This window comes from Amia ocellicauda, chromosome 6 (genome assembly GCF_036373705.1).
Source record: "Amia ocellicauda isolate fAmiCal2 chromosome 6, fAmiCal2.hap1, whole genome shotgun sequence".
Lineage (NCBI taxonomy): Eukaryota > Metazoa > Chordata > Actinopteri > Amiiformes > Amiidae > Amia > Amia ocellicauda.
The window spans coordinates 37,835,719-37,967,588 of record NC_089855.1 but is presented as its reverse complement, the minus strand read 5'-3'; the positions used below and the strand labels follow the sequence as shown (position 1 = coordinate 37,967,588).

The window sequence follows — 131,870 nt, the reverse complement described above, 5'->3', positions numbered from 1 at the left end:
ACCTCACAATTAATTCACTGAATCCAACGTTTCTATACAAATGCACCTGTATAATACAGTGTATTGTTCAATATTGTAATTACAGTGATGTAGATTGATTATATTGTACTCTTGTGAACTTTATAGGTCACCTTGCATAAGGGATGACTCCCATACTTTATAAAACCTTTGTTACTTTCGGTAATGCCCCAAAGCATGCCCCATAACCAAGTCAAACAGTACATTTTTAAACATGAAAAACTTTGTATTTATTATCCATGTACCCACCCCCAAAATCAACCTAGTTTTAGATTTTGTTTATTTTGTACAATGTAAAACTGTGCCCTCATTTCAACAACCTGAAAGTGCCCCCTTACTATGTAAAAAAGCAACTAGACATAAAAAAAAAATACACAAACATATATGGTCTGGTGGGGTCGGGCCCCAATTGATTGAGATTAAAACAAACAAACAAAAGAAACAATGCCCGTACATTTTAAAGTTTAAATTGTTTATTTAATCAGACATGACAATAATAATAATAAAAAATAATAAAACTTTACTTTCTATAGCGCCTTTAAAGTTGCATCTCAAAGTGCTTTACAAGCAAAAAATTAAAATACATTGAAATACAAAAAAAAACAAGGAAAACATACAATCAGAATAATTTAAAAAAGAATACAAAAATAAATCACATAATAATCACCGAAAAAGCAATCCTAAAAAAATGAGTTTTAAGAGAAGATTTAAAAATTCTAAAAGATTCAGCATGTCTAACCTCAGAAGGAAGAGAGTTCCACAGTTTTGGAGCAAAAGAAGAGAAAGCCCTGTCACCCATAGAATGTAGATGAGTAAGAGGAACAGTTAAAAAAACAGATTCAGAGGAGAGGAGATCATGCATTCGCATTAGAGTGTAGGGGGTTAAAAGTTCAGACAAATATTGAGGGGCCCAACCATGCAAAGCCTTATAGGTAAGTATGAGTCAACACGAAACTTGACAGGGAGCCAGTGCAAGGACTCCAAAATAGGAGTGATGTGATCACTTGTCCTTGTCCTAGTCAAGATTCAAGCAGCATAGTTTTGCACAAACTGCAACTTATTTAAGGTAGATTTAGAGACCCCAAAAAGTAAAGCATTGCAATAGTCAATACGAGAAAATACAAAAGTATTGATCAGTTTTTCAGCCACTGAGAAAGATAACATGGGGTGCAATCTTGCAATGTTTCTGAGATGGAAGAATGATGTTTTAATAGTATTCTTGACATGAGGATCAAATGTTAAATTTGCATCAAATACCACCCCCAAATTTTTCAATTTTGCTTGAAACTCCAAAACAGAGCCATCCATATTTAAGGTTAAAGAACCAGCTTTACGAAGCTGGTGGGGTGAACCAATGAGCATAACCTCAGTCTTGTCACTATTAAGACACACACATTATTTTTTTTATCTCAGTAATACAATATTCAAGAAAGGCAACAGCCACACAATCACCAGGTTTTGAATCGATATAAATCTGGGTGTCATCTGTGTAAAAATGATAATTAAGACCAAAATATCTTAAAAGGTGGCCAAGGGGAAACGTATGAATGCTAGAAAGTATGGGACCCAAAATCGATCCCTGAGGAACACCACAATTTACCAAACCAACTTTGGACCTACATCCACCCAAAGAAACAAACTGCCAACAATCAGAGACATAAGACTTAAGTTGAACCAGTTTAATACAGTATCAGTAACACCAAAAACTGTCTCAAAATGAGGGAATGATCTACAGTGCCAAAAGCGGCACTGAGATCAAGAAGGATCAAAATTGAAAGACAACCAGAGTCCGAAGCTATTAACAAGTAATTTGTGACCTTAACTAATGCTGTCTCAGTGCTGTGAAATTTGCAAAAGCCAGATTGAAGGGGCTCAAAAAGATTGAGTGTATAATTGAGAACCACAATTCGTTCTAAAATTTTTGCAAGGAAGGGAAGATTAGAAATGGGACGAAAGTTGTTAAGATTGTCCAAGTCCAAGTTAGTCTTTTTAGGTATAGGGGTTACAGCTGCAGTTTTAAATGCTGCTGGCACAACACTCAAGATAACAGGTCACAAAAAAGCAAAACACGATTTAAAGAAACAAGATGAAATAGGATCAACTATGGAAGTTATAACTTTCATTTTTGATACCTCATTACCAAGATAAACCAGGTCAAGTAAGGAGAAATTTTAAAAAGAAGTACCCAAGAAATTAAAAGTACTAAGAGGAGAAACAAATGAAACAGTAGTATTCAGAATGCATTTATGAACATTGTCAATCTTGGTGCTAAAAAAATCAAGAAATCTATTACAAAGGTGAGTTGAAGCAGACACAATAGAGGAACTGTTACATTTGAGCAATTTGTTAATGGTATGAAACAGTTTTCTAGGATTTCTTTGATTATTGACAATTATCTGAGAAAAATAATGTCTGATACATTTTTTGCCTTATACAGTGACTTATATTTGATCCCCTGCTGATTTTGTACATTTGCCCACTGACAAAGAAATGATCAGTCTATAATTTTAATGGTAGGTGTATTTTAACAGTATTTTAACGCATTTCAAAAAAGTTATAAATTGATTTGCATGTTAATGAGGGAAATAAGTATATAAGTCAGGGACAAGATTGCAGACCTACACAAGGCTGGAATGGGCTACAAGACCATCGCCAAGCAGCTTGGTGAGAAGGTGACAACAGTTGGTGCGATTATTCACAAATGGAAAAAACACAAAATAACAGTCAGTCTCCCTCGGTCTGGGGCTCCATGCAAGATCTCACCTCGTGGAGTTTCAATGATCATGAGAATGGTGAGGAATCAGCCCAGAACTACACGGGAGGATCCTGTTAATGATCTCAAGGCAGCTGGGACCATAGTCACCAAGAAAACAATTGGCAACACACTACGCCGTGAAGGACTGAAATCCTGCAGCGCCCGCAAGGTCCCCCTGCTCAAGAAAGCACATGTACAGGCCTGTCTGAAGTTTGCCAATTAACATTTGAATGATTCAGAGGAGAACTGGGTGAAAGTGTTGTGGTCAGATGAGACCAAAATCGAGCTCTTTGGCATCAACTCAACTCGCCGTGTTTGGAGGAGGAGGAATGCTGCCTATGACCCCAAGAACACCATCCCCACCGAGGTGGAAACATTACGCTTTGGGGGTGTTTTTCTGCTAAGGGGACAGGACAACTGCACCGCATCAAAGGGACGATGGATGGGGCCATGTACTGTCAAATCTTGGGTGAGAACCTCCTTCCCTCAGCCAGGGCATTGAAAATGGGTCGTGGATGGGTATTCCAGCATGACAATGACCCAAAACACACAGCCAATGCAATAAAGGAGTGGCTCAAGAAGAAGCACATTAAGGTCCTGGAGTGGCCTAGCCAGTCTCCAGACCTTAATCCCATTGAAAATCTGTGGAGGGAGCTGAAGGATCAAGTTGCTAAACGTCAGCCTCGAAACCTTAATGACTTGGAGAGGATCTGCAAAGAGGAGTGGGACAAAATCCCTCCTGAGATGTGTGCAAACCTGGTGGCCAACTACAAGAAACGTCTGACCTCTGTGATTGGCAAAAAGGGTTTTGCCACCAAGTACTATGTCGAAGGGGTCAAATACTTATTTCCCTCATTAACATGCAAATCAATTTATAACTTTTTTGAAATGCGTTTTTCTGGATTTTTTTGTTGTTATTCTGTCTCTCACTGTTAAAATACACCTACCATTAAAATTATAGACTGATCATTTATTTGTCAGTGGGCAAAATCAGCAGGGGATCAAATACTTTTTTCCCTCACTGTATTCATGCAAGTGATCTTTCCAAGCCTGATGTACATTCAGGCCAGAGAGATGCCACCTTCGCTCCATTTTGCGACAAGCTGCCTTCATAGAGCACAGCTCATCATTATACCAGGGAGTGGAACAACAGTGTCTCAAGAAAGCTCACCTTATTCCAGTTTGCAGTATGCCAAAAAAAAAAAAAATCTGTAACCAAGTGACAACAAATGGTGATCTGACAAAATGGAACTTTTTGTCCTCAATGCATAGCATTATGTTTGACACAAACAAAATACAGCACATCACTCAAAGAACACCATCCCTACTGAGAAGCATGGTGGTGGCAGCCTCATGTTTTGGGGATGTTTCTCATTGGCAGGCATTGGGGCACACAGGATACAAGGGGAAACAATTGGAGCAAATTATAGGAAAGTCCTTGAGGAAAATCTGCTGTCCTCTGCAAAAAAGCTGAAACTGTGATGGAAGTTCACTTTTCAGCATGACAACAACCTATCAAAACTACACATTGCCAAATTATATTGGAGTGGCTATGGAACAAAAAGGTCCATGAGTAGGCCAGTCAGAGCCCCGACCTAAACCAAATTGCTGTCCATCAACACTCCCCAAGGAACCTGACAAAGCTTAAACAGATTTGTAATAAAAAAGGGTAAAATATTGCCAAATCTAGTTGTGCAAAGTTGGAACAGACCTATCCCAACAGGTTCACGACTGATTGCTGCCAAAAGTGCTTCCACCAAGTATTAACTCATAGTTAGGCTCAACAAGGTGTTTGTTCTGGTTTTGTATGTCTATTTGGTTTAGCACACAGAGCACTGTATGCAATAAATCCCATCCATTGCATCATACCCCCGGCTTTTTTATTTCCCTTCCTAATGAGCCTCAACACTGCAGGCAAACCCCAGATGTCACAATTTACACAGAATTGTTTCATTTATTTATTTTATTGCCACACAGCCAATCCGGTGTTAACTGTCTTCAGTACAGCATGATACAAATTAGCTCCTTTACATACATGACACATGATAAATAAACAAACATCACATGAAACACATTTACAAGCAGCCCTGAGATTACTTAAATAAGTTATTGGGACAAAACCCATGTGCTAGATAAAGACATTAAACCCAGCACACAACCATCACGGTTGCCTCGTGGGAGGACCGTAAAGCTGTTGGAGAAAGGACCCAAGTGCAGAGCTAGTGCAATGAGCTGAGAGAAACCAAGGAGAATCCAAAGGAGAGGTCGAGGTCACTGGCAAAGGTCGGAATCCAGGAGGTCAAGAGAAACAGATACAGAACAGAGAGAGAGAGAGACACAAAGACAGGACTGAGAGCGAAAGATAGAGATACAGGGTTGGAGAACAAGGAGAACAAGGAGAACAAGGAGAACAAGGAGAACAAGGAGAACAAGGAGAACAAGGCTTGGTGATGCAGGGAGAGCTGACAACACTTTACCCAGAGTGAGGGCAGTGAGGGGTTTATAAAGGAGAGCAGAAACTAGATAGACAAGAGCAGGACCAATAAGCACAAAGGACAGGAACAGAAGTGCACAAGGGTGTGGAGGAATGTTAATTCACAGAGAGAGAAAAGGAAAGCAGTGAAGGGAGCAGAAAAAGGCGAGTGAACATTGGTGGCCTCTAGTGGGGAAAGAGGGTCAGGGCTAGGGAACTGTGACACCAACACTATGCATATATATTGAGATAGATAGAATACATTAACATTTAAGTGTCTATTTTTCAATTGAGAAGTTTTTGCTGTGAAGGATCTGAACCGTTTTTCAGAGGGGAGCAGTTGAAAGAGATGATGAGCTGGATGAGAGGGGTTGGTGACAATCTTATTGACATGCTTGAAGTTTTGTTGGGTAAAGGGAGATTCAACTGAGGGAAGGTCAATGCCATATTTGCTTAACTTCCTCATGCTAAAAAATGTAGCTGGAATTAGAATTTTCATTTGGTAATTCATGGCAAACATCTTACTCAACATTTTGATCTCTTACAAATGCACTCTAAAAAATCTTTGTTATGTGTTTTTTAAAAATCACTTATGTTGTACCACATCTGATTTATCTATTAATCCATATAAATTTGACCAACAGTACATGCCATTTGACCTACATGTGTCATATGTGAGGAAGCTATTATGTGACAGAAAATCACTATACACCTCTACAGAGGTTTTGTAGATCATATCATTTGAGTAAAGAAATGTTACAGAAAGTGAAAAATCAAAGGCAATCAGTACAGGGAGAGGTCACTTCAAAATGTATATTTACAATAATCAGCTATAAAAAATGCATAGAGTATAGTACAGTAATTTTCATTCAAGCAAGAGATTATACACTCACCTAAAGGATTATTAGGAACACCATACTAATACTGTGTTTGACCCCCTTTCGCCTTCAGAACTGCCTTAATTCTATGTGGCATTGATTCAACAAGGTGCTGAAAGCATTCTTTAGAAATGTTGGCCCATATTGATAGGATAGCATCTTGCAGTTGATGGAGATTTGTGGGATGCACATCCAGGGCACGAAGCTCCTGTTCCACCACATCCCAAAGATGCTCTATTGGGTTGAGATCTGGTGACTGTGGGGGCCAGTTTAGTACAGTGAACTCATTGTCATGTTCAAGAAACCAATTTGAAATGATTCGACCTTTGTGACATGGTGCATTATCCTGCTGGAAGTAGCCATCAGAGGATGGGTACATGGTGGTCATAAAGGGATGGACATGGTCAGAAATGCTCAGGTAGGCCGTGGCATTTAAACGATGCCCAATTGGCACTAAGGGGCCTAAAGTGTGCCAAGAAAACATCCCCCACACCATTACACCACCACCACCAGCCTGCACAGTGGTAACAAGGCATGATGGATCCATGTTCTCATCCTGTTTACGCCAAATTCTGACTCTGAATGTCTCAACAGAAATCGAGACTCATCCGACCAGGCAACATTTTTCCAGTCTTCAACTGTCCAATTTTGGTGAGCTTGTGCAAATTGTAGCCTCTTTTTCCTATTTGTAGTGGAGATGAGTGGTACCTAGTGGGGTCTTCTGCTGTTGTAGCCCATCCGCCTCAAGGTTGTACGCGTTGTGGCTTCACAAATGCTTTGCTGCATACCTCGGTTGTAACGAGTGGTTATTTCAGTCAAAGTTGCTCTTCTATCAGCTTGAATCAGTCGGCCCATTCTCCTCTGACCTCTAGCATCAACAAGGCATTTTCGCACACAGGACTGCCGCATACTGGATGTTTTTCCCTTTTCACACCATTCTTTGTAAACCCTAGAAATGGTTGTGCGTGAAAATCCCAGTAACTGAGCAGATTGTGAAATACTCAGACCGGCCCGTCTGGCACCAACAACCATTCCACGCTCAAAATTTCTTAAATCACCTTTCTTTCCCATTCAGACATTCAGTTTGGAGTTCAGGAGATTGTCTTGACCAGGACCACACCCCTAAATGCATTGAAGCAACTGCCATGTGATTGGTTGGTTAGATAATTGCATTAATGAGAAATTGAACAGGTGTTCCTAATAATCCTTTAGGTGAGTGTATATATTGTTGATGTAGCGGGGTGGGATATTTCCCATTTTCTAGTTCCACGTCAAAACTGAATATGTCACATGAGAAAAGGTTGCTTTTTAAAGAATATGCTGAATCCATAGGTAGGTAGGACTAAAGAACATCCTTTGGCAAATATGAATATAATCCATGTCTGATGGAAGATCCTCCTTGGAAACAAGCTGGAAACTGTTGCACAGCACATCTTGATGACACAGCAAAAGCAAACACCAACAACTGAGGCCAGGATAAATATAATAGAAGCATTTGTCAGAGTATCTATTTATATTGTGTCAAAAACTAGCTCAATTATACAGATGCTTTCACAGTGGCCGAACCAGATTTGGCATAAGTCTGGGAATTGGTCCTGAAGTCCCATTAATATGAGAAAATGCTGTGTTCTTTATCACCCAAATTATATTTGTATGCATTCTTTCTGATCCTGAGGAAACTCTTCACCCGAGACCACTCCACTTTTCTGAGTGTTCTCTCCCATCTCAATGGTCTCTGACTCTTCACACACAATGCTGATCTCGTTGCACATCTCCTCTGGTTCATTTGGATTCTGCATGGCCAAGAACACATAGGAGTGTGGAGGATCTGTCAAATACTGTATGAAGAAAAACAATATAGTAGAAAATAACAATGGTTACTTGATCTAAAAACATTATATTGTACAGTATTATTATCATTATTATTATCATTATTATTATTATTATTATTGAGTCATGGAGTGGCCCAATTAAGTTAGTTTTGTTGTTCATTCAAAATCAAACACTTATAAGGATTTAGAACTTGTTAATAATTGATTAATTAAGCAAGCCACTTATTCAGTAAAGGAAATTCTGGTTATTGAGGTCAAAAGGGCATTCAGGTGTTTGCTCCAAATAAACTCTTAAACACTGAATTTAAAATCATACCCACTTAGCTGATTAGAAATTGTTTATACATTTATAATTTAAGGGCGACTTATGAATGCTACTGGATGGGAACTCTGCAGGGCCAGATTTAGAGATCCCTAGGGGTCTACGTCTTTTCATCACCAGCATCAGTTCATCACCAATTTGAATATTCATCAGCACATTCAGTTACAAACTACATATGCGCAGTCTAAACATGCACACTGTCACTTTTGATTTAGATTGAATATCCTTTAATGACAAAACAGACTTTTGTCAAATCCTACAGTTATGCCAGTTGTAGTCGGTTTAATTTCACCCACCACTTAGTTCTAATGTTTTCCAACACTTTAATTTCTCCCCTTTCAATCGATGAATGCATCACTCATTCGGCTTGTTTACACAGGGTGCGTTCAAGTTGCGCAGAGTTTCTGCAGTAAGTGTGAAGGAAGCTGTTTACTTGACCTAATATTCCAGTAATACATATTGGAAGGAATACTTACATATGAACCAGCATGTAAACATAATGTGCAGTATACCATGTGAATATTTGTAGTCAGTGTAAGTTTTTTGTTGTTGTACATGTTGCATTTATTTCTACTTCTTAGTTAATGTTATTTTGTAAGTATGTATTATTAAATAATAATAATAATTAGTCGCAAGAGAGAGAGACGGGGAGGAGGGATTATTATTATTATTAACTAGAGAGAGAGAGACTGGGAGCAGGGGTGTGTTTAAAATAGGACTCTTATCACAATGCAGTCCCCACATAGTCTCCTCTGTTCCAGGGTGAAAAGGTTCAGTTCCCTCAGTCTCTCTGAGTAGGACATTCCCTTCAAACCTGGAATAAGTCTGGTTGCTCTCCACTGAACTGCCTCTAGAGCAGCAATATCTTTCTTGAAGTGTGGACCCCAGGACTGTACACAGTATTCTAGATGAGGTCTAACTAAGGCATTGTACAGTTTTAACATTACTTCCCTTGTTTTAAATTCTATATTTTTGACAATATACCCTAATATTTTGTTTGCCTTTTTTATTGCTTCCCCACATTGTCTGGATGGGGAAAGTGAGGAGTCCACATATACTCCTAGGTCTTTCTCATGGATTACTTAATCTAGTTCTGTTCCTCCCATAGTGTAATTACAGTGGACATTTTTGTTACCTGCATGTAATACCTTGCACTTGTCCACACTGAATTTCATTTGCCAGGTGTTGGCCCACAACTGAATATTATCTAAGTCCCTTTGAATAGCCTGTGCTGCCGAGATTGAATCTGCTGAGCCACCTATTTTAGTATCATCTGCAAATTTGCTTACTATCCCAGAGTCCAAATCATTAATATAGATTAGAAACATCATAGGCCCTAGTACTGATCCCAGTGGAACTCCACTAACAACCTCACTCCAGTTAGAAGCAACTCCTCTAATTGACACCCTCTGTTTCTATACATCAACCAGTTCATAATCCATCTATTTACATTACCCTGAATGCCTACAGCTTCCAATTTGAGGATCAGTCTTTGGTGTGGAACCTTATCGAAAGCTTTTTGAAAATCTAAGTAAATCATATATGCTTTCACATGATCTACAGCTGCAGTTGATGTTCAAAAAACAAAATAAATTAGTAAAACATGATAGCCTTGTCGAAACCCATGTTCACTTTTTCCAAGAATATGGTTTTAATTAAGATACTCTATTTTCTGTCTAATAATTTTTTCCAACATTCTACAAGTAATACAGGTTGAGACTGATTGGTCTGTAATTTCCTGGATTGGTATGACATTTGCCGTCTTCCAGTCAGTTAGTACATCCCCTGTTCTAAGTGTCATTTGGAATATTTGAGTTAGTGGCCTATAAATAATTTCCCTCATTTCTTTAAATACTGTTGGAAAGATTCCATCTGGCCCAGGTGATTTGTTTGTTTTTAATGCTGCTAGTCCCTTTACTACCTCCTTCTCATTTATCCTGATATCTCTTAGGGTTTGACTGTACTGGTTGTGTTAACCTGTGGCATGTTATCTGTTTTTTCTTTTGTAAAAACCTCTGTGAAATCCTCATTTAGAACATTTGCCACATCTTGTTCATTTTCCAAGATACTTCAATTTTTGATCTTTATTGGTTTCACTTCCTCCTTTATTGACCTCTTGCTGCTAGTATTGAAAAAAAGCTCTTTGCAGTAGTTTTGGCTCTTCTAAGTGCTGCCTCATACCTTCAAGGTTTGCTTTTCTAAAATTGTAGGCCATTGTTCTACCACTAATCCTCCAGATATTTTATTCAAAAGTTTAACCCACAAAGATTCTGTTTCATTACTAGGATCTACATTGACTTCTTCTGCCTCAATGTCATTTCTGACATATAATGCCACCCCACCCCCTCTTCGATTTTGCCTGTCTCTCCTAAACTGTGTGTATCCATTCAACTTGTATTCATCCCCATCATTTTCTGTAAGCCATGTTTCGGTCACTCCTACAACATCATAGTCACCCGCCAGCACTGTGGCTTCTAGGTCTAACATTTTGTTCCTTATACTCCTGGCATTTAGGTACAAACACTTCAGGACTTTCCTACTAGCAGTTTCCCTTGGTTTTCTTTCCTTAGTGGAACATCTCCCATTGTCAGAGCTCCCTGCCCACCTGGTCCCTAGTTTAAAAGATTTTAAATTACTTTGCACATACGCTCTCCCAAAAAAGCAAAACAAAACCTAGCTCTGTCCGAGCACTATCTAAATGTAAACAATCCCTAACTACAAAACAAACAATAACAATAACAGTAAATGCCCGGGTCGGTGGAGCCGAACACCGGGCAAACAGAAGCACGACAGGGGCAAGGCAGGTTCGTAGTCACAGTCCGTAATCAAAGTTCGTTACCAGTGGGAGGTTGTCAGACAGTCCGGGGTTTAAGAGGGAGAATGGTCCAGGTCCAGAAAAAGGGTCGTAAGCCAGTGAATCCGTCAACTGTGAACTTATCCCTTCTTCCTCGCTCTCTCCTCTCTCCTCTCTCCTCTCTCCTCTCTCCTCTCTCCTCTCTCCTCTCTCCTCTCTCCTCTCTCCTCTCTCCTCTCTCCGTTGTCTTCTAGCCCTCCTGTGCACCTTGCTACCCCAGCCAAGCATGCACACACTGGTTCGCTTCCCGCTTCCTTTTATAGGGGAAGTGGTGGGCGGGGTTATGGCCATCAGGAGTCCTGCTGGCTTCTGGGGTTTGGAGTCTTGGAGGAGAGGTTTTGTAGTCTCATCCACTGAAAGACCCGCCCTGACTACAGCCTTGCCTCTCACACTGCCACACCACATATTTCTAAATTTAGTAAGTTGTTGGTGCCCTAAACACTGTCTCTTGGTTTTTGTCCCCTAATTCAACTGCTTGACCTTTTGTTCCCGAGAAACAGCGCAGCTGCTTAAATACCTTTGTGTTTAGCTTCTGGTCACCAATTGATACCTCACTGACTCACTGACTCCACCTCCAGATTCCCAAACTATGTCACCTTTCCTTCACTCTAGTCTAACGACACAACAGCTGGACTGAATTAACTACAATTAAGGCAAACTAGGAATGAGATTTACTTCAATTAAGGCAAATCAGTTTTGATACATATTTTATCGAAATCTGAAATACATCTTTTACTTTTTACTTTATACAATGTGAAGCGCTTTGCAGAAAATGTAGACACCATGCTTTTCAACAGGGCTGTTTGTGTTGCATTTAGTATATGGCAGTGTCTTTATTCCATGTGCCCATGGGTAGCTGAATGAAAGGCAAGAGGCCCCTTCAGTCCTGTATAAATGCTGAATTTTAGCGCCAACAGCAGTCTAAATGCTAACACCAGCAAGCCTGTCTCCGGTTCTACACCAATACAAAAGATTAAATCCAAAAGGAAAGATAGAAACTTGCTGAGCCGATCAGAGGACAGGCAGGTGAACTATATCACCTGCGATTGTTCAATTGTTTATCAAAATGTGTGCATATAGGCTACATAAACAAGAAAAAAAAACTAATAATAAAATTAACTTTTAGCCGATCAAGACAGGCTGACGAGAGATATCAGGTGCAAATCTGCTAATACAATAGATAATAATAATAATAATAATAATAATAATAATAATAATATATTAATGGTGTGTAGAAAATCATGTGTTTCAGGAATCAACACGATTATAACTCTTTTACAATGACTAATGACATTACAAAGCCCAGATTTTGAACTATATTATATTCATAGGCTATAGCCTACCAGATAACTGTCCAGCTGTTGGAGGAGAAAGTATTTTTGTGGGGTGGTTTCAGTATTGTTAAATACTCTATTTCCCTTATATACAACATTCTTGTGCCAAAATTAAAATAATATTAATAATAATGTATGTATTTATTTATGCTTGCACAAATTACCCTCCATTTTATTTACTGAATTGAATATGTAATTTGCAAAACCGACGACTGTTTTGTCCGTTTTGGAATCGTAGGACATCAAGGAATATTCGACATAAATTGGAAACTGAATAAGCAATTTGCTGATTAATATGCAAATTAGTGATGAACTGACACTGGTGATGAAATGTTCGTGATGAAATGTGCGTGATGGGACGGGATCCAATTGTTTACACCAGTGGTTCTCAATCCTGGTCCTAGAGGAGCACCTACTCTGCTTGTTTTTGTTCCAACCGAGCTCTCAATTACTTAATTGAACCCTTAATTGAACAAAAAAAATACTAAATCAGAGCCTTTAAGAAAACATGATAACACCAAGTGATATGTCAAAGATAACATGTTAGTACAAATACTGGTATAAATGATTGTGTCACTTTCATAGCCATTGTATTAACAACGTTACACTTTGTGAGACTTTTTTAAATAAGGACTTGTATTCTGATACTATCTTGAGGGGGGTATTCAGTGTCATGTATAGCCCTTTTTCAAATACTATCAGATTTATTTGGAATAGCTTGACATCGTGAGGACTAGCTATTCAAAATATGTGGTATTTGTAATACAAAAAGAATCCTGGTTGAATGTGTGAGGGATCCCCTAGTACAGGGGTGTCAGACTCCAGTCCTTGGGAGGGCTCAGTGTCTGCTGGTTAGATCCAACAGAAGTTCACAATTACTTAATTCATGTCATGACTTTCTCAGCTAGGCTGATCTAAAACTTTAATATTTTATTTTCAATATCAGACACCTTAGAATGTGTTGATTACCAAAATCATTGGACCCACAGAACATTTGGAGAGAAGTGTTCAGTTCATCCAGTTTAATCATTTAATCATTTAATTACACCAATTAAGGAGCTGAGAGGTGGGGTAGAATGAAACCCATCAGACACTGTGGGCCCTCAGGAGTCTGACACCCCTGTCCCAGTACCAGGATTAGGAAATATATGTGGGACATACAGTGAGGGGAAAAAAGTATTTCATCCCCTGCTGATTTTGTACGTTTGCCCACTGACAAAGAAATGATCAGTCTATAATTTTAATGGTAGATGTATTTTAACAGTGAGAGACAGAATAAAAACAAAAAAATCCAGAAAAACACATTTCAAAAAAGTTATACATTGATTTGCATGTTAATGAGGGAAATAAGTATTTGATCCCCTATTAATCAGCAAGATTTCTGGATCCCAGGTGTCTTTTATACAGGTAACGAGCTGAGATTAGGGGCATTCTCTTAAAGGGAGTGCTCCTAATCTCAGCTCATTACCTGTATAAAAGACACCTGTCCACAGAAGCAATCAATCAATCAGATTAAAAACTCTCCACCATGGCCAAGACCAAAGAGCTGTTAAAGGATGTCAGGGACAAGATTGCAGACCTACACAAGGCTGGAATGGGCTACAAGACCATCGCCAAGCAGCTTGTTGAGAAGGTGACAACAGTTGGTGCGATTATTCGCAAATGGAAGAAACACAAAATAACTGTCAGTTTCCCTCGGTCTGGGGCTCCATGCAAGATCTCACCTCGTGGAGTTTCAATGATCATGAGAACGGTGAGGAATCATCCCAGAACTACACGGGAGGATCTTGTTAATGATCTCAAGGCAGCTGGGACCATAGTCACCAAGAAAACAATTGGTAACACACTATGCCGTGAAGGACTGAAATCCTGCAGCGCCCGCAAGGTCCCCCTGCTCAAGAAAGCACATGGACAGGCCCGTCTGAAGTTTGCCAACATCTGAATGATTCAGAGGAGAACTGGGTGAAAGTGTTGTGGTCAGATGAGACCAAAATCAAGCTCTTTGGCATCAACTTAACTCGCCGTGTTTGGAGGAGGAGGAATGACCCCAAGAACACCATCCCCACCGTCAAACATGGAGGTGGAAACATTATGCTTTGGGGGTGTTTTTCTGCTAAGGGGACAGGACAACTGCACCACATCAAAGGGACGATGGATGGGGCCATGTACCGTCAAATCTTGGGTGAGAACCTCCTTCCCTCAGCCAGGGCATTGAAAATGGCTCGTGGATGGGTATTCCAGCATGACAATGACCCAAAACACACAGCCAAGGCAACAAAGGAGTGGCTCAAGAAGAAGCACATTAAGGTCCTGGAGTGGCCTAGCCAGTCTCCAGACCTTAATCCCATAGAAAATCTGTGGAGGGAGCTGAAGGATCAAGTTGCCAAACGTCAGCCTCGAAACCTTAATGACTTGGAGAGGATCTGCAAAGAGGAGTGGGACAAAATCCCTCCTGAGATGTGTGCAAACCTGGTGGCCAACTACAAGAAACGTCTGACCTCGTCTGATTGCCAACAAGGGTTTTGCCACCAAGTACTAAGTCGAAGGGGTCAAATACTTATTTCCCTCATTAACATGCAAATCAATTAAAAAAAAAAAGTGAAATGCATTTTTCTGGATTTTTTTTGTTGTTATTCTGTCTCTCACTGTTAAAATACACCTACCATTAAAATTATAGACTGATCATTTATTTGTCAGTGGGCAAATGTACAAAATCAGCAGGGGATCAAATACTTTTTTCCCTCACTGTATACCCAGACAATGATAAGTTGTTACCTGTTTGAAGTGTTCTGGGAGTTTACAGGTAGGAAAAGCAAAGTGCAGTAGTCTGTAAATATTGAAGCCAACATAGAAGAGCAAAAGCACAAGAGCTGCAAATGCAAGAAAACTGCAGATCAGGGTTCCAATGATCAGCCACACTGGAGTCTTCTCTGGAAAAGCAAGAGAAAAGAAAATGTAACCACTATCAATCAAATGACAATCAAGAGAGTTTATTTAACAAAAATTATTTAACAGTGAGAGACCGAATAACAAAAAAAAAATCCAGAATAACACATTTCAAAAAAGTTATAAATTGATTTGCATGTTAATGAGGGAAATAAGTATTTGACCCCTTCGACTTAGTACTTGGTGGCAAAACCCTTGTTGGCAATCACAGAGGTCAGACGTTTCTTGTAGTTGGCCACCAGGTTTGCACACATCTCAGGAGCAATTTTGTCCCACTCCTCTTTGCAGATCCTCTCCAAGTCATTAAGGTTTCGAGGCTGACGTTTGGCAACTCGAACCTTCAGCTCCCTCCACAGATTTTCTATGGGATTAAGGTCTGGAGACTGGCTAGGCCACTCCAGGACCTTAATGTGCTTCTTCTTGAGCCACTCCTTTGTTGCCTTGGCTGTGTGTTTTGGGTCATTATCATGCTGGAATACCCATCCACGACCCATTTTCAATGCCCTGGCTGAGGGAAGATTTGACGGTACATGGCCCCGTCCATCGTCCCTTTGATGTGGTGGTTGTCCTGTCCCCTTTTGTCCATGTTTCCACCTCCATGTTTGACAGTGGGGATGGTGTTCTTGGGGTCATAAGCAGCATTCCTCCTCCTCCAAACACGGCGAGTTGAGTTGATGCCAAAGAGCTCGATTTTGGTCTCATCTGACCACAACACTTTCACCCAGTTCTCCTCTGAATCATTCAGATGTTCATTGGCAAACTTCAGACAGGCCTGTACATGTGCTTTCTTGAGCAGGGGGACCTTGCTGGCGCTGCAGGAATTCAGTCCTTCACGGCATAGTGTGTTACCAATTGTTTTCTTGGTGACTATGGTCCCAGCTGCCTTGAGATCATTAACAAGATCCTCCTGAGTAGTTCTCATGATCATTTAAACTCCACGAGGTGAGATCTTGCATGGAGCCCCAGACCGAGGGAGACTGACAGTTATTTTGTGTTTCTTCCATTTGCGAATAATCGCACCAACTGTTGTCACTTTCTCACCAAGCTGCTTGGCGATGGTCTTGTAGCCCATTCCAGCCTTGTGTAGGTCTACAATCTTGTCCCTGACATCCTTGGACAGCTCTTTGGTCTTGGCCATGGTGGAGAGTTTTTAATCTGATTGATTGATTGCTTCTGTGGACAGGTGTCTTTTATACAGGTAATGAGCTGAGATTAGGAGCACTCCCTTTAAGAGAATGCCCCTAATCTCAGCTCGTTACCTGTATAAAAGACACCTGGGATCCAGAAATCTTGCTGATTAATAGGGGATCAAATACTTATTTCCCTCATTAACATGCAAATCAATTTATAACTTTTTTTTTGTTGTTATTCTGTCTCTCACTGTTAAAATACACCTACCATTAAAATTATAGACTGATCATTTCTTTGTCAGTGGGCAAACGTACAAAATCAGCAGGGGATCAAATACTTTTTTCCCCTCACTGTATGTCCCACATATATTTCCTAATCCTGGTACTGGGACAGGGGTGTCAGACTCCTGAGGGCCCACAGTGTCTGATGGGTTTCATTCTACCCCACCTCTCAGCTCCTTAATTGGTGTAATTAAATGATTAAATGATTTTTCCCTCACTGTATATATATACATATACATATATATATATATATATATATATATATAGAGAGAGAGAGAGAATTCTAAACATACACCCTTATCCAGGGCAACTTATTACAATACACCACATTCCTTTTTAGCAACAATTCAATTACCCATTTAAACAGCTGTTATTATACCATGCTCAAGGGTACAACAGCAATGTCACCCACCTGATATTGAACCCAAGACACCAGTACAGGAGTCTGGAGCCCTAGCCACTACTCCACACTGCTGCCCTCTATAGTTATATAGACAATATATTGATACATGGTTTTCAAGACAACACAAAGTGTCAAAAAATAACAACAAAACTACTTACATAAATAGTTTAACCTACATAAAACTGAATATATATAATATCAACAAAGTTTTGTTATAAAATGGTCTTCAGTAAAAAAAAAATATTTCACTACTTTATAGCTGACTGCCAAAAAAAATGCTTTACCATTGGTTGTGGTAGTCTTACAGACTGCTTTGCTATACTCTCCTCGTTTGTTGTATGCTTTAATAAACACCTGAGCTTGAACACAGTACTTTGTCCAGGACTGCAGTTTTGTTAATGCAAATGTTCGCTGGTTTACTTCTTCTGTGGTCTCAGTCTGAAGAAAAGCAGAAAAATACATACATTAAACACACATTGAACAGAATATAACAGCTTATTGTGGAAGCCTGTTTCTGCCACCAATCAATGGGCATTAGTTGATTAATTGGTAGATTAATCGGGCACTTTAAATAAAACTTTAATAAATATTAGGCATTGCTATAACAGTAATGTATGCTTTAAAAAATTAAAAAATAAACACTAAATCATAGCTCTAAAGTTTTCAAAACGCCAATGTGTGAGATTGGTCACATAAGAAGCAAAATGGGGTGGCATCCTGTGGAATCCTGCATCCCTTGACTGAAGGAGAATGGCACATGTATGACTTTTGGGCCAACTGTGCATGCTTTATTACATAAAAAAAAACTTTTACATTTACAGGTAGTTTAAAGATAAATAATGCACATTTTGCCAACTTAAAATAATGCTACATACATTGTGATATGAATTTAAATCTAATTTAAGTGAAGATTTCTCTTTGCAGACTGTTTTATAAAGCCAAATGTCAAGTCAGTTGTATATAATGAAGATAATGATATACAAAAGGATATTTAATGTATTTATTTAATTATTGTTCACAGTATTTATATTACAATGTTTTAAACTTCAGGGGATGCAGGATTCCACAGGATGCCAACTGTCATAACACAGGCAAAACCTCTCGCTACAGCAAATGGGTGATTTGCTTGATACTGTAAACTACTCACGCTGCCCTTGCTTGCAAATGAAACCGAAAACCTTTCCTTTGTCTTCACAGTTTCCTTCCGAATCCAAAGCTAGACTGTAATTTTATCTTTATCGGCTTGTAACCCTCCATTTTATGCACAAAACATGGGCGCTATTTAGAACTTTTTAAGGATTTTTTTGCGACAAGTTCTTATTTACATCTTTTCCTGAAATCAGGAGTGATTAATCAAACTTGCAGTTCGAAATAGTGACAGTTGTAAAGCCATTACTGTCAGAATTTCATGCATACATTAAAATAGGGACAACCTACAAGCCAGCACAATACCAAGAAAAAGCAAGCAATAAAAGACGCACTTAACCAACCAATAGTGAAGCATGAATCAATTCCAAGGTACAAAAATACACTATATATATTACCGTTCAAAAGATTTAGAACACCCCCATTTTCCCAATTTTTATTGAAATTTAAGCAGTTCAAGTCCAGTGAATAACCTGAAATGGTACAAAGGCAAGCGGTAAACTGCCAGAGGTAAAAAAATAAAAAAATAAAAATAAAAAAAAGTTTAGGTTACCAAAAACTGAAAAATAATGTACATTTCAGAGTTACTGTGTTACTACACCCTCTTAAACATTATTTGGCAGTGTTACATGCAGCTTCTGTGCATAGAAGTTACAGTGTATTCCTACAATGCACACATTGTTTGAAAGCTTATTCTCTTGGCTACTAGCACGTTTCATTCTCAAACACATCTGATTTACAGTTTCCGTATTGCCCGCCGTCATTCAGAGCCCGGGGGGTAAACGTGCAGTCTGCTTTGCGGGCGGGGGGGATCTCATTCAGATGGTCACAGGTCTCAGTTTTGATCAGATTTCTTTGCAAATAGGCTTGTTTGTTCAGAACAACCTTACCCTTAATCCATTATTTGATGTTCTATCAAACACAGAGAAGTTCAGATCCAATTAAGTAAAATCTTTGTGTATCAGTACACTGAATGTTTTCCATCTTGACATTTTTAGCTCTCTATGGATGTGTGTTGCTTCTACCAAGATGTGGATGGTATTGTCTTGATCAGTAGACTGTCTGGTTCCAGAAAATGTCATAATTGTAAATTTTTTCTGAGATTGTGTATTCCTACTCAGACCAAGTATCCCCCACCCCCCATTTCAGAATGCGGAGGGGGGGCGTAAATGCGGCGGGTGTATAAAAACTAAATTTTTCACACGAGAGTCTCAGTTTTCATGGTATACCAAACACTTGACATACAACACAACAGTAAAGAGTACACATGGATTAAAGAGATGCACACAGATTTGGTCCCCTTTTAAGGGTACCAGAGGGGTTTGTCAGCTTAAGTGGTTAAATTTTGTTAAACAAAACCATTTAATGATCTATTTTTAATCTCCAATTGTTTATATGTTCTATGCTTTAATTTCAGAGTACACGGAGACATTAAACTGCGTAAATTTCAATAAAAACTGGAAAACTGGAGGTGACCGGTAGTGTATATAGGCATAGGTTTACAAGGGGATGGGGGGGTGCATCTCCCCCAATGTTGACCAAAAGTTAAATTGTCCCTACCAATATTGACAGCTTTCCCTTGCTGGATAAGAATATTGAGCCACCCCACCCCCCACACTTTAAAACTCCGCAACTACCACCCCGCATTCCACAGAGTAATCAAAATGCATGTCCCCCCCAATTGTGACACCAAACATACACCACTGTGTGTAAATATATATATATACACCGATCAGCCATAACATGATCATGACCACCTGCCTAATATTGTGTAGGTCCCCCTTTTGCCAACTCCACTAGACCTCTGAAAGTGTGCTGTGGTATCTGGCACCAAGACGTTAGCAGCAGATCCTTTAAGTCCTGTAAGTTGCGAGGTGGGGCCTCCATGGATCAGACTTGTTTGTCCAACACATCCCACAGATGCTCGATTGGATTGAGATCTGGGGAATTTGGAGGCCAATTCAACACCTTGAACTCGTTGTTGTGTTCCTCAAACCATTCCTGAACCATTTTTGCTTTGTGGCAGGGCGCATTAGAACATAAGAACATAAGAAAATTTACAAACGAGTGGAGGCCATTTGACCCATTGAGCTCATTTCGTGTGCATTAATATCTAAGTGATCCAAGGATCCTATCCAGTCTATTTTTGAATGTTCCCAAACTTTCAGCTTCTACCACATCGCTGGGGAGTTTGTTCCAGATTGTGACTACTCTCTGTGTGAAGAAGTGTCTCCTGTTCTCCGTTTTGAATGCCTTGAAGCCCAATTTCCATTTGTGTCCCTGGGTGTGTGTGTCCCTGCTGATCTGGAAAAGCTCCTCTGGTTTGATGTGGTCGATGCCTTTCATGATTTTGAAGACCTGGATCAAGTCCCCACGTAGTCTTCTCTGTTACAGGGTGAAAAGGTTCAGCTCCCTCAGTCTCTCCAAGTAGGACATTCCCTTCACACCTGGAATAAGTCTGGTTGCTCTCCTCTGAACTGCCTCTAGAGTAGCAATATCCTTCTTGAAGTGTGGTGGACAGAACTGCACACAGTATTTCAGATGAGGTCTAACTAGTGCATTGTACAGTCTTAACATTACTTCCCTTGTTTTAATTTCTACACTTTTGACAATATACCCTAGCATTCTGTTTGCCTATTTTATTGCTTCCCCACATTGTTTGGATGGAGAAAGTGAGGAGTCCACATACACTCCTAGATCTTTCTCATGCGTTACTTCATCTAGATCTGTACCTCCCATAGTGTAATTATAGTGGACATTTTTGTTACCTGCATGTATTACCTTGCACTTGTCCACATTGAATTTCATCTGCCAGGTGTCGGCCCAAAACTGAATATTATCTAAGTCCCTCTGAATAGCCTGTGCTGCCAAGATTGTATCTGCTGAACCACCTATTTTAGTATCATCTGCAAATTTGACAAGTTTGCTAACTATCCCAGAGTCCAGATCATTAATATAGATTAGAAAAAGCACAGGCCCTAATACTGATCCCTGTGGAACTCCACTAACAACCTCACTCCAGTTAGAAGCAACTCCTCTAATCGACACCCTTTGTTTCCTATACATCAACCAGTTCATAATCCATCTACTTACATTGCCCTGAATGCCTACAGCTTCCAATTTGAGGATCAGTCTTTGGTGTGGAACCTTATCAAAAGCTTTTTGGAAATCTAAGTATATCATATCATATGCTTTCACATGATCTACAGCTGCAGTTGCATGTTCAAAAAATTCTAATAAATTAGTAAGACATGATATGCCTCATCTATACCCGTGTTGACTATCTCCAAGAATATGGTTTTCATTAAGATGCTCCTCTATTTTCTGTCTAATAATTTTTTCCAACATTTTACAAGTAATGCAGGTGAGACTGATTGGTCTGTAATTTCCTGGTTTTGTCCCCTTTCTTGTGGATTGGTATGACATTTGCCATCTTACAGTCAGTTGGCACATCCCCTGTTCTTTGGAATATTTGAGTTAGCGGCCTATAAATAATTTCCCTAATTTCTTTAAGTACTGTTGAAAATATCCCATCTGGCCCAGGTGATTTGTTGGTTTTTAATTCTGCTAGTCCCTTTAGTACTTCCTACTCATTTATCCTGATCTCTCTTAGGATTTGCCTGGACTGATTGTTAACCTGTAGTATGTTATCTGTCTTTTCTTTTGTAAAAACCTCTGTGAAATACTCATTTAGAACATTTGCCACATCTTGTTTGTTTTCCAAGATACCTCAATTTTTGCCCTTTATCTGTTTCACTTCCTCCTTTATTGACTGCTTGCTGTTGTAATAACACCGCTTGCTGTTGTAATAGAGGCCAATGCTGAAAGAGGCCAATGCCATCAGGGATTACCGTGTCCATGAAAGGGTGTACGTGGTCTGCAACAATGCTTAGGTAGGTGGTACATGTCAAAGTTACATCCACAGGACCAAAGGTTTCCCAGCAGAACATTGCCCAAAGCATCACACTGCCTCCACTGGCTTGCCTTCTTCCCATAGTGCATCATGGTGCCATTGGTTCTCCAGGTAAGCGACGCACACACACCTGGCCATCCATGTGATGTAACAGAAAATGTGATTAATCAAACCAGGCCACAGTCTTCCATTGCTCCGTGGTCCAGTTCTGATGCTCACATGCCCATTGTAGGCGCTTTCGGCAGTGGACAGGGGTCAGCATAGGCACCCTGACTGGTCTGCAGCTACGCAGCTACAGTGAGGGAAAAAAGTATTTGATGCCCTGCTGATTTTGTACGTTTGCCCACTGACAAAGAAATGATCAGTCTATAATTTTAATGGTAGGTGTATTTTAACAGTGAGAAAAAGAATAACAACAAAAAAATCCAGAAAAACGCATTTCAAAAAAGTTATAAATTGATTTGCATGTTAATGAGGGAAATAAGTATTTCACCCCTTCGACTTAGTACTTGGTGGCAAAACCCTTGTTGGCAATCACAGAGGTCAGACGTTTCTTGTAGTTGGTCACCAGGTTTGCACACATCTCAGGAGGGATTTTGTCCCACTCCTCTTTGCAGATCCTCTCCAAGTCATTAAGGTTTCGAGGCTGATGTTTGGCAACTCGAACCTTCAGCTCCGTCCACAGATTTTCTATGGGATTAAGGTCTGGAGACTGACTAGGCCACTCCAGGACCTTAATGTTCTTCTTCTTGAGCCACTCCTTTGTTGCCTTGGCTGTGTGCTTTGGGTCATTGTCATGCTGGAATACCCATCCACGACCCATTTTCAATGCCCTGGCTGAGGGAAGGAGGTTCTCACCCAAGATTTGACGGTACATGGCCCCATCCATCGTCCCTTTGATGCGGTGCAGTTGTCCTGTCCCCTTAGCAGAAAAACACCCCCAAAGCATAATTCTTCCACCTCCATGTTTGACGGTGGGGATGGTGTTCTTGGGGTCATTCCTCCTCCTCCAAACACGGCGAGTTGAGTTGATGCCAAAGAGCTCGATTTTGGTCTCATCTGACCACAACACTTTCACCCAGTTCTCCTGAATCATTCAGATGTTGGCAGACTTCAGACGGGCCTGTCCATGTGCTTTCTTGAGCAGGGGGACCTTGCGGGCGCTGCAGGATTTCAGTCCTTCACGGCATAGTGTTACCAATTGTTTTCTTGGTGACTATGGTCCCAGCTGCCTTGAGATCATTAACAAGATCCTCCCGTGTAGTTCTGGGCTGATTCCTCACCGTTCTCATGATCATTGAGATCTTGCATGGAGCCCCAGACCGAGGAAGACTGACAGTTATTTTGTGTTTCTTCCATTTGCAAATAATTGCACCAACTGTTGTCACTTTCTCACCAAGCTGCTTGGCGATGGTCTTGTAGCCCATTCCAGCCTTGTGTAGGTCTACAATCTTGTCCCTGACATCCTTGGACAGCTCTTTGGTCTTGGCCATGGTGGAGAGTTTTTAATCTGATTGATTGATTGCTTCTGTGGACAGATGTCTTTTATACAGGTAATGAGCTGAGATTAGGAGCACTCCCTTTAAGAGAATGCCCCTAATCTCAGCTCGTTACCTGTATAAAAGACACCTGGGATCCAGAAATCTTGCTGATTAATAGAGGATCAAATACTTATTTCCCTCATTAACATGCAAATCAATTTATAACTTTTTTGTTGTTGTTATTCTGTCTCTCACTGTTAAAATACACCTACCATTAAAGTTATAGACTGATCATTTTTTTGTCAGTGGACAAACGTACAAATTCAGCAAGGGATCAAATACTTTTTTCCCCTCACTGTACATACGCAGGGATGGGCAGTATTTATGATACATGTATTTCAAATACAAAATAGGATTTTGTAATTTGTATTTGATAGGGTTGATGAAAATGGCTTCATATTTTGTATCAAAATACTTTAGTGTTTTGTATTTTGTAGTTTAGAAATACTGTAAAATACTTTGTGAGAAGCCTACATGATGACATCATAAAAATGCTGCCTCTGATTGGTGCCTACTCAGTAATTTGCCCAGACTTGTTGAGATCAGAACAGAAAATTGATCCATAGACCGAAGAAGAAGGTCAAGGTGAGAAACATGTAGGTTGCCAGCTTTCCATACATTTTTTGCATAAATTGCTTAAATTTTTAACAGTTCATGTCACAGAGCATGTGGACCAACTCAAAGCAAGGCAGAGCCGGAGTCTTTGCACTACTTTGAGGATCAAAGGAGGGAATTGGCATCTTTGGAGCAGTATCCCCTAATCAAGCACCTTTTTGTGAGGTTTAACACAATCATCCCATCCTCAGCTCCAGTAGAGTTTATTTTCCTTTGTTGGACTGATCAACCGGCTCCATCGACGATGTCTAAATGCCACACTTTTTGAAAAGTTAGTTGTGCTTAAAGGCATCAGTAGCTAAAGAGACCTCTGCAATGTAGGCCACAGGGCACACACATTCATTCAATACACTCCCTCTCTCTCACACACCCACACACTCACTCAATCACACGCTTACTCTCTCACCCACACTCACACATAAGTTTGACTGCTTTTGGTAGAACTTTTGAACTGTTTTGGAATACCTGGTCTTTAGTATTCTCTATTGGAGTTGAAGTAAATGTTCTTACTACACTATTAATGTGCATGTGTCAACTATACCTATATTCTGAGGCTCTCAATAGATTCAGTGGTTGGATTTGGTTTAGAAGTCCTTGACAAGTTCTATTGCTACTTTCTGATTACGTTTCTGGCTACATTTAAAATCAAAACATATTGATCATTGAATAATTGTTGAAAAAGTGCTAAAATGTTTGTTTTCAACTTCCAAATATGTGTCCAATGATTGATAAATAAATAATTGATTGCTAAATGATTGTACCCTAATTGAAGTAGCTGTCTAGTAGGATCATGATTTTGCATACCATTGCATGAATGACTGCCTGACACATAATTATTATATTTATGATTAACAATCAAATTATTAATAACTTAGAAACTAGTTTGCTTTGAATAAAGCTGCCATCAGTTGTCTTCTTATGAATGACTTGTTTGTCATTAGGTTAGTGTTGCTGATGCAAAGTAGGCCCTTCATTATCAAACACCAAGTAACTAAATTAGGATACAATTATGAGTCATTAGCAAACTGTTAGTTTAAAATTAAACTGTTGGTTACTTTAAAACTAACCTTCATCTGGGTGATCACAGGGATATGTTAATATTTGATATGTTAACAGATTTATCGCATGACTCGTTAGGCAGAGAAAAGCTGTTGCTCTCAAACATTGTCTACTTAATCAACTGAGTCAGTGTACTGGTGAAGGGATAGATTAAATAGGCTGATAGATGGAAGGTTTGCAAAGTGATTTCATGCTCCCTTGTAAAAGTATTTTTAGTATTTTTAAAATACAAAAATACAGTAGTTTATTTTGATACATGGTGTGGCTGCTGTATTTTGTATTTATTTTTGATACACGTAAAATTAAGGTATTTGGTATCTAATTTTAAAATAAATTTTGATGCATCTTTTCCCATCCCTGCCCATACGCAACAAACTGCAATGCACTGTGTCTTCTGACACCTTTCTATCAGAACCAGCATTGACTATTTCAGCAATTTGAGCTACAGTAGCTCGTCTGTTGGATCGGACCACACAAGCAAGCCTTCGCTCCTCCTGTGCATCAATGAGCCTTGGCCGCCCATGACCCTGTCGCCGGTTCACCGCTTTTCCTTCCTTGGACCACTTTTCATAGGTACTGAGCACTGGAGACCGGGAACACCCCACAAGAGCTGCAGTTTGCTTTGACCCAGTCGTCTAGCCATCACAATTTGGCCCTTGTCAAAGTCACTCAGATCCTTACACTTGCCCATTTTTCCTGCTTCTAACACATCAACTTTAAGGACAAAATGTTCACTTGCTGCTTAATATATCCCACCCACTAACCATGATAACGAGATTATCAATGTTATTCACTTCACCTGTCAGTGGTCATAATGTTATGGCTGATCAGTGTATATATATATATATATACACGTGTGTGTGTGTGTGTGCATGTGTACGTGTATATTACATAAATTAACATTAGAAAAAAGACTTACTTTCTCTTCTTCACCATCTTTCCAGTATCTAACATTGAATTCAATTGAACCATAAACATCTTCCAGAGTCTTGTTTTTAAAGTTAGTCACAGGATCCTGAAGTTGTACATGCAAAAAACCATTTGCAGTATCTACAGACACCTGTGAGGGAGGTCCGATAGTTGCTGTAGAGAAAAGTTCAGTATTAATATACTGCTACTGTGCAGACTAATCTTAATTCAAATGCACCAATTAATATGCCAGTTGTTTTTCTTCTTTTCATTTGAACAAACTGGTAAGATATTCTCCGAAGGCCAACATCACTATTTTATTATTAGGCAACAAATTCTTTATGTAATTCCTGCTTTTGCAGTATTGTTAATCTAGCCTACAGAACAAAACTTCCTCTTAATTGTTTTCCTATACTTAGACCTGGTGTTTTCCACTCAATCCACACGTTGATCCAGTTCCTACCCCCTAGCTGGTTAGTGAAGATTTGGGCACAGTCTAAATAGCATGTAAGTCTCCACTAAATGTCCTCTTAAGACAAACTAGGTACAAGTATTCAAATATTTGAATATTCAAAGGGACGTGATATTAGTATTAAATTACTTCTGAGAGTAGCTGAATTTTAGAAGATACAAAACAAGTGTAAAAACCTTTGTCTAAATTATATATAAAAATAATCTATCCATGTGACATTATCCTAAGGGTTGTGACATTTGAAATTATTTAATTTAAAAAAGCAATAAAAAAGTATGAATAAAAAAAAGACTGTGAGTTGTACTATGCCAGTCTATAGGCCTACTGCAGTCTCATTTCATGTGGCTCACACAATCGGCAAAATGGCACCAACGTGACACTAAAATAAGCATGGAAATCACTCTGCTGATAACCGTGATGATTAAAAAAGACATGCTAGCATTGAAAATTGTTCCAAGCACATATGAAAATTGTGGAACTAGAACAAGGTTCACCTCACACAATAGCGAGGGTTGAAAAAATATACAACAAGAAAGGAGAAAACGGAGCTTCAGCTGACAGAATAAGTGAGTCATACATCTCTCAAGATCTCTCCATTATTAATATTCTTATTTGTGCTTATTTGCACTACATCTATGACTACACGAAAAAGTAGCCTAATGGGTCCACAACAGCCAATAAAATGGCCGGCAACCTCAGTTCCAGCATAGACAGTCTTCTCATAAATTGACTCCCAAGTGTCGAGCCCAGTTTTGAAAATGCAATTCTTTTCAAGTTAATATATTTGTCCATGTGTAATTTTTGGTTTTCATTAAGGATACTTCATGGGTTTCCTTTCTTTATCCATTTTTTTTGCACAATAATTGGAGTCTTTGCGCACAGTATAGGAGCCCAGTTAGAAGACTGAGCCCTTTTTAAAGTACCTGTAAATTCCAATTATGGATGCACCGAATGTTTGGCAACCGAAATAAGTGAAAAGACCGAATAAATGTTACCGAACAATTACGTTTTTGATGACACGATCAAATAGCAACCAGCTATTGCTGTTTATTTTGTTTATTCTGAGTGTGGTGTGGACAGGAAAAGTCAATCATTTAGTCAAGTAGATTGTGTAAATTAGCTAGCTAGATAGGTCTTATACATTTTGCATTTCGATATTGTGACTGGAAAACATTGCCACAAGGAAGCTAATGCTAATGCTAATGCATTTTCATTGCAGCTCACATTGCTAAACTGGCAATTGAATGAAAATGTATTAAAAAATGAAAAAGAAAAACATATTGTTCGGTCAATTACAGCTGTAATTGCAAAATATTCCTTTATAAAACAAATAGTCACAACCTTTATAGTTAATTTGAAATTGTAACAATAAAAAGTCGTGATAATGTCGGGACAATAATACAAGAGTCTGACACGACATGCTTGAGAGTTGACAGGTCTGCTGTTATTATGCCATTTCCATATGTCTTCTAATAATGTATTTTTACATTGAAATTTATTTAACAAAGTTGTTGTGTTAGATAAGTATTCATCAATTGCATCAATTACAACGTATTAATTTGTGTTTAAATGATTTGCGATAGAGACATGCATTTTTTGCTGCGTAGCGGAGATTCTGCTGAAGAGAAACGTGCGGTTTGTTTAAATCGCGTCTTTGCTGGCGTGCATGGTATTTACCAGTGGAAAGGATGTTACTATCTGTCATCATTCCTAGAGATTATATATTTTTTTACCCAACCACAGACCGTGACTCTATGAATATCTAGCCAATCCAATGAAATCCTTTTAATGACGTGCAGAGACCCAGAGAAGGGAGTAGCACTGAAGAGGAAGAGGAGTATGAAGAGCAATAATGTGTCACCATATAAAACCCCTTTTCATGTGCTAGTTTAGTGTGTTTATACTGATCTCCATTAGCTGCCATGTTATTTCATATGTGATTGATTAATTTGAAAACGATGCTCCCGCCTCTACTAGCAAGTGTTATAATTCAACAGAATGCAGTGTTTTGGTCAAAGACCTTATAACACTTGCAAGTAGAAACTGTGTGGGAGCATGTTTTTTCTATCCAGATCCTTTTCCCTCATACACACCTGCAATTAGCTTTTGTTATAGTGATTTGATTAATTACCTGAATAATTGCCATGTTTTAACATGTTCACCACACACTTATGCACCCTCATGCATTTTTGGTGATGTTTGCCTTTGGCTGGTAAAAATACCAAGTGGCTGGTAAGTTTTTTCCTTCTACCAGACACAGTGGCTAGTGGCCGAAAAAGTTAATTTTATCCCAATTCCGATCCTAGGTGCTTGTCTTACTTGTCTTACTACTTTTCATAAAGAAGAACCAGCCACTTTTCCTGAAGAAGTAGGCCAAGTAGGCTTATGTCTAGGACGATTATTAATTTGTTGTGGGTTCATCCACTTTTTAATGGACTTTTGTTGTCGGCCAAGAATGTTCATTTCGGTGCATCCCTAATTCCAATTACAGTGTTCCTGAGATATTGTTTTCAGAGGTGACTGCAGGATGTTACAACAATACTGAATTTCTTTCCTACAAATGGATAGTTAAAGATAGTTACTGTTCAATTCCAATGAGAAACGTGGACTCTGCACCCACGGGGATGTGAAAATCCCCTGCTCTGCTCTCACTTTGAAATTGTATTGACCGAAAACTGACAACAGCTTTGTGAGGTCACACTTTCTCTCTGTAATCCCCTGGCATGCAGTCTCTTCCACAACTTCTCCAGTTCTGTATAAGAAAAAAAAAGGTTAAGATTTTCAGTGTTTTCAACTCCAAAATGCAAAACCAAGATGATTGTATATTCTAAAAAAATTGAAGTGTTCAAACCTTGAAAGACTAAGGCTAAATTAAGAAGGAATAAATGTAATATACAGTTTACAGGGAATAAAACAATGTTCATCTGGAAAAATATAAAGCCTGCACTGACTTGTTTACTCCACTAGGTGAGGTTATAACAGAGGTCTATTTGATTCTAGCCTGCCAAATTGTGGCCCTGTGCGATGTCGCACTCCAGAGAAAAGCAATTCAATTGAAAAAAATAAAAATAAAAAAAAAGAATATAAAATATTAGCCAGGATGAAAAATATAAATATCTGAAAAACAAGAATTTTTTGTTTTGTGAAATATAATAGTCTAGATCAGTGGTTTTCATACTTTTTTCCCGGCAACCCACATTTATAGAATGACAAACCTTCACGACCCAACTAACAAAAACTATACAAAAAAGCACTGAACATGCAATCAGACAAAGTTTATATACCACAATTTCTCATTAAGTACAATATTGTTATTATATCACCAGACCTTTCGTTCTCTCATTAGGTAGGGTTGCTACCTGGCCCCACAATCCCGGGACACTTTTAAACAGAATGGGATTTTAAAATTGGTGCTAAATTTAAATAAATTCACATGTTAATTATTCCTACACATTTTCTAAAATGAATCCTATTGCTGAATTACTGTGCATAAACAAACAAGTCATTGAGATAACGTCATATTGATATGCATAACGAGTTTCTGAGAAAGCACTATGTTTTTGAGTGGATTCATTTTTAGTTGGGCTCTGCCCCACCTACACATATGAACAAGCTAAGCCTGCTTTTAATAATTTCTAATTCATAATTAATTAACTGTGAAATTAAGAGATCTTACTGGAGACTGTCCTCCATGAACTGGGTTTGAAACCACTCTCTGCAGCATTCCTCAACCAATATAAAGCTTCAAGCACATTTTCCTAAACTCCAGGATATCACTGGGATTTTCAGTGCATTTTGTGTTCCTCCTGCTGTTTCTGTATATTTGGAGGCAACAAAAATGTAACTCTGATTAAACAACATTAATAAATTAATAAAAACTTAATGACTATCAATATTATATGCATCAATTGAATATCTGTCAAAAATGGTTGAATGTATTTCTAAATATGCAATGTTCAAATTTATTAAGTTTATAACTGAAAAATTCAAGCCTTCCAAGCTGAAGGAGATGGAGAGGTTCTGCATGCAGAAGTGGTCAAATATTCCACCTGAGAAGTTAATGAACCAATTACAATGCTATAGAAATGGCTTCCTCAATGTTAGCATAGCCAAAGACGATTCACTAAATGTTGATTGCTTGAATACATTTGGAGCCTACTGTATGCATTAAATACTTTAAATAAAATAAATAAAAAGTATTGAATGCAAAAATGTTAAAAACAAAATAATAACCTCACTGCTTAGTACAACAAAACATTGACACATCTTATGTTCTCCTTTTTTAGAAGTGAGGAAGCATTACCTTCCTCACAGTTTTAAGGAATCATGTTTCGCATTGTTCACTTATTTCCCCTGTAATACCAGAAACTTCAGAACATAGTGTCATGAACCAATGGAGTAATGTGAAATCAATCAAATCCTTTATAGCCTGACTTGCAAAATCTAATTAGCCTTTCGTTCAGTGCCACATACACTACCAAAATAAGCACTGCTAACATATTACCATTCAAAAACACACACACACACAAACATTAGTCATCCTGAAATTTGATTGTTTCCTTTCACTAAAGTATTTCCTCACTTAAATCTACAAATTAGTGTTTAAACATACTTTTTTTTTCTTTATCAAGACCTACAAAAATTCAGGGAAGAGCAGAAACTGCAAACATGATTTTGCAACTCAAAAACAGAACCAAAGTGCAATGTTAAAATTTGACTTGCATTAACATACAGAAGGAAGAATCTACTCTGAGATTTGACCACTGTCTCATGAATACTGCCCTTTAGTTAACAACAATATTAGCTCCCCATAAGCCCTCAGGAGAAGGATTCCTTTTTCAATCAATGTGTTTCCAAAATTGTATAAATTTACTCCTGACTGCTCATAAAGCTGCCTTTGTAAGCATTACTCCCTTCTTGTGTTGTATAATAGCATCTCTCATGTAATAGTACCATCTGGCTTTGACATTAATCCTGCTTTATTTTCCATAGTGTTTCCAAAAAATATTTTAAAAATGTATAAACTTATAATACATTTATTATAAATATATGAGTTTGGGTATCCTGAATTAGTGGCTTGGTCTTTGATTATTTACTCGTGAAAGACCATTCTTTTCAGGCTTTTTTGTCTTTCTGTTTACCTGTAATTAAATTCCTGCAAACATATTATACAATCCCCTAATTTGTATACAGTTAACAAATAAATATATTTAAAATGATATTGAAGATTGACTGTATTTCTTACAAAACCCCAAACAATTGTATATTTGGACAGAACATTTCTACTGTGAAAAATAACTAATAATCATGCCAATATCATTGAATTTAAACCACTAACTTGTATATGAATGTTGCAGTATAGGTGACATTGGTTGCAGAAGCCTCATAGTCCCATTGTAGTGTGGCTCCAAGGTTTATTGAATGCACTCTTACATTTCTTGGAGGAGGTAAAGATGCAAGCACCACTGGAAATATAAATATGATCTCTGAATACAAAATGTAAGCAACACAATGCAATGATAATTCAGCTGCCATAGTAGATGAACAAAAAAAAAATAGTTTCCCATATTTTTTGGCATTGCTTTGGCATACCAAGCATTTTTCACACAGATTCTCTATAACTGTAATTTAAATTACATTTACATCTATGCTCTATTATGTTCTGCAGAAAACTAACATTTCTAGAGATTGTCTAGAAGCACACATCTTTATTAACTGACACAGTGAAATTTCGAGACACAGGGAAAGTTATATTATTTTCTATAGGTACCGGTAACCCACAGTCTGTAATGTAGCTGATTTAAATATACGATGTAACGCAAACTACCTAGTCAGTAAGAAGATACAATTTCCCAGCACTGATGAAGTGATACAATTATCCAGACCCATAGGCGTTAATAAAATATCTAAGTATATTAACTATAAAATCTATATTTCGGGGTATATAGACATCATGTTGAATATTTAAATGGTTTATTTTCAAGAAACCCGGACAATTTGTACTTTGGCCTGTTTTCTTTAGACTACTTTTCATTGAATCAATATGCGATTTTTTACATTTGTAAAATATGTGCTAAAATGGTTAAAGTTCCCCGAACGGTTTCTAAAACAACCGAATGACATATTAAGACAAGTCATAATATTGTGGAAAATAATTAATAACATTTTTAATATCCTATTCTACACATTCTATAGTCTACATACATTTTAAAACTGCTAATCAAGTTATCGTAGAACTTCGTTCATTACCATAGCTGAAAGCTCTCGGAAAGCACACACAAATACACAACTAAAGTTAAAAGGTACAAACCTTGCAATATACAGCAGCTTTCGATAAAACAGATTTTAAAGGACCCCATTTTGACAAAAGTGTGGCTAATTACGTCTCTTGTTAGGACTACAGTTCCACAGGATGTTTACTGTAAGAGGTTGATTTCCTTGTACTGAAAGTTAAAATACATGTCTGCATCATTATACGTGTGGGAGGGACTTGCTGGGAAACCAAAACTGACAGAATCAGAAAGGGAAGTATGTAATATACTATCTTCACAGTTACGTAATGGACACTAAAAAAAAAAACGGTCAACACAAACGGGAAGTCCCATTTGGAAAAGAATGTGCAAAATATACAGAACCTATTGGGCCAGATTAAATCAAAACTTTGACCCACCAGCTAATGGAAAACTATAAACCTGTTCATCATAGCGGTTACATTTATGATTAGAAGAAAGTGTCATCTTACTAAAAATGAAGTAATGAACTGAGTATAGTTCAGTAGTTTTCTATTAGCGGGTGGGTCAAAGTTTTGATTTAATCCTGCCCATTGTCTGATTTAATATGTAATAACGGTATAAACATGTTTATGCAAGAAAATTATATTTTGAGTCATATATCCAGTAGGTGAACACAATTAATAAAACACCAAATGAAGAATGAAATGTATCACTCGAAGCCTTCTGATTTTGCACAAACAACAACAACAACAACAACAACAACAACAACAATAATAATAATAATAATAATAATAATAATAATAATAATAATAATAATAAATAGTACATCTGTATGTCAGTGTTGAGACCAGCCCATACAAGTCCAAGACCAAGACCAGGACTGTCAGATTCCAACTCATGTTCTTGTCAAGACTAGACAAAATATTACTGGACAGTGAATGCATAGTACCATTATTATTATTTTTAATGAATAATTGTAATCATAATAATTTAATTCATACAACAAATAAACTGAGTTTAAGGGCTCCTAGTCACAGATCAGGGTATCGGATCACAATGGGAAGTGTGTTACATAGCCTAATTGGATATAAGCTGTGTGACCCAAATATATAGTGCGGGCACCAGCCAAAAAATCTGGCAACCTCAGGTATAGGAATTATGTGATCACCAGACTGAGACACACTAGTAAGTAAGGCATTGCAATAATCAAGTCTGTACAAGCTTTTCTGCCACAGACAGGGCACAGTCGAGCAATGTTCTTAAGATGGAAAAGGGACAACTTGGTAATATTCTGAACTAACTGGAGGGGTTTCTGTGCACTTCCATAGGAACCCGATCAAAAACGATGAGCTCCTCTCGCCCCTGCTTGTCGCACCTTGCCCTGCTGGAGTGGGGAGATCCTCTGCCCCATCAATGTGGATTTAGAGCTTGAGGTGGAGCTCATGGAAGAGGAGCTGGTTTCACCCACCCCTACTCCTCTGTTGAGCGAGGACAACCCACCTACTCCTGTGGGACAGGACTGGGAGTTCTGGGTAGTGATTCAGAGGGCCATGGAGTGTCTCCAGTTCTCCTGGCCTTCTGATCCTGCCCTGCCATGCTCCAGGTTTGAGAGGGGTCAGCGCTAACAGCGGCCCACATGGGCCGTCCCGCGTCTTCCAGACCTCATCAACAAAGTGAGGGCAACCTGGGACCATCTGGCAACAGCCTAGCCATGACAGGGGAGGCTTATGCCAGGACCCAGCGTGCTGCAAAAGCAGGCCTGGTGGACTTCCCACGTGTGAACACGTGCTCGTCTCCCTACCTCCAATGTCTGCGGAGCCACGCGACCTGGCCTGCCCCACCCCAACAGGCAGTGTCGCGTCACGGAGACGCTGCTCCGAAGGGCATATGAGGCAGGAGCCCAAGCGGCTCGCCTCAGAAACACAGAGAGCCTGCTGGACCCAATATTTGGCCCTTGGAGCACGATGACACATCATCAACCCTGCCACCAATCTTGGAGATAGCAGCATCGGCAGACCAGTTGGTGACGGTGATGCGTCAGGGGGCAAGGGTGACTGGGCGGCCTTGGCTTTCCCAGGCATTGTGAGATCCTATCAGACAGTAAGAGAGTCATGGATGAGGATAGGGTTTGGACCGGTGCTCGATGGTGGCAGGTACGCCTGCAGGTGGAAGTGGCCATCATCAGCGGGGTACGCCACCTGCCGAGCACCGTAGTTTTAGAAACAAACAGAGTTCTTGTCTTCTACCATGGCATGCCCAAGCTTTGCAGGAACTGCGGGGCCCTGGGTCATTTAGCCACAGTTTGTACTGTTATAAAGTGCAAGAGGCGGAGAACATCTGACCAGAGCCTGTGAGCAGGAGAGGGTCTGCAACCTGTGCAGTGGGAGAGGGCACCTTTTTAGCAATTGTCCCTCCCTATGCAAATAGGGCACGGGCCCTTGGGGGGAGTGGAGAGGAAGAAAAACAAATTGAGGCTCCTGTAAAGGAGACACCCCAAGAAGAGGGTAGAGAGGAAACAGTCTTCAGGAGTCTCATAGGCTCCCTCTCTGACTCTGAGGCAGAGGGGGTTGGGTAAATGGAACATAGTCATGGGGAAAAGAAGAAGGGCAGAGAGGAGGAAAGTGAGTGGGGGGGGTGATGAGTAAGCGAGTTAATACTGCTAGCTACCCACCCCCTGTCAGCTCCTCCCCTGCAGCTGCGACCCCCCCCCCTCAGTTTTACACGCCTCTCTATGAATCTGGAGCGGAGAGTTGTGGGCTTTCTCCACTCCCCCAGTGGAAAGGCTATGGGCAGCCCGGTAGAGGGCTGGCCCTCTTATAGTAACATCCCTCCTGCCCCACTCCCCAGATGTCTCTTGAAGGGGAAGGGACAATAAGAAGTCTGCCCTCCCAGTGGTAGTGTGATAGCCACAGGTCCTCAGGAGAGGAGAGCTAGCATCAGTGGCCACGACCTTGAAGGCCTCCGGGCCTTGTTGGCAAAGTCACTGGCGCTAGAGGCGGAGACCTGTGGCAACAGACCGCTGGGAAGGGAGAGACCGGCCTCCTCCCCAGCAATAAGACAGAACAGGGTCTATCCAATTGTCTCCTTGGTCACACACAGGGCCTCTGCTCTGCCACCTGTTGTCGGGCCTCGGCTACGAAGGAACCAGGGAGAACTCCCAGCATCACGCGCTCTGGGCTCAGTGGAGTTCCCCCAGCCTTACCGAGTGGAGGGACCCGAGCCCCCCTCATGGGCTTCCTATAGGATCATGTGGTGAGGCAAGTGGTTGGATGCAAGTCATGGATGCAAGCGGTAAGCTAGGTGAGGGGGAAGAGAGAAGTGGGGAAGAGGAAGCGGGAGCAGGTAATTGCTCTCACTGCCATTATGGCCTTAATTATATCATAACTATTAATGTGAGAAGCATTGCTGAGGTAAAAAAGAAGGATGATGTTTTAAACTCTCTGGCTAGCATGAAGGCAGATGTTATCTGTCTACAGGAGTGCGGCATCCACATTCCAAAAAGAACATAAAGATCTCCGGGACAGTTGGACCCTGGGTGAGTCTTTCTTGTCCGGGTCCAACGTGTCCTGAGCAGACGGGATTGCCGTACTCCTGAAAAAAACCTTAATAGAACCAAAAAAATGTAAAGTAATAGAGGCGGGCAGGTTGGCCAGCGTCGACTTTAAATACAAGGGGGCTGTATTGAGGCTGGTCAACATGTATGCCCCCACTAGCCAGAGAGAGAGTCCTCTTTTTCCCTCAGCTATGGCCGTTCCTGATCTGCACCTTACCAGTTATCATTTCAGGTGATTTCAACTGTGCCCTGAGGGATGTAGAACGGAGTAAGCCCTGGAATGATAGATCCAGCAGGGATCTCAATCCGAACGTGGAGGACTTTGAACTCAGCGATGCAGGCCGGGACCTGGTGCCCTTGTTCACCTGGATGGGTTCTTCTGGCTCCTCCAGTATAGATCTCGTCCTCCTCAGTCAGCCACTGGAGAGGACCACCATGTCTTCAAAGGTGGTCTTCTTTTCAGACCACAGGCTCCTGACGACAGAGGTGCTCATTCCGAGCACATGGGAGTTGGGGCCTGGGGTCTGGAAGCTCAACACCTCTCTGCTCAATGACCCTCGTGTCATAAAGACCTTTGGCAGGCACCTCGAGGAGTGGAGGACCCTGAGGGACCTTTCTGATTCTCCCATAGAGTGGTGGGAGATGGTGAAGGTTAGAACCAAGGGCTACTTCATTCAGCTAAGGAAACAGAAAGCTCGCAAGAGGCGGGCAAAATATTCCCATCGTATTCCCATACGCCCGCCTCCAGCTCAGAGGCTTCAACCTACAGTGAAGGAAAAAAGTATTTGATCCCCTGCTGATTTTGTACGTTTGTCCACTGACAAAGAAATGATCAGTCTATAATTTTAATGGTAGGTGTATTTTAACAGTGAGAGACAGAATAACATCAAAAAAATCCAGAAAAAACGCATTTCAAAAAAGTTATACATTGATTTGCATGTTAATGAGGGAAATAAGTATTTGATCCCCTATCAATCAGCAAGATTTCTGGCTCCCAGGTGTCTTTTATACAGGTAACGAGCTGAGATTAGGAGCACTCTCTTAAAGGGAGTGCTCCTATACTCAGCTCGTTACCTGTATAAAAGACACCTGTCCACAGAAGCAATCAATCAATCAGATTCCAAACTCTCCACCACGGCCAAGACCAAAGAGCTGTCCAAGGATGTCAGGGACAAGATTGTAGACCTACACAAGGCTGGAATGGGCTACAAGACCTTCGCCAAGCAGCTTGGTGAGAAGGTGACAACAGTTGGTGTGATTATTCGCAAATGGAAGAAACACAAAATAACAGTCAGTCTCCCTCGGTCTGGGGCTCCATGCAAGATCTCACCTCGTGGAGTTTCAATGATCATGAGAACGGTGAGGAATCAGCCCAGAACTACATGGGAGGATCTTGTTAATGATCTCAAGGCAGCTGGGACCATAGTCACCAAGAAAACAATTGGTAACACACTACGCCATGAAGGACTGAAATCCTGCAGTGCCTGCAAGGTCCCCCTGCTCAAGAAAGCACATGTACAGGCCCATCTGAAGTTTGCCAATGAACATCTGAATGATTCAGAGGAGAACTGGGTGAAAGTGTTGTGGTCAGATGAGACCAAAATCGAGCTCTTTGGCATCAACTCAACTCGCCGTGTTTGGAGGAGGAGGAATGCTGCCTATGACCCCAAGAACACCATCCCCACTGTCAAACATGGAGGTGGAAACACACAGCCAAGGCAACAAAGGAGTGGCTCAAGAAGAAGCACATTAAGGTCCTGGAGTGGCCTAGCCAGTCTCCAGACCTTAATCCCATAGAAAATCTGTGGAGGGAGCTGAAGGTTTGAGTTGCCAAACGTCAGCCTCGAAATGACTTGGAGAGGATCTGCAAAGAGGAGTGGGACAAAATCCCTCCTGAGATGTGTGCAAACCTGGTGGCCAACTACAAGAAACGTCTGACCTCGTCTGATTGCCAACAAGGGTTTTGCCACCAAGTACTAAGTCGAAGAGGTCAAATACTTATTTCCCTCATTAACATGCAAATCAATTTATAACTTTTTTGAAATGCATTTTTCTGGATTTTTTTGTTGTTATTCTGTCTCTCACTGTTAAAATACACCTACCATTAAAATTATAGACTGATCATTTCTTTGTCAGTGGGCAAACGTACAAAATCAGCAGGGCATCAAATACTTTTTTCCCTCAATGTATGTACTTCTGATATGTCATTTGATAGTGACAAATGTAAACAATTTCTCGACAGTTACCACGTCTCTCAGATAGTGAAGCAGTGGCTCTGGGTGCCTCGATCCCTTTGACAGAGTTAAGAGAAGCACTGCAAAGTATGGCCAAGCCTAAATCACCTGATTTTGTTGGGTTTTTTCTTGTTTTCTGGAATCTGTTGGGACCATTACTACTGGAGATGATACAGACAGCATCAGAGATTGCCCCCTTTAGCAGACATGTTAACACTGGTATTATTTAATTATTACTGAAAAAGAACTGTCCCTCTAGGATACTGATCTAAATTGAACTTGCAAATCTCAAAATGTCTGTGGAGAGGGAAATTATCACGTATCATTCTCCAAGTATTACATTGTGAAAAATCATCATCCGGAGGATTATCCTTACCAAATTTAAAATTAAAATCAAAACAATATGGTTTTCGCATTCTTCTATTTTTCACAATGATGCATTGCTGTCTGATGGACACCCTTTTGCTTTTCCTCAATGGTCTAATATGGGAATTCATATACTAGAGGATATTACTAAAGACAACTACTGTGTCTTATTCAATGTGTAATACAATGGAACCTCCTGTACAACTGACTGGAACTAAGACAATTCAGGTTAAATGTGATTTATTACAGAGTCCAGAATATAGATCACAGTGTGTACTGGGTACAGCAAGGCAAAACTGATACAAAGATGTGATGGACAAGTCAGCTTTTATGAGTTGAACCCCTGTCCAACTACACCTTCCAGTGACTAACCCACCCACCAAAGTAGGCAATGGCAGCTGGTCATTAGCATACAAAGTGACAATAAGAGTCCTCACTCTGCTCTCCCACATTCCAGGGTAATGGCTTACCCATTCCCCTCACCCATATCTCTCTTGGAGGTGATTAACTCACCCCTCCCAACAGCATGGTAGATAGAATGTCTCCGTATTCCTTAGCTTTTGATATGCTATTAATAGCAGAGATCCCCTGCCATCAGCCAACTGTGTCCACTTTCTGTGAATCAGCACACCACTCAAGAACATTTAGGCAGAGCTGACTTGTCCCAAACTGTGGAATAATACCAGGGTGGATTTTACCCAGTTTCAGACAGTTTTATTCCCTACACAGGACCTCCAGTTACAGTACAATTTATTGGGTATTTATTATATATTTTTTAAATTGTGTCTTCATTCTGCAATGTGTGTGTATTGTGTCCTCACCGTCTACATAATACGTTGACTTAAGGGGTAGAAAAACGTGTCTGGTTTCTGAGCTATATACTTATCTGCTCAGAACCTCATATGAACCACTAGCAATTGGTGCTATTTGGAATAGGGACATTGGATTAATGTTCTGTATTGTCTTGGTGTGTGTTGTTTCTTTCATGTCCCTAAAAAAATAAAAAATATCACAAAAAAATTAAAGAAACTGTAAGTGGCAATAAATGTGCTGCTTTGTTAACAGCCTTGCATTATTATTATTATTATTATTATTATTATTATTATTATTATTATTATTATTATATCTTCGTTATATAATACAGCATTGATGTTATGATTTCAGTATTTTATATAAATTATATAAAAACATCACAACACTGAGCAGTTAAGAGTATTGCATTTTGTTGTATCACCGTTTTGCAGAGAATTTAACAAACAAAAAGCATAATCTGAATTCGATTCAGCTCAATATCACAGTAATATAAACTGATTTTATATTCGCAAGACTGATCTAACAGTCAGTCTTCTGTTATGTCCACATTCTCTTAACTGTGCTCATCTTTAGCCCAATTAACCTATTAAGTAAGCGATTGTTCAGTGCCATGGTGAGAGGCAATAATGATCTATGAACTATTTGGTAAGTGGGTCTATATAATCCCATTTGAATACCCTTTGCTGTCAATGACAATGTTAACCAAGGATGTCCTCAACCATTTTGGAACATAAATCACATTCACGTGAAACACATTGTTTAAACTAAATTAAATGTGTTTATATAATGCTGACAGATTGATTCAACAACCATGTTGTATATCAAGATGCAATAAATGTCATTTTCAACAATGCATTTGTAAAATTTACCACGTAAAAGCATTTACCATGCTTTTGAACTGGACTGAACTAGGTCATGAATCTATCATTACTTAAATTGTTTTAGTTACAAAGTTAGCTTTTTTATATTTGAAGGACAGAAGAAAAAAGTTCAGACAAAAAATACATGGATTTTTTCAAGACTCTCATGTTCAGAGAAAACTGAACTTGAGGCATGTTATCATGAAACAAGATCATTGTAGGTCAGTGATGCCAGGGTGCAACATTGGAAGGTAAAAAGTGAATAAAAGAAAAGAAAAACAATACAAAAATAACCAAAGAGTTGATTATTTAGAATTGCACAGTGGATAACCACTCACTTGGTATAGGGCAGAAACTAAAATAAAATGAAGAACAAGTAACAAATCAATAATATCTTCCTTTACAGAACCTTCTTTATTCCTTTTGATTTTGTTTGAGGTCCTGTTTTTTAAACCCCACGCACAGAGCAGCTCAAGTTTGGGGCAGACAGGTTCAGACTATTGTTGAAAGTTAGTGTGTGTATCCGGACTAGCATTGCATGTAATGTGCCCATAGCCTTTATCTTCTTCTCTTACACTCTCCTCTTTGACACTGGTGTTCAAGTGGTACCAGTTACACCTTTTGCCTTCCATGTCTAATTTAAGGAAATTGACTGAGCAATCCATTTCTGGAGTGTTGACCTGTTGAGTGCTTGCATCAAAAGACAAAGACATCTAGAGAGGTAGAGAAAGAGGAAAAGTGATGCTTTAATTATAGTAACTTGTCAGAGTTGTAAATACAACATTGTGGTGTATATCTGTGCTTTGGTAGTTTCCAATATTAGAAAGTTATAGAAATTATTATTTAGATTAATAGCATTGTTTTGGATTGTGGATATTCTACAAACAATTATCTTAGTAATATAATGTTATTTTAGTAACATTCTCTAGTGTTTTTCATTGTATTCTATTATTTCTGATCATACATTTTCAGCAACTTGGTTTGGCTTTAGTTATATTGCTAAAGAACTATGAGTGTTCTGTTTTTCACTATGCCAGCGGAGATACAAACATTAATGTATTTAAAGTAGCCTACAGCCACCACTGCCAAGTGTCCTGATTAGGTGACTGAATTACTGGAGATATAAAAAAAGTTATACATTGATTTGCATGTTAATGAGGGAAATAAGTATTTGATCCCCTATCAATCAGCAAGATTTCTGGCTCCCAGGTGTCTTTTATACAGGTAACGAGCTGAGATTAGGAGCACTCTCTTAAAGGGAGTGCTCCTATACTCAGCTCGTTACCTGTATAAAAGACACCTGTCCACAGAAGCAATCAATCAATCAGATTCCGAACTCTCCACCATGGCCAAGACCAAAGAGCTGTCCAAGGATGTCAGGGACAAGATTGTAGACCTACACAAGGCTGGAATGGGCTACAAGATCATCGTCAAGCAGCTTGGTAAGAAGGTGACAACAGTTGGTGCGATTATTCGCAAATGGAAGAAACACAAAATAACTGTCAGTCTCCCTCGGTCTGGGGCTCCATGCAAGATCTCACCTCGTGGAGTTTCAATGATCATGAGAACGGTGAGGAATCAGCCCAGAACTACACGGGAGGATCTTGTTAATGATCTCAAGGCAGCTGGGACCATAGTCAACAAGAAAACAATTGGTAACACACTACAACGTGAAGGACTGAAATCCTGCAGCGCCCGCAAGGTCCCCCTGCTCAAGAAAGCAAATGTACAAGTCCGTCTGAAGTTTGCCAATGAACATCTGAATGATTCAGAGGAGAACTGGGTGAAAGTGTTGTGGTCAGATGAGACCAAAATCGAGCTCTTTGGCATCAACTCAACTCGCCATGTTTGGAGGAGGAGGAATGACCCCAAGAACACCATCCCCACTGTCAAACATGGAGGTGGAAACATTATGCTTTGGGGGTGTTTTTCTGCTAAGGGGACAGGACAACTGCACCACATCAAAGGGACGATGGACGGGGCCATGTACCGTCAAATCTTGGGTGAGAACCTCCTTCCCTCAGCCAGGGCATTGAAAATGGGTTGTGGATGGGTATTCCAGCATTACAATGACCCAAAACACACAGCCAAGGCAACAAAGGAGTGGCTCAAGAAGAAGCACATTAAGGTCCTGGAGTGGCCTAGCCAGTCTCCAGATCTTAATCCCATTGAAAATCTGTGGAGGGAGCTGAAGGTTCGAGTTGCCAAACGTCAGCCTCGAAACCTTAATGACTTGGAGAGGATCTGCAAAGAGGAGTGGGACAAAATCCCTCCTGAGATGTGTGCAAACCTGGTGGCCAAATACATGAAACATCTGACCTCTGTGATTGCCAACAAGGGTTTTGCCACGAAGTACTAAGTCAAAGGGGTCAAATACTTATTTCCCTCATTAACATGCAAATGAATGTATAACTTTTTTGAAATGCGTGTTTCTGGATTTTTTTGTTGTTATTCTGTCTCTCACTGTTAAAATACACCTACCATTAAAATTATAGACTGATCATTTCTTTGTCAGTGGGCAAACGTACAAAATCAGCAGGGGATCAAATACTTTTTTCCCTCACTGTACACTCACCTAAAGGATTATTAGGAACACCTGTTCAATTTCTCATTAATGCAATTATCTAACCAACCAATCACATGGCAGTTGCTTCAATGCATTTAGGGGTGTGGTCCTGGTCAAGACAATCTCCTGAACTCCAAACTGAATGTCTGAATGGGAAAGAAAGGTGATTTAAGCAATTTTGAGCGTGGCATGGTTGTTGGTGCCAGACGGGCCGGTCTGAGTATTTCACAATCTGCTCAGTTACTGGGATTTTCACGCACAACCATTTCTAGGGTTTACAAAGAATGGTGTGAAAAGGGAAAAACATCCAGTATGCGGCAGTCCTGTGGGCGAAAATGCCTTGTTGATGCTAGAGGTCAGAGGAGAATGGGCCGACTGATTCAAGCTGATAGAAGAGCAACTTTGACTGAAAGAACCACTCGTTACAACCGAGGTATGCAGCAAAGCATTTGTGAAGCCACAACACGTACAACCTTGAGGCGGATGGGCTACAACAGCAGAAGACCCCACCGGGTACCACTCATTTCCACTACAAATAGGAAAAAGAGGCTACAATTTGCACAAGCTCACCAAAATTGGACAGTTGAAGACTGGAAAAAAGTTGCCTGGTCTGATGAGTCTCGATTTCTGTTGAGACATTCAGATGGTAGAGTCAGAATTTGGCGTAAACAGAATGAGAACATGGATCCATCATGCCTTGTTACCACTGTGCAGGCTGGTGGTGGTGGTGTAATGGTGTGGGGGATGTTTTCTTGGCCCCTTAGTGCCAATTGGGCATCGTTTAAATGCCACGGCCTACCTGAGCATTGTTTCTGACCATGTCCATCCCTTTATGACCACCATGTACCCATCCTCTGATGGCTACTTCCAGCTGGATAATGCACCATGTCACAAAGGTCCAATCATTTCAAATTGGTTTCTTGAACATGACAATGAGTTCACTGTACTAAACTGGCCCCCACAGTCACCAGATCTCAACCCAATAGAGCATCTTTGGGATGTGGTGGAACGGGAGCTTCGTGCCCTGGATGTGCATCCCACAAATCTCCATCAACTGCAAGATGCTATCCTATCAATATGGGCCAACATTTCTAAAGAATGCTTTCAGCACCTTGTTGAATCAATGCCACGTAGAATTAAGGCAGTTCTGAAGGCGAAAGGGGGTCAAACACAGTATTAGTATGGTGTTCCTAATAATCCTTTAGGTGAGTGTATATATATACACTGCTCAAAAAAATTAAGGGAACACGTAATCATCACAGTATAACACCAAGTCAATTAAACTTCAGGGATATCAATCTGTCCAGTTAGGAAACCAAAGCGATTGTGAATCAATGCCACCTGTTTTGGTGAAAATGAAAGTGAGAACAGGTGCACTGGGGAGGCAACAGCAAGACAACCCCCAAAAAGGGAATGGTTTTGCAGGTGGTGGCCACAGACAATTGCTCTCTCCTTATCCTTCCTGACTGAATCTTCTCTAGTTTTGCATTTTGCTAGTGTCCTTGTCACTACTGGTAGCATGAGGTGGTAACTGCAACCCATTCAGGTTGCACAGGTAGTCCAGCTCCTCCAGGATGGCACATCCATACGTGCCATCGCAAGAAGGTATGCTGTGTCTCCCAGTACATTCTCAAGAGCATGGAGGAGATACCAAGAGATGGGCCGTTACACAAGGAGAGCTGGATAGGGACATAGAAGGGCATCAACCCAGCAGCAGGACCGGTATCTGCTCCTTTGTGCAAGGAGGAACAGGAGGAGCACTGCCAGAGCCCTACAAAATGACCTCCAGTGGGCTACTGGTGTGCATGTTTCTGACGAAACTGTCAGAAACAGACTCCATGAGGGTGGCATGAGGGCCCAATGTCCTCTAGTGGGACCTGTGCTGACAGCCCAGCACCATGCAGCTCGATTGGCATTTCCCAGAGAACACCAGAATTAGTAGGTCCGCCATTGGCGCCCCGTTCTCTTCACAGATGAGAGCAGGTTCACACTGAGCACATGTGACAGACGTGAAAGATTCTGGAGACCTCGTGGTGAACGTTATGCTTCCTGCAACATCATCCAGCATAACCGGTTTGGCAGTGGGTCAATGATGGTCTGGGGAGGCATATCCTTGGAGGGTCGCACAGACCTCCTTGTGCTAGCCAACGGTACCCTGACTGTTGTTAGGTACCGGGTTGAAATCCTCAGACCCATCGTCAGACCTTACGCTGGTGCAGTGGGCCCTGTGTTCCTCCTGGTGCAGGACAATGTAGGCAGTTCCTGGATGACGAAGGCATTGATGCCATTGACATTCCCCAGACCTGAATCCAACTGAGAACCTTTGGGACGTTATGTATCAGTGCATCCGATGCCGCCAAGTACTGCCACAGACTGTCCAGGAGCTCACTGATGCCCTGATCCAGGTCTGGGAGGAGATCCCCCAGGACACCATCTGCCGTATCATTAGGAGCATGCCCAGACGTTGTCAGGAATGCATACAGGCTCGTGGGGGCCATACACACTACTGAGTCACATTATGAGTTTATCAGATCCGATGTGTGATTTAAGTGTTTTTTGAGCAGTGTATATATTAATTTTTTCCAGAGCTGTATATGTACCTATATATGTATACTTTGCATGTCTCTCTACAAGTTAATGCAGTCATGGTTACAAATGATTATGTGGAGAACATATGATGGTGGCGAATTGCAGCATGGAAGAATTGTCACAAGGATCAATTGTCACAAGGTGAATTGTCATGGACCTACACCAAAAAGTTCCCATTCATTATTTTAATTTTGAAAACTGCACAATTTAAGAAATTGAATTTAAACTGATCTTATTGCTCATGATTACATATTACAACAATCAGGCCTCATACAGATAAAGATTGTGTTTTCTTGTAGCACACCAGCACAGATTTTGTATTATAATTGTGATTTTGTTTTATTAAAGAAACATTTTTCACATTTTCCACACACTCATTAATCTGACAGCCAATTTCAGACAGAAAATAGCATATTAATGCCCTGGCTGTCTTCAAAGAAATACTGCACATCAAATACAGGCACTTCCATAACAGGTCTATAAAGCAGTCTGCTTCTGCAAATTAATTTAAGAACAGACTACAGAATAAGGCTGGAATAGATTAAATTGGAAAGGAAGGTTCTGTATAGAATTAGAAAAATCCCTTACCAAAGAATTTGGGAGATGTTTTTAAAGAGAGCGCAGAATGTAACCGTAGAACAGGAATCCCCAGACCATAACACTCAGCAAGAAGACCAAGCAAAACAGGCCTAGTACAACAGGGACTGCAAAACAAACAGAAGGGACTATATATGATTCAGCCTGACACTATACATTTTACCGTTATGAACATTTTACACAGTACATTTGCATGGTACATTTTCTATGATTATACTATTACTATTATTACTATTATGGAATTACTTTGCTTAGCTATATTTGTATCATGGCTTAGTGTATCTTTACACACATAAGTGCACCTTGCATTCCTATATTTTACTGCAATTTGTCCATGTACATATTGTATAACCTTTTTTTGAGGGTATTTCAATTGTAACTGCTTTCAGATGACATGGGCATTAATCCAAATGGAAGAGAAAGTTTTAAAATATGTATTTAAAAAAATATGTTTAAAATATATATTGCTATCTATTACTTAAAAAGTTTTTTAATGTTCTGTACATTTTCATGTTACAACAAAACACCTATTTTACCTAAAATATACTAACCAGTTTATTCCTGTCTACTTTTTCCAAATACATTTAGTAATGTATTTTTTTTTATCAAAGTGTTTTTCAAAGTGTATTGTATTAGCTACTTTTAAACAGATTCTATCCCTTTGAATCATTGAATATACTGTCAAAGTAAATACAAATATATTTAAAAATAAGTCATATAGTGGTGAGAAATACATGTAAATAATAAATATATGTAAAATGCATTTAAATGTATAAGAAATAATAATAATAAAAACATCTATTTTATAGTTGTATTTACATTTACAATATAGTTCTACGTTTTTTGTTTGTTTGTTTGTGTTGCTGCAAGGGGAGTTTATTTATTTATTTATTTATTTATTTATTTATTTATTTATATTATTTTTTAGGCATGTTGTTGCCACAAAAAATAAATGTGTAGTGCAAGACCATTTCAACACAATTAAATATATCAGGCTTTTAACTAAAGAGATGCATATTTAGAATGATTCGCAAGTGCAATATAGTTTCAGTTCCTATCCAGTTCTGTCGAATCGTGAGGTTATCCATAAGAACTACAAATGGTCTTGAACTACAATTGATTTATTAATTTTTTCGTGGCAACAAAACACTACCTAAAAAAACAAACAAACAAAACATTCTCTGGCAGCAACATGCCCCCAAAATACGCAAAAAAAACAAAAAAACAAAAAACTCGTATTTTGTTTTTTTCAGGTGGCAGCAATACGCTTCTGTACATTTGACCCTTTATCAAAGGAAAATAATATTAGAATGTTGTACACTATATGCATTTTGTTGAATATACTTATGAAAAAAAAGTTTACATATTTACTCAAAGAGTTGCAAGAGTATGGAACAAGATACCCAACCATGGAATTGTGCTCTCTGCACAAAATGTCTGAATGGAATTCTCAAGTTGATTAACTACTTGAAACCAAATGAGCAATAATGTCCTCTCTTGTTTGAATACTTTCTTCCGTTATTGATTAATTACTTTTAAAAGCCCAAAAGTACATTTCCCAACAGAATTGTGTACTGTGTACCTTTGTTTAGATGAGGTAAGCTGGTGAAAACACAGTGTGGATTAGAAAGAATAGCATGCTGATTGATTCCTATGTACATTTTCACAGTGACACAGTACTCTGTGGCAGGTTTCAAATATTCAATAACTCTTTGTCCTGAAATTCTCAGGGTGAACTGCATAAAAAGAGAGAAAATAGTTAAATTAGTACATTTAAGTATAAAACATTTTCCCCTTTACATTTCTGTGTGAGCATTTGTAAAGCAATATTTAATGTCTGAACATAAGAAATAAAGATGTTAAGCTGATGTATATTGTCAAAACATACTGAATATCTGAAACAAAAAGTCAACAGAATATGTATTTTCTTGGAGAACATTATATGTAGAGAAATTAAAAAAATAAATACAAATCCAGATGTAAAAAAAAAAACCAGTGTGAAGGTGTTAAAAAACTAAACAAAAACATTATAAACTAATTTCTTACATATTGCTTCACTGACTTTGGATTTGTGTTACAGTTCCTGTAAAGAATACAATGGAATACTGTGAAATCTTAAAATATACAACAATCAAATGTGAATGTCTATGTAAATAGTTATCGTCAATTTCACATTGTGAAGTGTACCGTTTTAATTCTGAATAACTTAGTCAATGTTATGATATTTCAACTCATATTTACATTTTATTATAAAGTGACAATTTCATAATTAAGGGATTAATCTCATAAATATTTAGTAATGTTAACAAAATAATAATATTTCTACAAAATATTTAATATATTATTGTGTAGTCCAGTAATGGTTTACAAATATTTTTTTTATAAATAAAGAAAAACGTATTCTAAAACCAAATAATAAAAACAGTATTTTTTTATTTTTCTAATATTGCTACTGTAATGCACCTGAATCTGAATCTAATCAGCAGCAATGTCTTAAAAAAATGTGTGGTACTGTACTGATAACAGATCTTTGTATTTACCCAGATCTGGTTTGTGACTTGTTTGGTTAGGTATCAAAACAATGTGTGTCAGAAATATAATTTCCTTTAATTGGACACCTGTTTACTTTAAAAGGGAAGTGGTATGGTGGAGACAGTAAACCACAAGTGTGTTCAACTGCAAGAAAAAGTATTTTTTTTCTAAAACATCAATGCCCAATATATACATAAATGGTACATATGACCACAAAATGGAAATTATTGTGCAGTGTACTTTCCAATAGCTAGGTAACTGTCTTGCCTTTCTTCCATCTGTGGCACTCAGGACTTCGCAAATGTATTCAGACTCGTAGTAGGCTAAGAAGTGGTCCATTCTCTTTCCCTTTGGGGGCTTCACCTGTAGATGAAGGCAATCGCCACAGCCAGACACAGTTACTTCAGGAGGACCCAGGATTGCTGGAATGTAACAGTGATTTAAACATTCAGTTAATTGAACATGAACAGTTGTCAAAGGCCCTGCTTGAAGGCAGAAAAACAGACATTAATCTTGAAGGTTAAAGAGAAAATAGTGGCACTCCTAAACAACATATCATCATGTATTACCATGGCATTATACACGACTCCATGTTGATTAAAGTTTAGGTAATATGTTTGTATTTTTAACCCTGATCAGTTTATAAACTTTGACACCAATACATGATGTCAGTTTGCATTCAGTTATGTTCTATATGTTATGTTCATTACAGGATAAAAAGTAATTGGTATAATTTGGAATCCTATTTCTTTGTAAGTCTATTTATAAATAATTTGATTCAGAACTATTCAAAAATATTGCAGATGTTGCAATCATCACTGAAGTACAATAAACATAAACCCAAAAGTGAAACACATTTTAAACAGCAAACCATTGCTGTCTCTATCAGATTAATCCAATCTTAAAGCAGTTATAATAACAGCTTTGCATTTTTTACATTTTCTTAGATACAACAAACATGGTTTAATGTATTGGTCATCAACAACAGATGCTATGCATAATGCCATTTATGAGACAAAGTGCCTGATAAAATCAAAACTTTGACCCACCCGCTAATAGAAAACTACAAACCTGTACATCATAGCGGTTACATTTATGATTAGAAGAAAGTGGCATCTAACTATAAATGAAGCCGCAACTGAGTACAGTTCTGTAGTTTTCTATTAGCGGATGGGTCAAAGTTTTGATTTAAACCCAGCCAAAAATTAAGAAGTCCTTAATCTAATTAATACTAGTGTTTCTTAAAGGAATCCAGATTATCAGCTTTGAATATATGGCTAGGTATCTTGTTTGAATTTTTGTATGACGAGGTCCCTTATATTTTTACAATTATAATAGTATAGTAGAAGTGTTTTTTTCACATAGTACTCCCATACAGTATTGTGGGTCAGAGCTCCCCACTAGGGATTTGATCGGCTCTGCACAGAGCATTCCTTTATGTATCCTGAACTGATGTAAATTACAATAAATTGTGTATAACCTGCCTTGACTTGATATTTGATATATTCATAAACTAAATGTATTTCACATTGTGTTCCTTTGAATAATGATAATTACAATTATTTCTGTATTTTGCACTTATGTTGTAAGTCGCCCTGGATAAGGGTGTCTGCCAAGAAATAAAAATAATAATAATAATAATAATAATAATAATAATAATAATAATAATAATAATAATATACTGTGCATTATACACATGTGATAATAGATCAGACCTTTAATTTTGAGGTAGTATTAACACATTTGTCTATATTTTTGAAGGAATCTTAGTTAATGAGCCTTGAAGCTTCACAGTTCTCTGTTATTTCCTCTCTTGATCAGATGCTAGTCCCATTTCTGATAAATTGTCTTAAGCTGAATCATTAAGCAGTGTGAAATTGGATTAATTGTAACTGGCTACAACTATTTGTTTCTTCAGTGTTTCAGAAATATTCAGCTGTGACAGAGGGTCAATTTATTTTCATTGTCAACTGTGGCTGTATTTTAAACTGCCAGATGACTGCTCATTCTATTGACAACACATAATACATTTGGAGTGATTTACTTTATTTATTTTTTGTTATTTTCATTTAATATCCACCCATTTTGAATTGTCAATTGATATTTAATATAACCCTTGTTCTAACATAGGAAAGATGAAGAAAACGCATCTTCTTAAACTATTAGGCTACTTTCTTTTCATATTAAAAACAACACAGCTAAGGCAATGCATGTATAGTATGGCAGTGGAGCCCCACTCAGATTTTAACTAATGTCTCTGGGATAACGCCAAGTTTCTGATCTGTTAGCAGAGTGTCAAACCCACTATGCCAAATGAGCAGACCCTGATGCAGAGGGCTTGTAGCTTGTACACTCTACCAAGCTCAGAGATGGATGACATCATCATAATTTCCATGAGCTGTTTTATGTATAGAAGTGTAATGCATCTTTCTCTGATAAAACACTTCCAGGTTTCAGGTACCTGGCACCTGTTACCTCCGTTGTGGCACAGCATGTACAGGAAACCTTTGCTGACTCTTGTCTCTGGCTCCATTTTCCAAATTAATCCGATGCTCCCCTTTCACCACTGACTGGCTCATATCTCAGCTCATATTGAGATGCTGATTCTTATTTGCCATTACCTTGATCAGTCTGAAGAGATGAGAGATCTGTGCCATATCTGTGCCATATCTGTGCCCCAAATGGATGGAATGACCTACCCACCGAGGTCAAAACTACCCAGTCCCTGATCATCTTCTAGTGTCTGTGCAAGACAAACCTGTTTTCAAACTGGACCTGTACAACTTTAGCTCCCCCACTAGGGGACAATATGCCTTTCTAACTTTAATGCACGTCCTGAAGTTTACTGATCTTATTCCCACATTAATGCCGATTTTTTTTTCCTTACTGTAATTGTTTCTGTATTGCTGGTAATGATGCTGAAGTTAAAGATTGTCAGAAACCTGAGTCTTTATAAGGTAATTTGTTTAACCTGTGCTCTACTGAAAATGAAGGAGCCATTTCATAACACACTTGACAACCAGAACAACAGCATCTTGTCTTACTGTTTGAAATAGGCTGGAAAAAGCTTGACTTCGACCAGGTGGACTGTTCTAACTCTGTGAAAGCTTGAACTCTGGCGACATATGACTTGAAAATATCCCTGAACTCCTCTGTCAGGTCACATTCTCCAGGGCTGGTGATCTTCAGGCACATCTTCACAGGAGACCAGTTTTTGCTGGGAATAAATAGACAAACTTAGCTAAGAGCTTGGCTGGAACAAAAACTACAAGACATTGTAAATGACTTTGAGATTCTGCTCTATTGTGGATCCACTATTTAACATTATTATTATTATTATTATTATTATTATTATTATTTAAAGCTACAAATACAAAGTAAATTCCAATCTTGTCAAAATACTAATGCTATATGCTTATTGTAAAAACAACACATGTGCAGTGCTCTTTTGACAAGTTAATAGCTCATTTGACTTCCTCAGTGGTAGGGGGACCATGCATCCTGGTTTCGGGACAGTCCCTGATTTTAATTAAACTTCCTGGTGTCCAGACAATTTTCTCAAAATCGTTTACATGTCCCGTTTTTTAACTTTCCCTTGTTTAGACTTATTTATAACTCTGAAAACCTTTAAAATATACAATAGCGGACATTTTAATTATATTGCTGTCACAGAATTTGTGAAAAACAGTTTGAGTAAGATAGTTATGGATCACAGAGTGTTGTAGGTGTATTCATAATTCTATATATAAAAAAAACAAAAAACATTAACTGTCATTAAGAATAAATTCTACCATGTTAGTTACAACAAGTTAGTAACATGACTGCTGTGACTGTATATTTCATACTGATATGCTAACACACATGGCTACACAGGACAGATTTAAGAAACACAAATGGGCACTTTTAATTATGGAGCTGCAATTTTAATTCTCCCATAGAGAAATAATAATGGAAAATATCAGAGATTCTTTTTGTCAATGTAACTGAGATCATGAGGGAGTCATATACATGTATTTTTTGTTAAAATATGTTGCTCAAAATAGAAAGGTAACTAGATGTAACGGCAAGTGGAAATCTTGCAGACATTTTGTAGAAACTTTAAGAAACAAAAATAATGGAATAATTAAATAACAAACTAGCCTGCACAAACAAAATGTTTTTTAAAAGGATGCATAAAGATTATTACACGACTATTAAATGTTAATTGTAAAATACAATAAAGGTATTTTGCAGTCGACATGATGTAAGTTTATACTTTCAATTTAAAATAATTTTGTTTTATATATTCCATCATTTTCATTTTTACCTTAAAGTTTCAACAAAATGTTAGCATTTAGAATTGGCATTAGAATTGAGATTGGCATTGATATATTAAAAAGCACACAAAAACAGCATTAGCTTCAGCATGTCACATGAGTATTCACGTCACAACACCGGCATTCTGTTGCTGAATGCATGCTCTTTTAAATCCTCACTGATTGTTCCACAATCGACAATCTTGGCCTGTAACCTTTGTGATGTATTTTTTACAGTGATTTTACGCTCTATCCAACTCACAAATACGTGAGTGGTAACTCACAAATATGCGAGTTGTACTTGTAATTTTTGTGATTTGTACCTGCATTTACAAGAACAAATTCTTTGGGTATGTATCCCAAACTGGAAATTGCAGTCTCCAGGACCTTGAGTAGTTTCGGTAGGCAGCAGTCATTTAGGCCCACACAGGGCACTGGATGGGTTGAAACCAAAATGACTTCCTGTTTCCAAGCAATTGGAATCACCTTGCATCTGTAATAGACCTTTTTTCTAATGTTACTGGAAACCTGCACATATGAGTAGTGGGAGGACCTTGTGTTTAAAGGACCTACTATGTCACAAGACGTTGGAATGAAAATGTCAACAGGCTACATAGTCTTCTTCCTAATTTAATCTCACAAACTAAGTAAGCACATAACAAAGTTGTGCATTTCTTCCAAGTCTATAAACTTGGATGGGGAGAGGCTGATTGGTCCTGTGTGGCTGGGCTCTCCAGGGCCACGCTTGGTAATCACTGTCATCTGTCAGGCAGATACATACTGGAAATGTAAATATTCAACTCTGTATTGTGTTCCAGTTGGTGAACCAGGACCTGGATCCCATTTGAGTACATGCTCCAGGTTGAGGGAGATAATGGTGACATTAGTAGGAGATGGGAGCTCACATTGGCCTGCAGTACAGAAAAGAGTACACTGAGACAAAAATACACAAAGAACCTACAGGTTATTAACCATATAAACGCACAAAACAAATGATTATTTATAAATATTTTTAATAATATATTTTAATAATGTATCCCCCCAAAAATTTAAATAGGGACAGTCAATTAAAACGCTTGTCTAGTCCAGACTGCATATTACATCTGCAATTAATCTTTAAGATAATTTCTTAATTTTTGAAATTACTTATTTGTTTGCAACAGATAACAGTAGTAAACCTTGGTTGCAGATGCCTGTTATAGGACCACACACACATAAATACTAATTTCTGAATAATTTCCAACAGATTTCTGAACCATACATATGTATGGCTCAGAAATGTGTTGGAAAGTGTTCAGAAGAATATACTATAGCACATTAAAATATACAACTTACCAAGAGCAGCCAGGCACAGAAGTTTTAACAGGAGCATCTAGTGAGTCAAATGATACAAATGATACAGCTTGCTGCCTCTCATTGCTTTTAAAGGATGTTAAGTTTCACTTTCCCTGTAAGTCCCTCCCAGTGAACCTGCAGTATTTGTTGACTTTCATTGCACATTCCATTCTGAACAGTGAATCCGAGAATGAACTATGAAATACTGCAGGAGATAAACCAAAGAAGACATGCAAAAAATAAGATTCAGCTCTTGTGTTGCACATCTTCTATACTTCTTACAAGGTAAGATAGCTCTCACTTACATAGAAATGGTGCAATTTGCCTTCAAGGCTATGAAAACAGGTTTTGATTGTTTCATTATGGGATCTACAGATGCATAGAAGTATTCAATTTAATTTGAACAAATATGTGACCCTAAGAATTTCTCGGCACGTAAAGCTTATTCATATTGCAATGATATCAGCTATTTATCAAATGATTCATTTTAAATATAGAGACAGGGAAAATAACTAGGAGAATGTAATGTATTCAAATGTAAAGCTTCATGGTGGGGCATATAATATTGACAGCAATTTCTTATTTTGTTATTTATTCTAGAAAAGGATTTAATTTCCTTCATATTTTAATTTTGAAACTATAGGTTTTTAATACTAAGGAGGAAATCAAGTGGTTAATGTTGATTTCACCTTTGGAAAGTTAAAGTAATCAGGTTCTCTTTAAAGCATTTAGACAGTAGACTACTGCCCATGACAAAATCCTTTAGGCAAAATTGTACATGATTGTTTACTATGCTGGGGCAGCCCTTAGGCTTCACAATACGTTGCCCAGGCCTCTTATAGAGCTTTTCCACCGACAAGGAGCCGGTGCTAGTTCAGAGCTGGTGCCTAATTTGGAACCATTTTTTGCTTTTCCACCATAAAAGAACTGGCTCGGTACCGCACGGAGATGCTTTTTCTGGCACCAAAAACTTGCTGGTCTGGAACCTAAGAACCAGTGACGTCAGGTGCCAGAGGGCGGGGTAAAGTCGTCTCCACAAAAAGTTATTTGCTGGAGTTCAGCCGCCATGTTTAAAATGCCAGCAGAGACGCGGGCAGTGAGGAGAGTTTTGATTAGAAATGAGTGAAATCAGCAGCAAACAGCGGTCTGTCAGAGAGACACTACAATAACAATATGGTCTCACGAGGTCAATAACTAGTTAGGAGTTGGCAAATGGCAGCAATGAAAGACGATTGAGCGCAGCTTCCGTGAAAGGAAAGACGTGTTACAGCGATATTATGATGATGGAGAGTTAATGCGACGATGTAAAATTGAACAGAAATGTTTTTTGTTAATGAACTGGTCATTAACTGGTCCGGTGTCACGCTGAATCCAGCACCCCTACGAGTCATGTGTCCCGGGTTGGTTTGCGCATGATTAAAAATTAAAAATTAAAAAGTGATCTGGTCAGATGAGTCATCCTTCACCATATTCTCGACAAGTGGGCAAGTGTATGTTTGGCGTACACCAAGAGAATGGTACACACCTCACTGCTTGACCCCTACATTGAGGGGGGTCCGTTATGCTTTTGGGGGGGATTTTCCTGGCATGGTTTCGGTCCACTTGTCCCCTTCAGCGATCCCCAACACGTGGCTCGCGGGCAACAGTGAGGTCATCAAGGATGCCATGCTTGCGGCTTCTGAAACGTTGTTTCAAGACTTTAAAAATCATTTGGAAATTGTGTCTGCAATTAAAGTTATTCCGCTCTCTGGAAATTCAGTAACAGAGGACTGAAGCAATGTCAAAAAAAGTCACCTGCATGCTAAAACATGTAAAAAGTCGACAAATCCACAGATGTATGCAACATAGCTCAGGTATGCATTTTTCTCAGGGCTGTTTTTTAGGATTGTAGTGTGAAAGAAGGCTGGCTGTAAGATCACTGTCAGAAAAGGAGTATATCAATGGGACAAAATCTTTCCAAAACTCTAAACAGCATCTGTTGAAGAAGTGTTCAAGACTCCATTTATACAAATCTCATTTAAACAACTTACGATTTGCCAATGGCATTGCATATTTGCAAAAACACCTGAAGACCTGCAGTTTCAATTTCAATAATTCTCACATGCAAGCAAGAAAACTGGACTTAAATTGAACCTGGGTAAAACAAAAGTCATGCTTAACAGCTTTGTTAAATATAAGAAAATTGAAGTATACCTTGGACTACAAATCAGTGCAGACTGAGGTATCATGGAAGAAATCAAAAGCAGAGTAAGAGTGGGATGGAGTGCATTTGGAAGAATCAGCATGCTGTTGAAATCAAGCCATTTGCCTGCAGAGAGAAGTATTTGATCAATGCATACTACCAGTGTCATGGCTGTGAGACCTGGTCGCATAATGCAATAAAGATACAGAAATGGTGGACAACACAATTCACCGAAACCGAACATTTTCAATTGCAATAGTTCTTTAGACTTTGTCCTTGCTATAGCAGCAGAACATTCAACTTGCCAGAGAACTGTCTCTGGACCCCACCAGAGACGTGTATACAGCGAGAAGAGCTGTCACTTCAGCGGAACATGTAGGGTTGGCCGTGCACCAGCTCTGGAGCATGGAGCCAGCACCAGGACCTGTATCCAGAGCAGAGCTGAACAGTTTTTGTTAGTTGTGCTCTGGAGCCGGAGTGGAGCTGGAGCTGGCATTGCTGGAGCCGGAGCGGAGCTCATCGGAGCGCTCTGGAGCCGGAGCTGAGGTCATGGAGCTGCTCCACTCTTACCCCCTTCATTAAGCTCACTCAGACATTAAGTCCAGTTTTCTTAAATTAATAAAATATATACTTTCATAGGTATTGAAGAGCCAGTATGTTTTATATAAATTGTATTATGTTTTATATTTATAATAGTATTCTGACTGAGCAAAGTAGATTTATTAAGCTAGCAACAGCCACTAATGCAGTTGTTCAGGGCATACCCTATAGACATTCCTGTCAATAATAAAAGGATCAAACAGGAGAGAGAGGGCCCAGAGCTGTTTTTTTAAAGTTTGTTTGTGGACTTAATTGCTTTCCCAGATTGGCAGGAACTGTTTTGTTAATGATTGATTGACAGTTGTAAAAGCTGACCGTGGATCAGACCTTTTGCAAATACATCAAAGGATGCCATTTGGTTTCCATATTCCACACCTCCCCCCAGGAAGACAACTACAAACATTACAAGGGCGAGAGACCTGACCTCAAGACAACACTTTTGGAAACCTGTGACTGACCCTGCCCACTGAACCACATGTCATGCATTGTATAAAAGCTGTTAACTTCTGCTGTTCAGAGAGAGACTCCGCTCAGGTGGAGAGCTTCCATGTCAGAGCCTCTCAGGTCTGGCATGTTAAATAAATACTTTATCCTCTGTGCATCAAGACAGGGTTCCTCAGGTAGAGTTGTGTATTGGGGGTTATAAAATAAGATCAGTTCTCACTCCAGCTATTAGTACATAATACATAATTTTTTATTGTAATTATATGACACCTTCACTTTCTCACTCCGTTCAAGAAGTGATTCTATAGTCTCAGGGCACATCTCTCATAAACCACTTGCAAAAGAAGTAAAGTCAATTTTAACTCTAAAGTTTTAAGTATTTCCAAATTATTTTATTCCTACCAAATTCTTAATCTACCTAAATTAACCTAATTTTAGCCATCTGTTATCTGAAGTGTCCTGACTAGTTTGTCCAAAAGTTTTTTGCCAGGGAGTTACATGCAGGAGTCATGCCCCCTGCACCTTGTTTGCCACTTTTAAGATACGAAAACACCAGACCCCTGGTGGGGGGGGTTTGTGAAATGTCAACCTAGAGGGGGTGCTGGCAATTAGACGACGATGGGGTTGGGGGTTGAGGGCAGATTGTACACTGATAACATTTTTAACGACATATTCAATAGATTACAGTAATTAAAATAACCAGACATCTTCCAAAAATACTGGACAGGGGGTCAAAGTACATACACTGCATGGCCAGAAGTATGTGGACACCTGCACGTGAAACATCTCATTCCAAAATCATGGGCATTAATATGGAGTTGGTCCCCCCTTTGATGTAATAACAGCCTCCACTCTTCTAGGAAGGCTTTCCACTAGATTTTGGAACATTGTTGAGGGGATTTCAGCCACAAGAGCATTAGTGAGGTTGGGCACTGATGTTGGGCAATCAGGCCTGGCTGACAGTCAGCTTTTCCATTCATCCCAAAGGTGGGATGGGGTTGAGGTGAGGGCTCTGTGCAGGCCAGACAAGTTCTTTGACAAACTATTTCTGTTTGAACCTCGGTTTGTGCACGGGTTGTCATGCAGTCATGAAACAGGAAAGGGCTTTCCCCAAACTGTTGCCACAAATTTGGAAGTGCAAAATCATCTAGAATGTCATTGTAGGCACTAGCGTTAAGATTTCCTTTGGTGGGACTAAGGGCCGAGCCCTGAGACCATTATTCCTCCTCCAAACTTTACAGTTGGTCTATGAATTCGTGCAGGTAGCCTTCTCCTGGCATCCGCCAAACCCAGATTCCTCCGTCGGATTGCCAGATGGTGAAGCGTGATTCATCACTCTAGAGATCACATTTCCACTGCTCCCAGGTCAAATGGTGGCTAGCTTAACACCACTCCAGCCGACGCTTGGCATTGCGGATGGAGATCATGGCTGCTCGGCCATGGAAACCAATTTCATAAAGCTCCAGGACAAACAGTTCTTCTGCTGACGTTGCTTCCATTGGCAGTTTGGCACTCGGAAGTGATTGTTGCAACCAACAAAAGACTATTTTTATGTGCTACGTACTTCAGCACTCAACAGACCCATTCTGTGAGCTTGTGTGGCCGACCACTTCATGGCTGAGCTGTTCTTGCTCCTAGATGTTTCCTCTTAACAATAACAGCACTTACAGCTCACCAGGGCAGCTCTAGCAGGGCAGAAATTTGACAAACTGACTTGTTGGAAAGGTGGCATCCTATGATGGTGCCACGTTGAAAGTCATTGAGCTCTCAGTAAATTCATTCTACTGCCAATGCTTGGATAAGGAGATTGCCAAAAGTATTTACCCCTCTTGATCTTTTCCACATGTCACTGTGAAATCAGAATGGATTTAATCAGGAGTTTTTTTACGGTAGCCATGAAGTGCAACTGCTGAAAAAATAAAGCAGTGGCTGTAAGATATGTAAGTGCTGAAAAAATAAAGCTGTGGCTGTGAGATTTGAAGTGCTGAAAAAATAAAACAGCAGCTGCGAGATTTGCAGCGACTGCGAGATTTGGAAGTGCTGAAATAATAAAGCAGCGGCTGCGACATTTGCAGCGTATGTAAGATTTGAGAGTGCTGAAAAAATAAAGCAACTGCTGCAGCATTTTCAGAAGCAATTATGGAAAGGGAGGGTATATTGTAAAATATATTTGACTTATGCCATTAGACAGCAAGCAGGTCACGTCGGCCAACCCTGGTTCTCCGGAAGAGTCAACAGAATTTGGGAAATGCAAAATTAGAGAGAAGCCTTTAACAAATATGAATAACTCAAAAAAATCTAAGAAACAATAATAAATAACAAATTCATATAAATAGTATTTTTATTTTATTAAGGACTTCTGCATTGTCTCTCTAACTTATCTTAATTCTACATGTGGTTTATACTGAATGTACTTTTCTGCTTATCCATGTCCTGTCTGTAGTGTTCTGTACAAAACCTGTTGGGAACCTTAACCTTTGTTGTATTGGCTACTTCAAATAAACCATTTAACACATTTGCCTGCACAATATACACTCACCTAAAGGATTATTAGGAACACCTGTTCAATTTCTCATTAATGCAATTATCTAACCAACCAATCACATGGCAGTTGCTTCAATGCATTTAGGGGTGTGGTCCTGGTCAAGACAATCTCCTGAACTCCAAACTGAATGTCTGAATGGGAAAGAAAGGTGATTTAAGCAATTTTGAGCGTGGCATGGTTGTTGGTGCCAGACGGGCCGGTCCGAGTATTTCACAATCTGCTCAGTTACTGGGATTTTCACGCACAACCATTTCTAGGGTTTACAAAGAATGGTGTGAAAAGGGAAAAACATCCAGTATGCGGCAGTCCTGTGGGCGAAAATGCCTTGTTGATGCTAGAGGTCAGAGGAGAATGGGCCGACTGATTCAAGCTGATAGAAGAGCAACTTTGACTGAAAGAACCACTCGTTACAACCGAGGTATGCAGCAAAGCATTTGTGAAGCCTCAACACGTACAACCTTGAGGCGGATGGGCTACAACAGCAGAAGACCCCACCGGGTACCACTCATCTCCACTACAAATAGGAAAAAGAGGCTACAATTTGCACAAGCTCACCAAAATTGGACAGTTGAAGACTGGAAAAATGTTGCCTGGTCTGATGAGTCTTGATTTCTGTTGAGACATTCAGATGGTAGAGTCAGAATTTGGCGTAAACAGAATGAGAACATGGATCCATCATGCCTTGTTACCACTGTGCAGGCTGGTGGTGGTGGTGTAATGGTGTGGGGGATGTTTTCTTGGCACACTTTAGGCCCCTTAGTGCCAATTGGGCATCGTTTAAATGCCACGGCCTACCTGAGCATTGTTTCTGACTATGTCCATCCCTTTATGACCACCATGTACCCATCCTCTGATGGCTACTTCCAGCAGGATAATGCACCATGTCACAAAGGTCCAATCATTTCAAATTGGTTTCTTGAACATGACAATGAGTTCACTGTACTAAACTGGCCCCCACAGTCACCAGATCTCAACCCAATAGAGCATCTTTGGGATGTGGTGGAACGGGAGCTTCGTGCCCTGGATGTGCATCCCACAAATCTCCATCAACTGAAAGATGCTATCCTATCAATATGGGCCAACATTTCTAAAGAATGCTTTCAGCACCTTGTTGAATCAATGCCACGTATTATTAAGGCAGTTCTGAAGGCGAAAGGGGGTCAAACACAGTATTAGTATGGTGTTCCTAATAATCCTTTAGGTGAGTGTACATTATAAAGCAAACCAAATAAAACAATATATAAATTAACCCATTTACACAATAAAGTTGTAAGAAAAGTATCTTCAATTTATATAAACATCAACATTATTATTATTATTATTATTAATGAGTGTTACTCTATCATTTGGAATTGCTCTCAAATTAGCCTGCCCCACTTTTGTGTGACTAGACATTGTAATTTACATTGGATTCAGGACTACTTTACTTTTTCACATGTAAAATCTTTCAAATACAGTTAACAGAAAATAAAGATTCTACAGTAAATTAATAACTGTATCAGAAAAACCACTTCTTGGAGTTTACATATAGGCTGAGTACTGTAATTGTAATTGTAATTGTATTTTTTCAGCACTTCCAAATCTCGCAGCCGCTGTAAATCTCACAGCCGCTGCTTTATATTTTCAGCAGTTGCACTTCAGGGCCACCATAGTTTTTGCCACTGATCAACACCGAACATTCCCATAATGTCAAAGTGAAAAATATGATATGCATTTTTTTCTAAATTAATTACAAATACAAAACAGAAAATAATTGAATGCATAAGTAATCACCCCTTCAGTCAATATTTGGTAGAGGCACCTTTTAGAGGCAGCAATTACAGCCATGAGTCTATGTGGATGAGTCTCTACCAGCTTGCACATCTGGACACAGCAATGTTTGCCCATTTGTCTTTGCAAAATTGCTCAAGCTCCATCAAGTTGGATGTTCAACTCTTTCCACATATTCTCAATTGGATTGAGGTCCAGGTTTTGACTGGGCCACTCCAGGACATTGACCTTTTCATTTTTAAGCCACTCCAGTGTGGCTTTGGCTGTATGGTTGGGGTCATTGCCCTGCTGAAAGATTAATCTTCTCCCAAGTCCCAGGTCTCTTGCAGACTTCAACAGTTTTTTATAGGATTGCTCTGTACTTTGCTGAATCCAATTTGCTTAATTCTGCCACCACCATGCTTCACGGTAGGGATGGTGTTCTCAGGATGATGTGTGTTGTTAGGCTTGCACCAAATGTTGCACTTAGCATTGAGGCCAAAAAGCTCTATTTTGGTCTCATCAGACCATAGAATCTTCCTCCACTTGGACTCAGAGTCTCCCACATACCATATACACTAATTAGAAGGAGTGTCCACATACTGTTGGCCATGTAGTGTACAAATACCGGACAGTCTGCTAAAATACTGGCCGACTGGCAACCCTAAAGCCAGTTAAAAGCAGCCAGAGCTGGAGCAGCAGTGTGGAGCCACTCCGGAGCCGGAGCCAGCAAACCTGGAGCACTGCCAACCGTAATCTGATGGATTTAACTTTTGCACAACTCTTTTTTCTACCAAAAAGAAACAAGGGACTTGTCAAGCCCCTGATTAGGTCAGCCAACTTACCATGAGATTTGAGAGTGGGCTGCGAAGTTAAAAAGGTTGGGAATGGCTGGTCACATACATACAGTAATGTACAGCATATCATAAATAGATGTACATATGCAAAATATAATTACAATATTTGTAATTACATAAAAGGGAGAGAGAGAGACAGAAGAATGAAAGAAAAAAAGTCCCTACTTTTGAACTTTTGAACCAGTACATATTATCTAGTTACCACTGAAAGAGAATAAATCAACTCCCAGTACTACAGCAAAAAGTAAGGGTTTCAGAAGGCAAAACCACAGTAAGAAAGATCAAGGACTGGTCATTTAAGGTGAAACTCAACTCACTCCATCCAAGTGGTTGCTTGGCTGCCAAAAATAAAGGGCCTGCTTCCCAGGGTTTCAGCTTTTTCTGAGGATGTTTCAATTTAGTCCCGAGCTGCTCATTCACAAGTGTACAAGATCCTGTGTCCAGCCAGAATAGCTTCCACTGGCAAAAAGATAAAGGCACAATCATCTGAGAAGAGACAGAAATAAGAGGTTCATAACTACTCTTCTGTCAAGTAGATCTTTTGGAAGATAATTTCTTGGTATCCACGCATTATAGTAGTTACAGTGCAGTTACTTTTTTCTAACCCAGTAGATGCAGTATCATCATGTGGATGGTGATAAGATTTATCACTACTAATTTCTCCCCTAACTTTAGTTTTGCCTTTGAAAAAAGGACAAAATGCAGGAGTATGACTTCCTTCATGACATTTTTCTATACATTTAAGGGAATCATCATCATCACTTGGTCCATCATAAGTGGGAAACTCCAGATTAATGGGGTATCTTTTTTGGGATATCAAGGGACATCACCAGACTGAGGAAGAGGAGTACAAGATGATATCAATTCAGTATTGCAAACACAACTATGCACACTAGGAAACAAATCAACATGAAAATAAAGTGTTTCAGCCTCCACTTTGGAAGTGTAGAAACATGGCTTACAGAACATGATGGGGATCAATACAAGTTGAAATGATACACACAGTTTAGGAGACACAGTCATAATCGAAGAGGTGGTGGGGTAGCATTATATGTCAGAAATTACAATGAGGCAGAATAATTCAAATTAGATACTATTAATGAAACAGAATCTTTGTGGGTTAAACTTTTGAATAAAAGATCTGGAGGATTAGTGGTAGGAGTGTGTTACAGACCACCCAATTCGGATATTCAGAAACAAGTTGCATTGTACAATGTAATCAGGACTGCATGTTGCAAGGATGTAGCTGATATAATGGGGGATTTCAATGTCCCAAACATAGACTGGGAAAGCCCAGTTGGCACTACAGAAACACAAAAAAATGGTTGAGATGGTAAATGACTGCTTTCTAAATCAATCTGTCAGGGCACCAACCAGAGAAAGTGCATGCATTGATTTAATATTTTCAAATGACCAAGAGAGAATCAGAAGGATATTACTTAGAGGACCAATTGTGAATTGCAATCACAATATGGTTAGCTTTGAGGCATACTTTCAAAAAACAAGGACCAAGTCTAAAACAATACAGATTAAGACAAAAATTGATGGTTATATTTAAACAATACACTACTAGAGGCTCAGGAGAAATTTGTACCAAAACTTAGCAAATTGAGGACCGGCTGCCTGCCAGAAATGCATTGACAGAGGTCAGCAGGAGGGCAAGGCTCTTGCCTGGGCTGTGGCCTGGAAGCTGAGGTCGGGGGGCCTCCCTGCCATTGAGCTCCTGCAGGCTGCCTGTGCTGCTGGGCCTGGGGTGTAGGGTAAACCTCTCTCTCCTGGAGGGTGTGCATCTCACCTGTATTACTTGTAAAATATATCAGACAGAAAATTGAGGAGCATCTTAATGAAAACCATAATATTGGTGATAGTCAATATGGGTTTAGACAAGACAGATCATGTCTTACTAATTTATTAGTTTCTTGAACATGCAACTACAGCTGTAGATCACATTAATGCATATGATATGATATACTTAGATTTTCAGAAAGCTTTTGATAAGGTTCCACACAAAAGACTGATCCTAAAATTGGAAGCCGTAGGTAATCAGGGTAATGCAAGTAGATTATGAACTGGTTAATATAAAGGAAACAGAGGGTGTTGATAAGAGGAGTTGCTTCTAACTGGAGTGAGGTTGTTAGTCGAGTTCCACAGGGATCAGTATTATTAATTAAATGTGGACAGGTGCAAGGTATTACATGCAGGTAATCAAATGTACAAACTATACGTACACTATGGGAGGAATAGAACTGGAAGAAGTAATGCATGAGAAACCAGAGGAGCTTTTTCAGATCAGCATGGACACACGCACCCGGGGACACAAATGGAAGTTGGGCTACAAGGCATTCAAAACAGAAAACAGGAGACACTTCTTCACACAGAGAGTAGTCACAATCTGGAACAAACTCCCCGGTGATGTGGTAGATGCTGAAAGTTTGGGAACATATAAAAATAGACTGGATAGGATCCTTGGATCACTCAGTTATTAATGGACACCAAACGAGCATGATGGGTCGAATGGCCTCCTCTCGTTTGTAAACTTTCTTATGTTCTTCTTATGTTCTAATGAATTGGAAAGAATGCAGACAAATGAACAGTTACTTGCCAGAAACTTCCAGGGTCACAGCACACAAAGAACAGAAGCACAAATGATTTCTTTTTTCCTCCACATTGCCTAATTTTGTCACGTGACAACTATCCCCTATTTCCAATATTTACAATATTTGATTACGTGCACGGGAAAAACAGCATTATACTTGTTTAATACTTTCCGTTGCTGTGTTCTACTGTTTTAAACCCGTGAATGTAATAAAATCTGATTAGAATTGCCGACTCCAAATCTTATTTCCAGCACAACAGTATTCCAGATGAGGTATAACTAGCGCATTGTACAGTCTTAACATTACTTCCCTTGTTTAAAATTCTACACTTTTGACAACATACACTTAGCCCGTGTGTCCACCAAAGCGTTCTTTCCTGAGGTCGGCGTGTTTTCTCAATAGTTTGCACGCTGAGCGCCTAGCGCTGGGCGTTTTTTTTTCTGGTCGCCGAGAGTTGAAAAATGTTCAACTTTGAGTAATACGCTGCGCTCGTCACTGTCAGTTTTTACCCAGCCGTCCAATCACAGTGGAGGAGGGGCGGGACAAACGCCACACTGCCCGTCCATTCTCCCTCTCTACGCTCTTCAGGCTTCCCTCTACCTTGTGCCCACGTTGTACAGTTAGTATTTGTTAGCAACACAAACTATCTGCGACATAACAAAATGTGGAAAAAGTGAAGCGCTGTGAATACTTTCCGGATGCACTGTATCTGTTTTTTCTTTTGTAAAAACCTCAGTGAAATACTCATTTAGAACATTTGCCACAACTTGTTCATTATCCAAGATACTTCCATGTTTGCCCTTTATCTGTTTCACTTTATATGTATATATGTGTGTATATGCAACTAGATATTGTTTGTTAAACGTGATGTATGACAGTATTTTTCCAATTTATATCTTGTTATATATATATTAATTCTATTTGATAGATACTGTATCAGGTCTGCGTTCAGTACGGGTTCTGTCTATAAGACATATCGACCTGCCAGTTTTCTGTGATGCTATATTTACCATAGCTATGTTTTATTGTATGTAAACTGTTTATTTACATTGCAATTAAGACTCTCTTTTCATTTAATTGTAGTTTCACCTCTCTTTTATTTTTCTATTTAGTGGAAACTGTACCAACCCAATTATTTGCCACATGATTCACTGGGGCAAAATCTGTGCAGCAATAAATATTGGAATACAAGTACAGACTGTTTCTTATGCAATATAAGAGGTTTAGCTGTCTGTTGAATTGTACAATGTCACGTGCAAGGAGAACAGAACATCCTTGCTACATGCAGTCCTGATTACACTGTACAATGCAACATTTTGCTGAATATCTGAGTTGGACTCCTACCACTAATCCTCCGGATCTTTTATTCAAAAGTTTGGCCTACAAAGATTCTGTTCTGTTACTGGGATCTAATTTGAGTTCTGACCAGTAGCCCGTCTACTAGTTTAGGGAGATCAGCAACCTGAGCCAACCAGACAGGCAAGATACCATGCGGGTCTCCTTATCACTAGAACACACTGTGTGATCTACGCCTCTAAGAATCGAGTCTCCTACTATAACTACCTCCCTGTTCTGGGGGGGAATGGGCACCATGGTGCTCTGGTGCTCAACTGCCCTCCCATCACCCTCAGAGCTGTCACTGTCCAACTCGGTGTCCAGCAGTTGGAACCTGTTGGGCAGTTCTAGCTCTTGGGGTGTCTCTAGGGGTTGTGCGTGCCCTTTTCTGCAGTTACGATCTACTGTAACCCAGCAGTTCTGTCCATTTTCCTGCTCTACGGTCTCAACTCTCCTAGGTTTAGGCGTGCACACCATCTGTCTCATGGGCTGATTGACCAATTCTCCCTAATACAGTGCAAATCAACAAGCTGAGCCTCAAGATCATGAACCTTGATCTCTAGGATTTCAACCTGCCGACAACATTCACAAATGAAACCCTCTTTAATGAGTTCATCCAGGAAGTGGCCACATGCTGCTTGTTGTTGTTGTTGTTGTTGTTGTTGTTGTTGTTGTTGTTGTTGTTGTTGTTGTTGTTGTTGTTGTTGTTGTTGTTGTTGTTGTTGTTGTTGTTGTTGTTGTTGTTGTTGTTGTTGTTGTTTTCTTTTTGTAGGTCTCTTGGTTCCAAATCCCTAGTCAACTGCTTAACTTTCTGCTTTAAGTAGCTTTTGTCTACCTGCCCCCAATTCACACCTAACTGGCCCCACCTGGCTCCTCCTGCAACAGAATTTCTGCTAGTCATTGACTAAATCTCCTTTCTTCAACCTGTTTACTTTCACCAACTCAGCAGCGGAACCGGCAAACTACAGACAATGCTAACTTCAATTAAGGCAAACTTAAAACAAAATGAGCAATGCTAAGACTGGTCTGAAACTAGTCAAACAACAAGATGGCTGCTAATCACCTGTACTCTCTTGTCTCTGTCTGTGGCAACTTGTAACTACTTCGGTTATTGTAAATATTTCTGTTATTCTGAATCACTCCATTATGGTTCACTGAATGTCCTTTAAATGGAAAATAATGATTAATAATGGAGTCATTCATCATTAGATCAATATGATAATTCACATGGACATAAATTAACAATGCTAATTAGAGCTTTAAAGACAGATATCAACATTAGAAATTAACATCAAAATCTGCCAAGCCAAAATATGAGGCAATGTATTCCTTTGAGAAACTGACTCTGTTATTTTATTTTATGTGTTTTTCACCCTTTATCCAGAAAGATGGTTTATGGTTTTGTTACATTACTTTTGATTTGAGTATGAAGTATGAAGCTTCACAATTGACATGATTAGAAATACAAAAGTTTTGATTTGTGTGCATCTTTTATCAGTATGTTCACAAAGTTAATTTGTTTGCAGTTTATTATTCAGTACAGTTTATTCCAGCATATAATGAAAAGTCAATGCAATGGCAATCAAAGTTTAACAAATCCCCACCAAGCACACACACTTCACACCCCTGCCTGTCACAGCCCTGTCTAGCACCTCTAAAATTCCTGTCTAAAAGCACTTACCCACCAGAGGTAGCCATTGCCTCATCCATACCGATCTCCTTTCCCAGCTCCCCGAATGCAATCATTCAGTCATCACACAATCACCCTGATTATTTACCACACACATGCTCCCCATCATCCTGTAAAGTTTTGTATTCCCTGTGATTAATCTCCAAGCAGTTTCTTTGTTTTGATCACCTGTTTGCCACCTCTGATTTCTCATGACCTTGACTTCAGGATTACCTGACACACTGTTTGCCTGATCAACCAACCCTTGCCTGTGACCATGACCACGTCTTGCCTTGCCTCCATTTGCCCTGCCTTGCTGTTACTTGACCTCTGCTTGTTTTTGACTGCCTCAACCACGCTCCGCACCTGGGTCCTCCATTTTCCTGTCGTCCCCAGTCCTTGGGACTGTGACACTGCCATCTTATCTCGGTTCAATCACATAGAACCTTTAGTTTTCTAAAACAGTAATTTGTTACAAAATTTGTCTCTACCTTCTCTAAATTTGAGGCCATCTCATATGCGGGCCAGTAAGGTAATATGTTGGAATTCATCAACTAAGAATTATTATTATTATTATTTCTTGACTTACAACATAAGTACAAAACAAAGTGCAAAAATACAGTTAAGTAAAGGCATCAAACAAAACAAATTCAATTTACATAAAACAGCAATTCAAAATATAATACATTTTACAAATTCCAATATACACAAGCAAGTACAGTAAGTGAGGTCATACATCCTGGACAGTAAAAGCTAAGTGCTGTCAAGATGTAGGGTCACAGTCAAGGGCTATGGGAAAGGGAGCAAGGAGGAAAACAATCAAAACATAAGCATAATAATAAAACTGAAGTGCTATCTAACAGGGATCAAAATGACTAATATTACAAGTACTGTCAGATATAAGAATTAAATAAAGTAAAGTAAAATAAGATCTGCATGTTGGGGCGACTTGATCTTAACCATAAAATAAGGTCAAGAAGAATCAGATGCTCAAGCAATAAGTGACAACTTCTTATTATTAAGTTTGTTCTCTGAACTTGAGAAGCCATACATTTAAAAGGACCCCACAAAACTTAAAAACCTGAAAAATTCAAACCACATTCATACTCCATTAATGACCTTGTTAACGCTGATGTGATGTCATGACTCCCTGATTTGACTACTACTTCCTGTTTTAGGATTATGCCAAAGCAAAGTGGGGAGGAATGTGAGCCAGCTCACAGATCAGCCAATAGGGGGAGATTATGTGGGGCTGGAATAGGGCTGACTAGACCCAGCACACACCATGGGAGGGATCTTTACCAGCCCTGGAATCAAAAGTCAAAAGAGAACTGTGACTAATCAAGGGGGGGTGGGGGAATTAGACAGCACCTGCAGCCAATGTAATTGTTTTTCTTCCCCAGCTACACCATTTAAGAGGAGTTTTTGTGTGTCAAAGGGGGGTTGGAGAGAAACAGGAGAAGCAACCAGAGGGGTATTCCAGAAAGGTGGCTTAAGAAATGCTAAACCATAGCCTGAACTCCGACTTGATTGAGAGAGACATGACAGTTCAAGATTTCTCGGTTCCACAAAGGCTGATTCTAGTTTAAGTAATCAAGTTCAACCAATCTCGGATAGGATGAACTGAAATTAGGAGCGTTCACATAGCATTTAAGAAGCTATCGCCTATCGATCACAAAACAAATGATTAATCATGGATACGAAACAGCGAGCCGCATACTTCTCAAGTCAGGAGCAAGAAACCATCACGAGAGCATATAATGAATACATTGATGTCTTCTCCTAAAAAAGTAATACTGCAGCGGCAGCAAAAGAACTGGAGCAGACTTGGCAAAAATTTGCTGATAGAGTGAATGTGTACGTTCTTCAGTCAAATGTGTATTTCAAGATAATTATTGCAATAGCCCTTCAAAACAAAAATGTGTGATTTTGGAGAATGTTGTAAGACAAGTTCATTAATGTGTTGTGAATGTAATTGAACTTGTTACCTGCAACAATTATGTTTTCTATTTTATGTAGCATATTGAAATGGATTGATATGTGTGCCTTTCTTTCAGTTGCAACCCTGGGGGTGTCAAGTGAACTTGGCAGCAAATAAGAGTAAAGTATAAGAACATTGTTCAAAATGGTAAGGTCATAAACGCTTTTTTTGTCTTCACAACTGCCTAAGCAACACCAATTCAGAGGTGTTGAAATGGTCGAGTGGTAAAAAACTTGTATGTACTTGTACTCATTAGCCAACAGGAAAAAAGTGGAGCAGAGGAGGACAGGAGGAGGACCCCCACCACCAGCCTTTACCACTGCAGAGGAGTTGGCTCTGGATCATAATAGAGGCAGGCCAATAATGGATGGCATTACTGGGGTTAGCTCATCTGAGCCATCTGACCCCCATGACACAAGTGCCTATGTAAAGGGTAAGCTGATCACATTGATTAGCAATTGCTCATCCTCGTCTTCATATACATCATCATCTTCCTGTAGTGACTGATGGCACCATTAATCTGCTGGAGCCAGGGCCCATTGAAAGTCCTGTGAGTAATTTCTGCAGTATATGAAACCGAGTTAAATGTGGAGTTGTGTAAGATGTGGATGGCAGGTGTACACTTAAAACCTTGTTGTGTTGTAGGAAGAGCATGATGAGGACACAATCTCTGCATGTTCTGAGAGGCCTCTAGAGGTACTATTCTTTAACATTGAGTCTGAATTGATTTGGCCACATACTAAAACCATATCCTCCATGTACTTTAGCAGGACATGGTCCCTCCCTCCAACTGGAACTTCTGCCTCTGCTGAGCCTTCCACCTCTAGAGATGTTGGTAAAGTAAGTCTAGCTATACAGCATTTTATGTGTATGCTTTTAGCCCATGTAATTTAAAACTGACTCAAGTAAAATAACCTTCCATGTTTATGGCCTTTAGTGAAACCTGTAAAATTATGTTTTGTATCCCCTTTCAGGTGGATGTCAAAGAGGTATACAAGCGCCATCTGGAAGTGGAAATTGAAAAATCGAAACTCCAGATGGAGCATATCAAATTGAAGGAGCGAAAGAAGAGTTGGAGATCACTTTACTGGAGCACCAGTTAAAGGTGGGAACACTGAACCTTGTTCTACAATGGTATGAAATAATGTGAAAGGACATCCAGTTGATAATGCCTTTTTTTTTTTTTTTCAGCAAATCAACAACAAATAAAAGTGCCTTCTTCACAGTCTCAAGTTGTCTTTGTCACAAAGCATCATGCAGCACAGACTTATTTGTTGGGGGGGTGAAATTAACAGAATCTTTTACATTAAGGTTACACTTGAAAATGATTGTTGGCAATAGTGCCTCGCACAGCCCTACCATGTATGTGGTCCTGGATGTGGCCAGTGGGGTCATCATCAATAGCCAATGGAGCAATAGGGGGGCACTCTCTCTCCTTATTACTGCAATGTTATGGAGGACCACACATCATGCCCAGTGTCATCTCCACCCTGGCTCTTGGCATGGGCTGTGTTGAAGAGCATCTGGGTTCCAGGAGCAGGGTCAGGATATGGGGTCATTGGAAAGGGCAGGCAGGGGTACCCCCTATCCCCAAGCAGATATCCATTAAAGTGCCCTATATTGTCACAGAACACAATTACCATAGGTTGCACAATTTGTATACATTTTACTGTTCTCTGCCTATATGGTTGATTCTGTTGCAGAATACTTTGCATATATCAGTCCAAGAAGTAGGATTGAAAACCTACTGCTTGGTTTCAAATTAGCAATGTGTCACTATCAAGATATACCTTGCTGAAATCTCTGGTACAATGTGCACTCTCGGAAAATGCACGAATCATGCATAGACCCAGCCACTTGGCTTCCACATTTGTGATCAGCTGCTGTGCATCACAAATGATCTAACCAGAGGAGGAAAAAGCTGTGAGTGAAATGACATTTTGAAATTAAGGTGTAATTTTGACAGGGTTAACATACAAAGGACTCAATTGGTACCTCCACATTAATGCTGTGAAAGGATTTCCTATTCACAAAATCAGCCTCATTGGGTCCAGGGGGAGCTTTGATGGGAAGATGGGTTCCATCAATGCACCCAATCACGTTTGGAAATCCTGAGGAATGCATTGAGTTTCATAATTTATGCATACACAATTTCAGACTGACAAAATTGTCTGTGGAAATTTGTGGCCCCCTACATGGATCATAGGCAACTGTACAATACCTGCAATTCTGTAGAACTCCTCTCTAATGGCATCCGGGGATTTGTGGCCACGGAATGTAACAAAAATGTGCAAAAAATGCTTTAATGCAACACACACTCTTCTAATGGCCCTGCATACCGTGGCTTTTCTGATGTGTTTTGCATCACCTATATTGTACAGAAAGCTTCCATTGGCAAAAAATCTAAGGGCAATGCACAGTGTCTGTATCGGCGTGAGTGCAAATCCGCCTTGTGTGACGTTGGAAATGTGTAGATTGCTGAGATAAATGATTGACTGTGCAGAAAAACAATAACGCTCATAAAGATATAGCTCTGAATGAGACAGGACATCTATTCGAGGTTTAACAATTCTTTCACGGCGCGCACCTATGCCAATTGGATTTTCTTCAAACGGACAGGCCATGACGTCAAGGGACTGATTGGTTGACAACCCATGTTTATATGTGATTGGTCAGGCTTAGCTCAAGTTTACCAGCCAGATAGCAGGTTAGCTTCAGAGGGTGTGTTGTCATAGTTACCGATATAGAATTACTTTGATCTCGGTTTGTAGAACAGCAAATTCAGGATTTCCTCAAATTCTGGCTCAACAGATCTCGATTACTTGCTAATCCCGCTTTCTGGAATACCCCCCAGGGCTTCAGATTTGTGTTTGTATTTATTTATTTTTCCCCCACTGTTTTGTGAGGTGGACCAGTGGTTTTATTTATTTTTATTTTTGTGTAAACCTCCTCAGCATTTATCATTGAAAAGATGTGTTTCCTTGGCCCTTTTGTCTGTCTCCACTGTGTTCTGCCCTGGAAGCTGTGCTTGCAGTGTGAAAGTTCACATATATATACACATACACAGATGGGTGACAAATTTAAGGAAAAACCTGAATAAATGAGTGGAGGAACATAATGAATGCAGATGCCTCCAAACAGGTGTACTGCATGATGCAAGTAAGCAATTAACATCCTATCATGCTCTATGGCCGAGTGCATGTGTGGCATACAACAAGAGAATGGTACAGGCCTAACTGCTTGAACCCTACAGCGAGGGGGTCCGGAAGGTTTGTTATGCTGGGGGGGGGGGGCATTTACTTGCATGGTTTGGGTCCACTTGTACCAGTAGAGGGAACTTTCACTGCAAATCATTACAAAGTTATTCTGAGTGATCACCTTAATCCTATGGTGAAACATTTCTATCCTGATGGGAGTGGTCTCTTCCAGGATGACAATACCCCCATCCACAGGGCACTAAGGGGTCACTGAATGATTTGATGAAATGTGAATCATATGCTGTGGCTTTCGCAGTCACCAGATCTCAAACCAATTGAACAACTATGGGAGATTACAGAGTAATAGAGTAATGTGAAATCACTGAATATATATTTTTAGCATTTTTTTTATTTAATTTTTTCAGTTGTGACTGTTCTCCACTTTTCTTGTGTTTTCCTAAAGGTAATTGATATCTTGTGAGATTGCTAGACGAACACAGGTTTGGTTCCCACATTTCCATGTATTTGTTTAATTCCACCACCACACCTGCTTCAACTTAATAAGGTATTTATTAGCTTATCCAGGTGTGCTAGTGGTGGAATTTAACAAATACATGGAAAAGGTTGGGGTGCCTCAAGGAGAGGTTTGGGAACCAAATTTGTCTTCATCTAGCCATCTCACAAGATATCAATTCGTTTGGAAATGGCTAAGCTAACACAGTTTGACAGCCATAAAAACATAGTTTTGTATCAACAAGGCAAATCTCAGTGAGCAATAGCCCGCCCAACCGAATTGTCAAGCTGCCATAAAGGAATTTGAAGAAACTGGAAGAAAAGTTGAAGAGTGAAAACACAGTGGAAGACCCAAAAAGCTGACTGCATCTGATGAACATTACTTAAAGGTTACTTCCTAGAGGACTTAAAGGACATAGAGGACTTACCTACGGCACTCGGCCTATGGCCTCGTGCCTGCGACCGAATCACAGCAGTGCTGATGTAGGGCCATATCGCACTCTTGCTCGTGTGATATTGCTTAAATAACACTTGCTAGTAGAGACAGTGTGCTGGAGCATCGTTTTCAAATTAATCAATCACATATGCAATAACATGGCAGCTAATGGGGATCTGTATAAACACATGAGAAGGGGTGTTATATGGTGACACATTATTGCTCTTCATACTCCTCTTCCTCTTAAGTGCTACTCCCTTCTCTGGGTTTCTGCATGTCATTAAAAGGATTTACTGAGAGTGGTGCTCTTGAGCAATGAGCGAGTAAGATACGTTCTCTGTAAGCTCCCGCAAATGCTTCAAGGGTTAGAAAAGTTTTTTTTAGTATTCCTTTACTTTGAAAAACTCATTTCAGTGCCGTTATATTTACTGACTCACCCGAAGTCTGTTTACATTATTAAAAAGCCCAGTACAAGAGGAAAGAGAGACCCGTCTAAGGAAGGCCAAGCCGCACCGCTCTCTACTAATGAACAACCTCAGGATTATTGGAATCGGAGAGGGCTTAGAGGGGCCCAGACTGACTGAGTTTATAGCTCAAATGCTTAAGGACATCCTTTCAATGGAGGAAAAAACACTCCTTGATCGAGCCCACCGATCTCTCCAGCCAAGACCAAAGCGGGGCGAAAATCTCCGACCCTTCATTTTAAGAGTGCACTACTACCACGTCCGTGAAGAGATTCTCTGCCGAGCTAGAGGAATCAACCCCTTGCTGTTCCACGGTCAGAGGATCCTCATCTTTCCCGATTATGTGCCATCGGTTGCTAAACGGCGAGCTGCATTTGCGAAGGTGAAGCGTCTTTTGCTAGACTACCCTGAAGTGAAATATGGTCTGCTCTTTCCAGCCCGACTCAGACTGACCCACAATGGATCCGAGTGTTTTTTCACCGATCCTGAGGCTGCAATATCTTTTGTGAATCAAAACATCATTGCCACCCAAGCTACTTGACTGGTGTTGTTTCTGGACCTGCAACATATCTTTATGGTACTGTAAGTAATGGATATATGTGATTAAGTATGACATCATAATATGTTTTATTAGGACCTTTGTCCTGTATACTGCATAGACATCAGAGTTATTTGTTTCTTTATTTTTCTGTTTTCCTTTCCCTAGGACTAGAGTGCGCGTTGAGTGTGTCTTTTGTTAAATTCTGCGTCATATGTCTTCGACAAAAAATACAAGGGAATACTAATTGAATGCTTTGGTTTGTCAATCATACGGTGCATTGGTCATATAACCACTTTTCCTTTATCCTGTTTACAGTTACTGGTGAATAGATATTCTGATGTCTCCTTGCCTTCGGTCAGGCATAGGAGTTCAAGCATATTCAAAGTACTTTTGAGTACAGAACTTTTGCGTTTCTTTCCTTTTTCCTTTTTCTTTTCTTGTTACTTGTTTTACTGCTATTTAGCTGTTATTGCTAGTGTTAGTACTGTATTTCCTAGTATTTAAGTTTACTACAGGTGAAAGCAATGGTGATATTGTTGTCATTACTATTACTATTATTATTAATAATATCATTACTGTCACCACTATTTAATTTCATATAATACTGGTATTGGCATTGTTTATATGTATTGTCTATGTCAATAGATATGTTTTTAGGGCTGTTCTGCCTTTGATTGTGTATGTATATGTATACATATATATAATTTCAGTGATAATTGCGGGGCTGTGGGCACATCTCAGAGAATGCACGAGGTACGCGGTGTGCGTGTTCTGAGTTTAAGCTTGCATCTCGTTTGGGGAGGTGTTTTGGGGTGGGGTGTGGGATGTAGAGAGCTGAGCTTCTCTTCTTCATGTTTATTTTTGTTTTTCTTTCTCTCTTTTTGTTGTGTTATTCACCGTTGTGGGCTTTCAGGGGGGATCGGGATATTACAATTTTATCTGACATTGTGGGTCTTCTACACATCTTGCAGTTTTCACCTCTTTTCCATACATTTTTAATTTTTGTTTCCAATCATAAATGTTAGGGACGCAAAATGGTAAATCTAAGGGGGTTGTAAAATAAATTATATTAGCTGGAATGTCAAGGGGCTCAATCATCCAATCAAATGTAAGAAGGTGTTGTCCCATCTTCAGAATTTAAAAGTAAGTATTGCTTTTCTTCAAGAAACCCATCTCAGATCAACAGACCATTTTAGAATTCGTAGGGATTGGGTTGGTCAATCTTTTCATTCTAATTCTCAAACCAAATCCAGAGGTGCTGCAATCCTTATTCACAAGTTTACTCCTTTTAGTGCTTCCCACGTAGTAGCCGATCCTAAAGGGCGTTATATCATTGTTACAGGCACCCTGTTTAATACACCACTGGTCTTGGCATGTGTATATGCCCCTAACTGGGATGACACTCAGTTTATTTCAAACTTTTTAGCTTTGTTACCTGATTTGAATTCGCATTACCTCATTTTAGGTGGAGACTTTAATTGCACTTTATCTCCCTCTTTGGATCGCTCTTCTTCAAAAACTGTAGGACCTTCCAAATGTGCTGCTCTTATTAAATCTTTCCTTGAGAAATACACAATATGCGACCCATGGCGTTTTTTTAACCCTACGTCCCGTCAATATTCTTTCTTTTCCCATGTTCATAAGACCTACTCATGCATAGATTATTTTTTTATAGACAAAACAGTCCTGCCTTTAGTTCAGGATTGTACTTACCATGGCATTGTTATTTCTGACCACTCTAGTTTTGGAACTCAATGCTCCTCAACAGTCTTCTGTCCACAGTCAATGGCGACTTGACCCACTTTTACTGTCCAATCAAGATTTTATTAAGTTGATTACTTCTGAAATAACATTTTTTTAAACACTAATACCACACCAGGGATCTCTCATTCCACTCTTTGGGAAACCCTAAAAGCTTACATATGTGGACAGATTATTACAGCTAAAGTAAACAGAAACCGCTCTAAACGGCTATGTGAACTAACAGAGCTTATCTCAAAATTGGACCAGCAATATGTTAATTCCCCATCCCCAGTTCTTTACAAACAGCGTTTATCACTACAGACTGAATTTGACCTTCTTTCCACAAAAAGAGCGGAAAAATTATTGCTTAAAGCTCGATATACAGTCTATGAACATGGAGACAAGGCCAGTAGACTCCTTCCCCATCAGATTCGTAAGTCAGAGGCCTCTCGCCTTATCCCCCAAATTCAACTATCATCAGGCATAATTACTGTTGATCATAAGGAGATTAATGATCAATTCCTAAACTTTTATTCATCACTTTATACTTCTGAATCTCCATTGGATCCCTCGTTAATTGACACATTTTTTGAAAATGTTGAATTCCCAACTCTTGACCAGTTGTCCAAAGATCACCTGGATGAAACCTTTTCATTAGATGAGATTACACTTGTAATTTCTTCATTGAAAAGTGGTAAATCTCCTGGCCCAGATGGGCTCCCCATTGAATTTTCTAACTTGCTCTCTCCTGTACTAAGCTCTATGTTTTCAGAATCATCAAACCTCGTTAGCTTTACCTCCAACACTGCATCAGGCCTCAATCTCTCTGCTTCTCAAAAAAAATAAAGATCCTTTGGAGTGTACCTCATACCACCTTATATCTCTTTTAAATGCTGACTATAAAATTCTTGCCAAATTGCTAGTATGCCGCCTTGAAGGCTTGCTCCCTCATATAATATCTGCAGACCAAACTGGATTTATAAAGAACAGACACTCTTTTTTTAACCTCCGACGCCTTTTTAATATTATATACTCCCACCCTTCTCCTATACCTGAAATACTGGTTTCATTAGATGCAGATAAAGCATTCGACCGTGTTGAGTGGGATTACCTCTTTAAAACGCTTCAGAAATTTGAGTTTGGTCCTAATTTTATTTCATGGATAAAAGTTTTATATTCCTCCCCTGTTGCTTCAGTATGTACTAATAATTTTACCTCTAACTATTTTTCACTTCAGCGCGGTACAAGACAGGGTTGTTCTCTTTCCCCCGTTATTTGCACTTGCTATTGAACCACTTTCTGTTGCATTGCGTGGAGATCGGGCCATTTCGGGTGTGGTTCGAGAGGGGTGGGAGCAGAAAGTTTCCTTTTACGCAGATGATTTACTCCTCTTCATTTCTGACCCTGCCTCATCCCTGCCCCAAGCCCTTTCTGTTTTAGAACAATTTGGGAAAATCTCGGGTTACAAACTAAATCTTCACAAGAGTGAAGTTTACTTATTTGGGTATCATAGTAACTCGTAATTACAAAGATCTTTTTAAAACTAATTTCACCCCCTTAACAGATAGCATGAAACAAGATTTTGCACGTTGGTCTTCACTTTTCCTTTCACTTACTGGGTGGATAAATACTGTCAAAATGAATATACTTCCAAAGTTTTTGTATATTTTCCAGTGCATTCCAATTTTTATTCCCAAATCTTTCTTTTATTTATTAGATCAAAGTATTTTGTCATTTATTTGGAACAAAAAAATCCCTCGCATTGGTAATACCCATCTTCAGAGATCTAAGGCTTCAGGAGGCTTAGCATTACCTAATTTTCAATTCTATTATTGGGACGCTAATTTCTGAAATTTGCTTTATTGGATGCAATCCCATTTTAGGCATGACAATCCAGCTTGGATTCTCATGGAAGCCGCTTCCTGTAAACCAGTTTCTTTATCAGCTCTGTTGTGCTCCTCCTTCCCACTTTCTTTCGCTAAGCTCAGCACCAACCCTCTTATTAGACAGTGTCTTAGGATTTGGATTCAGTTCAGAAAGTCTTTTGGTCTAAAGTCACTATCTGTGCATGCACCATTATATGGTAACTACCTTTATCCTCCTTCTCTGGGGGATGGAGCCTTCCATAATTGGCACACTAGTGGTCTTAAGTATATGAATCAGTTATACATTAATAATAAATTTGCCTCTTTTACACAGCTTTGTCAAAAATTTGGCCTTCCCCAAAATATTTTTTTTCGATACTTACAGGTACGGAGTTTTGTCCAGACCAAGAACGCCACAATTTCCATGTATACCTCCTAAATCTGCTGTTGATTCCATATTAGACTTATACTCTGAACCCAAGGGTGCTATATCTAGAATATATTCTATTATTTCTTTCCTGTCACCCCCTTCTCTCTCCTCTATTAACAATCTCTGGGAGCATGACCTTTGTGTAGAGTTACAGGGGGATGTTTGGGATTCCATACTGAGGAGGGTACACTCTTCTTCAATTTGTGCCAGACATGGGCTAATGCAATTTGAAATTGTACATCGCTTACATTGGTCCAGGGTTTAACTTTCAAAAATTTACCCAGAAGTTGATCCCACCTGTATTAGATGTAAACAAGATCCGGCTTCACTTTTTCATTTATTCTGGTCTTGCCCCAAACTTGCCCCTTTTTGGAACAGAATTTTTGACACTCCCTCTAAAATATTTGAACTACCCATTGCCTCTCTATTAGCACTTTTAGGAGTAGTGTCTGAAAACACCCCTTTGAACAGACTCCAATTGGATAGTTTAGCCTTTACCATATTGTTAGCCAGACACCTTATTTTATTCAATCCCGCAAAACAGACACGATGGGTGTACGAACAGGGCGTGTAACTCGCTCACGCGTTGTGCAGAGGTGATTGCCAGCAAAAATGCAGTCTTAAGTGACACCAGCTTCAGCTCAGCTGAGTTCAGTGGCTCAAATGGGGCTTGGGAAAGTGCGTCCAGCACTACATCAAGGCGCCATGCGGGCAGTGAAAGGGTTCGAGGAGGCCGTAGCCGTCGAGCTCCCTTTAGAAACTGCACAGACAGAAAATGAGACCCAGGAGGCTCGCCATCAATCCGAACATGACGTGGAGATGACTGCCAGATACACTTTGAGCGTGGACAGGGACTTGCCCTGGTCCAACAGCTCTTGTAGAATTTGCATTATGACCCCGATGGGGCAATTAATTGGGTCTTGACCGCCGCCTTGGCACCAGGTGCTAAACGTCCGCTAGCGGTAGGAATACTGCGACCTCGTAGAGGGAACTCTCACCGACTGAATAGTGGCCACTACCGTGTCTGACAGACCCCAAGCAATCAATCGCTCCCGCTCAGGGGCCAGGCCCAAAGCTGGAAGAGGCCTGGATTGGGGTACCAAAGCGTGCCCTGCACCTGGGACAACAAGTCCGCTCCCACTTGGAGCTGCCAAGGCTCTCCTTGGAGGAGGGCGATCAGGTTCGCAAACCAGAATCTGCGAGACACCGTGGGGCTATCAGCAGGACTGTCGCTCGTTCCCTCCTGACCTTCTCCAGGACCACCGGGAGAAGGGGGAACGGTGGGAACGCGTAAAGGAGACAGCGCGGCCATGTGTGGGCTAGCGCGTCGATCCCTAGGGTTCCTGAGTGGTCTCAGACAGAGAACCATAGTGGGCAGTGTGTGGACTCTGCCGAGGCAAAGAGATCCACGTCCGACCTGCCGAACCGGCTCCACAGTCGTTGTACCACAAGCGGGTGGAGGTGCCATTCTGAGACAGGGGGGCCTCCCCGAGAGAGGAGGTCTGCCACCTTGTTGGATAGGCCTGGGAGGTGAACTGCTCTGATGCAGCGGAACCGTGGCTGCGCCCACAGAAGCAGACGGAGACGGAGACCTCCTTGCCTGTTGATATAGGCAACCGCTGTGTTGTCCGTCCGGACCAGCACACATCTGTCCCGCAGGACTGGCAGGAAATGAGACAGTCCAAGGAGTACTGTGTGGAACGAAAGTTAGAAATTCTTTCTCTAATACCTGTTTATCTCTCTTGTATACTTAAGAAAGATAAGGTCAAGCTAGAAGGTCAGGCCAGAAGGTAGCTTGATTTCTGTTTGTTATTTACGATGAGAATCTTGGAGACAATGTCAAACAGTATGATTTAAGTGCCTGCTCCCTAATCCATGTGTTGATCTATGAACTCTGTCCTATAATGATATATATTCTGCTTAGCTAACTTTTAAGATAACATAGTAATGACTTTCTGATTATAACCAGCTCTTTGATTTTTGTGTATAAAAGCCCTGACTGTTAAAATGAAGGCAGAGCGACTTTGGGACTTTGGGACTTTTGCTCCTCAACCCTGCTTGGAGGCGTCTGTCATAATGACTGCTCGGTGGTAAACTGGCCCCAGGGGCACACCGAGGATCAAATTGTGGGGGCTCCGCCACCAACGGAGCGCCTTCCAGCACACCGGAGTGACTGTGACTCGGTGTGCTCGATTGCGGTGAGGGTGCATCCTGAGAGACCTGAACCACCACTGCAACGGCCTCAACTGGAGGAGGGTCTGTGATGCAGCCGCTAGGAGGCCCAGCAGCCTCTAGCAAAGGGACACCCTGACATGAGCTCTCAGTCGGAAGAGGGAGAGACACGTGTGTATTGAGGCAACTCTCTCTGGCACCAGCGTGGCGAATCGAGGCGCAGTCCGAGGAACCGGGCCTGCTGAGTTGGCATCAGGCGGCTCTTCTCTCGATTTACCTGAAGGCCCAATTCGGAGAGGCGGGCTAAAATCAGGTCCATGTATATCCGAACCTGCTCCCTCGAATGTGAGAACAAACCAGCCAGTCGTCTAGATAATTGAGGACGCGGACCCCCTGGCAACGCAAGGGGGCTAGCACGACGTCCATGCACTTGGAAAAAGTGTGTGGCGCTAGCAACAGGCCGGAGGGGAGAACAGCAAACTCGAACGCTTAGCCCTTGAAGGCAAAGCAGAGAAACTTCCTGTGCACCTGCGGGAGTAAGCATCTTTCAGATCCACTGTGGTGAACCAGTCGCCGGGCTTGATGGCCTGGGACATGGTGCGCAGGTTGAGCATCTTGAAGCGCAGCATCTTGAGGTGGTGGTTCAGGTGCCTCAGATCCAAGATGGGGCGGAAACCGCCATCATTCTAGGGCACAAGGAAGTATGGGGAATAAAATCCCTAATGCTGCCCCGGCGGGGCACACTGCAACGGGTACACACCATGCCCTGGAATTGCAGGGAGTAGCCAACTGATATAATTTGGAGCACTCAAGTGTCTTGGGTGCACAGTTGCCAATTGGAGAGTTGCTGGGGGGTGTAAGCGTGGGCCAGAGGCTGCTGGAACACCTCAGGGGCGGGGCTCGGGTGGTGGAGGAGGTGGGGTCGGGCCGGGTGCCCTCCTACCACGAGCTGCCGTGGGCCGCGAGCCTGGGGGGGTTCCTGCCTGCCAGTGAGGCACTGGCGGAGATCGGCAGGTGGGCGGGGCTGTGACCTGGACTGTGGTCCGGCCTGCATTGCTGAACCTGAGGTGCCACTGGGTACATTCAGGCCAGCTGCAGGGACTGCTCCCTCTCCTGAAAAGTGCGCGATAGCATCTCCTCCACAGAGGGGCCAAAAAGTAAAGCCTGGTGAGATAGGGGCGTCCATGAGGCAAGTTCTGTCCGCCTCAGGGACCCGCAATGCCTGGGACAGCCAAAGCTGGCGGCGCGCCGTCACAATGGCTACCAAGGATAGCCCTGTCGCACTTGCCCCCTGGCGCATCACCGTGACCAGCTGATCCGCCGCCGCTGCTATCTCCGAGATAGGAGGCGGGGTGGGTGATGCGCCATGTTGCTCCGAGGGCTCCACCAGCTGGCTTTCCGTATTTTGGAGGCGAGCCGCTTGGGCTCCAGCCTCATATGCCCTACGGAGCAGCGTCTCCGTGACGCAACACTGCCTGTTGGGGCAGGCCAGGTTGCATGGGGAGGGAGCCCGGGGGCATCGCTCCACCGCTCTTCCTTGTTGTTTGCATGGCGGCGCGCACCGCGGGCACATCAGGCAGGAGCGGCGCGGCTGTCGCGGGGGGGGCAGCTGCCGTGGCAGGTGCGGGAGCGACAGCCGGCGCAGCAGCGGGAGTAGGTGGGGACGCCGGCGCAGGAGGCGTGGCTGTCCCCAGCACTACCATCCTGAAGGAGGAGACAGAGGGGCTCAGGGAGAGACGGAGCCAGCCAGCCGAAATACGCAGTTTGAATGTTTATTACATACAGACACAGAGAGCTTACGTTCCTGAGTCCAGCAAAGAGGCAAAAGAGGACGAACCTGCACTGACATCACGTTTTATAGAACAGGTAGTGGGAAGGGACCTGTTCTGAGTGACGAGCACAAGGGCCAATGGCAGCTTTGATAGAGTGACGTTTCGATTGGGTTCTCGAAATGCGCAGAAACCCCTCCCCCTTGGGCAATGCTTCCGACTTGAAAGATAACATTCTATACTACATGGCACCCTTTCTTGTCCTATGTTGAGCAACTCAGTCCCCAGTGCCTCTCAGAGGACTAAATGTGTTCTCAGTCCAGACCCGTCCTGTGGCTCTGTATGGTGTTTTTTTTTTTTGTGTGCTATTATTAACATTTGTGGGATTGACTGTGGAGTGTATAATTATTTGTTTATTTATCTTAAGTGCTGCATTGCGTACTGTGGCATTCCATGAGGATAATCTCTAATCAGTCCCTCTGTCATTGATCATTGTTTTATGTTTGTGCTATTTGTCTGTTGTTTTGTTAAAAAAAATGAATGATTATTGTTGTTATTTTGTTTTGGGACATATATGGAAAAACTGAATAAAAAGATTTGAGAAAAAAAAAGGATTTACTCGGATTTGCTAGATATTCATAGAGTAAGAGTTATGGTGTGTGGTTGGGTAAAAAATATATAATCTCTAGGACTGATGACAGACAGTAATGTCCTTTCCATTGGTCAATACCATGCAAGCCAGCAAAGACGCGATGTTAACAAACCACACGTTTCTCTTCAGCAGAAAATCTGTCTCTATCGCAGATCGTTTCCCCATAAATTAATACTTTGTAATTGATGCAATTGATGAATACTTATCTAACAAAACAACTTTGTTAAATAAATATCTATGTAAAAATACATTATTAGAAGCCATATGGAAATGGCAACTCTCACGCATGTCGTGTCAGACTCTTGTATTATTGTTTATTGTCACAAAGGTTGTCACAACTATAAGGTTGTGATTATTTGTTTTATAAAGGAATATTTTGCAATCACAGCTGTATTTGCCCAACCAATATGTTTTTATTTTTTATACATTTTCATTCAATTGCCAGTTTAGCAATGTGAGCTGCAATGAAAATGCCTTACATTAGCATCCTTGTGGCAATGTTTTCCGGTCATAACAGTGAAATACAAAAATGTATAAGACCTATCTATCTAGCTAATTTATACAATCTACTTGACTAAACGATTGACTTTTTCACATTTCCAAACCACACTCCACACAGACTGCCCATCTGCGTTCAGACAACTGTGCGTTCAAGTTACAGCAAATACAAAATAAATGGCTGTGTATGTATTAATGTGTTTGTTGCGGTCCTCTTTCCTTTTCTGTCATATTATAATTCTGAAACACTTTGATCCAGGTCATTAAAAAGTCAGTAATTATGACTATGAAAAGTAATTAAAAGTCATTTTTTTCCACATCCTTAACCACGTTATATTGCTCTTCATGAAATATGTCCTCCTGGACCGAAAACTGTCCCAAAAAAAAAAAAACATGATATTGCGGTTTGCCAAATCAACTAACATACCAACATTACAACGTCAACAAAGTAGCCTAATTTGTATTTTGAAATATACCGACAAATACTCTATCAGAAACTAAAAGCTGAGTTCCCATACACTTGTTGGCTACCCGCCAAAGTGGCTAGTAAGATTGACAGATTTACCCACCACGGGCTAAATCTACCCGCATTTGGCAGGTGGCGGGTGTTAATTTTATTCTCTGGGTGTGTTTCAGCTAAAAAAACATTCTTGCAGAAAGGCAACAAGCAGAAGAAATTGCAGCACACAGAAGACCACATGGCTGGAGCGACAACCAGTGGCAGAAAGTCTTATGGAGCGAAGAGTCCAAATTTGAAACTTTTGGTTCAAAAAGATGCCAGTATTTCAGAAGAAGAGTTGGCGAGAAGTACACTGATACTTGTTTGCAGCCTTCTGTGAAGCATGGTGGTGGCTCTGTCAAGGTCTGGGGGTGCATTTCAGCCAATGGTGTAGGGGATGTGGTTAAAATCGATGGAATTATGTATACTGAGGAATATAAACAGATATATAATACATCATGAAGTACCCTCAGGAAAACGACTGTTTGGCAAAACTTAATCTTTCAGCAAGATAATGACTCTGCAAACATGATTAAGACTCACCTGGAGTGGAAGTCTGCAGATGGAAACCTCACAGTATTAGATTCACCACCTCAGAGCCCTGACCTCGACATAATTGAAGCTGTGTGTTACCACTTGGACAAGGAAAAGAACAAAAAGCTTCGAAGGTTTTACCACCGGACTACTTGAAAAACTTTCACGATAGACTACCAAAGCAAACTGCTTCAGTTTTGCATTCTAAGGGAGGCCACACAAAATACAGACTTGTTTTAAAAACACAAGATGTTTTTATTACTTTTTATTGTATTCATGTTTCTTTGTGTTATATATTTGTTATATATTGCTTTTTCAAACAAATAAAAACTTCCTGCTCGGATAAAGGGCATTTAACATAATTTTCTCTGGTGGCCTAAGACCTTTGCACAGTGTATATACAGCTCTGGAAAAAATTGAGACCACTGCAAAATTATCAGTTTGTCTGGTTTTACTATTTATAGGTATGCATTTGGGTTCTATAAACTACTGACAACATTTCTCCCAAATTCCAAATAAAAATATTGTCATTTATAGCATTTATTTGCAGAAAATGAAAACTGACAAATGACAAAAAAGATGCAGTGTTGTCATATCTGTAATAGTGCAAAGAAAATACAGTGAGGGAAAAAAGTATTTGATCCCCTGCTGATTTTGTACGTTTGCCCACTGACAAAGAAATGATCAGTCTATAATTTTAATGGTAGGTGTATTCTAACAGTGAAAGACAGAATAACAGCAAAAAAATCCAGAAAAACTAATTTCAAAAAAGTTATAAATTGATTTGCATGTTAATGAGGGAAATAAGTATTTGATCCCCTATCAATCAGCAAGATTTCTGGCTCCCAGGTGTCTTTTATACAGGTAACGAGCTGAGATTAGGAGCACTCTCTTAAAGGGAGTGCTCCTAATCTCAGCTCGTTACCTGTATAAAAGACACCTGTCCACAGAAGCAATCAATCAATCAGATTCCAAACTCTCCACCATGGTCAAGACCAAAGAGCTGGCCAAGGAGGTCAGGGACAAGATTGCAGACCTACACAAGGCTGGAATGGGCTACAAGACCATCGCCAAGCAGCTTGGTGAGAAATTGACAGCAGTTGGTGCGATTATTCGCAAATGGAAGAAACACAAAAAACTGTCAGTCTCCCTCGGTCTAGGGCTCCATGCAAGATCTCACCTCGTGGAGTTTCAATGATCATGAGAACAGTGAGGAATCATCCCAGAACTACACGGGAGGATCTTGTTAATGATCTCAAGGCAGCTGGGACCATAGTCACCAAGAAAACAATTGGTAACACACTACACCGTGAAGGACTGAAATCCTGCAGCGCCCGCAAGGTCCCCCTGCTCAAGAAAGCACATGTACAGGCCCATCTGAAGTTTGCCAACATCTGAATGATTCAGAGGAGAACTGGGTGAAAGTGTTGTGGACAGATAAGACCAAAATCAAGCTCTTTGGCATCAACTCAACTCGCCGTGTTTGGAGGAGGAGGAATGACCCCAAGAACACCATCCCCATCGTCAAACATGGAGGTGGAAACATTATGCTGTGGGGGTGTTTTTCTGCTAAGGGGACAGGACAACTGCACCGCATCAAAGGGATGATGGACGGGGCCATGTACCGTCAAATCTTGGGTGAGAACCTCCTTCCCTCAGCCAGGGCATTGAAAATGGGTCATGGATGGGTATTCCAGCATGACAATGACCCAAAACACACAGCCAAGGCAACAAAGGAGTGGCTCAAGAAGAAGCACATTAAGGTCCTGGAGTGGCCTAGCCAGTCTCCAGACCTTAATCCCATAGAAAATCTGTGGAGGGAGCTTAAGGTTCGAGTTGCCAAACGTCAGCCTCGAAACCTTAATGACTTGGAGAGGATCTGCAAAGAGGAGTGGGACAAAATCCCTCCTGAGATGTGTGCAAACCTGGTGGCCAACTACAAGAAACGTCTGACCTCTGTGATTGCCAACAAGGGTATTGCCATCAAGTACTAAGTCGAAGGGGTCAAATACTTATTTCCCTCATTAACATGCAAATCAATTTATAACTTTTTTGAAATGCGTTTTTCTGGATTTTGTTGTTGCTATTCTGTCTCTCACTGCTAAAATACACCTACCATTAAAATTATAGACTGATCATTTCTTTGTCAGTGGACAAACGTACAAAATCAGCAGGGGATCAAATACTTCTTTCCCCCACTGTAAGTTCATATTCATTTTTAAACAACACAATAATAATGTTTTAACTTAGGAAGAGTCCAGAAATCATTATTTGGTGGAATAACCCTGATTTTCAATCACAGCTTTCATGCGTCTTGGCATGCTCTACACCAGTCTATCACATTGATGTTGGGTGACTTTATGCCACTCCTGGTGCACAAATTCAAGCAGCTCGGCTTTGTTGATGGCTTGTGACCATCCATCTTCCTCCTGATCACATTCCAGAGGTATTCAATGGGGTTCAGGTCTGGAGATTGGGCTGGCCATGACAGGGTCTTGATCTGGTGGTCCTCCATCCACACCTTGATTGACCTGGCTGTGTGGCATGGAGCACTGTCCTGTTGGAAAAAACAATCCTCAGAGTTGAGGAAGGACAACCTTGAATGTTGCTTGATTCATACGTCTTTCGCAAAGACAAATCTGCCTGATTCCATCCTTGCTGAAGTACCCCCAGATCATCACCGATCCTCGAGCAAATTTCACAGTGGGTGCGAGACACTGTGGCTTGTAGGCCTCTCCAGGTCTCCATCTAACCATTAGACGACCAGGTGTTGGGCAAAGCTTAAAATTGGACTCATCAGAGAAAATGACCTTACTCCAGTCCTCTACAGTCCAATCCTTATGGTCTTATGCAAACCTCTGCCTGGCTCTTCTTCGCTTCTCATTGATGAAGAGCTTTTTTCTAGTTTTGCACGACTTCAGCCTTGCCCCTAGGAGTCCCCAATGTCTGCTGCTTGACCTTGTTCTTATGAACCTCCATCTTTGAAATTTTAAGGATGGAAGCAACCCAACGCTCAATGTATCCCTCTGCCAGTAAAGCCAGAACTGAACCCTACTTTTCCTCACTCAAAACTTTCCCTTTCCACTCTTTTGGCATGGTCAATAGTTATTTTTTGATTTCCAAATACTTACTAGCACTGTATTTGCCATCCAGCTGGTCCAATTGCAAGAGGATAGTGATGACCACAGCAGTGTTTTTTATATTCTTCCTTGTTAAATAAGATTTGGTTCAGGTGATCACCTAATCAGTACCTCATTCAGTAGAATCCCTGTGTTGGAATTCTACCGACACTGGAATGGAAGACTGCCATACATGTAGAGATGCTGATTTAAGAAAAATTTGCAGTGGTCTCTTAATTTTTTCCAGAGCTGTATATACACCGTTCAGCCATAACATTATGACCACTGACAGTTTGTGAAGTGAATAACACTGATAATTTTATTATCATGGCATCTGTAAGTGAGTGGGATATATTAGGCAGCAAGTGAACATTTTGTCCTCAAAGCTGATGTGTTAGAAGCAGGAAAAATGGGTAAGCGTGAGGATCTGATCGACTTTGACAAGGGCCAAATTGTGATGGCTAGATGACTGGGTCAGCACATCTCCAAAACTGCAGCTCTTGTGGGGTGGTTCCCGGTCTGCAGTGGTCAGTACCTATCAAAATTGGTCCAAGGAAGGAAAAGTGGAGAACCGGCGACAGGGTCATGGGCGGCCAAGGCTCATTGATGCACGTGGGGAGTGAAGGCTGGCCCGTGTGGTCCAATCCAACAGACAAGCTTCTGTAGCTCAAACTGCTGAAAAAGTTAATGCTGGTACTGACAGAAAGGTGTCAGAACACACAGTGCATCACAGTTTGTTGCGTATGGGGCTGCGTAGCCGCAGACCAGTCAGGGTGCCCATGCTGACCCCTGTCCACTGCCGAAAGCACCTACAATGGGCAGATGAGAATCAGAACTGCACCATGGAGCAATGGAAAAAGGTGACCTGGTCTGATGAATCATGAGTTCAAGGTGTTGACTTGGCCTCCAAATTCCCCAGATCTCAATCCAATCGAGCATCTGTGGGATGTGCTGGACAAACAAGTCCGATCCATGGAGGCCCCACCTCGCAACTTACAGGACTTAAAGGACCTGGTGCTAACGTCTTGGTGCCAGATACCTCAGCACTCCTACAGAGGTCTAGTGGAGTCCATGCCTCGACAGGCCAGGGCTGTTTTGGCAGCAAAAGGGGGACCTACAAAATATTAGGCAGGTGGTCATAATGTTATGGCTGATCGGTGTATATATACATATAGTGTTTCCCCCAGAAATACGCATAGGCATGGGGGGCTGTTTTTTTTCTTGTGATGTTCAAGGGAGGCGGCCAGGGAACTTGGAGGGGGTAGGCTGCCCCCCCAGTATAATGGTAGGGGAAACACTGTATATAATAAGGATTATTAGGAACACCATACTAATACTGTGTTTGACCCCCTTTCGCCTTCAGAACTGCCTTAATTCTACGTGGCATTGATTCAACAAGGTGCTGAAAGCATTCTTTAGAAATGTTGGCCCATATTGATAGGATAGCATCTTGCAGTTGATGGAGATTTGTGGGATGCAAATCCAGGGCACGAAGCTCCCGTTCCACCACATCCCAAAGATGCTCTATTGGGTTGAGATCTGGTGACTGTGGGGGCCAGTTTAGTACAGTGAACTCATTGTCATGTTCAAGAAACCAATTTGAAATGATTCGACCTTTGTGACATGGTGCATTATCCTGCTGGAAGTAGCCATCAGAGGATGGGTACATGGTGGTCATAAAGGGATGGACATGGTCAGAAACAATGCTCAGGTAGGCCGTGGCATTTAAACGATGCCCAATTGGCACTAAGGGGCCTAAAGTGTGCCAAGAAAACATCCCCCACACCATTACACCACCACCACCAGCCTGCACAGTGGTAACAAGGCATGATGGATCCATGTTCTCATTCTGTTTACGCCAAATTCTGACTCTACCATCTGAATGTCTCAACAGAAATCGAGACTCATCAGACCAGGCAACATTTTTCCAGTCTTCAACTGTCCAATTTTGGTGAGCTTGTGCAAATTGTAGACTCTTTTTCCTATTTGTAGTGGAGATGAGTGGTACCCGGTGGGGTCTTCTGCTGTTGTAGCCCATCCGCCTCAAGGTTGTACGTGTTGTGGCTTCACAAATGCTTTGCTGCATACCTCGGTTGTAACGAGTGGTTATTTCAGTCAAAGTTGCTCTTCTATCAGCTTGAATCAGTCGGCCCATTCTCCTCTGACCTCTAGCATCAACAAGGCATTTTCGCCCACAGGACTGCCACATACTGGATGTTTTTCCCTTTTCACACCATTCTTTGTAAACCCTAGAAATGGTTGTGCGTGAAAATCCCAGTAACTGAGCAGATTGTGAAATACTCAGACCGGCCGGTCTGGCACCAACAACCATGCCACGCTCAAAATTGCTTAAATCACCTTTCTTTCCCATTCAGACATTCAGTTTGGAGTTCAGGAGATTGTCTTGACCAGGACCACACCCCTAAATGCATTGAAGCAACTGCCATGTGATTGGTTGGTTAGATAATTGCATTAATGAGAAATTGAACAGGTGTTCCTAATAATCCTTTAGGTGAGTGTATATGTACATAGTTTAAAAAGCCTAGCTTTATGCTTTTAGCATTTTTAAGGAAACACTGATCCATACAGATTGAGCTCTAAAATGTGATTTATGAAACACAGGATATACAACAAATGAAGTGTTTGATGCATACATTTGTATACTTTAGGGTCGAAAATATTTCAATGTCAGTATTCAAATTCTATACTGTACATATAACTAACGCTTCATGTATCCACAAGGTTCTTCCTCCTCCTCCTCCTCCCCTGAATGTGAGCAGTCAGTCAGACCATTGTCCTCTCTTGCCTCTCTATTGAGCTGCTCTTTGTCACAATCTCCAGACTCCAGAGAATTAGAAACAGAGCACTCCAGCTGCTCCTCCTCTGGAAGCTCACTATCCTCAGGCTGCTGCTCTATCTGATCCTGGGTCACCCTGGCTGAAAGACTCCCAGAGTATTCCTCCTCCAGTCCCCCCACTTTCACAGAGAATATGTCTACATCTACAGAGCTCTCCTCCTCTATGGACTCCACTCCTACATGTAACCACTCCTGAGGCTCTGGATCAGACTGAACTTCGGAATGGACCTCAATCTTCTCACAGACAACAATGTGTGGCCACTGCACTGGCTCACCCAACTCCCTGGCTTGTCCAGAGTCATCAGTAGTCACAAACACAGAAACCTTGTCATGTGGTAGACATTCATTGCTGTTCTGCTGATCCATGATGTGTGCAGTTCTATTTTCATATCCGTCTCCAGCGTTGCTCTCGCTGTCCTCTTCCTCACTGGAGTCCAGATGGGTCAGACTGCGGTTGTTGTGTTGTTCTCCTTTTGTTGGGTATAAGACAGAAGACACCAGGGAGCACTTGTCTTCAGGTAGAAGAAGAATTATGCTGGAGCTGCAGTGTTTTTGATAGGTCTGCTGCAGGAAGAGAGAGAATATTTTCCATTAAGCACAAAGACTGAACACTGAATCAAGGGCCAAAGGTCACAAGTGGAAATAAAGGTAGGTGTGATTAAGAGGAGGCATAATATGATATAATTTATTTAGTTTTGGTGACCGACAAGCATTTAAAAGAGCATGAATAGGTAATACCAGTGTAACACCCTGTAAAATGTGCATCTGTTAACAGCTGTCTGTTGTATTGCTTCTATGTACGTGTGCATTCTGTCTGAGATGTAAACCCACCCACCTGGGCCTGTACAGTGTTCGTTTTTGTGTTTTTGTTTTAAGAACTAAAAACAAAAAAAACAAAAAAATCTGCTCCTTACCCGTTGACCTGGCAACGTCTTTAGCGTTTATTTTGCGCCCCCCCCCCCAAGATGCTGGTTGGATCTGTCCAATTACATGTTGTAGATTGATAAGTTATGTACATCGTCCAATCACTAATTCAGGTCCCCTAGTCGGTGTAAAGAAGTCCATCAGTGTGTTGCAGTGCAGGGTGTAAGGAGACTCTAACGAGCCCGTAAAACAAATCTGTTTTCCGTTTCTCTTTCTGGACATCGTTCCCATTTTTTTTAATTGTAATTCAAAGTGTAAACAGTATAGAGTGTAGGCGGTAACCAGTGCTTTCTAAACAAAACCAAAATACATCTCTGGGAATCGGTGGCGAGAGGAAGGACCGACAACCGGCGAAGGTTACACGATCCATCATCAGGCCTGCTGGCGCTGACCAGCACGGGAGTCCGGACGTGCGGCTTGGAATAACTCAGACCCGTTTGCTGTGTCGTGAGGAGGTGGCATGAGTTTGTGGTTGGGGCGTGTTTATATATTTATTTATGTTTGTCAGCTGGCGGAGCTGTGTTTTTTTTTATTACTTAAAATATATTTTTGTCTGTGTGAATAAGTGCTAATTGAACTGTGTTGTGTATAATCCGAGGTGAAGAGGTTTTTTTTTCTCTTAAGCCCTCAGCAGCAAGGCCAAAGAGGACAGTTTGGACTTGTTTTTGTTTTTATCAGTATTATTATTATTTCGAGATTGCAACAACAATAAAAACAAGGGATTCAATCTATCAGGACATTTGGCCATTTATTGACTTTTCACGAAAATCTGAACTTGTGGGTACATTTTTATTTGTTTCACAGTGAATTGTGTTGTTTTTATTTTGTTTTTGAGACTGCAAGTTCAATTCTGTGGTTTTATTTTCTTGATTCTTTACATTTTCCCAATTGACTACTTGATTACCTGCTATTTCTCTACTGACGTGTTTAAATAAATCAACATGATTGTTGTTGTTGTTTAAACTATTTTGTGTGTGTTGCTATTGCTGTTATTTATTATTATTATTATTATTATTATTATTATTGCTAGTGTGAGGAAAAAGTTAAATGCACTACAGGCCTTAGTTTTAATTTTGTGGCGTTATTAATAATAATAATAACTCAGTGTGCCGCTTATTTTCTTAGTAACTGTTAAAAAGTACTAGTTGCTTTAAAGTATTTCTTAGTACTACAGGTATTACTATTGTAGTGGTTTCTTAGTTGCTGAATGTTTGGGGGTGTTATATAATTTTTTTTGTCCCCGGTTAACTGTATAGTGGCACTTCTTTGTGTTGGCATTACCGGGGTGTGCTGTACACTGCATCAGTTATGACTGCAGAATTTAAAATATGCATTTTTCTTTCCCCTCACAATGTTAAACAATTTCCTTGCTGACAACTTGCATCCACTGACCAATCAGGAAGTCTGCTGGTATGTGAGCGCTGATGGTAAGGGTGCCTAGATGCTCATGCTAGATCCCATGTTAACAGTGCATAGTAACAAATAAACATCTTTTCAAATTTACTTAAATCAAAGATTGTATATGAGATTCTGAGAAGCTTAACAGACAGGCTTAACCTAATCAACCTTTTTTGTTTTATTAGTTGTAGCTTGACCCATGTATTAACTTATCTTACAAAAATGTAAACATTTAATTACTTGCTTCTGGCAACACTGTCAACAAATGCTGACTACAAAAACATAAACAAGCTAATATTTATTTTGTATTATTACAAAAAACAAAAATGCTTTGTTCATGAATAGAAGATGAATTTCCAAAACTGTGTGAAAAACAGGTGGCTGAATAACAGCATTATTAAACTATTTAATTTGAATTCACAATAAATACATTTTAAAAAACATAAAAACATTGGTTTAATAAATAAATCTAAAATGCAAAATAATAGTCAGCAAATGGACATTTTAAAAATGAGGGGTCTAGTCTCCACACTTTACACTCTCCATTTAAAAGCTAATGTACTTACAAGCCCTGAAAAAAGGGAAATCATTGGTGTTTATGTTAATGTTTCCCCTCAAAAAATGTATATATATATATATCAGAACCAGCATTAACTTTTTCAGCAATTTTAGCTACAGTAGCTCGTCTGTTGGATCGGACCTTCACTCCGCACGTACATCAGTGAGCCTTGGTCACCCATGACCCTGTCGCTGGTTCACTGCTTTTCCTTCCTTGGACCACTTTTGATAGGTACTGACCACTGCAGACCGGGAACACTCCACAAGAGCTGCAGTTTTGGAGATGCTCTGACCCAGTCGTCTAGCCATCACAATTTGGCCCTTGTCAGTCGCTCAGATCCCTACGCTTGCCCATTTTTCCTGCTTCTAACACATCAAATTTGAGGACAAAATGTTCACTTGCTGCCTAATATATCCCACCCACTGACAGGTGCCATGATAATGAGATGATCAGTGTTATTCACTTCACCTGTCAGTGGTCATAATGTTATGGCTGATCGGTGTGTGTGTATAAATATATATATATATATATACGCGTGTGTGTGTGTGTATATATATTCACACACACACACACACACACACACATTATATATATATATATATATATATATATATATATATATATATATATATATATATAGTAAGAAATACAAGCACGTCCACATTATTCTGTTTGTTTTGTTTAAGATGTCTGGGACTTTGATATAATCTTAATATGTAAGGGCATTTCTGAATTTTATTTATTTATGATCAAAGGCAAGGGTCATACAAACAGGGAATCAGAGGAAGTCCAAGGTCATGGTTGAGGGGTAAAGCCGGAGGACGAGGATACAAGGGTTTAACAAGGCACAAGGAGACTGCTTGGAGATGTAGGTAAACGGACAAAACTTCTAAGTGAGTGAGAGTCAGGGAGGGGTTTATAAAGGCTGGTGGGAGAAGTAGATCATTGAGAGCAGGTGTGTGGTGAGTAATCAGAGTGCTGTTGTGAGATTGAATGAGTGATTGATTGAAGCTGGGAGAGGTGACTGGTATGGAGAGGGCAATGGCAACCTCTGGTGGGGACATGTGAAGATGCATTAAACTGTGGTTGTTACAATTTTATTGTATAATTTATGTATTTTATTTTGTTGTATGTTTGTTGTATGTTTACCACTCTGTAAAGTGCTCTGTGGCTACCCTGTGAAGGGCACTATACAAATACAAATGGATTGATTGATTGATTATTCACTAGTGAATAAACATTACCATATTATAACATATTTATATATAAATAAATTACTTTTGAAAATAAGCACGTTTTTTTTATTTTGTTTTGACGTGTAGTTTTGCCGAGCTTTTAGATAGGTGCGCTCCTTGCAAAACTGACGATATCTCGAATGGTTTTTGTAATCATCTGTATTTCTTTGGATTTTAAAATGAACATGCAGGAGACTATGATTTATAAGATGGGTTAATTATGCACATTTCTGTATTCATTTCTGTATTCATTCTAATGCATACCTTTTAATAACCTGTGCTGCCAAGATTGTATCTGCTGAGCCACCTATTTTAGAATCATCTGCAAATTTGACAAGTTTGATAACTATCCCAGAGTACAGATCATTCATACAGATTACAAAAAGCTCAGGCCCTAATACTGATCCCTGTGGAACTCCACTAACAACCTCACTCCAGTTAGAAGCAACTCCTCTAATCGACACCCTGTTTCCTATACAACAACCAGTTTTTAGCTTTTGACAAGGTTCTGTCTTTCTCAAAATCTTAGTGTATCATATAATATGCTTTCACATGATCTATAGCTGCAGTTGCATTTTAAAAAAACTCAAATAAATTAGTAAGACATCTAAAGACATGGTGACTATTACCAAGAATATGGTTTTCATTAACCCTTTGAGCAGTATGAACGTCCTAGTATGTTCTAAGCTGTGCCTCAGGGAGTATTGGCGTACTAAAATAGAAAGGCAATACAGCACTATATAAAACTAGCTACAACTATGTTTTTTTTTAATATTTGACAATCAAACATTAATGTAATTAATTTAATCTGGTCTCTGTCTTGTTATTTTGAACCCTTTCAGTTTCAACCCTTTCAACTAAACAACATTAAAAGTCAAGTCAGATTAAAACCTGCATACAAGTACAAGCTACGGTACAAGCTTTGTACTGATAAGACACAAACCCTGGTCTGATTTGTAATTTGCAATTAACAGTAATTAACAGGCTTTTCAGCAATGTATGGTTTCAGACTCATACAAATATTAATCAGATGAAGACACATGTTAGGAAACAATGCATCAAACTGAGAAACCCTATTAGTTTTAAATAGTAGCCACCTGCTACACATGGTTTGCTGTAGTTTATGTTTTTAATTCAGCCACTTTGTGCAGCCTCTGCTCTCTCAAAACACCCAATACTTCTCTGTGTTTAGTCTGATAGTGCCGTATATTGAATTATTTCATCCCGGCTAAACTCTCCTCACAAACGAGGATACAGGTTTTAAACTCTGCTCCACAAACACATATCCCACCCCCAGCTTTCCTGAAACACTCTACCTTCCTTGTCGATTTTTCTTTTCTTGTACATTTTGAGTTGAGATTATTGCAGATGACTGAAAGCACAGCACGTGGACAGTAATTTAAATCCCTACCTTGCGCCAATGACACTCGCAATGGCTGATGGGAACCGTATTTTCACACACAATTTCCTTATTCACAAGCTGTCGCGGGCCTAATTACTTAATGATACACCACCTTTGCAGGGGCCGGATTAAAACCATTGGGGTGCCGTATTCGGCCCGCGGGCCTTGAGTTTGACACCCCTGGTCTAAGCTATGGCAGGACAGAAAAAGAAACACAAAAATAACATATAAAGGGTTACATTACTCAACGAACTGCCAGGGGAGCCAAAAAAAGACAAATATATTTCTTAAAAACAAGGAAACAAAGAAAAGAAAACTCCAAACTAAACCAAACAAAACAAAACAAAAACAAACAAACCAAGCGTTTTAGAGGGAGATTCTCTTGAAACTTCCGTTGGAGGCTTTATAGGTCCGGTGACATCTCTTCCATCAAACGTAGTGCACCAGAAACTCCACCCACACCAATCATCCTAAAGCAATAATGAGCGGGGCATAACATATGTTACTGTAAGTTACGATTTCTCTGAGAGAGAAGAGCTCAAAGTCGTTTGATGTGTTGCATCCTTAACATTATATAAACAGGAAGTCATGCACTCGTTGTTATCTCAGTTTGAAATGACGTTCAAATCAAAGCAATAACCCACCACTACAGATCCAGCAACGCCATTGCTCCTGTACCACTGTCCATTTTCATATATTTATTTTATAAAACGTGTATTCATGTTGAGAATCACATTTAATCCTATATTTTAGTTTCACTTTAGTTTTTTCTTGCTTTTCTTCACGGTTTCTCTACAGCTGAAATAATCCCTCACTAGTTTGTGTACTTGTTATAAAAAACAATCAAATGAACAAGGAAACAAAAACAAGCTTTAAGCAGCTTAAAACTGCTGCAGCTTTTAAAATCGTAGTTACCTTCTCAACCTTATTTAGTTGCTTACTTGATGTTTCATTTGGTTGTCACATTAATTACCGATGTGTTGTGTTATTTATAATTCCAGCTTGTAAAAGCTGTTTTCCATTAAGGGGGGGAAATAGCCACAATTATTAATCTTAAGCCCCTGAGCGAGTATGTCAGTTTTTTCGGGTTTAGCTCGCACAGTACACGTCTTATGTTCACCCTTTCAACTCTACTTTATAGAGCCAGCGATTCTGCGATACGATTTCACTGAGAGAGAAGAAGACAAAGTCGTCACCCAGTGTTCGTTAACATTAAACAGGAAGTAATGCACTCGTGGTGGCACTCGATCTCAGTTTGAATTGATTTTCAAATTAAAGCAATAACCCACCACTACAGATTCAGCAACATCATTGCTGTTGTACCACTGTTCATATTCATGTATTTATTTTTATAACTTGTATTTTCATGTTTTGTGAATCTTTCGGTTTGTCTCGCTTTTCTCCACGGCTTCTCCATAGCTGAAACGATCCCTCGCTATAACAAATCTCAGTTTACACTATTTGTATTTGCTTGCAGAAGTGTCTGTGTGTTTAAACATACTTTCCATTGTAATACTGTTGCAAGTGACTGATAGTTCTTAGTTTTTAAGATGTACATGCCAAAGATGGCGCCTGAATCTTGTTTTCTCAGTGAAAAATATTATATATGCTGCCACAAGTGGTGACAGTGTGTCATTACATTCAGAAAATTTGACAAAATTTGTCTAAAACATACCATAGACCCCTACACTCATACCAAGTTTGGTGAGTTTTCACCAAGCGGTTCAAAAGTTATAGGCATTTGAAAATATTCTGGCAGAAGAAAAGAATAATAATAATAAATATAGGTGCAAGCAGCAATGCAGGGGGTACACATCTACACAGTACTAACACAGTCTAACACATTCTAATGTACTTCAAACCTGCTCTTTATGACACGTTATGCAATTTAACCATTGCTGAAAATTGATTGGCTCATGGCAATTATCTTGTTTCATCAATCATATTGCCTTTAAAAATCTGATGGAGGATCTATCCAAAGGCATGTGTACAAATTTCCACATCAATCGTACCTGCGGTTTCAGAGAAGACGACGTTTGAAAATTTTCCAAAATGTGTCACTTACACCAATCTGGCCACCAGCCCATGTGACATATGGAATCCATATTACATATGGCATTGCTCTACACAGCTGTATATCGCTGTATGAAGTGTATTGCTTGTATAAGCTTTTGAAATTAATGGCAGAAAAATTATAATAATAATACTATTGAGGCTTTCAGGTGATTCCAGTCAAGAAACGTATGATTTCAGACTCCTAATAATATAAATCAGTTGAAGGCAAATTTTGACAAAATTGAGTTTTCATGGTCAAGTTCCCCCTCTTGTGGTCAAATATGTTAAAGTACAAGCCAGTATTAATCTAAAAAAAACAACGACCCTGATTTGATTTCAATTTATCATTTTTAATTAAATTAGTTATAATTTAAATAGCTCTGGTATCATAATAAATGAGTAAACACTTTAATCTACAAGTCTTGTTTGTGTACATCAATCTATAAACTTGTATAACTTAGAACTGCTGCAGCTTTTCAATTCGCAGTTACCTTCCAAACCTCATTTAGTTGCTTACTTTGTTTCATTTTGTTGTCAGATTGATTACCGATGTACACCTTACATATAATTACAGCTTGTAAAAGCAATGTTTTTCATTAAGGGGCAATTATCTCCAATTATTAATAATAAGCACCTCAATTAGCAGGTCCATTTTTTCTGGTGTAGCTCGCACAGTAAACGTCTTATGTTCACCCTTTCAAATCCACTGCATAGAGCCAGCGTTTCTGCATGGTTCAGTATATAACATGTCACCATAAGTTACGATTTCACTGAGAGAGAAGAGGACAAAGTCCACATCTACATTCTAACATAGTTCCATACTGCACCATATGCATTTATTTGCAACTTGACCATCTCTGAAATTTGATTGGCTCATGGCGGCCATCTTATTTTCTCAATCAACTTGCCTTGAACAAATCTGATAGAGGAGCTAGCCAAGGTGCAAAATCAATCGGACCAACCGTTTCGGAGAAGAAGATCTTTGAAGATTCTTGGCAATACATACATATGTATACAATACAATGAAAATAAATAAATAAACCTTATAAACATGTATGTATTTATTATTATCAACTTATTGGTCATGTTTGTGTCCTGTTAAAACTGATTATCTATTTCCAGAAGAATGGCAATATGTTTGCAGCACATTTGAAATTGATATTATAAAAGTATTATAATATACAGTTATTTCTTGTTCTGTGATAAAACATACGTGAAAATAAAGAATAGGCTATATAAAATAAAGTTTTTGTAAGCACAAGTCTGGTAATGAAAGTTTGTTGATTTCAAAACCACATTTTATTTTCAACAACAATGTGTCATCAAAGGTTTATTATGTTTCGTGCATATTATTATTATTATTATTATTAATCAAATTGGCGACAGTAAAAAACCCACGCAGACATGGGGAGAGCATGCAAACTCCACACAGACATCCGAGCCAAGACTCGAACCCAGGACCCCTGGAGCTGTGAGGCCGCGGCGCCACCTGCCGCCCCAGTCTGTACCTCACTAATGATATTCCCAAATCTATACGGCACTTCACTGTTTTACGTCGCTATATATATTCTAAATATACAAACCCGGATGATGAGATTTGTAATAAGAAAAATATATACTGCATTTGAGTAATCATTTTATGTGAAGCACATGTAAGCAAATAATATGAGCTTTTCCAGACTATACAGATTCATACTTAATTGCATAGGGATGGGGGAGCAGAGTTGCAACCTGATCAGGTGCTTTTCAGCCAATTTGGAAAACCTTGTTTTGTTTTTTCGTATGCAAATGAAAAAAGCGATTGCTTATACGATTTCGACTATCATAAGAATGTGTGAAGAAGTGTCCCCCGTTTTCTGTCTTGAATGCCTTGAAGCATAATTTCCATATAATATTACCAAAAATAAAATAAAAGCTTTCATTTATATAATGTGATCCGAGTATTATTAGGCTGTTGTTCATGTGAGTTTTATGAGAATATAACAGCCAGCTAATGATTATTGCATTAGAAACAATGACTTCATGTTATAGTGCCACACAAAACCGTATTTTATATGTACAGCATTAAATATGGTCTGTTAAATAAATAAAATGTAATGTACAGTAATGTGAATTAAAATGTAACGCCCCTGTACTGAATAGTACGTAGCATATTGTTAATTTACACATCACAGTATATTTGCATAAAACTACAGCCACTTTACTGGATGTTTTGTAATTTCATTTTCAAAACTTATTGTCCCACACACACGTATGCACATCTGACAGACTTCAGCAGAACAGTTGTGAGCAAGCACTTAGCAATACAATGCACTGCACCCGTACTGCAAAACAATCATTAAAAACGGCATTGTAATCAATTAATTACTGTATAGAAACAAAACAACCCCAAACCAATAACATATTTAATACATGTATACAGCAATAAACTCCATACAGTACACTTCACCTTGCAGACTGCATGTTCTACGTTACTTGTTTCGGATTGTGTTTTAGACTTTAGCTCTTCATGTTCGCCATGTTAATACAGTGCTGCAAATAAGAGCAAACGAGTTCCACTGTAGTTGGCTGATTTACTTCAAAATGCATTAAATAAATGTGACAACGCCTATTGAAATGAATAACCTGAGAGCAGTTTTTAAACCCGTATCTTTGAGAGCAACGTATGTGTGCAATTAATCTTAAAGGGGAGGGGGAATTTTTATAGTGATGCTCGAATATTGTATTATTATATTCTAATACTCAGTGATAGTTATGTGTCAGTGAAAGCAGATTTTACACTGAGCAGTACATGCTGGATGGAGATCAGAGACTCAGAGACGCTGCTGCTCCGGCGGAGCTCACGTGCCGGGCGTTCGCTTGTCACTCAAAATGGCAGTTGAAAAAGCCTGATGAGTTGGGCTTAGGTCTCTTTAAAAATGTAATGTAGACAGATACAGGTATCACTCGTATCAGTGGCGCAGTGGAGCTTTTTGGTTCAGGCCAGCTGCACTTCCGCTAAAGTAAACAAACGAGATTTTTTTAAACTTCCTGATGTCAGATTCAAGAGCTCCATCAACCTCAGCTACCTGGGGCTGTAGCCTATCAAATCCCGCCATCGCTGGGGGTCAGGGGTGAACGCCCGTCCAGGCTTGAGCCCTTTTATGAAGGGAGGAGCCGACAATTACGGTGCCACCCTCTTGCTGTGTGGAGGCGCTGCTGCAGGGATGAAAACTGAGAGGGTACGTTCGACCAATCTACCATTAGCGTTCTCGGAGAAGAATATTTTTCAAGATTGTCCAAAATGTCACTTAAGCCACTATGGCCACCAGACCATGTGACATATGGCCTCCATATTGCATATGACATAGCACTACATAGCCATCTATCACTGTATGTTTCATGACTTTTCGTCAAGCAGTTTGGTTTTTATAGGCTTTTGAAAAAAACGGCGGAAAAATAATAAAAATAATAACAACTAGAAGTTGCATGCAACTTTTAAGGCTTCCATGTTGTATCAGTAGGTTTCAGATTTTTGCAAGCAGTTTAAATAATAGTTAAAATGCATGTGTTATGAAATGTGTTATTTTCAATTTCAATCCAAAGGAGTATATATTTGTGGCTTTCATTTTTTGTGCACAATTGATTATTGTGTCATTCAAGATGCAGAATGCAATTCCCAATTTTGGCCACATGATGGAGGTAGAGGTCTTAGGAATGTCATGATGTGTCTGTCATTTTGGTTGGAGTACAGCAGCCAGGTTTTGTGTCCTATCAACTTGGCTTCATCAACTTTGACATATCTTTGTATTAGTTTAATCACTGACAATGTAAGTACATTAGGCTATAGTTCTGAAGATATTTGCTCTCATAAGTGACATATTGTAACACAATTTGGTGAGATTTTGAATATTGCTTATAGGTTTTTCTGGGGTCAATTTCATATTTTAATTATTCCGCGTATTTTGCATTCGTGCACAGTCATTTTTTGTGGCTGCCATGTTTTTGAATGCAGTCACTTGCCTCTTGCAGATGTGATAGACAGCAGTATCTATGTAAGACATGCAATGTTTCAGGGCACTGGGCTTTAGAGTTCCGGAATAGTAGCTGTTTTCATTTTCGCACGCGGACACATGTTAAATCCAACATTGTGGCTTAACCGTGTACCTCACACACTTAATAATCAGGTTTTATGTTCAATGCACAGACATAGACATAGGTGCTGAGTTTCATGTGCGTACTGCATTCCAGTGTAGAGGTAATGTGATACTTGTCTGAAGCGACGTTTTATTTCATTGGCCCACAGCACCCATGTTTTTAATTGGGACAACTAGCCTTTAACACCCCTGGTAGGACTCTGTACTAGTGTCATGCATGCCAATTTGTGTCACAGTGGGTATAAGTGGCATGGATTAGAAGGCACCAAAGCTGGAATCAGAGAATGCTACATGGCGGACAAAGCATGCACCCGGGGAACTTCTGATGAACAAGCGTAATAGTGGGGCATAAGGTATGCATGTGTATGAAGCTTCATGCATAGAAGCCTAATAATAAAAATCCTAACAAAAACAAGAGGCTTCCAGGCATCCTGGACCTGGAAGCCAAAAAATAAAAATCCTTACCACAACAATAGGATTCCAGGCATCCTGGACCTGGAAGCCTAAATATCCTCCTCACTTCTCAAAAAATACAACTAAAACTAAAAGACCGTCATGACACTTCCTGGTTGCAATATGTGGGGATTGTGTTTTGTACTGCTAGATAAATATTTAAATAAGGAGATAATTTTAATCGATTTAATTTACTTCCTACATAGATCTATAACTAGGGAAAAAAACACAAGCAAAACTCCAGCTGATATGCATATTGTCAACCAATAATTTCCCATAGAAAAAAATCTGTACTCACACTCACTCACTCTCGCTTAGGCCTCCTTTTCTACTGCATATGTGAACGCACATAGACCCCGTTCACACTTACTATGCCAGCCCTGGGCCACCTCAATCTTAGTTCTACTTCTTTTAGAGACCATATTTACATTTGCAGTTTTAGGAGGCCTAAGTGCATTCACATATGTGGGGAAAAGGAGGCCTAAATGAAATGCATGCCGGGAATTAAACACATCTGCTCAAACAAACCAGATGCGCATTACATTAGGTATGCTTACAGGTGTATGCGATGTATTTACAATCACAACTTATTAATATTGATATATAGGCTATTGATTGATATAGGCTATTGATCGGTTCTATATTTAAGTAATCTTATCCCTTTGCAGCCAAAGCTTTCTAATATCATTTTAAAATGTGGGAATCAAATTAATATATTTCCCTTTTCAAATGTCTATCTTCAGTTCTGCAAGTCTAAAGGTGCTGTTATACAATTCACCCGAAAGCGAAGCACATTTAGTAGGACATCTACATTAAATCATAACAAATCGTATGCATTAGTTATCAACAGCCTATTGAGATCTATAATCTGAAAATGTGTATTACACACACACACATACATACAGTACATATATAGAGTAGTAGTACTTCAAGTGTCTGTCTCTTCGGTGCTGTTTGCTGCAGGTTGATGTGACCCATGCAATCCAAGCTGCTGCTCAGTATTTCTTCAGAGTTCCTCAGAAAAACATGCAACCTTTTCTCTGATCTTAGCATTTTCATTTTCCTTTTAACTTGGTCGGGCGAGTGATTGATACCAATCGAAAGAAGCCTCTGTGATCGCTTCTATAGTATTATCCTCAGACAGCAGCGCTCGTACACTTCCTTTGGTTTCTTTTTTAACTTCCATCCACATTGTAAACAGTGCTTTAATTTCTGCATCGTCCCAGTTACCTCCAAACCCGGCATTTGTAATTGTACTGCTCAGCTCAATATAATCGCATTTCTGATTGCATAGTAAACAGCTGGTCTCATTTTTAAATGCAGTGATTTGTATGAAAACCTGCTTCGGTTAAATGTATATCGTCTTAATGCAAAACTTGGATAAGTGAATAAAGTTACCTGGTCCCGTTCACAATTGCACAATGCATTTTATACCTGAAAATTGCATACTGTTAAATTTCAGACTTCAAAAGAAAAAACAATAGCAAGTTTACCAGCTACACACAATTTTATTTTAATTGACCGAGTTGTTTGAACTGTTTACATTATAAGTCATTACTTAGCCTATACTATTAATATATATATATATATATATATATATATATATATATATACATATAAAGATGTGAGCTAGCGAGCTAGGACTACTACTAATGGTTGAGATGGTAAATGACTGCTTTCTAACTCAATTTGTCAGGGAACCAACCAGGGAGAGTGCATGCATTGACTTGATCTTTTCAAATGATCAAGATAGAGTCAGAGGGACACTAGTTAGAGAACCAATGGCAAACTGCGTTCACATTATGGTTAGCTTTGAGGCATTCTTTCAAAAAACAAGGACCAAGTCTAAAACAATGGTCTACAATTTTAGAAAAGCAATCCTTGAAGGTATGAGGCGGCACTTAAAAGAGGTAGACTGGAGCACAATGGATACAGATTCAGTTGAAAATGGATGGTTATATTTTAAGAATATACTACTTGAGGCTCAGGAGAAATCTGTACCAAAACTTAGTGAATTGAGGACCAAAAAACATTGGCCAAAATGGTTTAATAGAGATATGCAAAAAATATCAAGAGAAAGAAAATGTTGTATAGCGCATACAAAAGGGATAGAGATTAAACAAAATACAAAGAATATGTTGAGCTGCAAAGAAATCTTAAGAAAGGGATCAGGAAAGCAAAGAGGGAAATTGAAAGAAACATAGCTCTTGGAGCTAAAACTAATGCAAAGAGCTTTTTTCAATACTACAACAGCATGAGGTCAATAAAGGAGGAAGTAAAACAGCTAAAGTATCTTGGAAAACGAACAAGATGTGTCAAATGTTCTAAATTAGTATTTCACTGAGCTTTTTACAAAAGAAAAAAACAGATAACATGCCACAGTTTAACAATCAGCCCAGTCAAACCCTGAGAGAGATCAGGATAAATGAGGAGGAGGAACTAAAGGGACTAGCAGAATTAAAAACAAACAGATCACCTGGGACAGATGGTATATTTCCTACAGTAGTAAAAGAAATGATGGAAATTATTTATAGGTCACTCAACTCGAATATTCCAAAAGACACTTAGAACAGGGGATGTACCAACTAACTGGAAGACAGCAAATGTCATACCAATCCACAAGAAAGGGGACAAAACTGAGCCAGGAAATTACAGACCAATCAATACCTATACTAAAATAGGTGTCTCAGCAGATGCAATCTCGGCAGCACAGGTTATTCAAAGGGACTTGGATAATATTCAGTTCAGTTGTGGGCCGACACCTGGCAGATGAAAGTGCAAGGTATTACATGAAGGTAACAAAAATGTCCACTATAATTACACTATGGGAGGAATAGAACTCAATGAAGTAACGCAGGCAGCACTGTGGAGTAGTGGTTAGGGCTAGAAGGTGGTTAGGGCTAGAAGGTGGTTAGGACTAGAAGGTTGTGGGTTCAGATCCTGGGTGGGGCAGTGCTGTTGTACCCTTGAGCAAGGTGCTTCACTTCACCAGTAAAATGCCCGGTTGTATAAATGGGTACAAATGTAAGTTGCCCTGGATAAGAGTGTCAGCTAAATGACAAAAATAATAATAATAACGCATGAGAAAGACCTAGGAGTGGATCTGCCTTGTCTAAACCCATGTTGACTATCTCCAAGAATATGGTTTTCATTAAGATGCTCCTCTATTTTCTGTCTAATTATAAGGAGACATGTTTCTTCTTATGTTTCTATCTTTTCCTATGTCATTGGTTCCAATGTGGACCATGACCAGTGGATCCTCCCCAACTTTGGCCTGTAGTCCATATACTAGTTTAGGGAGATCTGTAACCTGAGCACTAGGCAGGCAAGATACGATGCAGGTCCCCTTATCACTAGAACACACTGTGTGATATATGCTTCTAAGAATCGAGTTTCCTACTATAACTCCCTCCCTATTCTTGGGGGGAGTGGGCACCATGGTGCTCTGGAGCTCTTCTAGCTTTTGGGTTGTCTCTTCTATGGTGTGTGCACACTCTTTTCTGTGGTTACGACCTACTGTAACCTAGCTGTTCTCTGCACTTTCCTGCTCTAAGGGCTCAACCTTCCTAGGTTTTGGCTAAGACTGCCTAAAAATAGAAACACAACAAAATAGCGTTGTTTATAAATGTTTAATCAAATTGGATGTATTGCCTTCTTTTGCCTGAATTTCATTTAGACATTTTCTGCATTTTGGCATGAATATGACTTTTGAGGAACATTTTGGTCGTTTGAGTCGTCTTCAGTTTTTCAGACTGCACACGCAATGGCAGGATCATTTCCTGGTAGTACCGTGTGTCACGGTGGTACGGCTCTGCTGGAAGTCCGCTACAGAACAGAACATTTTGATACTGCAGTGCACCACTGGTACCGGTACTACTGCCTAACATTAATTGTGAAACCTTTTAAATTTTATCAATAGTTATAACATTTCCTATATCATTCAATTATATAAATATTTTGGTAGTTTGAGAAGCTGTTTAAAATATTTATGACAAATATATTTAATTCTCATCAAGTTAAAATGTAAAAAGTTACATTTACAGAATGTAGTAACCTACTAAGACACATCCATGATTTGAATTAGTGTTATTAGTGTTATAGTTCTTATTTGTTCATGCCTAATTTATGACTGTTGGTATTCCTAACATACATATACACACACAACTAAATAATATGACCTCTGTGAATTTAGCATAGTCACTTGACTTCCTTTGAAAACAATTTGTTGTCTCCACTTCTTAAAAGTGTTCCAAAGAATAATAACAGGGTTCTTGCACCATTTTTAAAGTCAAATTCAATGCTTTTTAAGACCTTTTTAAGACCTCAACAAATATAATTTAAGACCCAAAAATGTCTAAACAATGAAAAGATTAAACACAATGTAGCTAGCTAACATAAGGCAAACGTAAAACTTATTTTAACGGTGTAGTCTCTCATTGTCTAATACTATGTTAACCCTCAGAGGACTTAGCAAATTTTTCCTGTTTTTTCCAACTGTTACATTCTTGCTGATAAATGGAGAGGATGTTACTATGTGTGTCATGTGCCATGGAAATCTGCTATTAAGCTGATTAAGATTGTAAGGTCAGCAGAATATATAACAAGACCCCCTGGCATGCCAGGTGCCCCTCTGCCACTTCCTGGAGAGGCCCAGCTTTGCTCAGTGGTATGTCTGAGGGACATGAATAACTCAGGGAAAATAGAATCTCAATGTTCTCCTGGGTCAGTTTGCAAAAAAGGTGCATTATTTCAGTGTTATCTATATAGTTTATTGAAATACAATGCATATATAATTTTAATGGTAGGTGTATTTTAACAGTGAGTGACAATTTTCCCATCAGCCTTAAACGCACCATTCGTAAATGTAATACCTACAGCAAATTTACGGTAAATTTAAGACAATTTATGACCTTAATTTACCAGATTTTATTTTAAGACCTTTTAAGACTTTTTAAGGAGCCTGAATAATAATCTAAAATGTATTTGTATCAAAATAAATTAGAGCACTTCAAAAGCAGGTAATAGTAAATACTGCCTTACCAGAACTTCTGGGATTGAGTTCTTTGGAAAGTAGACTTGTCTGAATAAGATGCAGGCAACTGCTATCACACCCAGGAAGATTAATGTGCACAGAAGTCCGGCAGTGGCAGAAGCTATATAGGAAAATAACAGAAAATCAATTTGCTAACTGGATGAATACAGTTTTAGAAATACACACATTAAAATACAAATACACTGAAAACTCCCTTATTCATTTATATATATATATACAGTGAGTGAAAAAAGTATTTGATCCCCTGCTGATTTTGTACGTTTGCCCACTGACAAAGAAATGATCAGTCTATAATTTTAATGGTAGGTGTATTTTAACAGTGAGAGACAGAATAACGGGCCTGTACATGTGCTTTCTTGAGCAGGGGGACCTTGCGGGCTATGCAGGACTTCAGTCCTTCACGGCGTAGTGTGTTACCAATTGTTTTCTTGGTGACTATGGTCCCAGCTGCCTTGAGATCATTAACAAGATCATCCCGTGTAGTTCTGGGCTGATTCCTCACTGTTCTCAAGATCATTGAAACTCCACGAGGTGAGATCTTGCATGGCGCCCCAGACCGAGGGAGACTGACAGTTATTTTGTGTTTCTTCCATTTGCGAATAATCGCACCAACTGTTGTCACCTTCTCACCAAGCTGCTTGGCGATGGTCTTGTAGCCCATTCCAGCCTTGTGTAGGTCTACAATCTTGTCCCTGACATCCTTGGACAGCTCTTTGGTCTTGGCCATGGTGGAGCGTTTGGAATCTGATTGATTGAGTGCTTCTGTGGATAGGTGTCTTTTATACAGGTAACGAGCTGAGTATAGGAGCACTCCCTTTAAGAGAGTGCTCCTAATCTCAGCTCGTTACCTGTATAAAAGACACCTGGGAGGCAGAAATCATGCTGATTGATAGGGGATCAAATATTTATTTCCCTCATTAACATGCAAATCAATTTATAACTTTTTTGAAATGCGTTTTTCTGGATTTTTTTATTGTTATTCTGTCTCTCACTGTTAAAATACACCTACCATTAAAATTATAGACTGATCATTTCTTTGTCAGTGGGCAAACGTACAAAAGCAGCAGGGGATCAAATACTTTTTTCCCTCACTGTATGCACACACCGATCAGCCATAACATTATGACCACCTGCCTAATATTGTGTAGGTCCCCCTTTTGACACCAAAACAGCCCTGACCCGTCGAGGCATGGACTCCACTAGACCTCTGAAGGTGTGCTGTGGTATCTGGCACCAAGACGTAGCAGCAGATCCTTTAAGTCCTGTAAGTGCGAGGTGGGGCCTCCATGGATTGGACTTGTTTGTCCAGCACATCACACAGATGCTGGATTGGATTGAGATCTGGGGAATTTGGATGCCAAGTCAACACCTTGAACTCGTTGTTGTGTTCCTCAAACCATTCCTGAACCACTTTTGCTTTGTGGCAGGGCGCATTATCCTGCTGAAAGAGGCCAATGCCATCAGGGAATACCATTTCCATGAAAGGGTGTACATGGTCTGCAACAATGCAGGGTAGGTGGTACGTGTCAAAGTAACATCCACATGAATGGCAGGACCCAAGGTTTCCCAGCAGAACATTGCCCAAAGAATCACACTGCCTCCGCCAGCTTGCCTTCTTCCTATAGTGCATCCTGGTGCCATGTGTTCTCCAGGTAAGCGACACACACGCACCCGGTCATCCACGTGATGTAAAAGAAAACGTGATTCATCAGACCAGGCCACCTTCTTCCATTGCTCCGTGGTGCAGTTCTGATGCTCACATGCCCATTGTAGGCGCTTTCGGCAGTGGACAGCGGTCAGCATGGGCACCCTGAATGGTCTGCTGCTATGCAGCCCCATACACAACAAACTGCGATGCACTGTGTGTGAACCAGAACCAGCATTAACTTTTTCAGCAATTTCCACGTGCATCAATGAGCCTTGGCCGCCCATGACCCTGTCACCAGTTCACCGCTTTTCCTTCCTTGGACCACTTTTGATAGGTACTGACCACTGCAGATTGGGAACACTCCACAAGAGCTGCAGTTTTGGAGATGCTCTGACCCAGTCATCTAGCTATCACAATTTGGCCCTTGTCAAAGTCGCTCAGATCCTCACACTTGCCCATTTTTCCTGCTTCTAACACATCAACTTTGAGGACAAAATGTTCACTTGCTGCCTAATATATCCCACCCACTGACAGATGCCATGATAACGAGATTATCAGTGTTATTCACTTCACCTGTCAGTGGTCGTAATGTTATGGCTAATCGGTGTATATTTCTAAAGGGTTGTATAATTAGAATGGCTGCATCTGCACTACAGGTAACAGAATAACATCCTATGGCACATTTGATAACCTCTGAATAGATATTTACATGTATAAATCATTTAGATTTGCTCTCTGGAATGTAAAGATTTGTAAAAGGATAAAATAATGTTAAATCATTTGGGTAGCCTTACAAGTAAGCAAATGTTTTTAAGCACAATTTGTAGATTTGGTTTCTCAATAAGAATGCATCTTATTTAAACATGATTCAGCATAATTTACCTTCTTTTTTTATTACAGTGCTTGTGGAGGCACAGTATTCCTTGGACCAGTGTCTTGATTTGACACTGGATATCTTGACACGGATGCAGTATTTTCTGTCAGGCTCCAAATGAGTGATTGTCTCTTCCAAACCTTTAATTGGATGTGAGAACTAAAACAAGATGAACAGTCATTCAATATAAGAGAGATTTATAGAGCACCTCATATACAAAAATATCACTCAGTTTCCTGTAGAATATTACGTTTTATTGTTTTTTTTTACCTAATCGATCAGAAAAGCCTGTATAAAGAATGTATATAGACAATAAAGAAACTGAATTAATACTTCCAAATTAAGAAGGGAGTGAGTTTTGGACTTTAAGCGGATACAAAAGATCAGGCCTGAATGCCATTGTATGGTAAGCTATGAGAAATAAAATAAAAGTATATAAAATTCTTCAAATCTATTTCATGGGTGCTATAGAATTGCTTTTTAATTGTCCCTTTCCAAACTTTGGTTATCTAGTTGTAGCAAAAGGCTGTGTTAATAAAATACCTTCTTTTGATTCCCAATATTGTATATTTCCAAGTCATAGGTGAAATCTTTATAGATGTTATATAACTTTCCTGCAGGGAGTATCAGCTTTACATGAAGACCATTATCAATGCCGGTGACATTCAATTCTGGAGGATCCAGAATACCTAGAAGGAAAAATATATCAATATTTATGATTTCATTATAATATTTAGTAAAACACAAGAGTATATGAGAACACTTTCTACTCACAGCAGTTAAATCAATTTCGATAAACTAATTGACATGGAATTTGTTGTTAGTATTAGTAATTTCATTGAGTCGACTGGCTTACTTACAAAGAGGCTTTCACCCCGTTCACACTTGCGGTTTTAGCAGCCTAAGTGCGTTCATATATGCGGGCGAAAAGCCGGCCTAAACGAAATGCATGTCGGGAATCAAATCTGCTCAAACAAACCAGTGACGCAGGACATTACGTCTGCTTACAGGTGTATGCGCTGTATTTATAATCACAACTTATTAATATCGATTGGCTATTGTTCGGTTCTATATTTTATTTGAAAGTAATCTTAACCCTTTGCAGCCGAAGCTTTCTAAAATAATTAAAAATGTGCTGGTTCAATGGGGAATCTAATTAATATATTTCCCTTTTCAAATGTCTATCTTCGGTTCTGCAAGTGTAAAAGTGCTGTTATACAATCCACCCGAAAGCGAAGCACCTTTATTCGGACATCTGCATTAAATCACAAAAAATCTTGTGCAGTAGTATGCATCGTCTGCATCGAAAGCAGCCTCTGTGACGCGTCTATAATTTTATCAGACAGCAGCTCTGTGCACTTCTGCGGTTTCTGTTTTAACTTTATCTTCATCCACATTGTAAACAGCGCTTTCATTTCTGCATCGTCCCAGTTTTTACCTCTAACGCTGGCATTTGTGATTGTACTGCTCAGCTCAATATAATCGCATTTCGGATTGCATAGTAAATAGCTGGTCTCGTATTAAAATGCATTGATTTGAATGGAAACCTGCTTCGGTTAAATTTATATCGTTTTAATGCAAAATTCGGATAATTAATAAAGTTATGGTCCGTTTAAAATTTCACAATGCAATTTCCACGTGTAAAATGCATACTGTTAAATTTCAGACTTCAATCATACTTAGTACTAGAACAAACAATAGCAATTTTGCAAGCTACACACTTTTAATCGACCGAGTAGTTTGAACTGTTTACATCATTATAACTCATTACTTAGCCTAGACTTTTATAATATATATAAAGATGTGAGCTAGCGAAATTTATCAGTACATTTAAGGCTATAGGTCGATATGACATTCAAACAATACAGAGACAATACTGTGTCCTGCAGCGGTGCAGAAGTTTCGGTGCCCGTGTTTACTCTGGTTTATTCCGCGTCTGTCAGACACGCGTCTCTGGGGGCGGGGCTTAAGTTACGTCACACGCTGACGCTTTTCACCCGGCCCGGAGCCCGGCGCGTTCACAGTCACATTTAGGCCGGCATTACGCCGGGTCGAAAGATTTATGCCGGGTCGAAAAGCGGGACTAGTTTTGACCCGGACCAGGGCCGGCCTAAATCTATGACCCCGTTCACATATGAGTTAAGTGTGAAAGGGGTCTCTTTTGTCTTCACATTGGACTTAATTGGATTTAATTTATTTAGCCTATGCAAACAACTGTATCATGAAAATATTGCATGTGGAGCAATGGAATTTGGTACATACATATGGGACAATGGGGAATGTGTTTACATAGAGAATGATAGTATACACCAGAGAATGAATCAATGTGAGCAGTGGGATAGTCCATGATGCACTGCATGCTGAGAAAGAAGAGCTTCATTAAGCTTTTCAGTGCAATATGATGTTGAACAGTAGGCTCCACAATACCGTTTTTTTCATAGGCAAATTAAGTTAATACAATACAGGTTTTACAATACAATTTTGCTCATACGCCAACTAACTTAATAAGCACCGTTATTTTCAAGATTTTCAGAACTGTTGGAGATAATGTTCTAATGTTCTAATGTTTATGTTATTTGTTATTCTTGTTTTTTTATGTGGTGCGCTACATAAACTTTTTGATTGATTAATTGAATAATTTTTATTTTTGTTTTATAAAACTAAGGTTTATTTTAACTATCGGTGAATCAAAAGGATTTGCTTACTTTGATCAATGGGGGTAAACTCATTCTCAGTGGTGGACCAATTAGACTGCACTCTGTCAGTGAAGGCTTGAACATGAGCACGGTATCTGCCATCTGTCTCATTAAACTCTTCGGTCAGATGACATTCTGTAGGACTGCTGATATTCAGGCATAATATCACAGGAATCCAACCTCCACCTTGTCTGCAATTTAAAAAAAAACACTTCCAGGTGGCTATATATTTAAACATAGATTTTACATGGAAGTACATACAGAATATGGGTGTAGGCTACATGTTTAATATAATGAAATAATTCCTATTCACCAGGGTTAGAGGCTTAATCAGTAAATGGCTATGTCTTCTGAGATAAATATTGAGCACACTTACTTAACATTGTAAACTTCAACTCTGTATCTGGTTCCCGCGTGAGATTCAGCACCTGGTTTCCATTTCAGAGTATGAACAAAATTGTGAGAGACCATGGTCACATTGACAGGGGCTGGGAGGTGGCATAAACCTGTGGTGGAAGGGGGAAAAAACAGTAACAGAAAGAAATGTATAATCCAAATGGAAAAAATACTGTACTTAAACACTTAAATATTGCTTCCAATTTACATGCATGCCCCTTAAGTAATGGAATGAAAGCATACATTTAATGTTAAACTTTGCTTATTTGGCAGCATTAGCCTACATTTTTCACAAATAAATTAGAATCCAAATTAAATATTATATTGTTTTCATGATCAGTCCACCTAGTCAAATAATATTGTGTTCCGTTAAATATAAAACATCGAAACACAAAAATCAATAACGTATTAAGTATTTGATTAACTATACTTTGCCGTTAAGAGCAATAATTAGATGTATAACCAGTTGCAGGAACTTACCGACAGAAACTAGTAGTATAAAGTAAGTGATCCAGATCAGCCAAGTCATTACAAAAGTACCCTCTTATCAAATGTCATCACGCTCTCATCCATAATGTGTACGGTTCATTTTCGACAGGGAATTAAAGAAAACAGGTTCCAAATTCGTGCATAATCACTACTTGCTTGTCCTGTCCTAGAAAAGACAATATTCTATATTAATACAATTGTTGTGTTACAATCAAATACAAGTAAGACAGATGTATTTTGACAAATTACAGTAGTGTCCCAAGGCCACATGGGGAACGGAATATAATGTATGCAACAAACTTTATGCATACACATGCTGAACATCCTGCATCACAGTGGTTTCAAATCGTCATTTCAGTGGTGGTTGCAGTTTTATGATTGTGTTGTAAACATAGTTTATAGGATTTTGAAAACAGTGTGTCATCAATTACTTTTCTGCCACGATACATTTGTTACTTTGATCATCTATCGGTAAACAAATTATAATAAAATCAGCATAAGTGACTGCACTGCTGAATTTTACACTGAAATACTAGTGAGATTTGCATGTTAGTTACACTGTTGCCTAGTACAAACATAAACATAGATACTAAGAATACGTAAGATAAATACAAAAATGTATACTGCGGTGTCGTTAAAGAAGACGTATGCATGTTTATTTGTTGTTGTTGTTTAGTAAAGCGTAGGGACGTGTTTGGTAATAGAACAAATATAATCAAAATTACAAAGCATTTTTTGCTATTGTGTATATGCAAGATACCACTACTTGCATATACACTTTAACACAACATTGCTTTTTAACACAATAAGAACTAGTGCACTGTATTAAATATTTACTGCTACTGATTTATTTTCTTGTTTTACTAAACATACTGGCATGGCATGTGTTCGGTGTTTATGTTTATACAAAAATAAAACTAAACATTTTAGGAAACACCCACATTTTTAGCGAGACTATCTGGTTTTAATAATTCAGCTTTGACAAACCCCGTTTCTTGTCAAATCCCACGTCCTTTCTCTTCATTCTTATATCGCCATATTATATTTTCTCTTCAAGTTCTCACGCTGTTGACGCCCCCGCTTTAGTTGAACTCCACAAGCCAGACAGATGACGTTTCAGTTTGATGTCCTGCTGCTCGCCTTACAAGATTGCATTTTTTAATTCTGATTAATTAATTGCACAATAAGTCTGAGAGATAACAAACACCATCGGCATAAAGACATTAGATGAAATGCAAATCTTTCTATATCCAGTTCAAAGCCATGCTGTCTTAAATTACACACGCTGTACTGTAATGTAAACCAGCTTCCTATATTTCTGTGTACAGTGACTGTAAATCACGTGACCGTTATGTGGCTGGCTGACTGCCATGCAAGTCAAGCTTTTTCAACGGCGGAATTTCCCAAATTGCGTAACTCAAAATAATAAAGGTGCACAATGCAGAGCCACCAATTCTACGAACGCTGCACCGAACATAGTAGTCCTTATGTATGCCTGAACATATTTTAGTGGTACTGTAGTACGCGGGAATTACTATGTATCTGTATCAATCATAGGGGTTCATACATTTCAAACACACACACACACACACACACACACATATATATATATATATATAAAGTGTTGTGTCTGGGCAATCATTTTTATATTCCTTGCAAAGTTACGAAAATGTCTCCATGTTGAATTAACCCGTTTACTTTTAATCTCATTTACAACGTTACTGGCTATAGTGAAGCATATTTTTGAACATTAAACGAGTATGTGTCCACAATATTGCAAAGCAAGATAATTCAACAGAAAACAGCACATCTCCATTAAGCAATTGCTGTGAATTTGAATAATAGTAATACTAATAATGTATAATGTATGTATACATTATACATTCATCTATACATGAAGAATATTATAATTATTATACAATTATTATTATTATTATTATTATTATTATTATTATTATTATACATTCTGAGCCGGATTTCTACAAGTGTCAATTGTAAAATATGACGTTCAGTCAATTGGAATGTATTTTTTATTTTATTTATTTCCAATATAATTTCTAATAATTTCATTTATCAGAAATACTCAATATTTTATGTACCCTGAAAGTGTCGTACATAAAATCGGAGAGCTCCATTGTTATCAAAGGGAGCCCCAAAACATTCAAATACCCAAAAGAGTTATGCTTTAACTATGGTTACTGAAAATAGAACATATATTACAGATTTAGAAATCAACACCTAAACTTTCTTGCCTACTGCCAATTGTAAACCCAGCACTCGGTGGCACGTTTCCATTGAATAAAACCTTTTTATTTAATCTGGGGTTTAGACTGCCCCAAACATATTTGTTAATTGTTGTTGGTTTAAGAAGAACAAGCAAACAACACAAAACAAGCAAATGAAAAAACACAGACTAGCATGTGGAGCATGTAACTGATTCACTGAAAGTGAGACAGTCTGTTGCATTTTTAGATATTATGTCCAGGCTGTTTTGTGCATACATTCATAGGTTTGGACAAAAAAGAAAAATAAGAGCTAAATGATTCTAAAATGCATTCTCAAAGTTAATTGCTTTAGAATGATACTGTAAAAGTGTCCCCCTTTCGAAAATAACGAAAGTATTTAACTTCAGTAAAAAAGTAAAAACTAAAAACATTCAATATTCAATAAAAACATATTTGTCTTAGAAAGGAATATGCATGAAAAGCAGAGAAAATGAAATATATTTAATTTGATAAGAAATATTAAGATATCGTGAAGTTCTTCTTCCATGAGTAGTAGGAATAAGGAGACACAGAACCACTGGCCTGCACAGAGCCCTCACCTCAACCCCATCCCACCTTTGGGATGAATGGAAAAGCTGACTGTCAGCCAGGCCTGATTGTCCAACATCAGTGCCCAACCTCACTAATGCTCTTGTGGCTGAAATCCCCTCAACAATGTTTCTAGTGGAAAGCCTTCCTAGAAGAGTGGAGGCTGTTATTGCATCAAAGAGGGGGACCAACTCCATATTAATGCCCATGATTTTGGAATGAGATGTTTGACAAGCAGGTGTCCACATACTTTTGGCCATGTAGTGTATGTACTTTGACCCCGTCCAGTATTTTTGGGAGATGTCCGGTTATTTTAATTACTGTAAAACTGTTATCAGTGTACAATTTGCCCTTAATCCCCCACACCCCATCGTCGTCTAATTGCCAGCACTCCCTCTAGGTTGACATTTCGCAAACCCCCCCATCAGGGGTCCGGTGTTTTCATATCTTAAAAGTGGCAAACAAGGTGCAGGGGGCATGACTCCTGCATGTAACTCCCTGGCAACCAACTTTTGGACAAACTAGTCAGGACACTTCAGATAACAGATAACTAAAATGAGGTTAATTTAGGTAGATGAAGAATTTGGTAGGAATAAAATAATTTAGAAATACTTAAAACGTTAGAGTTAAAATGGACTTTACTTATTTTGCAAGTGGTTTATGAGAAATGTGCCCTGAGATTATAGAATCACTTCTTGAACGGAGTGAGAAAGTGAAGGTGTCATATAATTACAATAAAAAAAGATGTATTATGTACTAATAGCTGGAGTGAGAACTGATCTTATTGTATAACTCCCAACACACAACTATACCTGAAGAACCCAGTCTTGATGCACAGAGGATAAAGTATTTATTTAACATGCCAGGCCTGGGAGGCTCTGACATGGAAGCTCTCCACCTGAGCGGAGTCTCACTCTGAATAGCAGAAGTTAACAGCTTTTATACAATGCATGACATGTGGTTCAGGGTCAGTCACAGGTTTCCAAAAGTCGCCCTTGTAATGTTTGTGGTTGTCTTCCTGGGGGGAGGTGTGGAATACGGAAACCAAATGTGTCTATGTTGGAGAGGGACCATTGCCTCACCCAGGGTCACAGAAGAGGGAGGATAGTGCCAGAGTGTATGACCCTGGGGGAGGAGGTGGCTTCCCGTTCGGCCCTCCCGCCCTCCCCTCAGTGTTGGATTACAGCTGGGGAGGGGGTGGCCGATGGTGGCCTTCCGTACGTTATACGGGGAGGGGAGGTCTGTGGTAGGGAGGGGTTAATTGTGCCTCCCTGCCTGTGCGTGGACTGGCAACGGACTGGAGTGATCAATTAAGGTCAATCAACCCCAGCCACCTGCTATATAAGGAGGCCTCAGCCTCCCATTAGGAGAAGGAGTGTTGGAGAGTTGGGGGTGGGAGGAAACCTGCCCAGTGTTGTGTGTGCTATTTTGTTTGAGCGTGGACATTTTCTTTTTACACAGTGAAGATCAGGTCCATCCTGTGTATTATTCTTTGAGTTTTGTGTATCTTTTTGTTTGGCCATCGTGCCAGTTTATTTTGTTTGTGTAATTAAAGTCTTGTTTTGTACTTGTTTGGTCCATCTCCAAACCTCCATTGCTGGCCACCCTGCCACAGACCACTACTGAGGTGGCAGCCGCTAATATACAGCCAATATCACACCAAATAATATAAGTTCGATTGCCCTCAGACAAGGCTGTGACCACACTATTTCCCAATTTTACCTGGTACCTTCCTTGGACCACCTCTCCCTTGACCAGTGATACCGCCCTCCGCACTTCCTGTAGAGTGACACTGAGCAACCGGCGGGCTATAGCAACAGGAGTACCGTCTTCAATGAGATGCCCGTGCCACCAAGGCAGAGCAATCATGCCAGTAAACACCCTGCCTGGTAGATGAAAATCCCCCAAATCAAATGAGTCCGTGATCTGTAGACACATAGCAGGTTGAGTGGGGCATGTCAAAGGCCCGTACCGATAGGATGGCAGGGAGGTAATAAAGCACCACTGAATAACTGAAACTTGTACAGCAGTCTGAGAAACAGACAGAGGGGTTACTGTGATCACGGCTGCTGAAGTATTACTAAAATGCCGAAGGGTAGAACAGGAGCAAATTATTAAAGAGACTGTTTCTGTGCAGCAGTCAGCAGTGGTCATAAGTAACCCTGCAGAAGATGGAGACATGTATCCAGAGGTCCCCAGGTGATATACAGTGCCGTTAGAAGGGTTACCTATAGATATAAAGCGAAGAGTTAGAGTAGGTCTGGGAAGCTGTAACTGCAGGATAGACTAAAAGATAACGAAAAGTAGAAGTAGAGGAAATCCGAGGTACAGCAACAATCAGTTGAGTAGAAATATTTTCCATAAATGCAAGACTGGGGTCTGCTGTAGTATAAGAAGGTGGCATTGGTGGTCCCATTCTCACATCTATTATATCATCCTGTAACATATCTAAAAGGTCTCTGGCTAAAACATCACAAGCTTGACCTTTAGATTGAGATTGAGTGATGTTTGTGATTACATCAATCATGGCCTCTGAATATTGTATAAATGCATTCCCTGTCATTTTCACTGCAGTAAGAGTGTGTAAGGCTCCTCAGGTTGTGTCCCAGCCCTTGTGCGGTCTGGGATCTAATCCACTGGACATATTGCCAATCTGTCTCTCCATTAACTCAATGAGTTCATCATTGAGTTGGTACTAGCAAACAATCCGCCAATATCGCCAATAATGCTCCTTTTCTTCCTACTACCTGATATATGTGTTTGGATATGTGATGCGTGAGTGTTATAAGCTTTTACTTTTGTTTTGATTTGCTTTCAAAGCCATTTTGCCGAAGCTAGATCATCTTTACAAATGTTTAAGAGGGGTGCTATTACAGTTGAAAGGTTATACTCCACCTGCACAGTTACCATGACAACGTCATGTAAAAGAGTCTTATTAGGGCCTATTCGGATGATGCCATCTGGAGGTGGATCATATAACTGGGGACATGTAGTTGGAGGCTCATATCCACATGTAAACAAATTAAAATAGCGTTCATCTGTACACCCATGGCAGGTTGTAGGGTGTACACAATACTCCTGACAATATTGTCCCGACATGCCATTTTCCCATAAGATTGGTGGCAGGTGGGTCCAGCCTGCTGTGACATTAACTACCTGTCCAAAATCAAGGAGGGTGGAGTTAAGGTAGGAAACAGTTGCACACACACATACAAAACTACTTAATCCTGTATACTCATCATATACATTCAGAATATCAGCTGTTCCACCTGAAGCTGTAATGTGAGAAATATTGGTTGAAGATAAGGGTTTGAATAATGTCCCCAAAGGGTCTGTACCAAGAGGCTCTGAGACCAGGTCACACCATAATAAACGATAAGAGACTGAGGATGGTACCTCCAGCTGCATGACATTTTCTCTGAGGTAGTTTTTTTTTTCCAGCAGGGTCACATTTCGGTAACCTTAGCCCTATACCGGGCTGGGGAATAAATACAGTCTGAGCTGAAGTATCGCCTATTACAATTGGGTCTGTATTACTAAAGGTGGATAGCCACATATTCGGTTTCTTTAACCATTCCCCTTTTCCCCCTTGGGGCAACCTAACATACTGACCTATCTTTAGACATGTTGACTGAGTAATATTAACTATTGGCAGATCCCAAGAAAAACACAGGACAAGACACAACATAAAACATACAGTTGGGGTGCTGCTGTCTCAGCAGTACAGTTTCTGGTGGTGTATGCCTCTGCCCATCGTGTGAACTGGTCGACAATGACAAAAATATATTGATTGCCTTTGCTGGGAGGTAAAGGCCCTGTGAAATCTATCTGAAGTTGGGTCCAAGGCCCCGTGGGTCGCGGGCTTTGATGGCTTTTCCTCCATTACAGGCTGCGCACACAAGGCATCACTGACAGAGTACTTGGCAACTTCACATCCCATCCCAGGCTATCACGAAGTATTTGTTAATTGATGTAGCACAGCGTTTCGTCCTGTATGGGTTGTCCCGTGGTACATGCTTAACAACTCCTGTTGAATATATGTGGGAGCAACAGCTCTACCCATAGGGTCGCTCCAGAGTCCATCCTCCTCATATGCAACTCCTGCTTTCTTCCATTTTTCCATTTCAGCCCTCTCTTTGTCTCATAACAGTCTCTAATGTCTTCTAGTGTTAATCTTCCCTCTCCTGGTGAATGTACTTTTACTGGTGAAGCTGGGACTGCATGCCTCTTTTGGTGCCCTGTCAGCAGCTGCATTTCCTCTCCCTTCCATTGTGTCTTCCTTCTGGTGAGCTTTGACCTTTATTACAGCACCAACAAGGGGTGCATGGGTGGCTTGCATAAGTTTTCTAATTATATCTTGGTGCTTAATCTCATTTCCTGCTGCAGTACAAAAGCCATGTCGTTGCCAGGTTTTAGCATAATCATGCACCACCCCAAAGACATAACGGCTGTCTGTGTACATGTTAACCATTGTAGCGTAAGGTACACTTATAAATTTCAATTAAAGAAGTGAATTTATAGTATCACCTTATCACGAATCCTGGAATCTTGTAGAACTCAATTTCTGTAATAATTGGACGCAGACACCAATTCCAAAGATATAAATTGTCAAATTTATTCAAAACAAAGACTAAATGTAGCACTACACTAATTATACAAAAGGGAAAAACTAATTAAAATTCAACTCATGGACAACAAATCAAAGACAAATCACTTCCGTGACCAAATCAAAGACCATGGGATCGCATATGATAACACAAATCGTTAAACAAAAAAGGTTATAAACACATTGACTACAATACCGGTTAGTAAGACGAAGGTGAGTCTCTCGTTAGTATTATTAGTCAGACATTAAATAACTATGCAGGTTTGTATTTATGTCAGGTAACTTCTCGTTATATATATATCAGTCTCATTTACGTTTAGGTTTACGTTTATTGTTACCACAATTTCCCTTAACTGATTATTATTCAATGATTAAGGATAGGCAGGGCCCCCAATAATCTAATGTCTATTAACTTGTGTCAATTTCAGACTAAACAGTTAAACAGGAATGAGAAGATATTTCTCGGCGTTGACAGATTTTATTTCTAAAATTATCTACAAAACAGTTTAATGCAACACACATTTATATTTAAGAAAACTAAATGATATTACACATTATAGAGTTATGAATCACAGATTAACATTTCTAATTGATTTCTCAAATGTCATGAATCATGAACTCCAAACTGTTAAACTTATCTGAACTTCATCGCAGAGAGGCCTCTCTGGCTTCGGGCTCAGATAACAGCACACGGCACGAGGTCCGTGTGGTTTGGAACAAAGGCAGTCCGGTTCGGCTTTGTCCAAGAACTTCCACTCAGTCGATGCACCTGGAAGTTGGGGTTTCGCGAAAGTAGAGTCGTTTCCAAACAGATTTTCCACTGGTTTGAAGGCTCCAAGGTTGTGCACAAAATCTTCTTGGCAAGCAGGGTCTCTCACCGTACTTATTTGAAGACAAAGTCTTTGAAGAAAGCAGGGCCCTGTTCGTTCCAAGGGTCAAGTTTCTTAAGACTCAAATAGCTATTTAAATGACTGACACTTTCGTATACAGTCAACTCCACTGATCAGGTGGTCACAGGCGGACAGCATAGTCTGTAAGGTTCTTTATTTAATAAAAATATTTAATCTCCTTCTCCCAGTTTAACTCTTCTGTTGCCGGCAAAGACTTGGTTGGTTTCTGGTTCCAGTTCTGGCAACAGAGCTACAGCTACAGCTACAGGCTAATAGGTGTCCTATTGGAGGGGGGCTTGATTTATGACTGATGTCAATCCATGCCATCTTTTGGAAATGCCGGTTGGCCTGGGTTCGTAGCTCTATGTCGGGATTTCGGCTCTCATCCACTTCAAAGAGTTTTTATCACCTACAGGCCCCTTTCTCCAGACATTTCACAGCAGGACTCTAAACCATTCGGCCCATTCTCGGTGCCATCCTCCCCAAAACTGTCACTTTGATGCAAACCAGTTCCAAGCTGATGAGCTAAGGAAATCTGATAACTTTGGGGGGGGAGAGGTCTTCTTTAGATCAGTGCTTCAGCTCAGAGCCCAAATGCTCTTATCCAAATACACCCAACATAACACTACATGTATAATTAATGTAGTGCTACATTTAGTCTTTGTTTTGAATAAATTTGACAATTTATATCTTTGGAATTGGTGTCTGCGTCCAATTATTACAGAAATTGAGTTCTACAAGATTCCAGGATTCGTGATAAGGTGATACTATAAATTCACTTCTTTAATTGAAATTTATAAGTGTACCTTACGCTACACCATTTTGCCTCGCCCCATTTCTAGGGCCCTCGTAAGTGCTACTATTTCTGCAATTTGAACCGAATAAGAGCTATCCAAGGGTCCAGACTGACACACCTCTCCATGTCCATCAACCATGGCCCACCCAGTGTATGGTTTTCCATCCATATATTTCCGAGAACCATCTACAAAGAGTGTCAGTTCTGCGTCTGCTATTGGAAATGTCTGAAGTGGCCCTTGTTCTATCTCCTCTACCACTAGAACACATTGGTGTGGTTCCCCTTCAGTTTCCTCCAACATCATGCTGGCAGGATTCAAATTCACATCTCTTATGACCTGGACGTTCATATTTTTGGACAGCAGGGTAGCTTCCCACTTGGCTCTTCGAGCATCCATCACTGATTTGATTAGAGCATTAATTTGCAGAAGTGCTACTACACTGTGCGGGGTGTGCAATACAACTTTATTGGCTCCCACCAATGACTGTAGTCTGAACGGCCCAGGATACACAGTCAAGGGCCTGCACACAGGGCAGTAGGCCCTTGACTGCTCCAGGGGTTTTGGGTGAATAGTATCCCACAGGTCGATAGCAGTCTCCATGTGTTTCAGCCAAAACTGCACTATAATGTGTTTGTCCCACATTTGTCCACAGATGGAAAGGTATAGTGCCATTTGCCAGTCCAAGAGCTGGGGCTATAGCAAGGGCCCCTTAAAGGTCTTCATAGGCCTTTTTGGTTTGTTCACTCCATTGCAGCAATTCTGCTCCTCCCCTCCCCCCTTTTAGCATGTCCTGCAGTGGGCTAGCTTTGTGTGAGAAATTTGGAATAAACATCCTACAATAGTTGAAAAGTCAGCCTTCCTGAGCCCTTTAACACTGGTAGGTAGGGGGAGTGCCTGCAGTGCCTTTTTCCGATCTTCCGTAAGGGTGCGTTTTTCCCGAGACACCTCATATCCCAGGTAAATCACTTCCATTTTCGCGATCTGTGCTTTCTTTGGACTGGCCTTGTTTCCCCCCTCCTTGAGGGCTCCTAAGAGTTCTACCAAGGCCCCAACATGAGACATTTCCATGGGGATGGCCAAAAGGAGGTCATCTACATAGTGGATACAAATGCTCTGATATGCTCCAAATTTGCACTGAATCAAATACTCAGCCATAGCTTGATGAAACAGGGTGGGGCTATTATGAAATCCTTGTGGCAGTCTGTTCCAGGTATACTGGAATTCCACAATAGCATGTGCCCTTGGTGTTACTTTGTTCAGGTGAGTGTAGTCAATAGTCAGCCTCCAGGAACCATCAGGTTTGGACACTGGTCATATAGGGCTATTGGTTGTGGAAGCTGTGCGTTTTACAATTCCTTGCTTTTCCAAGTCTTTAATTATTTGCTTAACTGCTGCTAGTGCTTGTGGCTTTATTGGGTATTGCTTGTGCGGCGTGTGACTGGGTCCTTATATTACTAGCGGCTGTATATTTGCCCTGCCGCAGTCCTGCTTGTGTTGAGTCCACACTTCAGGATATAGTGCACATAGGGCTCCCCAAACCCCTTCTTCGGACCAGTTTCATTGAATACTAGCTACCACTGATGCCACATGGCACACAAGAGGACACAATCGCTGGGGTCCCATTGTCCCTGGCCATATGAGGCTTACTGTTTTATTGTTGACATTTACTAGGGCTCCCAACTGTGATATTAGATCCATGCCCAAAATACTTCCCTCTGTGTTATTACACACCCAAAATTGAACCCAAGCCATGTTTTCTCCTATCTGCAATGGGGTCAATTCACTTAATTTGGCTTTAGTAGTTCCTCCTCCTACTCCTTCAATTGTTATAGACTTAGAAGTTGTTTCGAGTGGTTGGTCAGTTATCAACACTGAGGCACATGTATCTACCAAAAGTGAGCATTGCCGGCCTCCTAACAATGCAGGCAAATACATCCTGTCATCCCTCAGTTCCCTGACCCCAGAGGCCGCAACCCCCTATTTGTTCTGTTGTTGCTGGGCCAACAGCTGCACTAAGCCTGCTAGTAGCTGCTGGTGTACTTCTTCTCCTGCCGGTACATTTGTGGTGGTGGGGGGTGCGCTGGGTGCAACATTAGTCATGTCTGGCTGTTGTTGTGGCCTATTCTTTAGCTGTCCTTCTTTCCCATTTTGCCCAGCACATAGCCTTAGTGTGACCTTGCTTTCCACAATTAAGGCATTTCGCCTTGGGGCATTGGCGAACCATATGTCCTGTTTGTTTACACACGTGACATGTTGAATCAGCAGGCCCTGTTGCTGACACGTGTGTCATTTCATCACCACTCTCTTCTTCTCCCCATGTTAGTTTATCTCTTTTCTCTTTCTCCCTGTCACGCTTTTCTGTATTCATTTTGTTTTCCAATTCAGTGGCCCATGTCATGACTGCATCATAATCCTTTCACCGATGGTATTCCCATTCTCTATCCACTGAATAAACAACACCAAGGCATATTTTTCTGTTTCCCCCAACTTTAAACCTCTCCACCACTTGTAACTGTAACTGAACTGGAGATTCAGGGTCCCACCCTTTACTTACAGCCTGTCTCTTATTGTCTGCAACTTTTCTTTCATTAAATTTACAACCTCCATGGAGTTTGGTAACTTTAAACTTCAGTCTTCTGATTTTATTTATTTATTTATTTATTATATATTGTTTTATTATAATTAATATATACATATATATATATATATATATATATATATATATATATATATATATATATATATTATAATTTGTATTGATTTACACCTCAAATTAATTACTTTATTTTCTACAATACTCTATAGTGCTGTCCAGCCAGCCTTAGCAAACGGACTTCTATGTACATCAGAAATCACCTGATCACAACCACAGACTCTGGCTGCCTTATACAGAGGTACTCCTCTGCGCAGCTTGGACTCAGCAGACTGTTTCAGTGATCACTAGCTGCACTCCCTCCAAATTCCAGACACACACACAAAAGACTATTAAACGGTTACAACGTAGCCCAAAACTCTATCAGACTCTGCCAGGCGACACCCTCCCGTTATCCCTGGTCCGCTCAATCCAACTAATTTTACTCCTGATAGCCGTCAACTGTCTGAACACAAATCACTCTCACTATCCCTACAAGGTAGAAAAATAATACTTCTTACCTTGCTTTGTTGATATCTGCACAGACAGTATGTTGGCTCCTGGGGTTCGGCACCAAATGATAGGGAGAAATTTTACTCCCTCAATAAACAGGCAGACAAGGAATACTCAGGACCCGATTTAACTGAAATAATACCAAAATAGTTTATTCAGCTACAACGAAGCGCTGCGGAGATGGTCAGTTGGCAAGACACAATTGAAGTTTTTTTAAAGAACATACTATCATATACAAGATGACTCCCTTTGGTTGCTGGGCAACTAGATGATGTCAATGAGGTACCCCAAACTTGATCACACACTTCTCCTTTGTCTTCTGTTTTCTCTATGGCCTTGGATGAAAATGTTTTTAGAAAAATCAGCTACATAGAACTACTGCACCTGTCCTCTCCGGAGCAATACACAAAGCTTAAATTCATACATGGGTTACACAATCTTGCTGCAACAATGGTGGGAATATAATATATTTGGCATTCAGACAGGGCACTGTCCCGCATCACGCCTCTTAGGAGGTAAATGTACAGCAAGAGTCTCGCTCAGAGCCGGCTTCTGTTCCTCCATTGAGATCTGTTGTGCAATCATTACTTCCTGTACCACCCTTTTTTCAAGATTCAAATGAAGGAAGGAGAAGGCAGTAAGAAAGCAATGCTACTCTGGCTGGAGCAGCCTCCTGCGGTTTGGTTGGTTGACTGTCCCGCCCGCTTCTCTTCCCATCTCTCCCAGTCGGGGAATCCCCACATTGTCTCGATCTCTGCCAGCAGGAGTCTATACCGTCTGGCACATGGAAAGCAACATGACCGACCTCCCTCGACATCAACATCTGTTGACCTCTTGCCCAATTTATGACATCTCTACAAACAGTCGAAATTCTCTACCAAACGCGTCAACCTTGACCACCACTGTCGAATCCCCTAACAGCCCCCTGCAAAGCCGCAGGAACGTCCCAGAAGGGATGCAGCCACCATCACCACCCCCACCACCCCCCAACAGAACGACCGGACTCGACCAATGGCAAGCCTGCACCATGGACTCCTGGGTGCGAACGACAATGACCCATGGAAATGCCCTCCAATTCCGCTCTGCGCAGACTCCAGGCTTCAGGCGGAGGAACATACAGCAGAGGTCATACATCACATGACTGCACTGGGTCTTGTAGTTCACATAGATAAAAGCTCCCTTGAACCCGCACAGATGGTGGGCTTCTTGGGAATGAGGCTAGACTCTTAGAACATGCTTGCCTACCTATCCAAAGACAGAATCGAGTCATTGGAGAAGTGCCTTGCATCATTCAGAAGGGCATCGACTCTCCAACTGGTCATGTTTCAAAAATATCGAATATTCTCCTCCTGGGACTCATGCACATGCGCCCATTACAACGATGGGTAAATGCCCACAGGCTACACCCAGCCAGAGAGGCAGGCACTGTCCTGGTGGAGAAATCAAAGCAATCTGCGCCTCGGCTCCCCCCCCTCGGATGCCCGCGCAGACTACACACACTCTTCTCTGTCCAGGCTTTGAAGTGCTATATGAAGAAGACTGCGCACAGCCGCAAATCCGATCAGCTGTTTGTCTGCTATGGTTCCACCACCAGAAGGAGGGTGGTTTCAAAACAATGAGTGGTGTACTGGCTGGTGGATGCAATCTGGCTCACCTATGAGATCGCTAATGTTCCCATGCCTGAACACATCTCAGCACACTCAACAAGGGGAAAGGCCATGTCGGTGCAACACTTGAAGACTTGTGTAATGCTGTGACCTGGTCTGGTCAACAGACCTTCATGAGGTTCTACAACCTCAACGTGGCAGACCAGATGCGCCCAAACTTGGGCACCCAGGTACTTCAAACAGCTGGCCCTCAGGCACCATGAGGCTCTGCTATGCTTGCCATGATGGGATTGGGGCTTAAATCAGGTGTCAGGGACAGCTCTGGTCTTCCCATTCGGTAATGGCTGTCTTTCGATTTGAAAGGGAACGATAGGTTATTACCATAACCCCGGTTCTATGAAAAAGAAAGACAGCCATTACCCTTCAGGAGTTGCTCGGCTGGATGACCTTCCTGACGAAGAAATGGCAGGCAGCTGCAGCAGGAGGAGACTTTTCACAAATGGGGGGGGGGGGGGGTCTTATTTTGATAGAGCATTTTAGCTCTAGTTATCAGATTTCCTGAGCTCATTGGCACGTGAACTGTTCTATATCAAAGTGTCTTGGGAGGATGGCACCGAGAGAGGGCCAAATGGCTTGGAATCCCTGCTGTGAAATGTCTGGGGAATAGGGCCTGTAGGTAATAAAAACGCTTTGAAGTGGGTGAGAGCTGAAATCCCGACACAGAGCTACGAACCCAGGCCAACCGGTATTTCCAAAAGATGGCATGGATTGACATCAGTCATAAATCAAGCCTCCCTCAATAGGACACTGGGGGCTGAAACCGAAATCCAATCTCACAAACTCAAGAACCAATCATCTATTGATCTGACAGGCGTATAAAGGGTTAGCACACGGCATCTATCTCTCTCTCACCTGAACCAGTAACTGCCCCAGTTCAACCTGTAGCTCTGTTGCCAGAACCGGAACCAGAAACCAACCAAGTCTTTGCCGGCAACAGAAGAGTTAAACTGGGAGAAGGAGATTGAGCCATATGAAGAATTCTTTAAAGAACTTTATTCCGTTAAAGAACTTTAGAAACTGCGCATGCCCGCCTGTACCCATCTGATCAGTGGAGTTTTACAGCTGGACAAAGACGACTGCAATACAAAAGTGTTCAGTCATTTAAATAGCTATTGAGTCTTAAGAAACTTGACCCTTGGAAACGAACAGGGCCCTGCTTTCCTCAAAGACTTTGTCTTCAAGTAACTACAGTGGAAAACCCTGCTTGCGAAGAAGATTTTATGCACAACCCTTGGAGCCTTCAAACCAGTGGAAAATCTGTTTGGAAAAGACTCTACTTTCGCGAAACCCCAACTTCCAGGTGCATCGACTGAGTGGAAGTTATTTGACAAAGCCAAACCGGACTGCCTTTGTTCCAAACCACACGGACCTCGTGCCGTGTGTTTTATTTGTGCCTGAAGACAGAGAGTTCAGATAAGTTTAACAGTTTGGAGTTTATTATTCATGACATTTGAGAAATCAATTCTGTGAGTCATTAACTTTAGAATGTGTAATATCATTTAGTATTTTCTTAAATATAAATGAGTGTTGCATTAAACTGTTTTGTTTGACAATTTTAGAAATAAAATCTGTCAACGCCGCAAAATATCTTCTCATTCCTGTTTAATTGTTTAGTTTGAAATTGACACAAGTTAATAGACACTAGATTATAGGAGGCCCTGGCTATCCTTAATCATTGAACAGTAATCAATTAGGGAGAATTGTGGTAACAAGAAATGATAGGATCTTTCTCGGCACCCAAACGTAAATGAGACTGATATATATAATGAGAAGTTATTTGACTTAAATACTAATCTGCATTAGTTATTTAATGTCCAACTAACAATACTAATGAGAGACTCACCTTCGTCTTACTAACCGGTATTGTAGTCAATGTGTTTGTAATTTTGTGTAACGTTTTGTGTGTTATCATATGTGATTCCATGGTCTTTGATTTGGTCACAGAAGTGATTTGTCTTTGATTTGTTGATCTTGAGTGAATTTTAATTAGTTTTTCCCTTTTTGTATAACTAGTGTAGTGCTACATTTTATCTTTGTTTTTAATAAATTTGAGAATTTATATCTTTGGAATTGGTGTCTGCGTCCAATTATTGCAGAAATTGAGTTCTACAAGATTCTAGGATTCTTGATAAGGTGATACTTAAATTCACTTCTTTGAACTGAAATTTATAAGTGTACCTTACGCTACACACTTGAACATCAGGGTTTTAAGCATATCATGTTAAACTGGATCAGATTATTTATTTCTATTCACAGGCTGATTCCTGTTGCCTTTGGTGCAATAAACTAATTTTTGAAAGGAAAATATCCCCTAACACTATACCCACAGCAACACTTCTTGTCAAAAACTCAAAGGGGATATAATTGAACTAAATTATGGAAATAAATTGCTAAATAAATAAAATAAATAATTGCAATAACCAAAACTAGTGTATTATCTACACAGTACTTACAAATAGTAATACATTACAATTTCCAAACAGTGCTACACACTGCAGATTTGCAGTGTAGTCAATGGGTGGCCCGCGGGC

The 131,870-nt window shown here is 40.0% G+C and overlaps 3 protein-coding genes, 1 long non-coding RNA gene and 1 pseudogene across 9 annotated transcripts; 1 reads left to right on the top strand and 4 right to left on the bottom strand.

Annotated features, from left to right (window-relative positions):
* Positions 1-4,718: 4,718 nt before the first annotated feature.
* crfb4 (cytokine receptor family member b4) lies at positions 4,719-33,400 on the bottom strand. 2 transcript variants are annotated; one of them, XM_066707072.1, is made up of 7 exons: positions 33,193-33,400; positions 32,221-32,347; positions 29,465-29,634; positions 26,421-26,584; positions 17,512-17,665; positions 15,242-15,396; positions 4,719-7,962 (listed from the first exon to the last, which is right to left on the bottom strand). In XM_066707072.1, exons 1-7 carry the CDS (start codon positions 33,239-33,241, stop codon positions 7,768-7,770), a joined length of 1,014 nt encoding a protein of 337 aa, XP_066563169.1. In that variant the 5' UTR covers positions 33,242-33,400; the 3' UTR covers positions 4,719-7,767. The 2 variants fall into 2 exon arrangements, with proteins under 2 accessions (XP_066563169.1, XP_066563171.1); XM_066707074.1 differs by lacking the exons at positions 32,221-32,347; positions 33,193-33,400 and adding an exon at positions 30,559-30,643.
* Positions 33,401-39,150: 5,750 nt separating this feature from the next.
* On the bottom strand, positions 39,151-54,957 carry LOC136751449 (interferon alpha/beta receptor 2). The gene is made up of 7 exons (XM_066707075.1): positions 54,856-54,957; positions 54,302-54,431; positions 52,270-52,442; positions 49,493-49,647; positions 48,276-48,429; positions 46,685-46,800; positions 39,151-41,654 (listed from the first exon to the last, which is right to left on the bottom strand). The coding sequence occupies exons 1-6, from the start codon at positions 54,890-54,892 to the stop codon at positions 46,706-46,708; spliced, it is 744 nt and encodes a 247-aa protein (XP_066563172.1). The 5' UTR covers positions 54,893-54,957; the 3' UTR covers positions 39,151-41,654; positions 46,685-46,705.
* A 43-nt stretch (positions 54,958-55,000) lies between these two features.
* On the top strand, positions 55,001-71,315 carry LOC136751451 (uncharacterized). Its single transcript, XR_010817010.1, has 3 exons — positions 55,001-55,140; positions 70,891-70,961; positions 71,071-71,315. It is a non-coding gene; the product is annotated as an uncharacterized LOC136751451 (long non-coding RNA).
* Positions 71,316-71,791: 476 nt separating this feature from the next.
* LOC136751450 (putative nuclease HARBI1) lies at positions 71,792-74,082 on the bottom strand (annotated as a pseudogene).
* Positions 74,083-91,836: 17,754 nt separating this feature from the next.
* LOC136751446 (interleukin-10 receptor subunit beta) lies at positions 91,837-116,787 on the bottom strand. 5 transcript variants are annotated; one of them, XM_066707070.1, is made up of 8 exons: positions 116,409-116,787; positions 115,413-115,587; positions 114,913-115,042; positions 114,546-114,727; positions 112,384-112,529; positions 111,849-111,999; positions 109,306-109,418; positions 91,837-92,664 (listed from the first exon to the last, which is right to left on the bottom strand). In XM_066707070.1, exons 2-8 carry the CDS (start codon positions 115,459-115,461, stop codon positions 91,966-91,968), a joined length of 1,470 nt encoding a protein of 489 aa, XP_066563167.1. In that variant the 5' UTR covers positions 115,462-115,587; positions 116,409-116,787; the 3' UTR covers positions 91,837-91,965. The 5 variants fall into 5 exon arrangements, with proteins under 5 accessions (XP_066563167.1, XP_066563165.1, XP_066563164.1 ...); XM_066707068.1 differs by having other exon boundaries at positions 91,837-92,667; positions 116,363-116,783; XM_066707067.1 differs by having other exon boundaries at positions 91,837-92,667; positions 116,409-116,783.
* Between the last annotated feature and the right edge of the window lie 15,083 nt (positions 116,788-131,870).

What these genes read in the sequence shown, in the direction of transcription:
- crfb4 (XM_066707072.1), bottom strand. Translation starts at nt 33,241, where the DNA reads ATGGGGTCCTTTAAAATCTGTTTTATCGAAAGCTGCTGTATATTGCAA. An exon ending in AAGATGGTGAAGAAGAGAAA is followed by an intron (nt 17,666 to 26,420) that starts GTAAGTCTTTTT and finishes GCTTTTCTTCAG; the next exon opens with ACTGAGACCACAGAAGAAGT. An exon ending in TAAGACTACCACAACCAATG is followed by an intron (nt 15,397 to 17,511) that starts GTAAAGCATTTT and finishes TTGCTTTTCCAG; the next exon opens with AGAAGACTCCAGTGTGGCTG.
- LOC136751449 (XM_066707075.1), bottom strand. Translation starts at nt 54,892, where the DNA reads ATGCTCCTGTTAAAACTTCTGTGCCTGGCTGCTCTTG. An exon ending in GTTGAATATTTACATTTCCA is followed by an intron (nt 52,443 to 54,301) that starts GTATGTATCTGC and finishes ATTTATTCCCAG; the next exon opens with CAAAAACTGGTCTCCTGTGA. An exon ending in GTGCCACAGATGGAAGAAAG is followed by an intron (nt 48,430 to 49,492) that starts GCAAGACAGTTA and finishes CTTTTTATGCAG; the next exon opens with TTCACCCTGAGAATTTCAGG.
- LOC136751446 (XM_066707068.1), bottom strand. Translation starts at nt 115,461, where the DNA reads ATGACTTGGCTGATCTGGATCACTTACTTTATACTACTAGTTTCTGTC. An exon ending in GTTGAAGTTTACAATGTTAA is followed by an intron (nt 114,728 to 114,912) that starts GTAAGTGTGCTC and finishes TTTAAATTGCAG; the next exon opens with ACAAGGTGGAGGTTGGATTC. An exon ending in GTTTACCCCCATTGATCAAA is followed by an intron (nt 112,530 to 114,545) that starts GTAAGCAAATCC and finishes TTTTCCTTCTAG; the next exon opens with GTATTCTGGATCCTCCAGAA.